Consider the following 143,458-nt stretch of genomic DNA (forward strand, 5'->3'; position numbering starts at 1 on the left):
ACAATGGCAGTTGCTGTGGGTCTCGTCTTTCCTGTTGCTGCGTCGCGGCTGCATGCAAGTGCCGACTGGCCGAGATGAACAATCGGCCGGCTCCTCTCGCCTGTCCTCACGCAACAGGGCAGGTCTCGACACCGGGCAGGCTGACGCCGAGCGAGGGCGAGCCAGGCTGCAGCGCTCGGCCGGACGCGGGAGGCGTCGCGGGAGCCGAAGTCCGGCCTCGCCCGCCTCCGGTGTCCGAGGTCACGCGAGAGGAGCGGGCAGGGCGCTGGGCACCAGGCGCAAGCCCGGCCTCCAGCGCTGGGAACCTCTGTGTGCTCGCTGGTGACACGGGGACAATGACGTCCCCCCCCCGTACGGTTGTCATGGGGGAGAGTGGGCAGCAGCCCCAGAGCACACACTGAAACAAATGTGTCAGACCCAACCTGAGCGGCCCCCTCCTCGGCCTCTTAGGGTCCTGTTGCCTGTGGTCGGTGAGCTTTGCTGACGGGGGAGGGGTGGGGACAGTTAGAGGGGACAGGGCACAGAGACAGAGGACGGGGAGAGGCCAAAGAGAAAAGCAAGAACAGGGGAGGGACTAGAAAACAGAATAAAGCAAAGGCAAGAAGAGGCTTTCTGCGGTCAGACAGGTTCGCAAGCTACGGAGTGAGACCAGGCGAAACCCCCCACCTCACCCTGGTCCCGTTCATGTCCTGCAAACGCCGGCTCGCCTCGCGGACCCCCAGGGGGAGGCGGCATCTGCGTTGCCCATGCTCCCTGGCGGTGAAGGATGTCCCCACGCTCTGTCCTTCGAGGCGCACACTGACAGGCACGGTCACACAGCCCCCGGGGCCCTGACGGAGGCCGGGTGAACACGGGTGTGGAGGGCCCTGGAAAGAGTCTGCACCACCTCGAGCTTTCAGGTCACCGTAAGCGAGATGCCTGACTTCTCTCGGCAACTCAGTTTACTCATCTCGAAAGATGGAATAATAAAACCCAGCCCCTTGGGGTCCCTAAGAGGAGGGAGATGAGCTCATGGAGACAGACGGCTAAGTGTGGAGCCGGCCACCAGGAGAGCGGCTTACACTCATTCTTCCATTCTGGTGGCTGTCCCCATTTGCCCTCGAGGTCAGCGGAAGGGTGCTGGCTGGCGATGAACAGGAGCCAGTTCACCAGGACTATCACCTCATTCTTTCCAGAAAGACCAAGACAGGTCTGGACCAGAGAAACCGAAACCTGGTCCCGCACCTTGGCTTGAAAAGGTCACATCACCGTTTTGAGCCTGCGTTTTCTCATCTGTCAAGCAGGTCTGCTAAGTCCCACCTCCAGGGCTATGAAGACAAAAGGGGACAGGAAATGTTAGTCTCAGAGAACCAAAGTGACCAGGAGGGATGTGGACGTTTTCCGAGGGGCCCCTACGGGGTCCTTTCCAGGCGTTTTACATCCCACACTGAGGCGCCTTTGTTCAGGGTGCCCGTCGACCCTCCCAGGGGTCGTTCTGATGTCAGGCCTGGGACAGAGCTGAAGAACAGAGATAGTCATGTGGAGATAGGAAGATGGTCCCACAGACACGAATGAACGACCCATCGGCCGATCCCGAGACACGGCAGGCATTTATGACAACGCCCCGTCTCCCCACCCAGAAAATCGTCCATGTTTTATAATTTGGCCTGTCCAGGAAACCCTTCAGGTGGGACAGAGCCAGAAGCAGAGTCGGTCCTGAGCAGCACGGGCGTGGCTTCACGAAGAGACACCTAGCCTCGCGAGGTCATTTAGCTCGTGGGACAGCCACGCCACTCCCTGAGCCGACAGCCCCAAAATGCAGCAGGAGAAATAATAACACGTCCGGAGTCAGAAGGTGCTGGGTTCAAATCCGAGCTTCGTGGCCTCTGAGCTAACGCCTCGGTGTGCTGGCCTCTCTGCAGCTTGATCCGAGCTTAGGCGCAGAAGCACCAAGCTTGGGGGCGGCATGGGTCGCTTGCCCCCACCCCCCCCACCCCCGCCCCAGCCTGGAAGCCCAGGGCTCAAATCTGGGTGCCGAGCCTCCCAGGGAAGATGCGTGGGCCCCGTCAAGTGGCTTGACAAACAACCTAGGCGTTTCCAGGGGAAAAAAAAGGGAGCCCAGCTCGAGGCCATGGAAAGCACGGTCCCCGGTGTTGAGTCAGGCTTGAGTCATGGGCTAAAAACACGCTTTTGCCAATTGCAGCTCTCGGCAGCCATAATTAATACAGGGCTGATGAAAACTGTGTTTTTCCCTCAATGGAGGAGAGTATTTCAGGAAATTAGGCACCACCTCGTGTACCGGTTAATTTTCCTTTTCACGTGAGCTCTGCCCCCCACGTCTAAGACCCACCTGCAGAAACATACTTACGCCCAACGTTATCCAACAAGGCATGCGTCTGATTTCAAAGCAAGATCACCCTTCCTCCGTAAGCATGTTGAGTGCAAAATGCTGAACGCGCAAATGAGCTGGTTTGTTCCGCAGACTTGAGCCTCTGAGCTTTACACATGGGCCAGGTGTACCTTGCGCATGGTGATAATTCTGCTCTGAGCAGATTCTAGTGCAAAGCATTCTGTGGGCTGGAAAGAAGTCAGGAAATTGTGTTTAGATCCATCACTCCTTCCTTCATTCATTCATTTATTCATGTCTTCACATGCACTACCGGGAACCCACTATGCACCAGGCTCTGGGCCCAATAAGGAGCTAAGGACCCACCTTAGAGACATTTGAACTTGAGGCGGGTGGTGGAGACCCAGTCTACTCGTTTCCTTTCACGGATAGGAACCCTAAGTCTCGGACACACCCAGCAGGTTGATGGTAGGGCGAGAAAGAGAAGCTGGGTCCATGCCCCCCACTGAACTCGGGGGCCACAGGAGTCCCGGCTGAGCTTCCCACCACTCAGGAGAGGCTAAGGCCGTCCCTCCAGCTTGCCCCAGGCACACGGAGCTCTCCAGGTGTGTCTCAAGGTAGGCCAGGGACGCTCCTGCCAGATGACTGCTTGCAAAACAAGGTCTTTCCCGCCAGGCCCCTGACTAACCACCGATCCCGCCATCTGGGCCCTGCGTTCCCATGACTAAGGCCGTTCTCCCAGGGCAGCTCTGTCCCTCACACGGCGCCGATGTCGCAATGCCCAGCCAGATGAGGCAAGAGGGACGTTCGGCGTCTGCCCAACACTCCCAGAGAAGCCAGGGGAAGCCGCCAAAAGGCGGGATTCCTAGAGGCTGAGTCCTGGCTCCCCCAGGTCCCCGCCCATGTCTCTTCAGCATCGAAGACCCTTCTCTATTCGTTTAACTCTGACAACGTCTGTGGAGAAGTGAAAATAGAAACAGCAGTTTGCACTGGCCGAGCAGGACGCCAGGCCCGCGGCCCCGGCGCCCGGGGGGAGCCAGGAGGAGGGGACGCTGTCCGCGGCAGCTTACGCACAAGGAGACCGAGCATCGGCGACTCTCAGGGGACACCCCGAGGTCACCCGAGGAGCAAGGGCACGTGTGGGGCCGGAAGCACAGGCCTTCCTAGTAACGACGACAGCAGAGCCTGCCAGCCCTGTGCCTTCCTGTGCCGACATGTGCTCAGCCCTTGAGTGTTTGCCTGTTTAATCCTCGCAGGCCACACGGGCGTGAGGAGCAGCATTCAAACCCAGGCTCTGACGTGACGGCGATGCTCCCAACGCCACCGCCCGGGTCAGCCCGGCGCGTGCGTGCGGGCGGGCGGGTCACTGTGCGTCTCTGAGCTCCGGGTCGCCACCGGCCAGGTGGGACCAGGAGGCGACCCCCACAGCAGGCGAGCCGAGAGGACCTGCAGAAGACTCTTCTCGCTCTCTCTCTCTCTCTCCACGGCCCACGCCCGTGCGTCTTGCCCCCGCAGCAGCCGCCGTCAGTCGCACAGACACGGGGACGAGCAGCTGCTCGTGAGAGCGACACACTGTGGCAAGCCCGAGGGCAGACGGGGCGAGTCCAGGCTCTGCGGGGCTGCCGGGTGCCCCCCCACGGGTCCCGCCCCGTCCCCGGGCCCACCGCCCCACTCCCATCTGCAATGCGAGGCCCTCCTGACCCTCCCCGCCTCACCACGTTATGGTTCTTAGATTCAAAAGTTATTTTTGCATTATTTATTTCTCAATTCAATACACCAGAGGTACAAATGTACTCATTTCCCCTCCTCGAAGAAAAGACAGCGGAAGATCTTTCACTGAACACCTGTGCTGTGCCCGTGCATGAGAAACACTCGCTATTTCTCGAGGGAAGAAGTTCGCTCGTTCGTTTCACTGATGTGTGCATTCCCTCGCAGATCGGTGAGTGAGTGAGTGAGTGAGTGAGTGAGTGAATGAATGAATGGACATCCTGTGCCCACAGCTGGGTGCTCTGCCCGCTGCAGACACCGACCAGCCACCTAGACCCTCAGGCGGGATCCTCCCCATCGGGAGGACACCCCTCTGGCTCGCCCCCGCTGGAGCAGATCTGCGGAGGCCCCGGGCCCCTCGTTTTCGTCTTTATAAAGCGGGGCCGTTGGTGCCCCTTCGAACCAGGACGTTGTGCAGATCCAGCGAGGAGCCCGGCCGCACTCCACGCCCAGCCACTACCACCGCCGTGGCTTACGCCACCCTCAAAGTCTGCGGCTTACGGTAGAGTCAGGACCCCCATTCGAGGGGACGAGACGGAGCGAGGTGGCGGTGCAGAGGGGACGCAGCCCCCCCCTTCTTCTCGGGGAGATGGCGCCGTGCCCGGGGGCGGGGGGGACAGGCGGGCGTGGCTCCGGGAGGGGTATTCCAGGCGGGGACCGTGGGGAGGACAGGCGGAGGGAGGAATCTTGGGCCAGCCCGGGACTGGCTGCTCCGCTTACGCATTCCGTGAAGGAGTGCATGGTCGAGGGGGGCACGGACGGCTCGTCGCAGAGAGGAGCAGGGTTGGAGGGGAGCAGGGACCGCCGCTTCCCCAGGGAGCCGGCAGCCCGTTCGTGGAGAGCGGGAAGCCGAGAGAAGCGGCGAGCGTTGTCTCGTTGGCGCAGGGAGCCACGGGGGCTTCTGGCCAGGACCGTGACTGGGAAAAAACGGCTTCGGAAAGATGCGTTTCACACCCGTCGGGGCAAAAGACATAACGCAGGGGCAACCTGGAGGGGAGGGCGGGATTCCGAGCGAGCTGGGATGCGCTCAGACGCCGTGGCCGAGGGGCAGCGGACGGGTGGGGACGTGACCGCGGACGTAAGTCGAACCGCACAGAGTGTGGGCAGCAGGCAGGGGCCCGCGGAGGCCGGGCTCGGGGCCCGGGTGGCCCGGGGACCGGGCTCTCGAGCGCGCGAGGCCTGCCACGGGGTCGCCGGTCGTGGAGGCAGACTCTGAGCTCAGCTTCGCCTTGTGCTCTGAGGAGAGGGTGGGTGGGTCGCATGCGCACCATCGGTGGAGGCGTGGTAGAGTTCAAGGATGGAGGCAGGGGCTGCCACCTCGTGCCCACTGGGGAGTGAGGGGCTGGCCTCACCAGCTCCCCGGGGCAGGGCCAGAACAGGCCACGGGGGGAGGGGGTGGGGAGGGCAGCAATTGGGTCATACTCAACCTGGTTTGGACATGCCCCGACCCTCCCTCCAACCCCCGAAATAAAAATCTCTAACAATAAAAATGGCTTGTGCGTTTGTCTGTTTTTTGCACACTCTGGAGACCGCGCAGCCTGAACTCTTTGCATCAAGATTTCTCAAACTCAGCAATATTGGTGTTTTGAACCCGAGTATTCTGTGTGGTGGGGCTCCCTGTGCCCTGTTCCAGCCTCCCCTCCCCACCAGATGCCTGTAACAGCTCTCGAATTGTGACAACCGAAAGTATCCCCTAGGTGGACTAAATCACCGCTGGCTGAAAAACATTGTCCTAGATGAAAGGACGCTTTCAAATTCAGGCCCCAAGTTCCTCGTCTAACACTCGCAAGATTTTTAAGGAAGGAGAAGAACAGCGACCGTGAGGGCTTTGCCGTCAGACCCCAGGACAAAGCTGCCCGGCCGTGAGGAAAGTGGGGGCACCTCTCCCCCACCTCAGGGTGTTCATCCGTAGAATGGGAAGGGGAGAGAGCCAAACGTTCCAAAAGACGAGGGGCTGCCACCCACACGGCCAGCCCGGACGACTCAGGTCCCGCCCCGGGCGGCTTCGTGGCGCTGAGCTGCTCACCGTTGGTTCCCTGGCCGGCGTCCCAGTGACTCAGCTAGCAGGGGTGCTGCTGCTTTCAGAAGAGGGTGAACCCAGGTGAAGCGAGGCTGGCACCTGAACCGAGGCCCAGAGGTGAGCCGGGCCCCGACTGGCTCTCACTTTCCGGAGACCGGCGCATTCCAAGTGCATCGCACGCGTGAGGCGCGGGGGACTTGGGGCCTCGGCACGACCCGCGTCGGCCGGTCTGGAGGCAGCCGCAGCGAGGGGAAGGGTTAGGGAACCTCCAGGCCAGTCGCCGTGTTCAACTGGCCCCGCGAGGCCTCGGGCTGGTGGCGATTGGGCCATCGCAGCCCTTCTGGGAAATCGCTAAGCGAGGTCCTGGTTGTCCACGAGCAGGAATTTTTCGGGCGCGTGGGAGTGGGTGTTGGCAGGAAGGAACCGTCCGGCAAGACAGTCACAGGTTACAATACTGGGAGGTGCCTGAGAAACCATGCGTTTTGCTAGAGGCAAAGCTCAGGCCAGCGAGGGGCGCAGAGCCTGGAGTCATGGAGCTCGTGACTCACTCGATTCTTCGATGAGGAAAAAAGAGGCAGAGTCAGGGACACAGAGACAGAGTCGGTGGCACTCAGTGTCCCGAGAGCTCAGTCGGTCAGGGGTGCAGTCGAGATCAGCACCCAATTTCTTGACTTCAGAGGGGGCCCGAGACCCTGGCCCATCTTTCTCCTGGCTCCTCGGAGGCGCTCGGGTCCGGCCATCCCCCTGAGCTCACGTCGTCCTGGGCGAAAGCCTCCTGCACGCAGGGTCCATCCTGTGATCCCACCCTGCGTTTAGACCAGCTTCCCGAGGTGGTGTGCACGGGCAAGAGGCCACCGGCTGGTGTGGCCAGCGGGTCCAGCCAAGACCTGAGACACGTCGCAGTCACGAAAGTCATTGGCTGGCCGGACTCTGGGGTCAGACACACAGGTCAGACTCTCGGGGGGCGCGTTCCGCCTCTCCCGGCAGCAGCCGCCACGCGCCCCAGCCCTGCGCCCCGGCCCCCCGGCTCCCCCAGCCCCCTGGCGCCCCGGCCCTGCTGCCGGGCTCTGGGGCAGTGCCTCGCTCCGCCTCGTTTCTGAGGAAGAGCTGGAAAAACACGTCGGGAATTGGGGTCGCTTTCAGTGGCCTTTTACAAAGGGGCGGGATGAAGGGGCCACCCGCAGGGACGCCCCCGGGTCGCCTTCCTTCGAGGGGGCCCCGCGTCCACGTTTCCCATCTGCGTTTGTTACGGACGCAGGAGACGTGCGCTTCTACGTGGGACGGACACACCGACCGGACGGTCCAGTCGCACCTGCGGCCGGCCACCGAGGGGCAGGGACCACGCCCTGGGGGCAGGGGCTGCTCCCCCGCGCCCCGCGCCCCACGCGGACCTCGCGAACCGCCTCGCCAGCGGAGCGTTGTCGCGCAGAATCCCGATTACACAAATGAGACAGCCGGAGGGGCGCGGAGTGGGAACGACTTGCCCGCGGTCAGGGGGGGCAACTTTCGGGGACCCGTGGGACCCAGCCTCCCCGCCGCTCCTCTCGGCACCGCATCGCGGGGCGCGGCACCCGGCCTCACGCTCGGGAGGCGTCGACGACCCCTCTGCAGAACGGGGGAGCGAGTGACTGAACGAGGTCGACGTCTCGCCTCATTTGCCGCGTTGGCGCTGCGGGGCGGGAGAAACCAGGCGATCGATTACATCGTCTCCCGAATTGTTTCACTCAGTGAAAACAATCTCTAAGTCATTCTGTGACTTGGGGCTCATACCTCGCACAACAAAAACACTCCAGTGAACGTTCATCCCGAAACCAACTTTTCTTCCTTAAGAGACGGGGACCTCGTGTCCACTGAGTAGCCGCTGTGCTCCGCGCGCACACGCCGCTCTGCGTGAGCCACCCTCGGCGTTCACGCCGCACTGGGGCGTTGGCACCAGCTTCCAGAGAAGGAGGCTGAGGTTCATGGTGGTTCTGCGACTCGTCTGGGAGCGTAGCTGGCCGAGGCCACGGGGTCAAAGGCCAGGACTACGTACGCCCACATCTGACCCTCAACACCGCCCCCAAACGCAGCCGAGCCCCAACCAAGCTTTCTCTGTCCTCGGCGACGTGCGAGCATGCCTTCTTCCAGAATTACCCCTTGTCCGATGGGCCTTCCAGTGTGCGCTCCTCGGGGAGCACTGAATAAAGAGAAAGAACCCAAAAGTCTAGAAAGAAGATGTTTTGTTTTCAGCATTCATGAACCCTTAGGGTCGTTTAAAAAAAAATGTATTATCTGTCGCAGTTTTAGTATTGGCTGTTGATTGGACGGCAGGTGGAGGGTGGAGAGGAGACCTCAGCCTTTTTCATGACTTGGAGCCGCGACGGCCAGCCTTGTCTCTCCTGATAAATGACCTTCGCCCACGGAAACAGCGGAGAAAGGGCGCCCGCCCGTCAGCCCGCGCACCGTGTGCCTCTCTTAGATCTGTGCGCGGAAGCACAACTGCCCCGCACGCCTTCCGTCCAGGTGATCCCTGCCCCTCCCACACACCCACCCCAGCCCCAGGACCTGCAGAGACAGGCAGAGAAGCCCGGGTGCCCCAGCCCCCGGGGCCGGCCCTGCGGCCCCGCGGGGGAGCCCTTGGCCAGCCGCCCTCCCCATGGCTGCCGCCCGACGTGCAGCTGGAGCTGCCGAGCGAATTCCTCGACCTGGAACGGGGCACAGTCCCCTGGGTCTTGCCGCCTTCGCGCCCTGCCTGCCAGGAGCCAGCCCAGTCTTGGAGATGCTGAGAAGGCCATTCGTTGTGAGATCAAAGGGCCGCCTGCCCCACGGCCTGCAGCAGGCCCGGGCCCCGTCCGTCCCGCCTCGGCGGCCCCTCCCTGCCTGCCGGGCCCCGGGCTTTCCCAAGCAGCCCACCTGCCCACCTTCCCTCCTGACGAGACCTACCCGCCGACCCCCAACGCCCCCGCCTCGCAGGTCCCCACCCTTCCCCGTCTGCTGCTCCCTGCTTGGAACACCCCGCCTTGCTTTCCGCGCGCAGGCAAGGCTCGGGCGTCAGCCCAGGGCGGCTCAGGGCTCCAGACCGCAGAGTGGGTTTCCCACCAGGCCGCGCCGGGCCGCGAGCTCCCCGAGGGCCCGGGCTGAGCCTGGACATGTGTGGAGCCCCAGGGCCCCGGGCACTGCCTTCGTGCGGTTGGCACCCAAAGCTAGTGGACCGAACGGTCATGTTTCAGGAGAGTCAGTGAAAAATGGGTGAACGGGCACTGCTCAGAGACGCGCTGGAAACAGGCTGGGACAGCAGCACGGCTGACCTCCGACCCCGGCCGCCGGACCGCCCCTGCTCCCGGCCCCTCCGGCCAGCCCACGCCGGAGCCACGTCATTTTCCCCAAGTGCCAATCTGATCGTGTCACGGGCCCCGACTGAAAAGAAGCCAGTGTCCCCCTCTGGGGGTACAGACGGCCTCCCCCCCCCCCCACAAGCCACGAATCCAGGACTCCAAATGCCCACCTTTTTGGCATCGAGGCATTTGGCTCCTCCTGCCTCTCTGGCATTCTCCTTCTCCCTTGTCCTGAGTCCACCCACGCCGCTGCTGAGCCTCTGACACAGTCCGGCCCAATCCTTGCATAACAGTCAGACAGCGGGAGGGTGTGGGCAGGTGCCGAGTGCGCCCCGCGGGCCTCCGGGGGCGACGGGCGAGCCGCGTAACTGCGGGCCTGGCCCCCGCGCCCTCTGCAGCGGCCATAGCGGCCCCTGTGCAGCGCCTCCCGCCCCAGGCCCTTCGCGCACGCTGCTCTCCCCTCTCGGGGTGCCGGCACCCAGCTCCGCCTTCTCGCCCTCCAGTTCTGCGCGCGGCCGTCCAGCCCCGACGCGGCCCACGCTGCCGGCATCTGCAGCTCTTCCCGGCGACGCCGTCCCTGGTGCCCGGCCCCTCCCCGGAGTGGGCCGCGTGGAGACGGGCCCCCGCCCCGGCCGAGCCCGGCACACACGCACGCGGCCTGCGTAGCGCACACGCGTGCCGCACGGCCAGCCCGCCGCGCAGGGATCTCCTGGGGGCGGGGAGCACGACCCGTCCCCCGCCCCCAGAGCGGGAAGCTCCACGCCCAGCTGTGTGTTGACAGCCGAAGGAGCAGCGGCGACCGCGCCGAGAAGCCGGCTCACCCCAGTGCCGCCTCGTGCGCACGGTCCGGAGGCCCCGTCGTGGGGGCCGACCCGGCCCTCCCCGCCCGTGTCACTGTCCCTGGGCCCTGCCTGGCTCTTCCCGTCCCGCCTTTTCTGAAAATGAAAGTCCTGACGGAGTTAGAAGTGACTCGTGGCCAGTCGCTGGGCCACAGAGGGCTTCCTCCCCTGGGGCGGGTGCGGCTTAGCCGACCCTGTCCGGCCACTGCCCAGGTCCCAGCCGCCAGATGCCCGCTCTTCCCCGCTCCACCGACACTCTCAAGCCTCCCCCTCCTCCTGGACCTCCGCCTGAAACCTACCCCGCACCAAGGCCATCTCAAAGGCCACGCCCTCTACGGAACGGCCCCTTGGGCACTCTGTGCGCCAGAGCCAAGCCGTCTCTGCTGCCTGCCTCCATTTGTCTGTCCTGACCCTCCCTTGGGTGTCCTCCTCTGGGCCAGGAGGCTGATCCGTAGTGACGAACAGGGCCCCTGGCTCCCAGGCCGCCCCCCCCCCCCCGGGGCTGTCTCCCTCCCCTCCCCACCTCGGGCCCCAGGCTTGGGCACCACACTGTCCCCTAAGAGTTCCCTTCTCCCTGCTCACCCCTCTGCAGATGGCGCACCTGTTAAATTCCCCTCACATGGCCCAGTTTGAAAGCGTCCTTTCCTGCTGGGGCCTGACCGATACACGTCCTGTATCAAGACAGCCACATAACAACGGGCTTGTCAAATGGGTCCCCCAAAGCATCCCTCTCCTTGGCACTGCTGTCTTCCTAGAGCACTAATTCCCAGGACCCCAGGAAGTCCAGTGCGGGCTCAGCCTCTGGGGAGGCGGGAAGCCTCCCTCACCTGGAAGCAGGAAGGCAAGGTCGGCCCTGTGATAATGGGGACATCGGAGCCCATACCCTAGAGAGGACAGGGCCATGTGAGTGTCCCCAACCCGATTAATGCTAACCTCTAGACTAGACACTTCTGTAGACCCTCCAGTGGGAGGGAGAATGGGGGAAGGTGGCGGAGTGGGAGGGAGGAGGTAAAAATGTCCTTGACCCGGACACAGGCCCAGACTCCTGTGGGCAAAGTCGCCCGCCCGTTCAGTATCTCGGGGACAACAGGAAGTGTGACTGTGTCTGAAGGTCGCAGGTGATTCTGAGAATGAGCCAGGCTGGGTGAGCAAACGAGCTGAAACTCCTCCCGACTCAGTGCGTTCGGCTCTCTGACCTCACGTGGTCGGGTTCTTAGTGCATCCCAAGCCCCGACTCCACGCAGGTCCTTGGAACAGCCCGGAAGGAGTTCAGCAGGAGAGCGTCATAAGCACCCCAGGCCTCCTCCTTGGCTCCCCAGACACTTTGCACCCAGAAGCTGCTCACCCCAAACCCAGACTTCGTGAAGATCAAAACCTCCCTGCACACAGGTCCTAAAGGGGCCCAGACCTAAGGGCAACGCCCCCACCCATCTCCGGCAAAAATCCCATTTATTTTCTCTGAGGTGGTAAATCCACGTTTGAATGAATCCCAGTCTTTATTGGGGTTTAACAAGAATCACACCGGTGTGTATCTTTGAGCTTTATCTACATGTCCCTTATAGAGTTATTAAAACACCAAAATATAATTTTAATAATCAGTGGGATTTTAATTAATGCACAATAATGATTCCCATTCGATCAGACTCCCCAGATCCAGAAAGCAATTACTCATCCACGACACTTAATTTGAAGTGTTACCACAGATTCGTATCTCCTGAAGCCACAAGAAGTTAGATCATAATATTTCTTGTTAGAACTTATACAGCAAGCTCCCTTCAGAGAGGGAGCGAAGACCAGGCTCCAAGGGAGGCAGGAAGAAATGGAAAGTCTGGGAACTGACTGGGTGGTCTCAGGAGTGAGAACAGCCCTCCCTACCCCCCCCACCCCCCACCGACTCTCACCTGGAAAGCTCCCTCACACTGTGCCTGGGGGTCCCCAGCATGGTCCGCTTCTGGGCCTGGAGGACTCACGGCCACAGAAAGCAAGGTGCCCCGTGCAACCTTGGGCAGTCTCTTCTGTTCTCTGAACCTCCGTTTTCCCATCTCTCAACTGGGGAGAAGAGTTGGGTCAACCCACCTCCTGGTCACCACACATCCTGGCAAGCAGCTGCTTGGGAGCTTGTCGCCACAGCCAAGGTCTCGGACAGGCAGGTATTGAGGATTCCCCTTGAAAAACGATTCTAGAGGACATTGGCAGAGACCCCAGGGAATGGGGTTGGTAGGAAGAAACAGGGACTCTGGTTTCTGGGGTACCTTCGGAGACCGGGTCCCTTCAGAGTCCCTGGGCTGCCTCCCAATCCCTCCCCACCCCCCGCCACCTGCCACCCAGGCAGCACCTCCCAATGGCTCCGTTCACCCACTCCTCCGCCAACCACAGTTTCCAGAAAGGGCGGAAGCATGGTGGCTCCAGGGGCAGGATCAGCGAGCTGAGCCCGCAGCCGATCCAGGGCGGGGTCACGCAGACATGGAGGAGAAGTGACATGCGGCCCACGGAAACGCGGGTCCGGTGTGCAGAGGGGCCCCGCACGGGGCTGGCTGCCACGGCAGGACCCACGACAGCCGACGCTCAGGTCGACCTCTGCTCCCCGCGCTCGGGGGACGGCGTCCGAATGCGCGCACGCCACCTCCATCGCCAGGCGAATGTCTTAAATGAGGTGATGTCATTCCACCGAGTCTCTTCCACCCGCCCAAAAATTGTCCCTGTGCTGATGGCTTAAGGCCATGATCCAGAAGGCGCCTTACTTGCTTCCCAGCGGAGGGTCTCAGCACAGGATGACTTGCCCCCCCCCCCCAGGGTGTTTACGGTGTTGCTGGTGTAAACAAATCTACCGCACTGCGGGTCACAAAGAAGTACAGCACAGGAGACTCGATGATGATAAGGAGTGACTATGTTACTGGTTTGTGGATTTATTACACTAGACTTTTAATCATTATTTTAGATAAAATAACCACTTTTTTTTTAAATTTGCTGTAAAACAGCAAGTGTGCTCTCTGTCTCTGTGACAATTTTGCACAACAAACTCACCTGTTGACTCATTTCTCAGAATGGATCCCATCATTAAGTGGCACGTGACTATAGCGACCTAAACACAATTAAGAGGCAGAGTTTGTCAACAAAACTAACAAAACAAATCCCAACTCTGCTGCCTACAAGAAACCTACTTAAAACGTGAAGACGCCAATAGGTCAAAAGAGAAATGATTGGGAAAGAAATATACGAAACTAACACTAAACTAAAAAAATAAATAAATAAAGTAGAGGTGGCTATATTAATATCGGAGAAAGTAGATTTCAAAGCAAAGAGTAACAAAGGTCATTACATTATGAAAAGGGGTAATTCACTGAAAGGACATACTAATGCCAAATGTTTATGCCTCTAGTAACGGAACTTCAAACTATATGAAGCAAAACTCTGAGGGTTGCATGGAGGAATAGAGAGATTGCTAATTTTACTTGAAGACTTTCATGTCCCCTTTTCAATAACTGACAGAATAAGTAGAGAGAAAGTCAGTAAGGATACTTGAACACCGTTAGCCAGCGCCCTGACATTTGCAGAGTACTGTCCTCCGGCAGCGGAACGCCCCTTCTTCCCAAGTGCCCGTGAAGCGCTCACCACAGAGGAACACTCTGTGGACCACAAAACAAGTCTCGATGTCCCAAGTCACACAAAGTATGTTCACTGACCACTGCCGAATTCAAGTAAACAGCAAAATCTCCAGGAATGTGGAAACTAAGCAACGCACTTCTAATGACTCATAGGTCAAAGGAGAAATCGAAAGGAAAATTTGGATGTGTTTAGAACTGAATAAAAATAAAAATGACCAAAATTTACAGGATGCGGGGGAAGCAGCGCTTCAAACGCCCTCGTCTGGAAAGAAAAAAAAAAAAAAAGGTCTCAAATCAACGATTTAAACTTCCACCTGGAAATACTCGCTGAAGAAAAACAAATAAATTCAAAATTCAGCAAACAAAAAGAAAGCAAAAAAGATCAGAGGAGAAATCAAAAGAGTCAAAAAAACGATAGCAGTCAATAGAAAAAGGTCAATAAAATCATAAACTGGTTCTTTGACAAGAACAATAAAATTGATGAAACTGTAGCCAGATCGCTTTAGGAAAAAAAGAGAAATAAATTACTAAAATCAAGAACAAAAGAGGTGACATCACTACAAATTCTACAGATATTAAAAGGAAAATCAGAAAATAATATTAAAAATTTTATGTCAACAATTAAACATGATAGTTTAATTTTTTTAATTAATCAATGTAATCAATCATATTAACAGACCAAAAAAGTAAAAAACCGTATAATGATCTTAATAGATATATAAAAGCATTTTGCCAAATCGAGCATCTATTTTTTATTTAAAAAAAAAAAAACCTTAAAAACTAGAAATAAAAGGGTATTTCCTTAGTCTGGTAAAGAGCATCTTCCAAAAATATACGCTAACATCAAATTTAATGGTGAAAGACTGAATTCTTTCATCCTAAGATCAGGATTGTACTGGAAGTTCTAAGTGGTGCAGTAAGGCAAGAAAAAGAAGTAAAAGAAATACAAATGGAAAAAAATGTATAACTGTTTTTATTCACTGACATAGCCTACATAGAATATTCTATGTAATATACAAAAAAAAGTGACTAGAACTAGAACTAATAAGTGAGTACAGCAAGGTTGCTGGATACGAGTGATCAATACAAAAAAAATTTTTGTTATATTTCTATATACTAGCAGCAATGAAATTGAAATAAAAAAATTATTTATGATAACATTAAAAATAGGAAATACTTGAGGATAAATCTAACAAAAGATATACAAAGCCTGGACACAGAGAACTATTAAATATTGTTAAGAAAAATTAAAATATATAAATAAATGGAGACAAACTACTGTTAGGCTATCAGTCCTCCCCAACCTATTTATAGATTCCATGTAATCCCAACCAAAATCCCAGAAAGCTTATTTTTAGACAAAAACAAACTGACTCTAAAATTTTTATAGAAGTGCAAAAAGACCTAGAATGGACAAAATAACTTTTAAAAAAAGAACACAGTTGGCAGACAAACACTATCTGACTTCAAGACTTATGAAGCTACTGTAATCAAGACAATATGGTATTGGTGTCAAAATAGACAAACAGATCAGACTCCAGAAATAAACCCACATGTATATGGTTAAGTGATCTCAACAAAGACGTAAAGGTGATTCAGTGAAGGAAAGACAGTCTTTCCAATGAGTGGTATTAAAATAATTAATAATAACACAGATTCATAAATAACAATTACTCATAATAGTTGCATGCAAAAAAAAAAAAGTTCAATCCATACCTCACACCGTATACAAAAATTAACTCAAAACAAATGTTAAATCAAAATGTAAAACATAAAACTATAAATCTTCTAGAAGAATATAAGAAAATCTTGGTAACCTTGGAATAAGAAAGATTTCTTCGATACTACACGGAAGGCGCAATTCTTAAAGGAAAAAAATTATAACTGATCCCATCAAAATTAAGAAGTTCTGCTCTTTAAAAGACACTTAAGAAACTACAAAGGCCAGCCAGAGAACGAAACATTTGGAGGGGGGTTTGCTATCTGGATCGCGGTGACAGTTTCATGGGTTGTCTGTGTATGTCATAACTTATCAGTTGTACTCTGTAAATCTGCGTGGTTCGTTGCTTGTCAATAATACCTCAGTAAAGATGTCAAAGAACCACGATGTGAAAAAACTTCTGGCCCTGTGGCCCACCCTTTGCCCTGGATCACTTCCTGGTCTCACACCAGTGGGACCTTCTTGCTCTCGGGTTTCTGCCGGTCACTCCGCATCACAGGTAGGAAAGGGACCCTCATCGCAGCCGCGTAGCCTTGCAGCTGGCTCCGGCCTGGGTATGAGTTCCCGCCATCTGCCCGAACAGCCCTGGACTTGCCTGGGAACCCGGGCTCAGGCACAGGTGTAGCTCCAGGCTCAACGCAGCATCTCGCTGCTCTTCTGCCAACGTGCAAAGGGTGGTGCCGTCCCCTGCCCCCACCCCGAGCGCAGACTTCCAGCCCTGTCGACGGGCAGGACAGCAGCGTGCAGAGCCGGCACACGACGTGAACATCCGTGGGTTCGTCCCGGGACAGGCCCTCGAGTTCTCCCCAGTCTTACTTTTGGCTCTCTCTTAATAATCTTATTTGTTTACTTTTTTGTCTGCACATAAGACCTAAGGCAATGTCTTATATATGTTAGGGTTTGTCTGTTTGTTTTGTTTTTTCCCATCATGCAGTTGATTCCAAGATGGGGAAGGGATCCTGAATGAAATGCTGGCCAGCTAGAAGGGCGACAGCATCCCTGAGCTATGAGGAACTTGGTCGTGACGATCTGGGCCACGACACTCATCTTACAGAAGCCAGGGAGGAGACGAGATCTCACTAAGCGTCTGTTAGTGTCCCCAAGGTGGGACTCGAATCCCGTCTTCCAAGCCCCCTAAGAGGCTCTCGCCATCATGTCGCAGTTCAGAAAAGAGGCAGAATAACCTCAAAAAGCAGACAGGAAACCTGGAAAGGGGCGGCATTCCGGGGACATTTGGCGTCAGTGAAAAACAATTGTCCCGTATCGAAGCCACCACAATATTCCAGGTGGCAGTAGCTGATGTTCCCAACCGGAACCTGGAAATCCAGGGACCGTACCTTCTGGCTAAGAGCAAATTACTGACCTCGTATAGTAGTTAAAACAGAGGGTGGCCCGTGCCTGAATCACTGAGCACAACTTCCTGTTTCAAATCAGAAAACGTGGGTTTGAGCATATGCTTCCTATGTCAACGTTTACCTGGAAACTAAGCACAAGTGTTGTTAAACATGCATTGGCACTTACACGGAAATGGATTAAATGTACGTAATAGTCCTAGTATTTTCTCATTGTCCTCAATGACGATGCCCTCCACACACACCTTCCCCTTTGAAATCCACGGACACCAGGCCATTGAGCCCTTGGGAACAGGGCTCCCACCTGGGGCTGGGACATCTGGGTCCTCTCACCACCTTGCGACACCCAGTCTTTTCCATTCTTACCTCCATTGTGCAGCTCAGACACTTGAAAGGCAGAGAGAGGAAGTTGGACTTGCCCAAGGTCATACCGATAATAACTAGCTGGCAAAATGTGGACTTGGACCCGGACCTCACGCCAGAGCCGTGTTTGCGTTGGGGCCGGTACCGGTCCCAGGGGAGGCCCCCAAGGCAGAGTGAGGCAGCGTTCAGGGAGAACAGAAGAAATCCAAGGGGTTCTCAGATAAAGCAACCACCCCCCTCCTAGGGAGTCGCGGCAGATGTCACGCCAGATAAGTGAGCCCCTCAAATGTGCCGTGCGTGCTCTGGAGGGGACGTGTGCGCCACTCAAAAGGCAGAGAGGAGGCACGTTTGAATCGAGAAGCCGGGGAGTTAGAGGCGGCGTCTCAGCCGCCCGTGTGGATTTCACAGGGTGATACCTCAAACCCTGGAGGAGGGGGACCTTAGTGATGTCCGCGCCGCCCCCCCCCATCAGCTTTCTCTAACAGGGTTAAAAATTTCAACTTAGTCCAAACCAACATGCCAGCTTCACTCACTGTGTGTAAAGAGGCTAACGGCCAACTGGTGTCGACGGGAAATCTGCCGTGACCTTTTCCAATTCACTGTCACCGCGAGTGTCCTTCTCGCTTCCTGTTAGGAGCTGTCCCCACCGTGTCACAGTCCTCTGCCCCTCTTCCTAGCAGGAGCGTGGCACTCCCACGACTGCTGACAGTGTCTACCATCGCTCCCAGTCCGTGCGAGTAACCATCCCCTCCTCCGTGGCTTCTCCGTGTCCGGTGTTTCGGCCTGTCTCGGAATGTCCTTTCTAGTGGGGTCTGGGGCCGGGCCTGGGGCCGGGCCTGGAGCCGCTCTTCGTGAGCGACTAAAATCCCTTCTTCTGAGCGTGCCAATCGTGGCTTCTCCCACCAAAACAGAGAGACGGAGACAGAGCGGCAGCGAGACTCGCAGAGAGGAGCTTGTATTGCCTCTTGTATTCGGGACCCTCTGGATAGCAAGGGGGTTTCTGTACGGCACGTGACAAGGACACCAGAGTTCAAGTACAGTGCCCGGCAAGCTTACAGATCACCTGCTAACAGGGACATAAGGATTTATTTGCGAAGTAGCCTCGAAAGGGAGGGACAGAGGGAAGAGAAGGAGGAAGGGGAAGGGGGCATGATAAAAAGCCATCAGCATTTTGACAAGCTGAATGGAAAAAGGGTGACCTTGTACACGTGTCCTACATGGAGGACTAAACGGAAAGGACTCTGGGGACAACAAATAAAACAGGCGTAGGTTCCGAGAGCACGGCGGCCCCCCTGTCCAGGTACAAGACACAGGCCGTCTTCAGAAGGCAGGTCTCAGTCCAGTGACACCCAGCCCTGATGCCTGCTGCGCCCAGACATCCGGGCAGGGCGCCTCTCCTCTCACGCCTTCCGCTGCTCTCCCTAGGCGCTCCCCCCTGTCGGTGGCATATGAGTTCGAATACTCGTTCAACTCCTTTCCAAATCCAGAGGATCCAGGGGGGAAGGTCACGTTATGGCTGTATATCCCCAGAGCCTGGCACATGACATGGAGCTCAAGAAAGATCTGGAAGTGATGTCTCTTGGAGCAAAGCCTGCAATCAGAGCAAAGTAATGGATGATGTCTATGATGATGATAGTGACGGTGATTGACGGTGATGATGGTGATGGTGATGGTGATGGTGATGGTGATGATGATGGTGATGGTGATGATGATGGTGATGGTGATGATGACGATGATGATGATGATGATGATGGTGATGATGATGATGGTGGTGATGATGGTGATGGTGATGGTGATGGTGATGGTGATGGTGATGATGGTGATGGTGATGGTGATGGTGATGGTGATGGTGATGATGGTGATGGTGATGGTGATGGTGATGGTGATGATGGTAAAACCTGTAGCCACCTTTTATTGACCCCCTGTTCTATTCCAATACCTGTGTAGGTGCCTCAGCTTCATCAGTTGCTAATTTCCAGGAGCCGTGCTTTGAGGTGAGGACAGACAATCTCACTTTATAAGAGAGAAAGGAAGCCTAGAGTGGTAGACCGACTTTCCCACGGCCTCAGAGCTAACTAATAACAGAGTCATGGCTGACCTCAGTTCACACCCTGCCCCCTGACTGTCTCGACGGGGCCCTGCACAGACCAGGTGGCTGGAGACGCAGGGAGGGAGGAGGGGGCAAGAAGTGCAGCCTCAGCACTTCGCCGGCCCAGTCAGCAGGTTGTGCAGGGCTGGCCCAGCCCACAGCCACAGATCCGCCCCTACCAGCCAATCGGCCCACGGCAGGAAGCTCCTGCAGCTCCTCTGCCCTTATCTCCTGGCATTGCTGCTTTGCAAGGTCATGATCACAGCACCTTATCGGAACATCTTCACCTCCTGGGGACAGCCCAGCAAGCTCAGAACAGCAATTTCCTTTAGATCTTCCCCCAGAAGCCCCCCTCACAGGCATCACAAATTAACACCAGAAACCCCAAACTAAAACTTGACGGCGGGGTTGGGGGGCGCTTCCACATAGGGCCTGGCCAAGACCAGAGGCCACAAGAAAATATATGTGGCGAAAATCTTTTCCTCCTTCTCTAGCTGGCGAGCTCCTGACTACCCCTTAGAACCTCAGCTCGGACGCCCTTCCCCCCTAGAAGATTGCCAGCGCCTCTCCCACCCCAGTTACAGCGGTCAGCGCTTCAGCCACACCTGTCTGCTGGTCTCGCTGGACTGTAATTATTTGGTTATGTGTCTCTGTCTTCCCCGCCAGACTACAACCTGAAAGGCACAGACTTCCTCCTGGTGCAAATATAGGTTAACCACTTAGAGTGAATATAAGATTTAATCACGGTCGATCAAGCTACCAGCTCTGTGACCTTGAGCGAGATTGCCTTTCTGAACGAGTTCACACACATCTGTACGATGGAGATAAAACAGGCCTCTCGATCACTGTGGGAATTCATCGTTTCAAGTGCTACATATGTAGCAGACGCTTAATAAACACTAGGGTCGCTCCCTCCCCTCTCCCACCCTCCAAAGACGGCACCATACCTAGCACATTGAGTTTCAAACCAATGTTTGTTTAAAAGAATCGCTGAATGGATGGAATCCACTGAAATGCTGAGATTTTACTCAATACACAATCCTTAGAACAAGGAGAGACCTGACTCAAGGACGAGCCCCCAGCCCCCTGCCAAAGAAATGGGTCCATGCAGCCTGATCTTACTACTCCTGTTTCCTCTTCATGAAGTCACAGAAAGACTACATTTCCCAGCATCCCATGCAGTTGTTAGGGCCATGTGACTAGGTTCAGGCCAGTGAAATGTGGGTCAGCATGATGGGCACCTTCTAGCCCAGCTCTAAACTACTCCACACGGTGCTCTATTCTCTCTCTCTCTCTCTCTCTCTCTCTCTCTCTCTCTCTCTCTCTCTCTCTCACTATCCTTATGGCTGCAGCTGCATAACAAAAGGAACCAGTTTCCTGGGCCAACGCTTAGAGGAGAGCCATCAATTCTCAGTGGATGCTAACATGAGTAAAAAATAAACTCGCCACGTTAAGTCACCGAAATGCCAGTTTTCTGTTGGAGCAGCTAGTGTTACTTATCCTAATAGCTGGAAGATAGAAGGGAGATGCAAATTTGTTTTAAATTCTGAAATACAGGGCGTCGGCTTCTCAGTCAAGAGGCGAAGAGTGAAGAAACCGACATCTTCGGACGGACAGAGGGCACCGGGGTTATGTAGGGCAAGCGTTTTCTGAGACTGCTGCCTGCGTCATCTTCAGGGTGGAACTTGTGCTCACTAAACTGGTAGCTCTAGGGAAGAAGTGTAAAAACAACACTGATCCGTACATAGCAGATGCACTTGGATGCATCTGGGAAAACGGATAAAGAAAGAAAGAAGCTCAGGGAAGAATTGACGAGCAGAGGAGAAGGGGACTAGGAAGCCCAGAAAACTGGGGCTTTGCCAGGTCGGAAGCGCCAGCCACTTCTAACCCCAAATAGAAATGGAATTTTAAAACGCTGGAGGAGCAAAGGCCCAGTGAATCCTCTGAACTGGGTAAAGTGACTTAAGCGAAGACCAGATTAAGGGTGTGGCCTTTCTGCTCAAGCCAGGGAGAGTTTTGGGTGTGGTTATTGGCACACAGAATGGGGCAAAGCAAGCCGATCAGAAGAAGCTTACAAAGTTCTTGAGGAAATGCATTGCCAAAGAAACCAAAAGTGAATGTTAAAAGCTTTTCACTGCCGTCTACTTAAAACACATTTTTTTTTTTCTAGAAGAAAACGTAGGTGAACATCTTCGAAAACTTGAGTCAGGTAACAAGAACCGAAAATATAATCTTAGACAAAAACTTCATAAATTAGACTTGACCAAAATTAAAACTTCTGCTCTTCAAAAGGCAGTGTCAATAAACTTAAGGGACAAGCCAAGAACGGGGAGAACGTATCTGCAAATCACACTACCTCATAAAGAACTTGTACTCCTGATATATAAGGAACTCTCCCAACTCAAAGTCAAGCAACAACTTAATAACAGAATGGGAAAAAGATCTGAAGAGACGTATTATTGAAGAAGATGCATGGCTGGCAAGTAAACTCACAAAAAGGTGATTACTATCATTAGTTCTTAAGGAGATGCAAACTTATTAGAATGGCTAACATGAAAAAGACAGAATGCCGACCCTCGAAAAGGAGAGACAGCGACTAGTTCTCCTACTCGCTGTGGCGGTGATGCATGGCTGCTTTGGAAAGCAGTTTGGCGATTTCTCACGAAATAAAACACACATTTGCCGCAGGACCCAGCAATGCCATTCCTAGGTGTTTACCCAAGAGAAAACCCTAGGTGAAAACAAAAATGTGTGTGTGAATGTTCACAGACGCTTTATTCACGGTTCTAGCCCAAAACTGGAACAAAGTAGTTCTTCAGCATGACTTCCATACCAGGGAATACTACTTAGCAATAAAAAAAAAAAAAAAAATTGAACTCTCAATACACACAACAAAGAGCATGTGTCTCACGCTGTGCTAGCAAATGGAGTTCAACTCCAAAGCTACGTGCTGTGTGATTTCAAAGTGGGCCAAGGTCGTCGGGGACTGCGGGGTGGTGAGGGGGGTGGGCGGTGGGAAGGTCGACCACAAAGAAGAATCGAGAAAATTGGGGGGGGGTGATGGAACTCTTCTAAACCTCAACTGCGGTGGTAGCTACGTGACGATATGTGTTTGCCAAAACCCATGCAACAGTTATCCGATCAAAGACGAATTTTATCTCATTTAAATTACACCTCAATTTAAAAAATATTTTTAAAAGAGCTCACGGTACGCGATCGATCATTGCTTAGCATTAAACACGCACGTACACACACGTGTGCGCATTTAAGCCCCCAACCTGTCCTTGAGCAGGAAGTGGGCTTCAAAGCCTGCATAGCCCCCCAAGGAGGGCTCGTTCCCAACAACCACTCTGAGGAAAAAGAACATGGCCAAGGAGAGGAATGGAAAGGGGGCACCCCAAAAGTGTGGAGCCAGAGCTACGGAGAACCCCAGAGCAAGCACTATCCCCTAAAGATCAGGATCCAGACCTGACCGAGGACCCCAAGCACGGAGGCCTTGCACAGCGTCCACCAAGGCCGAGGTTCCAGACCCGCTGCACGTTGGGGGTGCCGCTGTCTCCCGTTTGTCCACGTTCCTAACGGAAGAGGTTCTTGCGACCCTGCAGCCCCTGTCCCACCACTGCGTGTCGGATACACGGGGACAGGTAGCTTGTCTTTGTCGTTCCTGAGCCACCAGGCCATGAAGAGCCACAGCTGAACCAGATGGAGAGGGTTCTGTGTCCTCGGGAAACCTGGGCCGTAAGCCGGTTGTCAGGACTAGACGGTTATTGGGGTTGTTCCCTGCAGGGGGCGTGACTGTCCTCTCCACGTGGAAAGATGAGTCACACAGCTATTTGATGAGGAGAAAGGGAGACTATGGCAGAGCCTGGCCAGAGGCTTGTCAGCCTCACCCCCACCTCCAGGACGCACGGGAAGATTATGGCTCCGAGCCTCACCACAGGCAGCTCTGGGTCGTGTGACTGAGCTCCAGCCAATGAATGTGAGCACAAGTCGTGTGCACCAGTTCTATGCCTGGTCCCTTAAAGGTCCCACCTTGCCTTCCATTGTCTCCTTCTCTTCATTCCAGGTGGCTGGAAGCGTCGGAACCTAACGTAACAGAGCCACGCGGTGGAAGGAACCAGGGTCCCTGAGTCTCGGCCTAGAGAGGGGCTGCCCGGGTCGGGCCCCTGATTCTCATCACGCGACACGTGATGAGAACGAAGCTCCTGAGAGCCGGTCGGGGGGTTGTTGTTGCGCAACCAGCGTTACTTCTGACGTACATGGTCGTCGACGAGAAAGCGTGCGTGAGCCGGGCACGAGCGTGGCCAACGTAAACGCCGGGCAGCATCCTAGGAGCCTGCGTGGCCCCTGCAGGAGCACAGGCGGCGCGGAAACGGACAGGCTCCCACGCGGGCACCGGACCCTGCGGTGAGGAGCGTGGTCACTCAGAACTCCTACAAGCGGAAGTCACTTGGCTCCAGCGATGACCGTTTAAACTGGCCGCTGGTCCTCAGCACAGTCTGTCTCATAAAATACCTGCCCCTCTGCAGAGGCTCAAGGACAGAGGAGACCAGGTGTACAGGAACCAATGGACAACATCGGGGCCATCCGTCATTCACTGACTGATCAGAGTTCCCGGATTCTGGGAGAAAGTCCCACCAGGCGAGGCGGGGGCCAGTCTCGGGGGCCAGGGTGGCCTGGATCACCTGGAAGCGCCTCCTACAGGGACCCCAGTCCACAGACTGTGGACCCAGTTAGGAAACCAGGACCTGGGACAAGGCCAAACCCACGGGCCACACGCTGTCCACAAGGCAGGGCGGGCTAACCCCATGGAGGGGTGGTGCCCAGCTGGGCGTGGAGGGGTCCTTGCTCCAAGCAGTGACCGTCCCAGAGGCCGGCACCGGGCTTAAGCTTGAGGGCGAGGCGCTCCCCAGGAGGAGCGAGAGGAGCTCGGGGGGCGGCAGAGCCAGGTGGGACCTGCTATGCGAGTTGCTCCGTAAGAGCTGCCCGGGTGTCCGCGGGGGTTTCGGAGAGCAAGACGAAAGACTTGCTGGCCGAGACCCGCCTAGATGCAGACTTCTGGAGCTTTCTGGATTTCAAAACTGCAGAACGGTTCACAAGCAACGGCGTCGCGGGCAGGTGAAGGGGCACGGCCACGGTCACGCGGCGGTCCCTGCGGGCCAGTCTCCACACCCCCTCCCTGCCGGCCTCTTCTCTGCCGAGGCCCCGCGCTGACCCCTGCTCCCCTGGAGGCACCCCGCCCCCGCCGACGTCGCGGGCCCTGCTCTCTTTCTATCTGTTTCAGGTTTTCCCACAGTGCGATCAGGCTTCCCACATGATCAACCCACAAAAAGAAAATAAAGTAAGGTTAGACACCCAAGGATTTTGGAACCATCAAGAGAAAAGAGGGAAGAAAAGGGGACGAAGTGGGGAGACCTCCCACAGCCCGAGAATCATCCGGAAGCCCAGCTTCACGGGCTTCCCAGACGGGTGTAGGGGTGCACTCTGACAGGGGAGGTGGGCCCTCCACGGCAGCCCATGCCATAGAACCCCTGTCCCCATGACAAGACCCCATGCTAAAGAACATCTCATCGGGTCAGGTCTGTTTACTCATATTTGTCCCCAAAAATCGAGCTGTGAAAACCATCAACCTCACCCAAGGCTTAGGGACAGGGATTTGTCTTCAGCTCGAGAAGTGTGTCCCTTGCCTTTGCCATGGGGACCAATCAGAGGATGAGATGATCCACGGGGTGCAGGAGTCCATGGTATCCGGCCATCTGGGGGCCCCCGCTTCTCTCGGCCTGCTGTGGAGGCGAGGGAGATTTTTTTCCAGAGCTTGGTGAAGCTCCATATGGTCGAGATCAAAGGTGTTGCTGGGTGCATGGTTCTGCTTTATTTCCAAGCACTGCTGTTAATTAGAAAACAAGATCAGAGGCAGTATTAAAATCCAATTAAATTGATATGAACAGATTGCCAAGTGATGTTCACTAATGTATAATTGAGCACCATGCAAATTTCGGTGGCTGGCTTTTGTTTTTTTCCCCCACACTCCGGAATGAATGATGAGGCTGTGAAGTTTCCCTTCATTGTGAAAAACAAACAAGTTAATGCATTGATCCAGGGGGTATTGCTCTGGTGATCGATGAAAATGAAAGAGGCATGGCAAAGTGTGCCTTTCCGAAGCGAGGGGGCCAAGGAGTCTTTGGTTCCTTCTCTTTTTCCTCTCTCTGGTTCCATATCCATTTATCATGCAGGGTGTCAGGCCTAGCTTGCGGTTGACATTCCATCATTAACGGTCCGGAGAGAGTTCCTGCTCTCTGCGGATTGCAAGGATGGATAGGAAACAAATTTGGGAAGTTTGGAAGTCAAACGCCACAGCCGGGAAAGAAACTACGTACAGGGAGGTTTCGCTTTCCTATCAACTGCTTGCTTGTGCCTTTTGTGTCTGCAGAGAAGGGACTCTGCCCCGATTGGGGATCCCGAGCACGACGCCCAGGATACGGAATCTGGGAGAAGTTAGCAGGAAGGGGAGGAAAAGGCCAGTTTTACCGGGAAAGGCGAGGTGACTGGCTCCGAAAAGAAGCTGTTGTCCCAAGCACGCGCCGAGGGGTCCTTGCTATTGTTGCAGAATCACATTGTTAGCTCACAGTGGCGATGGCAGGTTTGTGAGCATGCTGTCAGCGTTCATGTGGGAAAAAAAAAAAAAAGCACCACCAAGGAATCGAGCAAAGACGACGGCGGATGGCGGTGTCTGCATGTTCATGATGTGCTCCTAGCGTCCGGATGTCTCGTTTTAAATCCCTAGAGAAAAGGGACATCTAATCGGCTCACTCCCAGGATTGCGACTGGTGAGCGAGGCAGTGAGGACGACTCGGAGATAAGCCCAGAGCCTGGCCTTGACCCTCAGGCCCCCGGAAAGGAAGCAGGAGGTGCGAATAGACAAGCCGCCAGGTCACCGGACACAGAGCAGGCGGGGCAGCTTCTCGCATGCCGGCCCTGCTGCCCCGTCTCCATCAGAAGCCCCGTTGGTGCAGGGAGACCACTGGCCGGCCACAGGCTTCAGCGGCTGGTGACCACAGCTCCCAGGGGGCTCCCCGTGGCCTAGGCCGCCCCGTTCCTTGGGCCCGCGAGGGGCTCAGGTATGGACGCGTGGCCCGCGCAGCCAGTCAGAGGCGACACGATGGCCTCGCCCAGGGGCTGCTGGGGAAAGTCTTTCTGACGAGGGACGCGGGAGCCGCTGGCCATCCTGCTGCCAAACCGAGGTGACGCCCGCACGTCCGGCACAACCTGGAGAACCCCGAAGAGGGTGGGACGGAGGGGCGCGTCCGCAGGGAAAGGGCCCTCCGCGGCCCGCCGGCACGGGCGCGGGTCTGGAGCCGCCATTCGCTCCGCAGCGGCCCGAGGGCCGGGCCCGGGTCGTGCGCAGCCTCGGCTCATTTCCACGGAAAGAGAAGGAAAGCGGCCCCGCTCCGTGCTTCCCGCATGATGACTCCTGAGAAGAAAGGGGCGAGGCCCGGCACGGTCTCCTTAGCCCCCCCAGCAAGCCCCGGAGATGGGTTTTCGTCCCCCCCAGGCCCTTCGCTGCCGGTCACGGGGACGCAGACCTCACGCGGGGGCCCCTTCCCGCCGGCGCGGGCCCCGCTCAGTCCCCGGGCCCGGGCCGCCTCCCCGGAGCCCCGCCTCGCCCTCCGCGGACCGCGCAGGATGGCGGGGACGGCCTATCGGTGTCCTCGTGCCCTGGTCCACGGAGAAGGACGGCAAGTCCTGAGGACCGGGCGCCCCGAGCTCTTCCGAAGCGCGAGCCCCACACCTTCCCCCGGGCCGGCCGCGTCTCTCCGTGGAATATCGAGGGAGCAGCACGTGCTCAACACCGGACGAGGCCGCCCCGGAGCCCCGCGCCCCCACGGGCCTGTTCCCCGAGGCCGCGGCGTCTTCCTGCGGTGCTGCTTTCCACTCACGAGAGCACCCGCCACTAACCGCCGCAAAACGCTCAGCCGTGTTCAGGGCCCAGTGGGGTTCTAGAGGGGCGCAGGGGCCCCGGGCCCCCTCCTCAGCCCCACCCGCCCCCGTATCCCGCCCAGCTTGTCTCCCAGGACCCAGCCCCTGGTCCAGACTGGGAGGGACACTTGGGAGGGAGCAGAGGGGAGCGGGGGTGGGGGCGGGGTGGGGGGAGCGGCGTGTGCGCGGGGTGGGGGCAGGGTTGGGGGTGTCATTGGCTGCAGTGCACCTGCCGGAGTTGAGGCCCAAGGGGAAACGTGAACAGAAAAGAGTCACGGGTCAAACCGCCCGCGAATCCCGAATCCCGCGACCGCTTTGTCGTCGGGCCCTCCCTCCCCTCCCCTCCCCTTCCCCCCTCCCTCCCTTCTCCCCTCCCCCCTCCCCCCTCCTCCCTTCCCCCCTCCCCCCTCCCCCCTCCCCCGTCCTGCCCTTTCTTAGCCTGGCGTCCGGCAAGTCGCCGCTGAGCTCGGCTTCCAGAAGCTGCCAGTTTGGTGGCGTTTGGCTCCATCCTCAGCCACGAAGCACTGTTTGATCTTCAGGACTTCTCATCACTGGCTGAAATGAGAGAGGGGGGTGCGGGAGAGGGGGGCCCCCCAGGCAGGGTCGGGAGGGGCGCCGGGCACGGGGCTTCCTGCGTGGAGCACGGGGTCCCTCCCAGGGGTCCCCCCACATCGGATGTGAAACCAACCGGCGTGGCAGGGCTCCAGCCCAAAGGGGGAGGAGCAGGGGAGGCAACTCCCCTGGCCAGGGGGTGAGGGCACCCCACCTCCTGGAGGGGGCCTTTACCCCAGACAGGCAAAGCCGAGGGAGCCCCAGCGTGGCCCAGCGGAAACCATGGCGACGACCGCACAAACCCACCCGCGTCTGCTTCAGAGTCCAGGGTCTGCACCAGGGGCCGAGGCTCCTGCGAGGCCAGCAGGCTGACCCTCCGTGGTCAGTCAGGAGAGGGAAGAGCCGGACCGAGCAAAGCCAAGCGTGTGTCTCTTCTGCGGGACTGCTCAGGGCCTTTACTCCGCGCATCCCCGCCCCGACTCTCCAAGGGCGGAGCGCGGGGAGGGGCTCACTGGTGGACCGGACGTGCTGGCCACCGACTGCTTCTCTCCCGTCCTGGGGCTCTGCTCTGGGCGGCGCCATGGGCGGAGAGAGCGGGCCTGAGCCTCCCCAGCGGGGTGGCAAGGGCGCCTGGGAGCACCGAGCCTCCACCTGAGGAGGACGGCCACCACGCGGGCATGGCCGTGACAGCTGGCCCATGGGGACGCGAGCCCACCTTGGTGGCCGCTGGGAGAAGGAAGGTGCGTGGGCAGAGGCTCTGACGTCCGGCCTCCCATCATCTGAGGGAGACTTCTGAGGCACGTCCACCCGCTTTCTCACGGAGTCCCCTGGGGGATGAGCCCCAGCCCCCCGCAGCGGGGACCGGATCAGCGGTGCCCCTTCGTGGTTCTGTCCCCTCTAGTCCCCACTCGCCAGGCCTCACCGCTTCTGGCTCCCGGGCTCGCCTCCCAGGTGAGCCACCTGCGTCTGGCTCTGTCTTGTCACTGCCCTCAAGAGACTGTGTGTCAGACCTAAAGCTCCCAGAGGGTGGGACCAACTGCCGGGGCACAGCCAGCCTGGGGGGCAGGGGGCCGCAGGTCACCAGAAACCCAGACGAGACACAGATGTGCGTGCCAGCATCCGCCGTCGTCAGCGGGAGCCCAGCCATGGGTCAGGAAGCGGCAGCGAGGGACAGCAACGTGCCTGTCCACACCCGGGCGTCACGGCCATGCCCTCCCCGAGGACCGCGACGTCGCGTTTTCTCTTTCCTGCGCATCCATGGTCGGTGCCCAGGAGCTGCAGCAAGGCCATCAGGACGGGGACTGACCAAGAGGCACAGGACCAAGATAGGGTCCCCATGGACAGACTGGACCTGGAGGTCTGTCCAGGCAGAGTTAGGGCCCAAACGATGGAGCAGGGCAGGGGCGAGGGGGGCAGGTCCTCGAGAAAGCAGAGCCAGCATCGCAGGGCGGGCCGCGGGCAGGACCCCAGCCGGGCCAGGACGGGCGCGTTGACGGTTGGCTGGCAAAGGCCAGCTGTGTGACGGTGTGGCCTGCAGGCCTACAACAACACTGCAGGGCGAGGTCACCTGCGGGAGCCGCTCAGGCAGTGTCTGGGAAAGACAATGGACACGGGACATGGATGAGCAACTCGCAACAAAGGAAAAAATACACGAATTCTGCCATTATAAAACACAAACGCAAAGTGAAACAATGAAGTCCTCTGTTTTCTTACCAATTCAGCAGTTTGTCTGTTTGGTTTTTGTAAAGATTATTTACAGCAATGGCTGGGTAGCAGCAGAATGGGGGTCCCAAAACCTGTTCCTGAAAGCCCAATTTCGGTCCTCTCTGGAGGTCGATTTAGCAATTTAAATAGACAGGTCGAAAAAGATCCACACCCCTCTCCAGAAATGCATCCTGAGGAACTAGCAAGACAGAAAAAGATTTATCCGTAAGAATATTCGCTGTGGTATTATTAATCAAACAAAATGCCGAAATCACCAAAAGTTCAAATCGTGGGAAATCAGATACAAATAATAGGGGTATATCTTTACAAAGGGACATTTTGAAAAAGACGTAGAAGACTCAGGCTTTGGAAATGTGTTTATGACAAGCAGTTCACGGGGGCGGGGGGGGGGGGGGGATAGATAAACCGTTGTTACGTCTGATCTCAAAAAGCAAAAAGCAGAACGATGCAATGTGGGTCGCTTCACTTTTAGGGGGGCGCGTGCGGAAATGTTCCTTTATTGTTCACTTCTCCTCACTCTCCAGCGTTGAAGAGGGTTCGATTCACAAGTCACGTCTAAAATCTGATGTCCTCCCCGATCCTCCGGCATCTCCGGCCCCTGGGATCCTAACGAAATGTTCTTTCCTGCGCCACCGGAACCCCAGCCCCTCCCCCCCCACCCCCACCCCGCCGCGCCCCACCCCGCACCTCGTCTCGCCTGCGCCGTGCCCAGCCCCGCACCACGTTCACCCAGCATGCCACGGTGCCTGGACCCTCCTCGCCCCTCACTGAGGGTGCGGGTCTCCCGCTCAGACTCCCTCCTGCCTGAAGCCTTGCCAAGGGCACGAGCTCAGGGGTGTCCCTGCGAGATCTGAGGGTGACCTTTGGCATTAGCGTCACCCGCCGACCCTGAACGTGCGGTGCTTGGCGTCACTTCCTGCTCACATGCTGGCTCGGTGGTGAGCCTCAGTTTGCTCATCTGCGAAATGGGGACCGCTCCGCCTCCCTGAGGGACACTTCCTGGAAGCTGCGGCAGCACATGGCCCGGGGCCTGGACCGTGGTCATCGGTGAGCGTGTCTTAGTTCCTCACCTCCTGTCCCCCTCTTCATCACGCCTCGAGAGTCGGGAGTTAAACCACACCACCCAGATAGCAAACGCAACGGGCGGAGTGGCTTCCGAGGTGGACGGACGCCCCTGGGGTCCGAAGAAGGTTCCACATCGCAGGAGAGGCTCAAGGACAAGGAGGCACATCCCTAGATCCCCTCAGACCTCAAGACGCCTCGCAGAGGAGACGGGCCACCTCCCCCGGCTGGACGGCCCGCCCTCCGATCACGGCCCCAGCACCACGCACGTGACTTCCCACGCCACGGGGCAGCATCCACGGCCACGAAGTACGGCACCTGGCAGAACTTCCACCTCGAGGGCCCAGGCGAACGATGCCAACGGACACTCAGAATCGCTGCGAGATGCCACTGCCCCCCCCCCCAAAATAGCCCAAACTAGAAAGACCAGCGATGCCAGACGTTGGCAAGGCTGCAAAGCTAACGCAACGTTCGCTCCCATGCTGCTGGTGGAAAATTACCTGCACTTCCTTATGAGGAGAAGCATGTCCTTACAGCCCGGCAATTCCGCCCCTCGATGCCGACCCAAGAGGTTCGCACACACAGTTATACTAGCTGACTATAAGCAATTCAAACATCCGTCAACGCGAGAATGAATAATGAAACGGGGGGATAACTCGGTGAATTAATTCATGTGATGGGATCTTCCTCCACGAGACGAAGGGATGGGCCACAGCGACGGGCGGCGAGGTGGACGAATCCCGCAGGCGTGGGCTCCGCGAAGGGGACCAGAAGCAAAAGAACCCGTACGAGTCCGTCTATTTGAGGTTCTAGAAGGAGAAAACGAATCGTTGGCGAAAGACTCTGGCGTGGCATTTGCTCCTGGCTCGGGGCGGGAGGGGGCGGTGGGTCAGTAAGGGGCCAGAGGGGACTCGATGGGGCGTGGTGAAATGCCCTGCGTCTTACCTCGTGACGGTTGGCAGAAGTGGACACATTTGTCAGAACTCGCACGGGTAAGACTTGGAGGATCTTAAACACACAATCGCACCTCGCCGTGACCACAGCAGCGGCCCCGGCACGCGGCCAGCGCTCCGTAGCGCGAGGACATCGCTGTCCTTGTGACGGCGGCCCTGGCACCGCCGCTCACGGGACGCCGGAGTCGAGGGGCCCTTGGAAATGGCCGGCGCACGTGTCCTTGAGCACGTTCGCGCCCTGGACCCTCTGACACGTGGGTGACACCCAGGGCCTTTCCTCGGGAAGCGGTTTTTTGCCTGCATAAAACAAACCACGGAAGATGACGAAGGGAGCCAATTACTCTGAGCGTTATCAAGTATTAAAAACAGATTTGTGATCCAGAAGCGCGTGTGCCTCTTTATTAACGCATTAAATAACAAGCCCGACCAGAGCGTGTAATCACGACCATCATTTCACAGTAGCGGGAGCGGAAGTGGCTTTGGAAATTTCTGTACCAACTGCAGCGGAAAAATGAAACAAGCGAGGGATCCCGTTGGCCACGAAGTCACGGGCACTGCAGATACAACGCCCAGAGAGCCCCGTCCCCGGCCACGGAGGGCTCCGCCGCCGCTCAGAGAAACCATGGAGCGATGTCACTTTCTCGGCCAGGTTCCCGGACCTGTCCGTAGCCCCGGCCTCCCCCTGAGACCCTGTCCTGGTCCAGCCCCCTCTGTCGGCCAAGGCGAATACGGAGGCAGAGAGGAGAGCTGTTCTTTCGAAGCTGCACCAAGTCCGAGCCCAGAACCACGGGCCCTGCCTCCCAGGCCAGCCCTCCGTCCTTCAGAGATGAACCGTGTAAAGACTTAGCACAGAGCCTGTCACAAGGGGATCTTGTCACCGAAGGCAAGGGTGGCTATGATTTGTTGGCGCTGGGGCAGGCAGAGGCAGGAATGCACATGTGTGCATGCACACACACACACGCGTGCACACTCGTTCACACTCACACACTCCGGCCCTGCCTGATTCAGCAGTGCAGGGCTCAGCTCGGGGGGCTCCCCAGGACCCCGCGGCCCCTGCCAGACCCCGGCCCAGAACGTGGGCACCCCCGCGGCAGCAGCGGTCAGCAGGCCGGGCCGCCCCAGGCCGGCGGGCTGGCAGCCAGCGCGCCCACCGAGCGCGGGGCCTCTGCCCGTATTAACACCCCGCCGAGATAATTCTTCTCCGGGCTTCTTTTTCCGGCCACCAAGTGGGTCTGCCACCACGGCGCTGTTTTTCATCTTGTTAATTGAGTCATTTGTTTCGTTAAAAGGTGAAACTTTATCAGGGTTTATGTGCCAAGCGCGAGAAGGTATATTTAACGATACATCAAATGCCTGCAGCTTCGAGCGCCTCTCTATTTAGAGATGGTGCCGCCAGGGGGGAGGGATGGGGGGGAGGGGGGCAATGCAGAACAAACCTGACCCCGTGCAATTAACTTACGTGGATTTCAAAGCTGCCGCCAGTCAGACCCCAGCCTCGTGGGCCTCAGTGTGCACACAGCAGCCAGAAACGCCCGGGACGGCGGGGGCTTCAGACCCGTCCCCAGGGTGCCCCGGCAGCCCTGTCCCCTGGCTCCGAGAGCTTTGGGGGAGACTGGGCAGCAGGATGGCTGCGGCGTGTCGGGCGTAGACCTGGCCGGAGGCAGCTCCAGCGATGTCCGTGTACCCGGGACCGCAGGCCCAGCTCCTCCTCTCTGTTCCTGAGACGCCCTCGCCGAGCTCAGGGGGGCCTCCCCCGTCGGCTGTGGGCGGGCGAGGATCGCGCCATGGACACCGGCCACTTCTCCCCGCTGTGCGTCCAGACGCGGGGAGCTGGGAGCAGGCCACCTCCCGCCGGCCCCGCCGGCTTTCTCCCAGAAACGCACGGACAGGCAGGGTCATGGGCATTTCTGTCGGTCAGACAGCCAGCCGGCCTCTGCTCAGCAGGCTGCTCCTCGACTCCATTCTGACACATTTATTAGGCCCCGGCCGTGTGCCAGGCCCACGCAGGGGACAAGGAGGCCCCGAGGAGCGTGCGTTTTTCCGTCTCCAGGGCGGGAGCCCAGGCTGGGCCCCTCACTTGCCCACACCTGATGCCCGGGGCCCTACACACACGTCGTGATCGTGCAGTCACCGGGCATGCAACGCCACTGGGGAGCACGTGAGACCAAACACGCCAACTGCATCCTACACGGACAAAGTCCCCCCCCAAGAAAATGGGGGCCAAAGACCCCCCCATTTCAGCACGTGCTCAGGCCGCCCCAACTCCAGCTGTGCGGACGGTTGGGTCTTCCTAGGACTCGTCTGCGCCGTCTCCTGAGTGTCTCGGGGGGTGATTTCTGAAACGTCGTGGGCAGGGTGTGCTTTGCTTTTAAACAGCCCCCAGCAGGGGGTTGCGAGTCGGCCGACACGGGTCACCACAGGTGCACTGGCCGCGTGCTGCGTGAACACTTGCTCGTCTCCCCTCGGCCTGACCCGGAGGGGGCATCTGAGACCCCGTGAAACCCGCACCGCGTAACACGCCGACCCTGGTGCTGCAGGGGACCGTTCACCCTCACTGCCACCCGCCACCCCGCCCCGCGACGACGTGGCCGGGGGGCTGACGGGCGTGGAGCTGTCGACAGGAGCCCTCGGCCTCGGGTCCCCCGCTGGTCCCACCACCAGAGGCGCCTCTGGGACAGACGCAGGCAGCAAATGCACCAGATTGTTCCTCCCTGAAGGATCGGAAGCCTCGAGTTTGGTCTTTTGGTCCATCGAAATATTTTGGTTAAGAGGGGCGCCCCCGACGGCCAGAGCGGGGGTGCACGGCTCAGCACAGCAGCGACCCCCAAACCCACACATCTGCGCTCAGCCCCAGCTCCACTCCCGGCTGCCTGCCGAGCCCATCACGTGCGGGCGGACCTCACCCTCCCGACCCCTCGGCCTGGCGACACCGATCAGCCCCAGTTCACAGAGGAGGAGAGTCAGGCTTCGAAGGGGAATCTGGTGTTTTCCGCTGCCCAGTACCGAGCGCGTCCTGTGTGGCACAGGACCCGTGACCGGACACGCGACACCCTCTCTAACCCTGGCACTAACTCTGCCCGTTCAGGGTGGCGAATCCGTCCCACGGACACGGGCGTCGAGGCTCAGGGCGGTGCGGAACTGCCCCTGTATCGCACGACCGGCGGAAAGTCCACAGCCAGGTTCCCCGAGCTCCCCAGAAGGCCCAGGAGGCAGACGGCCGTCGGGGTCATCGCGAAGTCCCCCGTCCTGGCCCTCCTGCGACCTGCCACTCCATCCGGCTCGCTTGTCCCACCACCGGCCCCAGTCGTGCCGAGTGCACCTGTCCGTGAGGCCGTCCCGCCCGGAACGTCATGGGCTCTTTGTGGCCGCGCCGTGCCGGCAAGCCCGAGCCCGAGCCAGCCCTGCGTCCCCGCAAACCCAGGCAGGACGCCGCGCGGGGCCTCGCAACACGGCGAGGCCACGCCAGCCACCCGGACCCCCGCTCCTTTGCTCAATCTGCGATCCGACGGCGTTTCGCAGCGGATGGCAAAATAAAAGGGGGCGTTTGTGGCGGAATCGCTGGGAACCGCGGCACTAGCGGAAACCCTTCGCTCTCCACGGAAGCAGCCAGAGGCCCGGACGGGAAGCGTCTGGCCCAAGGTCATAAAAAACGGCGGCGACGTAGCAAGAATATGACCCAGAAATGGGATTCACAGCCCCACCCCCCGCCTCGCCTCGTTTTTGATCACGCAGTTGGTGACGTTCGACCATTTATATTTAATGTCATTATTTGCAAGTTAGATTTAAATCTACCATCTTACGATTTTATTTTTCTATTTGTCCAATCTGCTGTTGCTCTTTGTCTTTGACCCTGCCTTATTTTGGACCGATTGAGTATTTTTGCGATAACCTTTTACCTCCTTCGTTGGATTATTAGCCGTAACTCTCTATTTAACACGGTTCTTTTAACTTGTCACAATCTACCTGGAAGCGATACTTCGCTTCTTCAAGCACAGGATGAAAACCTCACGCTAAACTGCGAACAGAGGTAAAGTGAGGAGGCCTCGCCACGCGGTGCTGCGCGGGCCCCCGAGGGTTCTCAGAGGGCTTCCCAAAGGAGTGACCTGCGTGTGGCATTAGACGAGCGCTAAAACCGCCCCCCCCCAAACCCATCTTGATTCTTGCTTTGTATGTGCTAAGCCCTGAAATTTTCCCATGGGTGGCAGGATCAGAAAAGGCGCCTCTGTTCCCTCCTCCCGGCCTGGGAAAACCATGCCGACAAGATCCTTGGGGGCCGTCCTTGCTTTTCACCCCTCGGACCTATCAAGATGCGAACAGGATTCTCTGAAGCGGCCACCTGGTCGACACCCAACAGCGAAGCGGTGAGCATTCTGCAGCGGGCAGAGGACCCTGAGCCAGCCACGCAGGAAAGAGGCAAAACCGCTGGGGTTTGGTGAAACGTCGTCCTGTCAGGCTCAGGGGAGGTGGAAAGTAACTACGAAAGGGACGTCGTAGCTCCCCGACAGCAAGACCAATCCCAAATATAAACCAAAATGACTGCTGTTCGGCGCGAACCGTATTTCTCAGCCACTGTATCAAGGAGCTAGAGACGCTTAAAGTATTTGAATCTGTTCTCTTTCTCCTTGGATACAAGCACTAATCTTTCTTCCTTGCCGTCCTTCTTTTTTTTTTTTTCCTGGGGATGTAACCTACTCACCTGGCACATAAAATACTCATATTATGACACCCAGGCTTTAGAGATTTACATGAGAATCAGCAAACCTTATTTTAGCCCAATATAGAGACTGTGCGAGGCATTGGAGGGAACTCTGGGCTTATTCCCCAGGTAAGTCATTTATTTCTTTTCTCCAAGAAAAATCCAATATCCTGAGATCAGATGCATATTGAAGCTTTGGTAGAAAAGAACCAGACAGGGCTGGATTAACACGTTCAGGAAGCCTCTCCCTGCAGAGCGGTCTGCGAGGATGCAGAGGGCCTCCATGGCCCCGTGGCCCACGCCGGGAGGGGCGGTGCCTCTGACCGGGTCATTGGCCACACCGTCCCGCAACAGGTTAGCATCCCGCCTCCCCTAGGCAGCGCTGGGAGCACGTCCTGCTTTACCAACTCAGGAGAGGCATGTGCATTTTTCTCTCCGTGCTTCAAGGTGCTATTTAAAACCAAGCAAAAGACAACCCTCTGGCCTTCGGGCCGACGGCGGCCCCTTCCTCCTACCTGGGTGGCTGCGGCTGTCCCCCACGCCCAGCCACACCCCCAGGCCCGGCTCTTGCAGGCCTCCTACATGCTGTCCCCTCTGCCTATGACACCGTTCCCTGCATCATCCCTACTTAGAAGCGCCGGCTCGTCTGCATGTCTCTGGGACTCCTCTGTGTCCCCACTGAGCCCTCAGTGACTTGCCTCCCCACACGCCCACCCTACCCTGCCCAGCAGTCCCATAACCGAATTCAATCGCGCACTTGACCTTCGCCTCCCTGACCGGAAGCCCGGGTTCTGAAAGAGAGAGAGACTCATATTTACATTCAGCCGAAGCGCAAAGCTGTGCCCACAGGCCACCTGCCCCAGGACGCTGGTAAGCAGGATCCCGAATGAGCCAGGTGCACAGAAAGGGGTGGGCCAGAGCATGACCAAGCGACCGGGCTCCATGTGGCTCCCCCCAGAGCCCCCTTAAACAAAGGACGTGTGGCCCCAGCCGCAGAGACCAGCCTCGGCCCCCGGAGCACGCCCCTGCCAGCCATCAGCAGAGTCAAGCGTGAGGCCCAGCCACTCCGGGCCAGCGGGGGCCTCATCCGCTGTCGGCGGGGTTGGCTGAGGGGCTGCCAGCCTGAGCCCCCTACCTAGCCCTGCTGCCTCCCCACCCTCCCACGGCTGTTTATCCCTGATGAAGGCCCTGCTCATCAAACTCCGTCTCAGCGTCCGCTTGCTGAAGACTCGCCGGCAGCGGGGAGCGGGGGGGAAGGACCCCACCCGAGCAGCTGCGCTGTGACCAGTTTCGGGTACCAGGAAGCTGTGCCGCCTGCTCGGGCTGCTGGAACAGACACCGTGGAGAGCGAGCTTAATCGCAGGCACCGACTGCTCCCAGTTCCGGGGCCGGAAGTCCAAGTCCGAGGTCGAGGCGCCAGCAGGTTCAGCGTCTGCCGAGGACTCGCCTCCTGGTTTGTAGATGGCCGTTTGGAGAGGACTCGCTGCGTCCTCACACGACGGAAGGGGACAGGGAGCACTCTAGGTCTCTTTCGTAAGGACACCGAGCCCATGCAGCTCCCAAGGCCCCGCCTGCTGATAGGGGACGAGGGCTTCGCCCTGTGGGTTCGGAGGCACACGAGCATCCAGCCCATTGCAGACGAGATGTTCAACGGCATTTTGCAAAGGGACTCGCTGCTGAAAACTAGAAACTGTGGAAGCTATGGGACCGCACAGCGCTTCCTCCTAAATGCAGAGTTCCCAGAGGCAGATGGTAAGGGGCAGGAAGACGACGAAGGACCGGAGAGAAAAGAGGGAATCGAAGGAGGAAGACGTCTGATGCCCTCGCACCGCACGAGGCCCCGCCCCCTCGGCCCCGCCCCCTCCACACCGCACGAGGCCCCGCCCCCTCGGCCCAGCCCCCACGTTCTCACACACGCACACGCTCGTGCACACACAAGCACGTACACACGTAAACACAAGGACGCGCTCACACACACACACAAACAGCACGCGCACACAAACACAGCACGCATACTCACACACAAGCACACACACACAAACACAAGTACTCTCACTCACATACACAAACATAGCATGCACACACAAAAACAGCATGCACACTCACACAAGCACGCACACACAAACACAGCACGCATACTCACACACAAGCGCACACACCCAAACAGCACACACTCACACACACAAGCACACTCACATACACGAGCAGCCACACACAAACACGAACATGCACACTTGCACACACAAACACAAGCACACACTCTCACACACACTTTCTGTGTTCGGCTCGTCTCCCCGCTGGACTGGAGCCCCTGAAGGCTGGTGTGGATCCCTCTCGGTAGTAGATGCCGGTCTCAGGCGGGGCCCCCGGCACCAGCTCAGCAGGCACTTGCCGAGCGATGTGCTTTGCTCGCAGGTGGCGGTGCACAAGCATCCTGTCGCAGGTGGGTCTACTCCAATTACTGCAGTGGCAGAATAAGCCTTAAAATTAGGGGAAATCATTTCTCTTACTTTCTTCTTCTTTTTCAAAATTATGGTAGCTATTCTAGTTCTCTCGCCCTTCCATATAAAAGTCAGAATAATCTCGCCTGTGCCTACAGAAATCTTGCTGGAATTTTGAGAAGCATTGTGTTGGACCTCTTAAACGGTTTGGGGAGGATTTTCATCTACATCACATTGAGTCTCCCAACATGAACACGGCATGGCTCGTCCTTGATTGAAAGCTTCTTTGATTTCTTCCGTCGATATCTTATAATTCTCACCATTCAAGTCTGTGTAAGTTTTACTAGATTTAGACCCAAGTATTTGGGGGAGTGTTTATAAATGTTAGTGTGGTTTTTGTTTTGATCGCCACACGGCCATTGCTAGTACATAGAAACACAATTGATTTTTTACGTTTCTCTTGTATCCTATGACCTCACTACGCTCGCATACTTGTTCTAGGAGTCTGTAGTAGATTCTTTAGGATTGTCCGCGTGAAACCAGCATGTCACCTGCATCTCAACTTATTTTGAGTATTGCCTTCTACTTATAGTATGTGTTCCTAATTTTATTTTTATAACGATAGACTAACGTTTTGATTTTAAACAAATTTGTGTATAAGAAGTGAACAAATTTACATTAAAATATGAAATAAATAGTAGAAAAGGAAGTGCACAGACAGGGCAAAAACTTGTAATCTATGGGGCAGCTTGAGAAAGCCTGCATTATTTCATGTACCGCTCACGCTAACCCCGCCGAGCAGGCAGCCGTGATGAAGCCTCTCATCTAAAATCACACAGGAAATAAGAGTCAGAGCAGAGATGCAAACCCAGGTCCACCTGGCCCCATGGCCCCTCAGCTTCCACTGCACCCCCCACGGCTGTGGAAGGAAGATGAGCATGCACCATGTGACAGTGTAGGGAAGACTAGCTCATTGCTCTTTAAAAACTCAGAAATTGTCCTGTTGGGTCAGCTGCAGGCAAAGACTCTGCAAGAAGCTTTTCCACACGAAGGCACGAAGCCCAGAGGGTCCTCGCAGGTGTGTCTGGCACACCAAAACCCTCCTGACCTTGCTGCAGCTGGCCATCCTCACTAGCTTTGATGCAAACAGCCTCATCCGATCTAATAAAAATCTCTCCCTCCAAACAAGACGTTTCATGACATTGCTCCCCTGCGGGAAGGTGACCTTCCTTTCGGTGAAAGAGGAGCCTTCGTTTGTACGGTCCGCCCCGGCCAGCGTGTGTTTAAATGGGGCAGGACCATCAATACCGAGGAGAGGATGCTGAACTTACTCGCCAGCATCGAGGGGAGGATGACGCCGCCCGGCTGTTTTTATAAATCACGTCAAAGGCCTATCGATCTCTCCGTCTGCACAGGGGGCCCTGACCCCTGAGGCAGCAGCCCGTCAGGCCCCCTGACCCTTTTCGACGTCCCTGATCCAGCAGGGGCCTTCAGCTCCTCTCCCATGCGGGATGGCAGCTCACGGAGACTTGGCTGGTGCCCTTCCAAGGGCCCAGCGCCTGGCCGAACCGGATCACCGTGTGCCGCTTTCAAGGCTTGTGGGAAATGAGGTGTGCTTCCCTTTGACACACGCGTGCACACGTGCACGCTCATTCACGAATGCATACAGATGCGCACACATCGCCTCATGCACACGTGCGGAGATCCATGGAAACCTGGCCCTGAGGTAAAACAGAGCGGAGCCCGCGTACAGGTAGCCGCCTCCGCACAGCGGGGCAGGAGGCCCTGCCTCCCCCACCGAATTCATCCCCATCCGGTCACACCGCGGGGGGAGAGGGCAGAGCGCCGTGTCCTGGAGTTTGCCCTGGGCCACCTCATGTTGCACAGACACCTGCGACCTGGGCTCCTGGCACCCCACCCCACCCCACCCCGCCTGAGACTTCCCCGACACATCCGACAGTTTTCGGCCGAAACGCTACCACGCACAGGCGCACATGGAAGCCGCTCGTGGGACGTCCCAAGCGGCTATTCGAAATAACCATTTAAAAAGGAGGTTTGGATTTTTTAGACCTTGGAGCCGAGGTCGCCCCTGGAGCTGCATCGCTTTCTCGAAGTGGGAATTCCCCGCCCCGCGCCTGACACGTCTCTGTCCCAGCCACCATGCGTGGCTCTTTGTCCCCCGAGAGGAGGGTGGAGGACGGTGTGGCGTCTCGTGGAGGAACGGGGTCCGGCCAGCACCTGGGAGCCCGTGTGGGCTGGGGCGGAGGTGAGCCGTCAGAAGCGTGGGTGCTGGGCGGTTTGTGCCATGGCAGGGGGCCGCTCCATGGCAGGTCTCGGGTGGCCTCTGAGAGGGCATCTGCTGGCCATGCCAGGGTTCAGGGGACACGTCTCGGGCCTCGGGGCCCCGGCCCTCCTGGGCAAGAGGAAGCAGGAGGCAGGTGGCCGGGTGGTGTGGGGCTTCGCTCTGCCCTCATGCTGACCCTGAGGCTGCCTCGTCCTAATCTGTGTCACGACCAGCCCCATCGCCTTATGGAACTAAACAGGGAGGTCTCCGCAGGACACCCCGAGACCATGTCGCCTCCCACTTAAAACCCCCGGTCTCCTGCCCCTGAGAAGACGACCCAGACCTCTTCCCCGGGTTCCAAACCCTTTCACCCTGGCTCTGGGGGCTCCTCCCCAGCAGACACCCGCTCCCACAGCCAGGCACCCCCCTCCGGATGCCGGGTCTCTGGGGGTACCTTGCCTGGTGCCCTCCGTACCTCTCTCTCTCTTATTCGTTCCCATTCCTGCATCACCTTTGCGACTTCAGGTGGAGAAACCGAGGCTAAGGGAGACCGAGTCGCTTGCCCAGGCCACACTCTCATAAAGGACCGAACCCGAGGCGCCATTGCTCCCCACAGGAGAAGGGCCAGAGGGTTACGCCTCGACGCCCTGTCTCCGCCCTGCTGTAGCCGTGCGGGGGCAGGAGCGTCACCCCACGGTTCCAGGCAGCCCGGGTTGAATCCCAGCGACCCCCTCTTCACACTGAGTGACCCTCAGTGGGTCCCCGAACCTCCCTGGGCTCTTACTCTGTACGGTGGAGCTAGAAGCGCAGCCCGGAAGGACCGGACGACTGCGAGCGACCGCGGTCATTCCCGGGCTTTGGTTAACTGCGCCATGAACACCTCAGCGGTATTCCCACGGGCCAGATCCCAGAGCTTGGGACGGTGGGAGGGCGGCGGGGAGGGGCCTTGACCTGAGCCACCCCAAATTTCAGGGATAATGGAGACTTCCTGAACTCTGCCCCCTCCTTCTCCACCCCCAAACCTCCTCCCCCCGCCCCTCCCATAGGATTAGGAAAAGCACGTGACCGCGAGCTGGGAGCCAGGGGCTCTGGGCACGTGCGGGAGAGTTCGGCCTGGGCTGGGGGGACAAGGACGAGGCTGGGACGGAGCTGGAAACCCGTGTCGCAGCCGGGCTGCGGCAGAGCACCGACGTGCCAAACCGTTTTCCCATAGGAGAAGCTTCCTGCCCACGCCTTGCTGTGCGCCTGGGCGAGCTCCTAAACCTCTCCGAACCTCAGCTCCAAACCTGACACGGGGCCAGCCTCCCAGATCTTTCCGAGCGTTAAAAGTCTGTGAGGTGTCACCAACGCTCTCCAACTCTGTGCCCCGAGACACGATCGCCCCCTCCCCCACCCCGGAGGGTGGCATGGCTCACATTTTCAAGGCGAGAAAACTGTAAGTTCCCTGAACCACTTTGTTCCCAAGGTTGCGGAAGGGGGCGGGGGGTGGGGGAAGCAGGATCAGAAGGGGCTCCATCTGCCTCCAGGGTGGGGCCTGCCTTCCTCCCTCCTGCAGGCGCTGGTCCGAACTGGCTGCTGCCCCCCACCCCACCCCCCACCCCCCCACCAGCCTCCCCTGCTGGAGGGAGGGCCGCCAGGCACAGCCCGTGTGTCCTCCATGGCGGCCCTGCCCAGACCGCACGAGGAGCTGGCCGGGCCTGCCAGCCTGTTTCTCATTTAGAGCGAGCCCCGGCTGCAGCCCAGACATTCCAGAGGGGACGTGCAGACGCCAGTCCCGCCCGGGGCCTGGGGAGCGAGCTGCAGGCAGCCCCGTGGCCAGAGAGCGTCATGGCGCTACCTTCCCGTCCACGTCCCGGACATTGCTTCACCCTCGGCGGAGTCCGGTTCACCGGTTTGGGGCCTCGACCCTGACGTTCAAGGCCCCCGGGGCCGGGAATGAACATGAGTCTGGGGAGAGCAGGCCTGACAACTCCAGGCTCCCTCACTCTCATGGGTCAAGACCCTCGGGCCTATGCTCAGGCCGCTCCCCGCCTGGGAGGCGGCCTCCCCTCCCGCAGGGCGTCCGGACCTTCCTGGAAGAGGAGGCGTTGGAATGACCGCTACTCACCTGCCAGCCGCTCGCCACAGTGAGGTCCTCCACCGCCTCCCGGGAAGGTGCAGGTGGAATCGCTCAGCCGTCCCTGGAAGAACCCACCCTTCGCGCCCGCCTGAGTGGGTTAATTACAGATCGCCGCCAATCGCGTAAGCAGCGCTCCTGAATGCCGCCAACGTGACAAGTCACCATCGACATGCGGCGGCCGCGTGGGCCGCCGGCCAGCCAAGCTCCGGGGCGCGGGGCCCCTGTTCGCCGCGGCTACACCCTGCCCAGCACCCGGGCCCGCCAGTCACAGTAAAACCCGCCTGCTGTCAAGGCCACCATGCCAGTCCCCAAAGGTAGGGCTTGGACTTTGTTTCCCTTATCTTTTATGTTTTTTTTTTCCTTCTAATTTATAATAAACCCTTTCTAATGGAACCAGAGCCTTTAAACAATGGTTCCTGCAATACAGTGGTCCCTCAAAAAAAAAAATGTTAATAGAATTTTCCTATGATCCAGCAATTCCACCTTTGGGTCTACACATCATAGACATTGATAGCAAGGACCCAGCTCGGCACCCGCACCCCACGCCCACGGCAGCGCCATCGCCACCGCCAGAGGGTGGAGGCTGCCCCGTGCCCATCGACGGAGGATGGGAGGACCAGACGTGGTCCATCCTCACGCGGAATGCTGTTCAGCCTCAAACAGGAAGCACATCCCGACGCCTGCTCCAACAAGGATGAAGCTTGAGGACACAATTCCAAGTGAAAAAAAAGCCAGTCACAAAACAAATGAAGAGTTCTGGAAGACGAAACAGTTCTGTGGGTGGACGGTGGTGATGGCCTCACAACGCTGTGCATGCGCTTAATGCCGCCGAACGGTGCCCTCGAAAACGGTTAACATGGCAAACTTTGTGCTACATGCATTTTACCACAATAAAAATATATATATATTAAAAAAAAAAAACAGTTGCCCAAGCGCCCTGACTGTCACTTCGGGCCGATAGGACCAAGGTCAGACTGATGCTGAGGACGGCATCTCCACAAGCCTGGGTGTCCGCCTCTGCGGGATCCGGGCCAGGCGGGCCCAGCTCAGAGCTCTTGTGACCCCCACAGAGGCCCGCAGGGATGGCGAGCGAAGTGGCTGGCCCCGGGGCACGTCCCCACCACCTAGAAGCTGAGCAAGACCCAGGACAGGGTCCCGCCCTGACAGCACAAGTGCTCGCTCCGTGGGACAGGAAACACACTCGGGAAGAAGGAACATCGCTGCGCTCCGGGAGACCGAGCCTGGGAGAGACCCGAAGGACTTCCTGTCCTCCCCTCCTCTAAACCACACACGGGCTGGGATGCGGGCACAGGGGCAGGCCGGGTCGGGAGGCCGTGGGCCATGCCCCTCCCAGCCAGGCCTCCTTAGGAAGGGAGGGAGAGAGAGAGGGAGGGAGGGAGGGAGGGAGGAAGGAAGGAAGGAAGGAAGGAAGGAAGGAAGGAAGGAAGGAAGGAAGGAAGGAAGGAAGGAAAATCATGAGAAAGAGAAAGGTGGCAAAAAAGAAGCCATTGGGACAGAGACGCGAGGCCAAAGCCTGCTAACATCACGTTAGAAACCCGTTTCGCTGCAAACTGCAATGCAGCTGCTGAGTGTCCAGCGTGCCGTGTCCACCTCTCCTTGTTCCTCACACACACTGAGCAGCGCCGGGAATCCGAACCCTGCGACAACGCCCTTCCCGAAACACTTGCGACGGAATTTTCGTTTGAAATTCCAGGAGAATCTACTGCAGCTGCGGCGCGTCATGTGAGAGGCCGACGTCAGAAGGACCTCGTTTCCGTGGCCGCCCGAACCCACAGCTGGTGTTCCTGAGCCCGGACGGAATGCGGCCGTGCGTGGTCAAGGGCCGAGGGACCCGCGGCCAGCGTGCGCTGGACGCGAAGACGGTGGCCTTCTGCTCACCCTCGGAGGCCTCGCCTCAGCCTCCCCCGCACTCTGTCCTCTCTGTGGCCTCGCAGGGAGCCCCAGGCTGTGTCTGGGGACCCCACCCCACCCGCAGACGGGCCAGGAACAGGCCAGGTCCTTGCCCCAGCCCCAGACCACCCCTGTGAGAGCAGCAGGGGCCGGTGGTCTGGGAGCATGAAGTGTCAGAAGTGAAGTGTGGTCCTCGTCTAAAACTGGCCTTCTTCCCCCGAGGCTGAGGTGTCTGTCACCCATGGTTTTTTTTCTTATATATTTGCCTCTGAGACTGTGAGGGAAGGTGACCTAATTAAGTCCACTGCACCTCACGTGTTTGTTGAGGCTTCTGCCATTGCTCTGTATGACATCACACTGACCCACACCAGCCTTCCCTCCCACCCAAGTCAGAAGCTTCTACAGCCCAGGTCTGACCATGTGACACCCGACAACAAACACCTCACTCCTCCTCAGCCAAGATCCTTAGCCGAGAACCCAGGACCCTACCAATGTGGGGCCGTCTTCGCCGTCTCTGCCCCCCGCCCCGTCTCCTGCACCCCAACCTCTCCCCTCCGGGCTTCAGCCAGATGGAGTGACTTGTGGTTCTTGCGAAGCATGTGCTTCCTTGGACCTCAGGGACTTTGCACGTGTTATCTCTGAAACAAGCCCTTTTCCTCCTTCTCTGCCTGGCTGACTCCTCCATCCTTCAGAGAGCCCCTCCTCCAGGAAGCCTCTGGTGATTCCCCACCTCTCTCCAAGCTCTGTGCCCCTCTCTGTGGGCCCAGAGTCCCACGTAATCTCTCTGGTGACCTCTGCTTTAGCCTCGTCTGGTTCTGCGCTTTGCAGATCCTTAAGGCAGGAACCAGCTCCAAGTCATCTCTGTATTGCCAGCGCCTGGCACAGGGCCTGGCATGCTGTAGGTGTCCAAGAAAAATTTGTCAAACAAATGAAATGTGGTGAACTAGACAAGAGCCCTCGCTCTGAGCAGCTCGTGGGCTTGGCCGGGCTGGGCCACATGTCCTAGAATTCAGTCCCTGAAGACTGACAGTTAGGAGGGTCACAGAGACCTCTTCACGTGACCCTTGGAGGGCAGAAGTGAAGCAGCAGCTACTCTCCGGTTTTTCTGCCCCGCTGCCTGGGGCAGGTCCCGCTGTCTCTCACCCACGTGGTGTACCTGCGGCTCCCCTCAGCCGGGGGCAGGCGCAGTGGCCAGGCCTGCAGTGGGCTCCTCTCCTGCTCCAACTCCTGGCCCCACGGCTGGTTAGCTTCCTGGTGAAGGGCCCAGCACCTGCGGCAGGGCCCCGGAGAGCGTCATCAGGTGCACGCGGGGAGGACTGAGCAGGTGTCTGATCATCCTCGGGTTCAGCCGCGCACGTGACCTCCCGCTCCCCACGTGCCTTCCCTCTGTCCCCTTCCCGACCACCCGCTGTGCAGGCTGGAGGCCGCACAGGACGTTGGAGGACCACGACCCAGCTCCCAGCGGCACGTGGGGCCGGATCGCAGCTGCGGATGCTTTTCCGCACGCACGCCTCCCCGTGGTCCCCCGCCCGAGCCTCCCCGTGGTCCCGCTGCTCCCCCCGCCCGAGCCTCCCCGTGGTCCCGCTCCCCCCGCCCGAGTCTGGCTGGTGCCAGCGGACGAGCCCCGCCCGCCCCAACGCGGACTCTCTTCGCAGCACGAAGACGAAGTCGGCACGTGGGGCAGGAGCGCGAGGGACGACGGCAGAGAGGGGGGACGTCAGCCCAGCCCTGAAGAGCCAGAGCATCAGAGGGAGGGGGTGGGGCCCCAGGCTGAGGGAGGGGGCCCAGTGAGGTCTAGGGGGGTCGCGTCAGAGCCAGCCCGCAGCCACGTGGGAGGAAGCCCGCCCCAAGGGGCTGGAGGCGTGACCCTTGGGCTGCTTGGCCTCCGCCGTGCCCGAAGTCCCCATCATCGGGGACCGACGGTCCATCACAAGAGAAAATTGTACTGAGCCAAGCAAGTCAGAGGCGCAGGTGCTGGCACTTCAGGCTGAGAGGAGGCCCGAGTCCTGGGTGGTGCGTGCAGCCGAGGGTGGCCCGGCCGGGGCCCTGCCATGCTTTAGAGGTCAGTGAGGGGGGTGGCTGGCGAGCCAGCCGCACCCCCCCGCCCGGCCCGCCGCACACCCCCACCCAGCCCGCCGCACGCCCCCACCCGGCGCACCGCACACCCCCACCCAGTGTACCGCACGCCCCCACCCGGCACACCGCACACCCCCACCCAGTGTACCGCACGCCCCCACCCGGCGCGCGGCACGCCCCCACCCGGCGCACCGCACGCCCCCACCCGGCCCACTGCCCAGGCCCGGGGCCGTGGCCACGGCGGCGTGAGGGCCCGGGCTGCCGCAGACAGCTCTCCGTGGGCCGGGAGGATGCGCCTGGCCTCCCTGCCCGCCTGAACGCACCTGGGAAAGGACCGCCTCGAGAAGGCAAGGCACATGCCAGGGACCACGTAGGAGAAGGAGATCTCAGCAGTGCCAGGGAGGACAGGCGATGGTCACAGGCGGCCACGCGCAGGCCCCTCTCTACACCCCTTCCAGCAGAGGCTCCCCTCCCCGCCCCCCAAGGCAAGGCGTGATGCGAAACTGACTGGCCCCATTTCTGTCATTCGGAGTTAAGTTTGCTCATAAGCCTCAAGAAGGTCCTGGCACACCCCCAGCTAGTGGCCTGAGATCTGCAGAGAGACCCGTCTCCACATTCATATTTCAAAACGACCCCCATGGCATTGGCCAGCGTCAGAAACGCAGCTGCCTCCAGAGGGGCCGGCGGCTGTGGGGGGAAGGGTTTCCAGCAGCAGTGGAAAAAGCCAGGGCGAGATTTAAACCTAACCAGCAAAACCAATTGGAAACAGCAGGGGAATTTGCTGTGAAAGTGGTTTCGAGCGCACCCCCATCCATAATGATTCATTTTGAAAGTGTCACGACTCTCCTGCCAAAACGATGGCTTCCCTTCACTTATTAAACCCCTTTTCACACCACTCCCTCTTCACGGTGCAGAAATGGATTTCACTCAAAATAAGAAATTAGAAAAATAATTGATGTAATAACCATAACCTTGAAAATACTTCTGCCAGAATCTAAGAGCAGAGGAGAAAGGAGGCCCAAAATAAAGGCATCTCCCTGGAAATCAGACGCGGAAATTAGAGCGAAGCGTTGGCAGTGCCCGCTCCTCCGCTGGCTCTCCGAAGGCGAACACGGGCGACCCTGGCTCCTGTCACACGGGGGCCAGCACTGCGCCCTGGTGGAACGCACAGTCCCCAGACCTCAGCGGCCATAGCTGGAGGGAAAGCACCAGCGGCTCCTGCCCGTTGCTTTTGCAGATGGAGAAACCGAGGCTCACAGATACAGCAGGCACATAAGACTGCAGTTTGTCACCTCTTTTAAAGTTAGGGGTGGCTTTATGACTTGCTTTGACCGATGAAGTGTGAATGGCATGTGTCGCTTCTGTGCAGAAGCTGTAAGACTCTTATGAGTCACCATTTTCCCTTTTTTGTGGCCTCAGAGATCACAAGGCCCGAGTTCGTGCGATCCTACGTCAGCCTGTTTCTGAGTGGCTGTGACAAACAGCCTTCCTGCTGACCAGGGTTAGACACGTAGCAAGAGCCGAAATTGAGCTTTCGTTGTGTTTAAGCCACCGTGTGTGAGGGGTTGTTTGTTACCGCAGCGCGCCCTGTCTCGCCCTGACAGATACGCATTTTTCTGGTGGTGGCACCGACTTCTTGTTCTGGTTTTTCTCGATAAAGTCCGTGATGGCAGGATCCATTTTCATCGTGGCCGCTTTCGTAGACGCCCAATGCCTGGCACAAAGCATTGTGTTTGTTGAATGAATGTGTGAAGGCTCAGTGGAGAATGAGTCAGAAAACCAGATGATATAAACTAGCATTCCTGAATGGGGGACACAAATTGTCGTGTGTGCAAATAATGACAGTCCACACCCTAGGGGTGGATGAACATGGCACACACGCTCTAAATTCTAACAAAATTCCCACCCAAGTGAGTATGAACAGTTGCCTCTTAAAGGTGAGGCAGAGGCTCTCAAAGGCGAGGCACAGAGGTCCAGAGTGCTCGGGGGAAGCTTCCGAGGTCACGGCTCGCATTTGGTCCCCCGCCCGAGCGCTCGCCCTCATTCGCCTGACCCTCGCTGTCGAACGTGCACAGGTGAAATGAGCGAACACATGTCAGACGTCCACCCCGCGTCCGCCTTCGGATGCCTTCCTGAGAATGTGGGTCCCGCAGGAGTCACGAAGCCTGCGGAGGCAGACGGCACCCCGAGCTGGGGGTCCCGGCTGTCACGGCCAGCGGCCTCAGCCCCAGCCCGGACCCCAGTTTCTCCTGTCGGTATAGCAGCGAGTCTGGACAGAATCGCCCCTAGCATCCAGGCCAGCTTTAAAGTCCTGTAGTTCCTGTGAACACATCTCTGACTGATGCAGGAAAGAAAGTCAAACCCTTTTAAGAAAATCACTAAAGCCCTAAAATTACGTGGAAGCCTTTGAGATCCCTGAAAGAACGGCATTTGCTAAATCCCCTCTATTATTTCCAAAAGATATTTTCTATTATTATTATTTACCAAAGGAATTTCTGGACAGAGTTTAAGTGCCCCAGAGCCTACAAAATAATCATCTCTTCAAAACATAACAAAAGGATCTGAATAGTCTTGGCTGATGACTTTTTCTTTGAAACATGTTCTCCACTGAACAAAGAATTTCCTTCTTTTTCTAATTTGTCTAAGTTTAAGTGACACACACACACACACACACACACACACACACACACGACCTCATCGTGATTATCAACCTAGAAAACTCAAGTTAGCCGCGTAGCCTAAGAACTCATTTATAGGATCAGCGATTCCCATTTAGGACATGCTCAGTATCACTCACTGTACCGGAGCCTGGTTATTAGGAACGAGACAAAAAAGGTACAAGTTTGTTCAGAATCACAAGCCCGGCTCTCCGCCCATGCCCTCATGTGTGTAGCCCAGTGAGGCACGGAAACCGATACTCAGGCGTTTGGTCTAAGCTGGCCTAGGATCGTGCAGCTGCGAGAAGCCGGAGTGGGGATTCGAACCCAGGCCTCACGGGCCCTCGACGCCACGCTGTTAATCATCACGACACATTCTCCCCACCACGCTGTCTCCTTTCATCCTCACACCTGGCCTCCCAGGTGAGTCGAAGCGTCCCAGCCACCACACAGGGACAGTGAGGATGGGCCAGACCAAGCCGCTGGGCCAAGGCCACGCCGGGTGGCGGTGTCTGTCAGCGAAGCCAGGACTCCGACCCCAGCTCGTCGCACCGGAAGGCCCCTTGCCTGGCTCCGCGCCGTTTCTGGCAACGTCGGTATCCAGACGCACGCTCCTCTCGCTCAGGCCTAACGTGAGGCCCGACGCGTTGCTGGTGCCAAGTCCCAACGCTTCCCAGTCCTAAGTGGATGGAAGAACAAGGGAGCCCTTTGAGACGCCCGTGAGCATGTGTGGCCAGAGGACAGATTAAATCTCCGAGCCGGGGTGGAGCGCTCTGCGTCGGGAGGCCACGGCGGCCACACCCGCTCTGCCCAGGGACCTGGACCCGCCTGTAGCTCCACTGCGGGCAGCTGTTGGCAAAGGTTAATAACTCGGCCCGTAAAAATGCGCGGGGAGCTGCGACTTGGCACCAGCTGCTGGAGCCTGGGAGAGGAGCTAGCATTTGCAAATTATGGTTCAAATCATCCTGTCCCCCCCCCACCCCCACCCCCGTTTTCTTTCTTTAGTTTTAGGAGCGCAAGAAACAGAAGTTTTGTGGTTTCACACTGGTCTTTTTATGGTTCGAAAGACTCCAAAACAGAGTTGATTAAAAAAAAAAAAATGCCCCTGCCTAACGCCAGCCGTTGTGTGTGCACATTCTCCAGGAAGCGTGCCACCCGGCGCTGGGAGCTGGGGGCTTCGGGCGCTCGTCATGGCGTAAAGAAAAGGTTTTGTTCTCAAACAAAAGCGGCATCCTGACTCAACAACTGTATGCGTCTTGACCTCTGTGCCAAAATCCCAAATCTGCTCGCAGAGGCAACTCGATCCGAGGGAGGGAGTGCGGGCCTCCGGCCCAACCGGGGAAACCTGAGACTGGGCTCTGTCCCTTCCGAGTCTGGGGAGCCCTGAAGTCAGGAATCTCCTAGGATCCTGGCGTTCCCCATCTCTGTAAAGGGCACAGAGAGTTCTCCTGGGAGGGTTGTTGAAAGAGATAATATTTATAAAGCATAAGATAAATTCACCCATCCCTATGAGAAATAACTGTTGAGTACCCGGTAAGTGTCAGGCATTATTCTCAATTCTGGAAAATCCACAGTGAGCACGGCAGATTTAGCCCCGGCCCTCAGAGACCCCACGTTCTTCTTGGGGACAGACCACAAACGAGTGCAGACGTGAGTGGGGTCTTATGTGATGACCAGGCTTGGAGAACAAGCAAGGTAATGGAATAGAGCATACCCAGAGGGTGGACGGTAATTCCTTTAGCAAAAGTAATCAGTGAAGCCCTCTTGAGGAGTTGGCAATTGAATTGAGGCTGGATGATAAGAAGGAGGTGGCCGTGGAAACGTGGTAAGGGAAAAAGTGTCCCAGACGGAAGGATCAGCAAGTGCAAAGGCCCTGGGATGGAATGAGAAGGCGTGGCTAGAGCATGTGGGCTAGCAGAGAGCGGGAAAGACAAGGCTTCAGGGAAACCAGGGGCCAGACCAGCGGATGACTCGAAGGTTCTGTCAAGGAGCGTGTGGGGCTTTATTCCAGGCGTAATGGGAAGCCATGGGCGGGTTTTCTTAAGCAGCAGAATCACAGGATTGATTTGCATTCTGACCCTGCTGGATGGAGATGGGATGATGGTAAGATACGTAAGAACACAAGGAGGTCAGTTAAGAGACTTTCTCAGTCTGGTAAAGGAGCGGGTACTGTCATATCAGCAATGGAAATGGAGAGAAGCATCATAATTCCAGGATGTAGCTTAGGGTGGGGCCGCGGACCAGGCGGCACCCAGGGAAGGGAGGAGACCCCCGGACACGTGACCTTTAGAAGCCGGATCAAGGAGGGTGGGAACAGTGGCTGGTGAGCTGGGAAGATGCAGGAGCGTGCAGGATCCTGGATTGCAGAGGAAGAGTTTGGGGAGGAGGGAGTGGCCAGCTGAGCCGAGTGAGTACAAGGAGGACAGAGAACTGCCCAATGGGTTTGGCCAGGTGGAGGTCACAGCAGTGACCTTGGAACAGGCCATTTTTGTGAGGAAGAAAGCAGCAAATGCAGGCAGCCGTCTTAACAAGTTCAAAACATACAAGGCGATTTTAAAGTTCATCCTCTAGGAGTGGAAATCAAGCGCCTCATACCTTCCGTTGGTAGAGAACTGTAAAGTTTATGGAGCAGATTTACATCCATTGCCTTTTTTCTGGTGACTCATGCCGCTCCTTCCATAATAATAAAAATATCCCTGTTAATAACAACTCCTGATCCTCAGATGTCCAGTCAGCAGGGTGGACAGAGCAGACACCAAAAGACAGTCCACACCGCCGCCCTCATTCCAAACAAATAAAAATATTAGCCACGACGTAACAACAAACTATTAAAATACAAAGCCAAGATCAAAAGCAAGGAAAGGAAAAATCTCCAGGAGCTCGAAATGAAGGTAAAACTCAAACCAGAGCAGCTGATAAAAGCTGAAGACAAATAGCTCGCAGGATATCGGGACTGGATTATAGGAGCTGGTGACTACGAGAGGAAATGTGACCTCAGGCTTAGGTGAGGCGGAACATGTGTTCTGAGCCCCTGCATAAAGCCAAGAACCCTAAAGTTCGGCCCACCCATGAAACTCCAAACTAAAATATGGTTATAAAATTGCTCCAGAGCTGATCAAACCCACAGGATCCCAGCGGAGGCAAACGTACAGCTACTCGGAAGGGACGCCTCCCAAACTCGAGAGAACAAGGCTCGGACGGAAGGCTGCCGCACCTGAGCTGCGCTCTCAATAAAAAATTACAAGCTGTGTGAGCGAAACACCACCCTGGGGTCGAGTACAGCCCGAAGACATAGCAAAGGAGAGACATGCACCTTCAGAACGAGGAAGAAAAGAAAATTTGAAAAAAACTTTAAGTGCATTTTAAATCTTCAGAGAGAGAGAAGGAAAAAATCCAAACCAGGAAATAGATACAAGAGCCAGATGTACATAAAACAAAGGCACATCTGAAATGAGCTAAATAGAGCTTCTAAAAATGAAAAATGCAATCATTAAAATAGAGAATTTCAACAGACAGTTGAAACAGGTTATATACATTGAAGCAAAGATACTAAACTCTAAAACGAACTTTTGAAAATCACGCAGAATGAAGAAAGAAGAGATCAATTAAATGAGTAAGAAGAAAGAGGAATTGGAGACATGACAGACAGAAAGAGAAGCTCCAATAAAGTAAGTCGATCTATTTTTATAAGTCAAAAAATGGTTGACATCAACAATTTCATGCAGTTTTACCTACATGTTTAATAGGAGTTGCAGAGAGGAAAACAAGAAAGAACGCGGGAGAATATTTGAAGAGCTGGGAGCTGGCCACTTTCCAGATGAAAAAAACATAAGGCCCCATATTGACTCAGAGCAAGGCAAGTAAAGCGTAGCAAATCTATCCAAGGCAAAGAGAACAGCTTAAAAGTCACTAGAGAGAAAAGACAGAAAGGATCGAGTAATAGCAGACCTCTGTCTCTCGGTCTTTAAGTCCAGATGAGAATGATACAGTTTCGAAGACTTACAGAAGGTGCTAGAACCTCCCTGCTCAAGGGCGAGAACTGTAAAGGACGCTTTCAGACATGCAAATACAAATTATTTGTCACCTAGAGATTCTCACTAAAGAGAAGTATTACAAGAAGAAGGATGTCAGCATCAGAAGAAGGGGGTGTATAAGTTGGCAAATACATTGGAAATCTACGTATTGATTACAAAAAAATTAGGATACCCACAAGCAAGGATTAAAAATACAGTAGAACTAAAATGCCAGAGAACAATAATAATTTTTAAAGAAGTGGAGAATTCAGGACTAAAGGGCTCTGAGGTCACTGAGGAGTTAGGTCAGAGGATAGAATAGCTGTAGATTTTGCTAAATAGTGACCTCAAAATTTTGAGAGCAACTGCCAAAAAGTAAATGTAGAATGTATTACCACTTCAAAACCAGGAGTCACAAAAAGTAAAATCAACCCTATCGATAGGGATAGGCAAACTTTTTCTATAAAGAGCGAGATGATGAATATTTCAGCTTTGGCAGCCAATACAGCCTCTGTCAAAACTGCTCAACTCTTTCATGTAATGCGAAAGCAACCTTAGGCCATGGGTAAATAAATGAGCATGATTACGGCATGTGTCCCTGGAAGGCCCTGCATGCCACGCTATTTGAAAAAGAAAAAGAAAAAGAAAAAAAAACCTTGATTTTCAAAAATAGGTGGCTGGCAAAATTTGACCTACAGGCTATAGTTTGCCACTCCTCTCAATACGAGGCAATGAAAAATAAAATTGTGTAATAAAGAAAATGCACATATTGAAAAACAAATCAAAAAATTAAGTCTACTAGGAATCACAATAAATATAAATGCATTAAATTCTCTATTAGAATATCTATGTTGCACAATGCCGTTGATATACATATTTAAAATGGACAAATAGCACTTATTGTTTGCGGATATGTTCATATGTAGTAAAACTACAGAACAGGAAACACCCCGATTCCGGAGAGTGGGCCACAGGCAGGCAGTGAGGAGAAGAGATTTGGAGAAAGTTACGCATGGGACATCAATAGAATTGTCAAAGCTTTTGTTCCTCAAACGAACAAAAAAGCCAGAGCCAATTTATCAAAACATTAACATTTGCTTGTTCTGGATGGTGAGTACACAGGTATGAGTTACGTTACTCCCCACGTGTTACTTAAGTTTGAAAACATTGGATTTTTTAAGACCTTGCGTCTCGTTTGAACTTTCACAAGCATTACGGGAATCGTATGACAAACTCCGTATTTCCAGATGAGGAACTTGAGGTTCTTGTAGGTCAGAAAACTTAGAAAAATAAACCCATAATCTTACAACTTGGTTAAATATGCCCTGGACACCACATGGCAGTCTGTGGAAACTCGAACCCGTGTGTTTAACAGACACGTCCTCCCTCCGTCCTCCCTGCCTCGACGCCTTGCCGTGCGTCCTCTGCTCTCTAGACATTTACGGTGTGGAAATATAGCTTGAATCACACCGCGCTCCAGCCCGTGGGGGCCAGCGCGGGGCCTGAGGGTACAAAAGCAAAGACATAGCTCTCTCGATGTGGTTTAATTTTCAACTCCAACAACCTCTACCCAGGTGAACATTAATTTCTCTAAGCCTCCATTTCTTCATCTGTAAAATGGGAATCACCATTCCTCCCCTAAACATTTCCTAGGGCTTTTTAAAGCATAAAATGAAATCATCGAGCAGATTTCCCTTTTAATAGAAGAAGTCCAGACCCCTGAGAATGCCATTCAGAGCGGTCCTAAATCTCATCTCGACCTGCCTTTAGCTTTTTCTCCTCTTACGCCTAGACCTTTCTATCTACTCCTAAACCATGCGTTTAGTCGAGCCCTTCAAGGCATCTCCCCGGCGGTTCCCTCTTCCTGCACTGTCTCCAGACCCCAGTTCCCCATCGCGAGTCAAAACTAACTTACCTGAAACAATATGACTTTCAGAATGCTTTCTCCAGTGGGAAGGAGATGGAGTCTTGCTTGCATGTTAGTATCTTCAGCCTTCCTCATCTCCAAACTACTTGTTTTCATGACTAAAGGGTGCATTCCTGCAGGAAACTGCTCTAGGGGTATCTGAACTTGACATTCAGTGAACGCCTCTGTAACTGAACACAGGTAGCCGGGCCCAGTTGGTCTCGGTTAGGCTGAGGGAGTTAAACTGAACTGAACTGAACTGAACTGAACCGATCTGCACTGATTGCGCCCTGGCAAATGAAGGCCTCGCGGCGGCTTGGGCCTCTCACAGTAGGAACGCTCTGCCATCAGTCCCAATGGCACACCAGTTACACATGGGTGGTTTATTCACTGGGAAGATTCTCTTGCTCTTCTTTCCCGGTGGTCCCCAATAATTTGGCCCCAGGGACTGGTGCTCCTATGAGAATCCGATGCCTGATGATCTGAGGCGGAGCTGAGGCGGTGATGCCTGCGCTGGGGAGCGGATACAGATGAAGCTTCGCTCGCTCGCCCGCCACTCACCTCCTGCTCTGCGGCCCAGTTCCTACCAGGCCACGGACCGGTATCGGTCCACTGCCTGGGGGTTGGGGACCCCTGCTATAAACTACGAGGCTGATCCCCACCAGCTGGGGGGCCCAGGCAGGTCATGCCGCTCAGGGACTTGTGCACATTTCCTAGGCTGTAGGTTGCTCGCCTGCCCGCCTCTCACTTCCCGCGGTGCACCCTGCTTCCTAACGGCGGCATTTAACCAAAATTCATCCCCCTCTCTGTGATTTTATCTATCACTGATGTCGGTGTTTCTTTGAAACTGTCAGTCAGGTCCTTGGGGCTGGACGGGCTCGCCCCAATAGTGCAGGAGGCCACGTAGAAGTCGGTGCGTGTGGTTTCACGCACACCTGACTCCTGGCACCGCCGTGGGCTGGCCGCGTTCTCCCAGGCGTGAAGGGCGGGTCAGACCAGACAAACTCTAAGAGCCCTTTCAGCTCCGTCATCCAGACTCACCCGCCCTGCTCCCTGGGGAGCCGTGAACACGCAGCCCCGCAAGGCCAGTCCTAGGCAGACACCAGCCTGGCCACGGTAAAGAGCGTGGCCTAACTCGCCTCGCTCGCGTGGTGGGGTTTCGAGTTCCCTACAAATGAGAAGGCTTTTTATAAAGGTCGGGGGTGGGGGATCCACTTTCCTGCTGCGCCCACCGCCCTGGAGCCTTCGGTTCCGAATGGGCCACGCTCCCCCGAGCGCGGGGCCTTCATGCACACGCGCACCGTCCTCTCCGCGAGGAACGCTCTTCCCCACCCCTGCACCTAGCTGGCGCCTCCTCTGCCCTGCCCCTGGTCTCAGCTCCGTCTCTGTTAACCCGGCAGGCTTCCCAGACTAGTCCAATTCTCTGATTATACATTCCCGTGGATCTCCCTTCCTCAGTCATGCAATGCCATGATAATGCTGTGTAACAACACCACCCGCCGGACTGAACATCTACAAGCCTGCGGGACAAACGGACCGTTCTTCCAGACTGGCCCAGGCTCACCTGATCTCAGGTGGGCTGGCCCCTGAAGCCGTGGTCAGCTGGCAGGCCGGGGTGGAGGCTGGCCCGCCGGCAGGGCTGCGCTGTGCCCCGCGTGCCGTCTCAGCGGCGGCAGGCTCGCCCGGGGACGCTCTCGTGGTGGTGGCGGAAGTCACGAAGCCTCTCGAGGCTGGACCCGGATCTGGCACAGCATTGCTTTCTCTGCACCCCACTGGCCAAAGCAGGTCCCGGGCCATCCCACGGGCAAGGGGTGGAGAGACAGGCCCCACCCCCAAGTGAGAGGGGCCGAAGGTCACGCAGCACAGGGAGGCGCGGAGAACGGGGGCCGTTCTGCACCCAGCGCGCACTCCGTCCCTTAAAATCCACAATGGGGTCGTAAGCTTTCCCTTTTATTGATGTGATTGTTATTATCTTGTCCACTAAACTCTGAGCACCAGGAAAGGTGGAACCGCACCTTGTTTTTTCCCTCCTCGCTCTTCTCCCAGTATTCACTCATTCACTCACTCATCCATTCATTCATTCACTCATCGTTCCTTCATTAGTTCGTTCGTTCGTTCGTTCGTTCGTTCATTCATTCATTTGCAAATCTCCTAAAAGACGAGGAACTTTGTTCAGGATTTTTTTGTATATTGTCTTATTTCATCCTCAAATTAATGTGTTGGATAAACATCATTTTCCTTATTTTACTCACTAGAAAACTAGACTCAGAGGAAGGAAGCGATTCACCCAGAGTAAGTTTCAAAAAGATGGCGTAGTGCCGATTATTACATGGAACAGCCAGGGTCTTACGTTCTTTTCCTTCTGAGAACGTTGTAGGTTGCATTTTCTAGCCCCTTGAAGTTAGATGTGACCATGTGTCTCGATTTGTCCAATGACATGTTCACAGAAGTATTTGTGTCACTTCCAAGTGGAAGCCTTAAGCAATCATTGCTCAACTCACCCTGTTGTGACAATAGGTGACATTCCAGATAGTGGCTGCTCTGACAGTTGCCCTGAGGCCATGAGTGAAGACAAAACAGACCTGAGCCTCCAGCTGATGCTCCTTGGACATGTGGTATGACTAGAAAATAAAACTGTGTTGTATTAAGCCATATTGATATTGGGGCTATTTGTTATGCGGCACAACCTGATCTATCCTGACCGATACAAGTCTACGGCTGTCACCAGACTCCAAACTTCCAGCTCTATTTCTAGCCTGTAAAGTCGAAAAATGTGCGCTTCCCTGTGGTTGTTCGCAGGTTAGCACTCCGACTCTAATTGAGACTCTTCGTATATTAGGCACTTTGATGGGTGCTAAGAGTGAGTATCATTTTATTTCTTGGCGCACGAAGGGTTCTTCAGGAACAGGCACAGAGGATCCTGGGATGGGGATGAAAAGACCCCCGACTTGATGGTTGAAGTTCCACACTAGCTATTTATCTCAACGAACATTAGCAAGCACCTGCTCTTCCAGGCCTTGTGCCCATCCTGGCCACGGAAAAGGGAAGCTCATCCTTCAGTAGAAAATTGGGCCTGGCTTCCTGGTTCAGCAGATGTTGAGAACAAGACCCTGAGCCAGATGCTGGGCGCATCCGTGGGTCAGTAACGGCCCACTAAAATGTGTCTGAGTGAGGGCTAAGTCCACGTGCGTCCGCTGGCCCGCTCGGCCATCCATTCACTCGCCACCCGGGCACCTGCCCTGGGCTGCTCTAGGGCAGCCTGCCCCAGGCACTGAGGGCGTATCGGAGGACAGACAGGCAAGAACTCCACCCTGAGAAGTGTCCATTCTGGCGAGGGGTGGACAGAGGTAGACCAAGCCATCTGACAGCATGTCAGAACCAGTCGAAGTGCTCTGGATCCCTCCTCCCCCTGCCGTATGGGCATCTCTGTCTGCAGAAAGTTCTCCAGGAGATGGTCCCAAAAAGGACGCTGGCCTAGGAGTGAGGAGGAGACGAGTCTCGAAGCCAGAATGGAACGTGGTCAGTCCCACCAGATTCAGAAGGGCTCTGAGGGGTCTGCACAGCCCTGCCAGGGAGAGAGATGCATGCAGAAATCCCCACCGTGACCCCCGCCCCAGCCACGTGGGAAGAAGCAGGCTCCCCGGACCCCACTCCTCTCGGGGGCTCCACCCTGAGCCTTCCACGCGGACCACAGAGAGGAGCTTCTAATTGCAGGTTGTGCACTCAACTAGCCACTCCACTTGGAAAATAAACCCACAGCTTTTGTTGCCAGAAAAGCCACAGCAGCCAAATCCTGTTTGAGGTCTGAAGGCCGTGCATGCTCGAGGCTCCGGTCCCCGGGAGGCAGCGTGCTCACATCTCCAGATGGAGGGCCCTCCAGAAGCGCCAGTGAAAGCTGCCGCCTTGGCCGACAGGAGGCTTCGGAGCACCCAGCTGACCTCCCGGAAATCCGTCTCTCAGGTCATAGGGCCGTCAGCCTCAGACTGGTCCCTGCAGGCCACGAACCCGGGCGCAGGGGGTGGTGGCTGGGAGATCACGCTGGAGGATTCAGCAAAGTCCTGGAGCTTCGCTTGGCTCACCGCCCTCTTCCCGGAGCCCCGAGTTCCTTCTGTACAGAATAGAGATGACAATAACACTCCCTCCCCTCCACCCCCAGAGCAGACGCGCAGGGTGGATGCGGCTTCCTTTGAGTGAGATGCGTGGACACGGCTCCTACCGCGGCGTCAGAACCGAACACGCGTTTGCGGACTCGTGCCATTTACACGTTCGCAGGGCAGCATTCCCGAGTCCTCGCCGTGAGCTGGGCACAGGCGCAGCTGTCTTCACACACCACGTCATTTAATCGTGTCGCCGTACGGGTGGGCATTTTTATTATTCTCATTTCATGAACACTGAGGCTCTGAGAGATTAGCCGTGGGCTAGAAACAGGGCTTAAACCCAAGCACTGTGCGTGTGAGCCTCTCGCTCGCCGAGGGCCTGCGCCGGGCAGACCACGAGGGCTGCTCCTGCCTCCACACTTGCCCTGGGCCTTGCCGTCTCTCTTTCTGTACCAGAGGCAAAGGCCTCTTGCCCGGCCAGTCCCCAAACACCGTCTGTTCCCAAGCACACCAGAAACGTGGGCTCCGGGATGGTGCGACCCCAAATCCAACGCGCCCAGGCCTGTCAAGGAAGAAACATGAAAATGTATTAAGCAGGGTGGGAATGGATTTTTATGATTCCACCAAATGTCTGATACTGGGAACATCGCCCACGACAAGTATGTATCAGCTCCAGAGAGGCAGAGAGCGTTTTAGGACACGGTGTGCTCCTGGCCTGGTGGTGGCAGCTTCGGGCGCGCGTGACAAATGAGCCCAGAGACCTCTATCTCCTCGGAGGCTCGTGCCCGACTCCACAAGGGACTGAGAGGTCCTTGGAAAGCTGCCCGTGGTGCAGTCATGCGCGAAAAGGGTCTCGCGACCAGCCGTCACACGAGCACGGCCTTTGAACGTCCTCTCCCTCCCCTGCACCTGCCCGCTCCTGCTACGCCACCTTGCTTAAATCCCCATCCTACAGAGGAGGAAACTGAGGCCCGGCAAAGCAGTGCAATCTGGGGCACGCAGCTAATGAGCGCTGTAGCCAGGACCTGGCCAAGGGCGCAGGCTCCAGGCTCGCGCCCCGCCCCCTGCACTCCCTGGACAGGCCAGGTGAGCCGAAAGCTGGGATCCCCGCACGCGTAGGTGGAGCAATGGATTGCGGCTGGCGAGGCCAGGATGGGCTTGCTCCGGCTGGGCTCTCTGGAGCTGTGGCCGCTCTGCCCCACGCTTGCTGTGTGACCTTGCGGTGGACACTCACCTCGGCGGTCATCGGTCTGTAAGTGGGCCTTGGGCCCTTGGGAGGGTCGGCGGGGCGGGGCCGTGAAAACGGCCTGCACCCTGCAGGCAGCCGGGACTCCACCTCATGTCTGCAGAGCGCGCACCTGGGCGGGAGCTGCGCTGAGCCCTCCGAGCCCATCAGCTCCTGCTCCCCGCTCCGCGACGGCGGTTCCCTCGCCCGCACCCCGCAAGCCAGCTCCGCACCACCTGAGGAAAGCAGCACTAACCCCCCAGGACAAACCGTTTCCTTGACATGGTGCGGGTTCGCAGTCGCAGAGGCTCGGACTCTGCGTTCCCCTTGTTTGCGAAATTCGCCATGTGCTTACAGCCTCCAAAGACAACTTGAAGCATCTTATGCCCACACGCTCACGCACCAGGATGCCCAGAGAAACAGGAAATGCCGACCAGAATGCAGACTTCTCGGAGGAAAAGATGTCACCCTTCCATCGGCCTCTTTGTCCCCAGGGTTTGAGTAGGCCTGACACGTAGTAGGTGCTCAACAAATGTTTCTCGAATGGAATAATATTAATGAGTATTTGTATAAAACATTATATTTTTATTTTTTATTCCTACTGCAGCTGGTCTCCCATCCAAGTACTAACCAGGCGCGACCCTGCTTAGCTTCCGAGATCAGACAGGTAGCATGGCCGCAGACTTAAATGAAACATTATGGATCATTCCGCGCGGCACGTCTCCAGCCATTGTGCTGTTTGATCTTGATGAGAAGCGGTTGTTATGTCCCCACTTTGCAGATGAAGAGGTGGAGGTTGAGAGAGGAAAGGACAGGAACCTCTTCGCTTTAATGGCAAATCAGACCCTCTTCGCTTATTGGATTCCTTTTCACCCATCGAGGCTCAGATGACATGCCGCCTCCTCCACGAAGCCTTCCAGTCTTCCCCTTCACCAAACCTCTATTATTTTTTTGTCCGCACTCTGGTGATACCAGGATTGGCTATCCTCATGCCCATGTCCTCCTCATGGTCATGTCTTATACTTTTCACATCCCCAGAGCTGACGCAATGCCCAGCACGCAGTAGGTCCCAAACCAGTGAGTACCAACTTAAATACGTCCTCAATAATCTACGGGCGGCTGACATGTCAGAGCTGGAAAAGACCTTAAAGGTCATCTGTTGGCCCCTCATTTAACAGTCATGCCTGCGTTACCGGAGAGTTAGTAGCAAACGTGTCTCTTGACTCATAACTTGGGGCCCTACGCGACCACCGACCCCAGCTGACACCTAGATCTACCCTCCTGTGCCCCCTCCAGTGGGCTGGCAGTGAGTGCCTCTGGCTCGAGTGGAAAAAGTGCCATGGTTGATCAGCCATGTCAGCCACCGATGCAGGATGAGGGCGTGGCGGAGGGCTGTCAGCTGACCCTGGCGTCAGACCCTGCCTTCGCATCCATTAGAATTAGACTGTGATGGAGTCTACAACCAGGATGAAGTTCAAAGGCGACCCATTCTGTTTCCTGTTGTCGAATTTTCCCTACCCAGCCCTTCTCCCCTGCTCTGCCTGTGTTTGGCTCTCTGATCAGCTTTGGGTTTTCTTCAAAGGCAAAAGCACACCTGGTTAATTTCTGCACTCTCCCTGCCCGCACATAACACAAGGTCGTCGGTAACCATGGGGGGGAAATAATTAAATTAAATTTGGTCCGACAGCCACGGGTGCATAAGGCAAGTGGGTGGACATGCAAAGGGACAGTAGAATCACAGAGAGCACCCCCTCTCCCAAAAAATATCCCATCTGCATCAGCCTCACAGAGAAGGGAACAGGAGAAAGCCTGGCTCCCTGGGGCTTCTGGATGTGGGACTCGCTCAGCCACGTTAGGCATGAGCTCACATTTTAGGGGTGTGGAAAACGCACTCCCATCTTTCCAGCTGTGGGTTGGCACATTAGCAAAATATCCACAAAATATAGGTTTGGGGAAATCATCCTATAAAACGGAATGAGCCATTTTCCAAAATAGAAAATTGCCCGATCATTAAAGGTTTTTTTTTTTTTTTTTTTAACCATTCAAATATCCATGGCCTTTATTCCCAACAGCCCTGTCCCCGCTGTGTTATGGAGAGAGGAAAATGTGGCTGTATTTGCATTTTATAATATCCCTATTCTCTGTATGAGGCTCACATGCCAACTGTGTGTGAGGAGATATAAATATTCCAATTCAGTTCTAAAAGGATGCAGATCTGGAATTCTGAACCTCCTGATTTCAATTGTTTACAAATTCTTCTTCCATGCTGCGATTTGTTCAAAGTGTTTGATAAGCAGGCAAGTCCATAAAAAGACAGAAGGCATGTTGTTTTTCATTAAAGACGACCCTATGGTCTCAATAATCCCTTAAAACATACATTCTGCCTTTGACATTCTCGAAAGAATGGAAACCTCTAGATTTTTAGAAGCAAGGAAGGGGGAAATAAAGTGCATAAATTAGAAACAAACGACCCCAAATAGAGTACAGCTCCAGAAGGTACTGGAAGTGCCTTTCGTGGCTCTGTTGGTCCATGTCTCTGAGAACCGCACCGAGGAATGGGTCTCATCCCGGGGTACCGACCTCATACGAGTTGGACGAGTAGCATGTAAGAGTCAGAACTAAATGTCACTGGGATCCCAGCTCTAGACACTGGTTTCAAGTCTTCTTGGGATCAGTCGTATGTCATTGGGGAGATTCACGTTTCTGTGTTCCCTGTGAGTGTCTTCGATCAAGCGTTCATTCCTTATGCCAAATAATATGCCAAGCACCCACTTGGCACTGGGCCGAGCCCTGGGTACCAGAAATGGATGAGGTCACTTCTCGCCCTCCGAACATTGACAGCCAAGAGCAGACACACGCCCCTGAGTGCTATGCGAGGGGCCCAGTTGCGGGCTGGAGTAGCCTCTGAGAGCTTCGCAGGGTGTAGGAGGTATGATATTGTAATTTATAACAAGAAGTGTGTATTTGGTCTTTATCCCATTTCTGGTGCAGAGCTCCTAAAAACCCTGGAATTTCCTAAGTGGTAAGAGTAATAAAGAGGTTCTGATAGTCATACCACACCTGAGCTTGTGTTAATGAGGTGACTTTTGGATGAGGGCTGGTTGCCAGGGGAGCCAACCATGTGATTGGAGGGTTGGAACTTTTGGTCCCATCCCCTGACCTCCCGGGAGGGGAGAGGGCCTGGAGGGTGACTCCATCACCAATGGTCAATGATTCAATCAATCAGCTATGTAACGACGTCTCCATGAAAACCCAAAAAGACGTTGAGAAAGTGCGTGTAGAAAGTTTCCAGGTTGGCGAACACGTGAAGATTCACGGACAGAGATGTGTTCAGAGCACATACCTTGTCCTGTGCCTCTTCCAATCGAGCTGCTCCTGAGTTACACCCTTTTATAATAAACTGATGACCTAGTTCTCTGAGTTCTGTGAGCCACTCTGCCAAATGAATGGAACTCAAGGCAGGAGTCACTGGAATCTCCATATTGTAGCCAGTCAGCGAGTAGCACAGGTGACCACCTGGACTTGTGATCGGCATCATCTCGTGGGCCTGAGCCCTTAACCTACAGGATCTGACCTTCTGTCCAGGTAGACAGTTTCAGCATCGACCTGAATTGTAGGACACCCAGCTGGAATCTGACAATTGCTTGGTGTCGGGGGGAAACCCCACACGTGGTAAATGGCGGGTGAGAATTACAGGGGTTCGGGGTTCTGGGCAGCACTCTCACAAGGAGCGCTCTTCCTTCTCGGAGGACCTCAAGGATTTCTTCGTATACTTGATTGTGAGTTTTTTTAAATTTCACAGATTCTGTGTGCACCGCGTGGCGGGCACTCTACTGGGTGCCGTGCTGGGTGACCCTCGGATGCCAGCTCATGGAATCATTTAAACTCGGAGGACTAAGGCTCAAAGACCTGAGTAAATTTCTCAAGACCTAAAACTGGCGCCTGGCCATCCAGGATCCAGCCCAGCATTTCCCGCTGCAAACCCGGGGACCCCCTCTTCCTTGCACCAGATCCAGCCTTGTCGGTGAATCCTGGGCATCTTCAGATGTCCGCTGACTTCCAGACCTGAGACGAATGTGCACAGCAGAGCGCGTCCTGCAGAGACCGCGGGGACTAGAGGACCGATCGCTTTTTCTTGCAAACACAGAAAAGGGGCGCAGAGCGGGAAATCGACCTTCCCGGAGTCGCACAGCCCTGGGCCGGGCCGAGAACCCCGGTCTTCCGACCCTCAGCGCTCGGGGCTCGGCTCCGCACCACCTGCACCTACCTCCCCGCTGGCCGCCTTCCCCCATCCTCCGGGGACACGTGGATGCCAAGCCGAAACCCACCTCGATGGCGTCGCTGTAAATATTTTCCACTTGGTTTGCAGGTTAGCAAGATTCCTTCTCTGCCTCGCAGTTTTAGACAATTTACGCTTCCATTCTCAAAACAGATTTTTATCCTAATAAAGGCTTTTATTACTATTATCCACCTGTCATTACACAGCATTAGACAATTACAGAGCACAGCCCGGCTCTCCCACCGGGAAACCTGCCCCTCCACCCTCGCGGGGGGGAGGGGCGCGCACAAACAGAACGTTTCATTAAAAAATAGGGACGAATCTTTAATTTTTTTCTTTTTTTTAAGTGCTGCCAAGACTGCTACCTACGCTTTTTAAAACTTTGCTGTGAAAAGTCACTGGCGTGAGCGAGAGGGAGGTAAAGAAGAAGTGTGGGCTAGAAACCATCCTCAGCCCCGTTCTGATTGCCAGACGATTGACAAAATAATTTGTACCCGTCGATGCTCATGAAGGGAATTTTTACAATGGATTTGCCAAGCAGATTTTTAATTTTAATCAGTAATGAAAAAATGACAACGCGGATCACAACAAGACGTCAGCTGCCGAGCGGGCTTTGCAGCCCCTGTCAGGCAGGCTCCGTCAGGACCCCACCTCCGTGAACATCAATCACTGGCTTCAAACTCCTGTACATCTTCGCGATTTAATTAGACATTTTAAGTTCTTTACTCGCAATTTGCAAAACTGTCACTTGCCAAAAGTGCAAGACGCTAAAAATGGCCCGCGTGAGGCCCAGGAGCCTATTTACTTCCCCCCCTGGGGGGGATGGACGTCAGTGTTCGCCCCCACCCCCGACCCCCCACTCCTCACCTGCACTGTCACTGGGCTAAGGCCCCTGACCTATAGCTACAGATATTTTCATAAAGCAAAAAATTAAAGGTCGACAATTGTGTGTGTGTGTGTGAGGGGGGGGGGACAGCCCAAACTCTATCACAGAAGGACAAGGGTGTGACGGAGGCTGGTCCTCTTTGTGTAGACTCATCCTGGGGACCCCCCTTGGCCGTGATGACTGGCCCTGGGAGGGAACATGGGAAGGCTTTAGAAGCAGGTTCACCACCCGGCTCCATCACCCACCAGCCGCCTGACCTTGAGCCAATCGCTTTGCCTCTCTTTGCCTTTGTTTCCTACGAACCTAGAAATAGAGTAGTGAAAAATGACCACTGGTTAATGAATCGCAACATGTTTATAAAGTTCCCGTAGAGGGCTCTAACAGTGGTTAAGCTCACCTTCCTTAAGGGTACGTCCCATCGGCAGGAGCAGAAAGTCAGGAAATGCCCCACCCATCTGAAGAGATGCTTAGAGGGGCAGGTGAGAGGCGCCACGTGGGTCAAGAGCGTGAGAAACATCAGCATCACAACCTGCCCACCAGCCGGAGGGGTGGCACCGTGACCACCTGTCCCGGCATCACAGGCCCACGGCTGTGACCAAAGACACACGGGACACCTGGGACTTTCATCTTTCACCTTCAAAAGCCCCTGAAACTGTGTTCACTTTGAAATCGTTGGGGCTTGGGGTTTTTCGTTCTGTTCGGTTTCCTGGCTTAGATGAAACAGAAGTCGTCTTGGTTTGATTTTTCGCTGGTGGGAGAGTGGGCTGGAGGGTGAGCTTTCCCAGACCCGCCCAGCTTAGCCCAGCCACATGGGTCAGGAAGCAGATGGGAAGTAAACAGAGGCTTCTCCTTTAAGAGAGCCTTGGCTTAGCCAGGCGCGTTATTGAAATGAAAATAAAAGGTGGATTGTGAAAAACCTATTACTCACAGATAAGAAATGCACCCCAGGCGAAGTGAGGAGCAAAAACTTCTTTCCTTGCTGAAGTTTCTTTTGATGATCAAGCCCCGGCCCCCAAAAGTGGTGGGACGGGAGGTGACGGGGCCTCGACGGGGCTCTCTCATCTTGCACTCCAGCCTCTGGTGGGGTGGACAAGTGCCCCAGACGGCGAGTGTTAAACCAGTTAACTCACTAGTCAAAATGTATTTTGCAATTTCTCCCCTACCGAGATTACCTGTCCTCACCTGGGCAAGTCCCCACTGTTTTCCTTACGTTCTTGTCTCCCGGTGACCACGAAGCCCTTCCCCACAAGCACGCGGCCTGTCCCTCCATACTGCGGACTCGCAGACCCCAAACCCCGTCGTGACGCGAGAGTCGGCAGGAACTGAGACTTGGCGAGCCCGGACCGGGGCGCTGAGGCCAGGACAGTCAACTCCACTCAGGTGCCGACCTCTGCTGTGTGACTGTGGCAAACCGAAGCCCACCTCTGGGCCCCCGGCTGTGTCAGCTTCCAGAGATCTGATTCTATGAAGCCATGACCTTGGATGGGAAACTGTCAACCTAGAAAAAATACAAACACTCATTTTAGAAGCAGCTGACCTAGGTTCGAATCCCAACCATGCCAAGAGTTTCCGTGTGTGCGTGTGTGTCTGTGCGTGTGCATCTGTTTGTGTGCGTGCATACATGCATGCGCGCGTGTGTGTGTGTGTGCTGATCCCCCTACATCCATAGGTGTCACCTCTTCTAAGAAGCCCTCCCTGACCTTTCTTCTCTGGGTTCTGGGTCCTGAGAGGAAGTGCCTATCAGAGCTTGGCTCAGGCCCACCTCCACGCACCAGGGCTCTGCCAAGCCCCTTCCTTTGTGTCGCTGGTCGCAGAGCAGGGAGCTTTTCGCTTCTTAGTGTCCTGGTCTGTGGGCTTGTCCACCTCTCAATGGATCGTGGGTCCTTTTGTCTCTTTCACCGTCCCAAGTGCCCAGGACCCTCCTTACACGTCTGTGTGCCCTGCCTGGCTCCCTCACCTTTGCCCCCATCAGCCTGCGCCTGTGACCCCTTTCGAGGACAGGTCTGGGCTACCTGAGCTGCCTGACCTGCATTCAGAGAGTCCAAACGCCAGGAGTTTCCTCCCCTCCATCCCCGGGGTTCGTTAGCCAGGACCTAGCCCAGCCCCCTGGCCTCAGGTCCGGCAGCCTCAGAGGTGCGCGCTGAGCTCCGAAGCTCTCCCGCACTGTCAGGCTGAGACTGAGGGTTTTCCTGGAACCACAGCCTCTCTCTGCTTCTCCCCCGGCCCCCTTCCTCTCCCCTCCACCCGCCTCCCCTTACTGCTTTCTCGTGGGAGTGCTTTCTTAATAAATCACTTAACGCAGGAGTCTTTGCCTCTGGATTTGTTTCTGGGCAACCAAAGCTAAGACGTCCCGATTGTTAATCAAAGGTGTGGCGTGTGGTAGATGCTGTTCGATAAATGTTCGTTGAATGAATGGATGGATGGATGGGTGGATGAATGTATCCATGGGATCCATTCAGTCATGTTGGACGGATACGTGAATCAATTCAGAATTGGAAAGCCAGCCAGGACGGCAGGATGTCTTCCAGGAGCGGTCCACCCCAGAAAGTGAGCTCCATTACAGCGAGGATTTGCCCTGGTCCTTGCGTATCCAGGGACTGGCCCATCGTGCGCTCTCAACAAATATTTATTAATTGAAAGAACAAGTGTGCTCTGCGCCTTTGCTGCCAACCCGGGGACCTGGCTTCCTGGCCCCTGCTACCGAGCAGAGCCGGGGCACCCTTCCCCATGACACCTGCTCTCGCTGGGGCCTGCAGTCTGCCACCAGACCACAGCAGAGACGCATAATGGCTGGTCCCATCTCAGCTAAACATGTTCACAGTCCACACCCACAGAAGGCGCCCCTGGGCAGAGTCACCCCAGTGACCTCCCAGCACTGTGGGAACGGCGGCTGGGCAGAGCGCTGCCCGCCCTCCGTGGGCTGGGGCGGGCGAGGCAGCGGGTTCATACACTGCAGACGTGTGTGTGTGTGTGTGTGTGTGTACGCGCGCCCTTCACAATAGGGCTTTGTCCTGACCCCGGTGAGCCAGCGTCTGCGGAGCCCCAGGAGGGCGAAGGCGGCGTCCTACGGCCCCGAAACACGAGGGCGTCCAGGGAAGAGAGACGCCGGCTCCGGGAGGCCACCTGCTCGCCTCTTCCTGCGGCTAGAGCGGCACCGGGAATTCCACCAGCCGTCCTAGTCCCTGGCCGTTTGCAAGGAGGACCGCGAGGAGGAGGGGGACATCTCTGTCTGACCAGCTCTCACCGTGTACCAGGCCTGCCGCCACACGCCTCATGTCCCCTGCCTCATCCCGCCTCTGCGAGAGGTTCGTTTTCACACCCCTTATACAGATGCGTGAACCGAGGCTCCGAGTGATAAAGTGACTTGTCCACAATCACCAGAACCCCAGATGTCTCTGCCTCCAGGGCCCAGCAGGATGGAACGGCCTTGGACCCCTTGAGCACCCTCCACCCAGTTCCTGGATGCTTCCATTCCCCGCAGCCTCTGGCTCCACCTGGGTCGTTCAGAGCATGAGGAACTGGCTACAAAATCTTTTTGCACTGACCGCCGGCTAGCATTCCTCTAACGCTTTCTCCTCTCCAGGGGTGGGGCGGGAAAGACCGGGGACCTGGCCTCTCTCCGAGGCTCTGTCCCTCCCCCTCCGCCAGCTGGGCAATGGCTCCCAGGGACAGACGCTTGGTGCAACCTCCAGACCAACCAAGGACCAAGGCCGCACTCTCCTCCCCAGGAGAGCCGTGACCCTCGCGCCCCTCCCCTAGGCTAAGCCCCTGTGTCCACAGGTGGGAAGTGGAGGCTGAGAAGACTTGCCCAAGTCCGTCGAGGCTGTAATCAGGCCCGGGAACTTGAACTCCGGAGCACTGGTCCAATATTCAAGTTCAGGCATTTCTCCGTGTCCTCGTGCACTTGGCAGGGCTGGTTGCTACACACTCAGCACACCACTGATCATAGGCCTCGCTTCATTTCCCCTCAAAACAACCTGGAGATACACGTGACAACCAGAACGGCCCAGGCACCACCCAGCCGGGGTGCACGGGAGACGGACAACAACCGGAAGTGCAGCCTCGAGTCCGAGAGCAGTAGATGCAGGACTGGACCCTGCTTCTCGACGCTCCTGCCGGGTGACACCAGGCCATTAGCTACAGAGGCCAGGCGCATGCGCAGAGACCATCACATGAAGCCTCATATTCCTAAAAGGCGGGGAAGAGCCAGTGCCAACCCCCCCGAGGACACTCTGCCTTGGAGTGTGGCCAAAATCCAACCCGTCCAACGGAGTGCGGCCCAGGGGACGGCCCGCCTCCTAGCAACACGGCATCTGCAGGAGCGACCTGCGAGCGCCCACGGGGAAGGCGGCCGCCGAGCCGGGACAGCCCCGCCCTCCGCCGCATGGCCGTCTGCTGGCCACAGCTGGGGAGTGCCCAGCAGGAGAGAGAGAGATGCAGACACTTGGGGTGCCACTCACGCCACCGCAGGACCCCCGGCTCCTCCCGACCCACCTTCCCTCGGCGTGGCAGCCCCCTTTGCCGGGCTCTGTGACTGCCCCTCCAGGCTCGCGCGGAGCAGGGCTGGGCCGTCGCCCCCTGGCGGGGTGCTCTGTGATCCGGGACCCTCTCAGCCTCCCTCGCCACCCTTCCCCCCAGCACGTGGCTCTCGGCCCCCCATCTCACCGGCGTCTCTCCGTCCCCTTCCTCCTCCTCCCCGCCCGCCCCTCCTCCTTCCGTCCCCCCTCGATCACCATCACGGTTGACTATACGCCAGGCCCAAGGCACTATGTCCCTTCTCGCGCCTCGTTCTCCCAGCGCCCCAAGAGGGATGGGGTCCATGACAGAGGGACTCCGGGCCCGAGGAAAGAACCAACCCGCCAATATTTGTCACGTGAGCGGATGATGACTCCAGATGTGAGCGAACTTTCACAGCCCAAGTTCGATCTTGTTCCCGCCGCGCGTAAAACCCTCTCAGCCGCCGGAGTGACCTGGAGTGACCTTCGGGCTCGGACCCAAGCTCCCCGCGGGCACGCGGAACCCCTGGGCCGCGTGTCCGAGCTCGGCCCCTGCTCCGCCCTCCAGGGGCAGCCTCGTGCCGCCTTCCGCGAAGCCTCCCAACGCTCACGGCAGAGCCGGCGACCTTTTCTCTTCTCCCAAGGCCCTTTGGTCCAACCCCTTCGTCGCGGCCCACGGATCCCGCCTTCCCACCGGTTCTCAGGGCCCTAATATCTGGAGATGAGTCATGCCCCCCAAAATTCTCACGTTGGGGTCCTAACCCGTATGGCCTCAGGACGTGATCGTGGCTGGAGATGGGCCTTTACGGAGGTGATCGAGTTAAAACGGGGTCCTTGGGGGCGGGCCCCGACCCAGCGCGGCTGGCGGCCCCGCCTCGCCGCGAGGCCCTCCGCCGCAGCCCTCCGCGTTCCCCAGACGAGGGAGCCCAGGCTGCCATGGTGATGGTCGAAATCACGCGGCCGAGGTTGCGACCATGGATGCTCCGGGATTCGGCCGGGCCGCAGCAGAGCGCCGCCAGCAGGCGCACCCCGGGGCGCCAACGCGCATGCGCCGGGGCTGGCGCCGGGAACCGCCCCGCGCTCTGCCAATCACCGCGCCGAACATATGCGTTCGGGGAACGGAACAGTTGCAGGCTCTTTCTACCCAAACCGGATATTTTGCATGTTCCTCCCTTGAACGCCACATGCTTGCCCGTTGCGTGAGCCCCAGCAATATTTCCTCTCCTGTGTTTCGCCCCACACAGCGGCTGTCTTCTGAAAAAAAAAAAAAAAAAAGAAGAAAAAAGAAAAACAGAAACTGGCCAAGGGACAGAATCTTGTTGACTGTTCCAGCCATTCACTTATCCAGCATAATTACCCCTCAAAGAGCAACGTTTGGGCCTCGGTTCACCAGCGGATAACTGCGCTATGCAATTAGCCGGCACGCGACCAGCAGGGTTTGCATCACGCGTGAGCTCACAGGGGCGCCGTGTGCCCGGAGCCGCCGTGCTCGGGGGCCGACGCAGCTCGGTGACACCCGCGCCAGGCGCTTCGTCAGCCCAGGCAGCTCTAATGAAATACAGACCGGGTGGTCTACCCCGCAGGCCTCTACTTCTCAGTGTGTCAGAAGCTGGGAAGTCCAAGCGCAGGGTGCCCGCCGATTTGTACTGCAGGGGAATCTCTCCCTGCGGAAGGCCACCTTCTCACCGTGTCCTCACGCGGCAGGGGAGAGAAAACTCTGGTGTCGCCTCCTCTTCTTATGACGGCACCAGCCCCACCCTGATGACCTTCCTTACCCTCTGTCAGCCCCTCACAGGCCCCGTCTCCAACACAGTCACGCGGAGGGTCAGGGTTTCGATGTAAGAATTTGGGGTGGGGGTGGGGGATACAAACATTTAGTCTGCAACACCTAGTGTCAGCATCTCTCCCCCAGGCTGTTGCAGCAGCCTCTTCTCTGGCCTCCCTGCCTCTGTCCTCTACCCAGCAGCCAGGGCCATCCCAAAATTCAAATCCGACCATGTGACTTCTGTGATTTTCTGTCACCCCATCACCTCGGGGGATGTTCCCACATGCCACGGATGGTCCTTCATGATCTACAACCCCACATACCACTCTAGCCACTTGTTCTGACATACCCAAGTAGCCACCCACCTACTCTCTCTCTCTCTCTCTCTCTCTCTCTCTCTCTCTCTCTCTCACACACACACACACACACACACACACACACTCGTTATGGTATGTACAAGTGCAGTCTGCTGCTTTTCTCATTAATCTATAGAAGTTCACCACGCAAACCAGGGGCATGACGATATTGGCTTCAGCATTATTTATAATGGCAAAAGAAAAAAGAAAAAAAAAAGATTATCATTGACCGAGGACTTTAAACATTGATAGTGTAATATTTCAATAGAATATTAGGCAGCTGTCAAAAATGAAAACCAAAAAGAAAACCTTTGCACTGTGGGAAAATGCCCTTTGTATGATGAGAGGCCAAAAGGGCAGCATACAAAATTGTTTCAATTTTCGGTTTACAATCGTGCAAAATATATTACACATTGGGTCCTAGGAATGCAAGGATGAGCAAGACGGCCCAGGGAGGGAAGGAAGAAACAGCCTCCTTCAGTGCGCCGTGAGGATGTCTGAGCAGACGGGGAATGCAGCAGGCAGGGGCCGCTCAAAGTCGAGGCATGAGGAAGGACATGCTACCGGAGTTTAATCTGAAGGACCGAAATGTGAGGACCTGCGATGGAGCCAGTGTTTGCCAGACAAGAGCCCAATCATCTGATGTCCAAAGTGTCACTGCTTAGTCCCCCGCCTGGGGCCTGAGTCAACTCCTGGCAACCTATGAACGCAGAGCCGAAGCAGCTTTACAGGCATGATCCCATAAATTCCTCCAACAGCGCTCTAAGGTCGGCATTCTTGTGCTTATTTTACATCGGCCGTGGGGGGGGCGGGGAGCGGGGGGAGAGGGCAGCGTGAAACTCAGAGAGAGGTTAGATCTCTCATGTTGGATCAAGCCAGCTTCAAACCCACAAAGGAACCACTTGGAATAAATGTTGAAAATAAAAATTCCAAGGCCCACCCAGGATGGACGGAATCAGAATCTCTTGGGGGATGCCCAGGGCATCTGGATTTTTCTAAGCACACCTCCCGGATGATTTGCACAGGCACTGAAGTTTGGGAAGCACTGGGCGGCACGCCACTCAGTGAGGTATTCTGGGAAATGTTGGCGCCTGCGTGGTTTCCGCGCTCAGTCCCGGCGGCGGGTCCCTGCACACGTGCAGCCGGCGCTGCTGGCGCCCGGCCTCTGTTCCGGGCGACCGGCATCCAAGGCGCTCAGCGTGACTGAGCTCGTTGCTCTGTTCGGGGCCACACGTCTTCCTGTCTCGCCTTTTTTGGATGCCAGCAGCGACTAGGCACCTTCCCTACCAAATGAGCGATGTTGTCGTCACTAGGAGACATCCACTTGGCCGCAGCGATCCTGGCACGTGGCGGAGCAGCCATCAGCAACGGACACCCAACGCGGGACGTGGCGGGGAACGAGCGGCTGACCGTGATGCCACGGGCTCCTCCCACAGAGAGCCTCCTGCTTTCTCTGGACACGTCGGCCCCACGTGCCGGGAAGCAGGGAAGGGAGAAATATCTGGAGTGGGGGCGGGTCGCCCACTTTCACCTCTGCACCCTCATCAATCAGCCCACGAGTGATGGAACCCCTGGGGTTGGCTTGTCCGTGGCTGGGAAGCGATACAGTCGGAGTCGGAATCAAGGCCCCTGGACTTCAGCAGAGGCGCCCCCTGTGCCTGGCCGCCTGTCGGTGTCTGTCCGTTTCTGCTCACAGCGGCCCACGCGCCGGTTCCCGCCGTGTTTGATCGCAGCGTCGCTCACCTTAGGACTCTGCTGCTGCCCGCCCAGCGCTGCAGCCATGTCTCCTCCTTGCCCTTGGGGACGTTGGTGCGTGTCTGACCGTGAAGGCGGCAGACATGGAGCTGTGTGACTTCTGAGGCAGCTCGCAGGTGGCAGATTGGCTTCCTTATGACTTGCAGGACCCTCAACTCTTGGAGCCCAGCGACCACGCTGTGAGGGAGCCCAGGGCACACGAGGAGGCCACGTGTTGGAGTCCAGGCCAACGGCCAGTGCGCGGTGCCCAACGGCGCCGTCCGATGACCCCCATCCAGCCACCACCTGACTGCAGCCCCCTCAGAGACCCCGGGTGACAGTTGCCCCGTCACCCCCAGAATCAAGGGAAAGAATAATCATAAGTGAGTATTGCCTTAACTCCACCAAGCGTGGCTGTCTGCTGCATGGCAGTCTATAAAACCAGGACGCTCACCTCATAAACGAGTAACGGTCTCAGAGCGTGACGCGGCGTGCCGAGGAGGAGGTCAGGGTCACGCCGCGTGCCTGACCCTCGGCGGTGTCCCGGGAGAGGCAGAGGGAGGCGGAGGCCGTACTTGGCCCTCTTCACCCCCTGCCTGTGTCCCTCAGCTTGCTAAATCACCGGCCTTTCACCGGCCTTTTTCTACCGGGCGAAATAAAGGCCGGGTGTTTGGTGGCTCCTTCTCTGCGTGGTCGTGTGGATGCGTAGAACATGTCCTGTAATGACGACTCAGATGGGAATTATGTAATCTTCACAGAGAAACCCTCTCCCTTCCTTCTCTCTCCCAAATCAGCCTAAACAGCAAGAACTATGCAAAGTACAGACTCCAAGATGTTATTCAATCTGTCCGATGTGCAGTCCTTCGTTATAAGCAGAATGACACTCAGTGAAAGATAAGGCTTCGTGCAGCGAAGGTCATCGTGGGAAGGTACACGCCCACCGGTCCCTCTGCCCTGATAACTGCCGAACCATGTGGGTGAAGTGCAGGGGTGTGGGTGGGGATGGGGGGAAACCTGGAGAGACCGTTAAACATCTCCAAAAGCGAGGGACGCTGGGTGTCGGAGCCCCCCAGGACCCGCGTGGCAGCCCAGGCTGAGGCTGAGTGAATTCCTTCCCACGCACTTCCTGCTTTCTTCTCAAACTTCTCCAAGGCAACAGATTTTCACTCCCTTTTATGATTTCTTCTTGCTCAGAGAAAGAAGTTAGCCTACACTGGATTCGTACACGCCAGACACTGTGCTGGCCACACACACCATGTCCCCAAGCCTCATAACCACCCTGGGAGGTGGGTGTCATTACCAGCGGCGGGAGCCTGGGCTATGGAATTAGACAGAAATGGGTTTGAGATCCTCGTCTGACTCTCGGTAACTATGCGAAATTGATATTCAATAAACGAATGTTTATTGGATGGAAAAATAAAAGAAGGTCTCGCCCTCTTTCTCCCCATTTTATTCTCTCTCATCATAGTGTATCCCTGCGCATATGAAAGGTTTAAGCATCTGAAAGGTTTAATCCTGCTTTGAGGCTGAGCTCACAGTTTCCAAGGGGGACCGAGCAGGTTGTTGCTTCGAAGCCATGAACCCTCACTCCAAATTGCAGGTTCGCCATCACGCACAAGCAGAACTAAACTCAGCCTCACACCTTGTCTTCCCAGGCCTGGGGGAGCTGAAGGAGACGGCTCCATCCCCAGGGCACAGGTCTCACTGACCTGTGGGTGGGGTGGTCTCACAGGAAGTCCCTGGAGGTCCCCTGAAGAGCTGAGTGTGGTGAGAAGGTTCCAGTAGGTCACCAGCAGTAGACCGAATACAGTGCACTTCCTGTTGCCTCAGGCAGCTCTCGGAGAGAACCAGGAGATCCAATGGCCACAGCCCTGCTGTCACTGAGAGCACCCGACATTTATGGGATGAGTTGCCGATGCCCGGGGGCCCATCGTTCCCTTCTAAAGACATTACTAGTTGTAAGTACCAATGACATTTTCCAACTCACACTTGGCATCTGCACCCTAACTCAAACAACTGCCTGAAACAAAGTTGCAATATAGTGCTTAAAACTCAGGTGCCCGAAGTTCCAACTAATTTATAGGAGAATGGTTAATACTAGAGGTCATTCACTTGAAGGGTCCAAGCCCCACCTCAAAGGAGATTTTTATCCAGGACCTCCCAATGCAAACGCCTACCGCCTATTACACTGAGGGCCCAGCACAAAGGCACTTGGTAGATATCTTTTGAAAGATTGAATGAATTAGGCACTATCACATATTTTATGTCATTCAATAAAGGATGCTGCTTATCACACTCTTTAAGCCTTGGTTTGCTTGCCTGTAAAATAAGGATACTATTATCTGCCTAACGTTGCTATAAGATTAAGGGAGGTGATATATGTACGAGATCTATGCATCTACAACAATCAAATTATGTTCAGTTCAGTTCAACAAATATTTAATCACCATCGTCATTGTTATTAGCTATCATTTATTTACCATCTGCTAAGTGCTAGAGGCTTTCTAGGCTCCCTAATCTTCATAACAACCTTTTAAGGTAGATAATGCGAGTGCCTTTATTGTGCAATATTTATGAGAGCTAAAGAAGTAAAAAAGTATGAAGAGAATAGCACAATGGCTTCCACTCCGGGAGTATGGCAGACCAGGTCCCCAAGGCACCCTGCTGTGTCAAAACCAAACTATCCTGAATAACATATACTGTTAACACATTGTGGGGCTTGCGAGGCATGTGGAAGTCTGCAAATGCCTTCTCTATTTCTCCCCAAAATGTGAGCCAGACCCAGAGCTGGGATGAGCCAGCAGCACACGGAAGGCAGGAGTGTGCTTGCCTTGAGGGTGAGCGCTGATAGCATTACTGCAATTAGCATCTGAAGCGATGGCCAGGAGCAAGGCAGAGGGGCTGAGCCCAGCGATCGTGCAGATCCGGGATGCTCAGAGGCAGGAGAGGTGATTCCAGGTCCTTGGTGTCCCTGACTCAGAGCAGAACCAGACAGAAACCTCTGGAGCAAAGCATCCCTAATTTAGAGCCGCGAGCATCCTCAATTTAGGGCCACGAGGGTCCCACAGATGGAAGATAAACAATGACCTCGCACAATGAAAAGTCACTGAGACAGAAGTTGGCAAGTGTCCATAAGTGGCAGTGCCAACAAACAATGGATTTAAACACCCAAAGATTGAAGACAGTGAATAGTCTGATACATAATATATGACATCGATGTATGAAATGTATAAAGAAAGAGAGGCTGGCGTCACAAAGATGAGTGAGCAGCTAAAATTGTGAAGTGTTAAGAATGGCCAAACGGGTTTGAAAAATAACCAAATGGAACTTCTAAAAGTACAAGTTTTCATGATTTTTTTTTAAAACTCAGTGATAGTTGATTACCCACAGCCAAAAAGAAAATTTGTGAACTCAAGAATAAGAATAAATTACCAAAATGCCATCCCAAGAAACAAGGACTTAGCAAATATGAAAGAAAATGGAAGATATATGGGCAATAGAATGAGAAGCTCTAAAATATATCTAATCTGAGTTCCAGAAGAGAACGCAGAGATAATAGAAAAGCAATATTTGAAAAGATAACAGCTAGGAACTTTCTAGAACAGATGGGAGATATAAATCCAAGATTTAGAAATCACAATATATTTCAAGTAAGACTAAATGTTTTAAATTGACTCCAACAGTCTATAGTGAATCTTTAAAACACTAAGGACAAATATTTTAAAGTAGCCAGACAGAAAAACAAGATACGCTCCAAAGGAATAATAAGACTGAAAACAAACTTTTCAGCTCCAACGACGTCAACCACAAGATGTAAGAGTGCCTTCAACGGGTAGAGATACATTTATTGCTAATCCAGAAAAGTGTACTTCACAAAACTGGGTACCCAGCAAGAGCAAAAATGAAATGAAGACAGATTCAGATACATGTGATTGGTGCTAAACCAGCAAATCTTCCTGAGGAAGGAAAGAAAATGATCACAAAAAACGATAATGTGAGATGCAAGAAGGAATGGTGAGCCAAGAAGCTGATAAATGTGTATATAAAACTAACAAAATAATATGTGTATAAAATAATAATAATTTCATTTACAAAGCTACAGAAAATGAAATTAAAATATTAAACAATACAAGTAAGTCGAAAAGGTGGTGATTTGATTTTGGATATTCTATGGTTCTTTTATTACTCAAATGGAGCTAAGATATTGTTTAATTTAGTATGTTACTAAGTGAAATATGCATGGTAAAGTGTCCAGGACAATCGGAAAAATAATTTTAAAAAGAATACATTTCTCAGCAATACAGGGAGAGTTAAAATAGAATGAGGGGAGAAACGTAAATGAATAACTTTTGAAAACTTCAAAAAGCAAGAAAGAGGAAAAGAGAATGGTAGAAAAAAGTGGAAAACAAGATATCATAAACTGAGATAATAAAAAAAAATCAATAATCTAAATAAACATAAATGGACTAAACCAAGCAATTCAAGACAAGATTTCCAAAAGATTTTTTTTAAATGCAAGAAACACGCAGGTATGCCCACCAACTAATTTAAGAAGCAAAAGATTATGAGCAAAATATACCCTCCCTGGCTATAAGCCCATCCTCACCACCAGAAAAGAAAGATGACTATTCAATGTACTGTTTACTGTAACCATCCGTTCCAACATATTTTATTATAAGTGTAAGTATCACTATACACACATACACACACATTTTACCTCCATTATTGTGTTCATGAGGTTTGTCCATTTTGGTACATGTAACTTTAGTTCACTAATTTTCACTGCTGTATTTTTTTTTTCGTAAGACCATGCCACAATTGATGTATGCATTCTCCTATGAGTTGTCATTGCTATTATAAAAAGTGTTTACATTTGTAAACATTTCTTTCTACGGTAAATATATTGAATTTCTGGCTCATGGAATGCAGATATCTCCAAATTTCCTAGATATTGACTAATTGAAAGTAGTTGTACCAGATTGTCACATTTCTGGCAATGGCAGCCTAGGTAATTAAGACTAACTGCCCCACTGTGAAACCTCAGAAATCTAAACGAACTTTTAAATAAAAAATTAAATGCCTGAAGGCATTAAGAAGGACGGTGAAGAAGGGCAGGAGAAGAAGGAACTCAATGACAAAGCTCAGCATTTAGATGGCTTTCAACCGAAGGTGCCACTGAATCTGGAAGAGAAGGCTGAGGGGCTAACACTGTGACAAATTCATAGAACTAGCAGACCAAAAATGGAAGGGCAGTTTGGTAAACTACCGACATGAAAAGTGGTACTCATTTCTTCTACAATTCTCTTTTCTTCTTTTCTCCTACCTTGCCTTATGTCGAGTAAATAATCGGGCTTTGTTTTTTTAACTGATGTTAAAAGATGCACCACAGGAGTAAGGGCAAACCAGGATACACTGTCCGTCAAAGCGATGGAAGCCCAGTTTTAAACTTTTTCATCCCCCATTGGATTAAGGAGATCTGGCATTGCTGGTAACTTGTTCCAGAATCGAACATTAAACCTAGTCCCCAATTTATCTCTACAGTGTTTCCAGTAGTCAATTATGAAACTAGGCATACAATAAAACAAAATAATACGGCTGAAAATAAAGAGACACTGCCCATAGGACCTCCAGATGATGGAGGTATCAGACCCAGATTTAAAAAATAAATAACTTATTGTGTTCAAGGAAATAAAAGATGGAGAATTGGCACAAGAGAACCAGAAACTATAAAGAGGAATCAAATATAAATTCTAGACTGAAAAACAGAAAAACTAAAAAGATGTTTAAATTCAATGGACAGGATCGATAACAAATGAGATACAGCTGAAGAAATCATCAGTAAACTGAAAGATTTGCCACAAGGACATATCTAGAAAGACGTATGAAGAGACAAGGATAAGAAGAAAGTGCAAGACACACGTGAGATATTGCAAGGGAGTCTAACATATGTCAAATTGAAGTCTCAGAAGAACAGGAGAAAGCACAAGGCAGAGCAGTATCTAAAGAGATAATGGCTGAGAATTCTCAAAAGGAGATCAATTATATTTAGAAAGATTTGAGAAGCACTATGAACTTCCAAGCAAAATAAATACAAAGGAAACCGCATCTAGGCACATTATACTAAAGCTATTGAAAACCAAAGACAAAGATAAAATCTTAAAATCAGAGAGAAGGAAATAAAAGAAAGTATTACCTTCAAAGGGGCAGTAATACTGACATCTGACTTCTCAACAAAAACAACAAAACCAGAAGACAATAGAATGCTATCTACAAAGAACTGGAAACAAAATCTGCCCACCTAGAATTCCCTAGCAAAAATATCCTTCGACAGTAAGGAAAAAATAAAGACATTTTCGAATTGGCAGAAATATATTTTCCGGCTGAGAAAATTCACAAGAACAGACCCACGGAAAGGAAATACTGAAAGGTATTCTTCAGGGAAAAGCTTGGAAATGTAGGAAGAAAAAAAAATGACAGAAAGGTGAATGTGCTGATAAATGGAAATGAAAACCAACTGCAGAAAAAATACTAATAACTTGCGGGGTATGAAGTACAGAAATAAAGCGCATGAAAACTATAATTTATAAGGAGGAATAAATGAAGTTAAACTCAAAGGCCCCTGTTACCCAAGAAGTAGGGAAAGCATGGTTTTATATTAGACGGTAAAAGCAAAACAGATGTTTTTGGTAATCTCTGGGGCAGCACTTCTCAAAATGTAGTTCGTAGACCCATACAAGTCCCGGAGGGGTCTGAAGGTCAAAACAATTTTCGTAACCATCCTAAGGCGTCATGTACCTCTTTTTCTTCCGTTGACATCTGCATCGATGGTGTGAAAGCTGCCGTGTGTGTGGCTGCCGGGGCCTTGGGGACAGTGGCAAGCAGCCTGGCCACTCATCACTGCAGCTTCCACCGCCACGAGCTCGCAGGGGGGAGAAAGAACGCCGACTGTCCCCGATGCAACAGTAAAAAAAATCAGCACTGGTCTTTATCAAATTGTAACCCTTGACTATACATTTTTAATGTTCCATGTGATGAAATGGAATATAGGCATAATACGCAGCTGCTGCTTCCTGAAAGAAAACGGGCGTCCCCAGGAAAAGCACTTTCATGATTGAGTCGCAAGGCAAACTAGCCACTTTTAATCCACCACCGTTCTTACTAGAAAACAAACAAACAAACAAACAAACAAACAAAAAACAGACAAACTATGGTTATTACAACTTGGGTATTTGACAGACATCCTTTCAAAAATCAATGAGGTGAACATGTCACTGTAAGGAAAATAATTTACAGTATACCCTACCAATCATATAATTTCAGCTTTCAAATAAAAATTAGAATTTTGGAAAACCTGTATTGGTTACTACGAGCTTAATGGACCCCCGAAAGTTACAGACTTTTCTGATAAGATCGATGCTGATACAAACCAATGCAAGTTTTTGCTAATAATCAAATGTGTCAACATCTGAAAGACCTGCATAACGCAGTGAAGGGACGTATTCCAAACGACCACTGCATCGTGTCGTGAAATTACGCGCAAGTGAAAAGAGCCATTCAAACTGCCAGGGAGATCCGCGGATTTTAATGAAGCAGAGTATGAAAAGCTCATCGACATAGTTCCAGATTCCAAACTGTAACTAACGTTTAAGAAACCGCCATTTGTTTAGTTTGGGCGCAGGATCGAACAATATCCACGATACTCGGAAGAGATTATGAAAATACCCCTCCTTTTTCCAACCACGTATCTGAGCAGGCCAGATTTTCTTCGCGTATTTTACCTACAGCAACGCATCACAACAAACCGAATGCAGAAGCAGATGTGAGGGTGTAGCTGTTTTCTGTTCAGCTACACGTCTAAAAAAATGCCGAAATAGAAAACAATGCCATTTTCGCAACTGTTTTTTGTTTTAGAAAAGATGGTTATTTTTCACAAAACTAAGTTCTTTCTACCAATTAGTATTTGTTATTGTTACTTTTAAATGAATTAATACGTATTTTAACTTTTTATAGTTTGAAATTTTAACATGATCAAATATTGATAGATGGAACCCAGATGAATAAAGTCATTTTGGTGTTCCCAACAATATTTAAGAGTGCAAAGGAGTCCTGACGTCGAATAGTTTAAAGAGAATCAATTCCGGAACAACTATCAAAACATTAGCAAATATATATATAAACACTGTTAAGAGACGGGAGGGGGGGGAAGAATAATAAAAAAAGACTCAATGAATCCAAAAGAAGACAAGAAAGGAGAAAAAATAACAGATTAGACAGAATAAATAGACCGTATTAGTCACTACATGGACAAAGAGTGTTGGACAGGATTTAAGAAAAACATGCGATCCAATCATAGGCTGCTCATGAGGTACACACTTAAAATATAAAGACAGAAAGGTTAGAAGTAAAAGGATAAGATATCTCAATGCAAATAGTAACCAAGAGGAAGCTGGCAAATGTCAGACACTGGAAAATCCAAGAAAACAGGACTCGACATAAAGGGGGCATTTTCTAAAATAGGCAGCCCAATTTGCCAGGAAGATATAATAACTTTAAATGTGCAGGCCCCTAATAACACAGCTTCAAAATACATAAAGCAAAAACTGACAGAACTGAAAGGAGAATTAGACAACGCCGTGATCACAGTGAAAGATGCTGACACATTTTTCAGTAACTGATAAAAACAAGGGGACCAAAAACATTAGCGAAGATATAGAACTTTTGAATAACAGAATAAACCAATTTGACTTAATTGACATTTGTAGAACATTTCACCCAACAACCTCCAAGTATGCCTTTTAAACATTTACCAAAATTGACCACATGCTGAGCCACAAAGCACATCTCGATGCGTTTGAAAGGATTAAAATCCCACACAGTGTATTCTGTGGAATTCAGCAAAGCATCAACAGCAAAATAAGTCGAATATTTTTGGAACCTAAGAATTTGGGGGAATTAAGAAATACACTTCCAGGAAATACACAAACAAAAGGTCACAATGGAAATTAGAATATATTTTAACTAAATGATAATGAAACCGCGTTATGTGATAACTTGCAGATCGCAAAACACCATGGTTAGAGAGAGATTGCGATAGCCTTAAACGTACGTATGAGAGAAAAGTAAAGGCAGAAAGACAAAGATCCAAACTTCCACCTCAGTAATTAGGAGAGGAAAATAGCTATTTAAACCCAAAAAAAGTGACAGGAAGAGTGGCTTCTGAAGGATCTGGAGCCTGCCCTCTCCCGGAGTATGCGGAGGGGCATTGCTCTGGGGAGGCTACGGTCAGCCGTGAGGGGCCAGTGGTCAGCCCCGGAGCCCGGCGCCCCCGGATGTCGGCTCCACCCAGTTTCCATCTTCCGCCTGTCACCTTTCTCTGCCAGATGGTTTTGCCAATCTAGTAATAGGATTTTAATTCGCATTTCCACCATTACCAAGAAGGCTCGGCCTCATATGTTTGGGCCTCACGTGGTTTCTCTTCTGTGAATCGTCGGTTCAGATATTTTCCCATGTTTTCTATTCTTTTTCTTTTCTTATTTTTATTTGTAGAAGTTCTTCCTATATTTGGATACAGATCCTTTGTCGGTTATACGTTTTCCAAATATCTTCTACCAGTTTGTAGCCTTTCTTCTCGCTTCTTTTAGGGTACCTTTCATTGAGCAGAAGATTTTAATTTTAAGTTAGTCAAGTGTACTAATGTTTTCTTGCCGTTTTTCTTCTGGGTTTGTTTCAAAAGTTCTTCTGTACCCACAAAGTCATGAAGATATTATATTCTATCTTCTTCTAAATGTGTTAAAATTTCTGTTTCCCCATGCAGGTGATAATCCACCTACCACTTATCTGGGGCTTGTGTGAGGTTGATGCAGTAGATGAAATTAAGTCAAATAGCAGCAGACTGTAACCGGCAGAGCCTGTAGTTGAACCCACGTCTGCCTGGCCAAACCACGTGGTCCTTCTCCTACACCCACTGCACCCTTCCAGAAGTCCCCAGTCAGAGCCGTGCTCAGCTCCACGCCCTGCGGCAAGTAGTGGGGACACAGGCATCCTTTGGACCAGGCCCGGCATGAGGAGTCGGTCTAATGGGACCAGAATTGGAGGGCGAGGACCGTGGAACCACACGCAGGGCCAGCCCCAGGCCCAGGGCGAGGCAGAACCCCTGTCGCAAGAGCCCGGCCAGCACTGCTTCCCAGTTCCAAGGAGCAAAACAAGACTCGGAAAGCCAGAGGAGCTGGCCCGAAGCTCCGCACGGAGGAACCCAGCAGCGGAGCTGGAAGCCAAGGCGGGCCTTACGCGCCGTCTCTCTCGCTCTCTCGGCACTGCCGTGAGGAGGCAACCGAGGTGGCAGGGCCGGCCGGCCGCAGCCGTGGGGCGCCCGTCCCCCGCCCGGGGCCTCGGCACCGGCACTTCCAGGTGCCGCGGTGCCACGGAGGGGTTCTCGTGTTTCCCAGCCACGCCCGGCCTCGCCGGCTGCAGCCAGGTGTTCCCAGCTCTCCACCCCCAGCACACACACGCACGCACACGCACGCACACGCGCACACGCCCTGCCCCGACAGCAGGGCCTCACCGCCGGAGCCCTGCACTCCGAGCTCGGCCATCGGCCCGCCCTCCTGTCCGACTGCCCCAGCGGCTCTGCGGCCAGGGCTGGGTGACCCCAGGGGCAGACCGGGCCTGTGCCCCGGGTTCTGAGGACACACACAAAGTTCAGCTTCAGACGGCCCAAACAGAATTCCGTAATCGGAATACCTAACAAGAAGGTATTTAAAATCTCACCATACGCATAAGGTCTGTGTTGATGCGGGTTAAAAAAAAAAAAAAAAAAAGTGTGTTTGAACCGCGCGGGGCTAGGGGCTCGTTCTCTCGTTCTCGTCTCCGCTTAGGTCTCCCCGAGGGCTGGATCGTGTCCCAACAGCGGCTGAGCCCACGAGAACGTTTTTCCAACTTGTTTCAGAGATGTTCTCTTTTTCTCTGGCCCTTTCTGTATCTTCCCTCCTCTCTTCTCCTTTCCCTCTCTCCCCTCCCTCCCCCTCCCTCCCTCCCTCCCTCTCTCTGTATCCCTTCCACTCTGAACTACAAATCATCATTTCCAACCCTAAAACACTTCACATTTGGTGAAAAGCACTTCAGTTTCAAAGTGATTAGTGGTTGCAGATCCGTCGTTTAAAATTTAAATTAAACCGATTAAAATTACAGGAGCACTTCACATCTTTTAGGCAAATAATTATTTTTTTACAAACAGGTCCAAGAGGTTGGGCCAAGCCAGGTAAGACGGAGGAGGGACACAGTGGCGGGGCCTGACCTCGGGGAGCCAGCCACCGAGGCTGAACACTCCGGGCCCCGCTCAGGTGGCTCCCGGAAGCCTCCCCAAATTCTGGGGGAGGACAAGCCCCACGGAAGCCCATCAGCACCCTGGGCCTTCCCTCCAACGTCCCCCAAAGAGTGAGAGTCCGAGTGTGTCCTCGGGGCGTCCAGCACATGTGGAGGTGGGCCTGACTCTCGGGGGAGGGTGGCTTCTCTCTCGGCTCCATGGCCTTGACCGGTATCACGCACTGCATCTCCATGCTCTTCTCGTGTGCCCCAGAACAGGGGATGTAGACTCTGGGGTCACTAGATGGCCACGAGGACCTCACGCTTATCAGGCGCATTTCGTGTCGGTCAGCCCCTCCCTTGTGGGGCTCACCTAGCAGACGAGTAAAAACATAACCCGCAAAAGAGAGTTGTAATTCAGAAAACTGTGCGAGGGACCGAAACAGAACGAAGACAGGAGTGGGGTGCTTCCGGTAGTCTCGGGGGGCCGGGGGATGCGAGCCGGGGTTCGCAGGATCGATAGGAGTTCTCAGGAGAGCAAGGGCTCAAAGACGGTCAAAGGACCACGACGTCGTGTTCCTGCCACAGAGCTAAGTGGTGGAAGACATGATACGCGAGTTTTCCTCTCATGCCGAGTTGGAACCCGAGCCTCAAAGGTGTGACGCTCCCGTCTGGGGGGACTCCAACGCCCCCAGAACTTTTCGTTGCCTCTTCGCTGGAATCCGAGGCCAGAGATCGGTGTTTGCCCTATTTTTTCTCTTCTTCTTCTTTATTTTCATCTAAACTGCAGCCTCAGATCAAAGCCAGCGCACCCGCCGGGCCTGCAGCGCTGCCTCCCACCTGCCCGCACCCGCGCCCGCGCCCACGCCCAGCTCGCGGCAGGCGGGGCCGGCGCTGGACCCAACAGGCATCTGGAACCAGGAGCAAAAGAAAATAGCTCGCGGTCTGCGCGGCCAAGGGAGACAGGCGGCCCCGGCAGCGTCCGGGAGCCGGCAGGCCGGGCCCAGCCCAGACAGTTCAAAAACAAACCTCAGTCCAGGTTTCCATCACCTGGGGCAGGCCCCGCCCCCGGGGGAAGGTGACTGCGAGCAGCAGGCCGGGTTCCTTAGGTAGTTTTCCCTTTTCCCTAATTAGGTTCCAGAGACCAGAAAAGTCCAGGCAGCTTCCTGTGCTCAGTCTGGATGGGTCCTGTGCTCATCTGAAAACACTCCGAAGGAGGGAGGGAGCCGTTGTCTGCGCCGGCATTAGACCTGGGGCTGCGGGGAGGGTGGGGAGCTGCGCTCCGGGGGGCTGGGCTCCTCTTGGGGGTGGTGAGGTTTGGGGCATAGACGATGGTGACAGTCATGCAACCTTGTGACTGTGCTAAAGTGACTGAACCGTATTCCTCGGAATGGCTCGTGTGGTAGATATCACGTTATGGATGTTTTACCGTGATAATGCGACGTCTTGAGAACAGGCGAGCAGCAGGGAAGTCTTCAGGGATAATCATCTCACCAGTGGCGAGACCACTGCTAGGCTTTGGCGGTTCTTGATTTATTGGCCCGCTGGGGAACGGACGCGGCCAGCCGTTGGGACAGCCTGGGCATGGCTGCGAGGTTCACACCACTGTGGGACGCCTTCCTGCCCTGGGGACAGGCATCGAACTTTAAGGGGTCAGCGGAGCTGTTTCTTTCCTTCCAAGGAACAAGCTGGCACCTGTGTGCCCTGGAGGGACCCCAGTCCCCTCCCTCAGAGCCGCAGGAGGGGGCCGGGGGCAGCCGCGCTCCAGCAGGACGGGTCAGCGTGGTGGACGGCATGTGGTGGACAGAGCGTGGGCCTGGCAGACAGGAGGCCTTTATTCCAACTCCGAAACCAGCGTGGGGGACAGGCGGACAGGTCCGCCAGCAGGCTGCCTGGCTCCCCTCCCGCTGCCCCTTCTCCCCTGTGGGCAGGAGCCGCGGGTCCAGGAGGGGACCCGTCTGTCCTGCCCAGTTCAGAGTGTACTGGGGGGCTCACATTGTCAGAAAGACCCCCCCTCCTACTCCCACCCCAAAACAAGGATCTCCTTCTCAGCCAAGATCATTTTCCGTGCTTAAAGGACAGAGGACGGGGATGATGTGGAGGGTCCAGCCAGGAGCCTCCTCGGACGCGTCACCCGCTGGCCCTCGGCACAGAGTGCCCACGGGGAGCCTCCGAGCGCGTCTCAGAGACGCTGCCCCTGCGAAGGGCTTCTCAGTCTCTTTTGGCTCAGGGGTCTTGTACCCATGGTGCCTTCCGGGCCTCAAGCTCTAGAAGCATGTCTTGGGATATGCAGCCTTCCTGTTTCTCAACCCGGGCTGCATCTGGCGTGACTCCTTCTCCATTCTTCCTGTAGATGTCAGCAGCTCTGGCGACTGAAGTTCTGGGAGCCTCAGTGTTACCGCCTGGACAGCGGGCAGCGAGCCGTCCGGCCACGCAGCCGGCTCCGCGGACACAGGGGGCCGCCGCGTGGGGCGCGCAGGACCCTGGGGAAGGGATGGCGCCTCCTTTTGTCACCCGCTGCAGACCGCTCTGACCGCCTCGCTCCCACGTTTGCAAACAAGAGGCCCACGAGAAGGATGTGGGCACCCCCTTTTTGTCGCCGCTCTTCGGTTTGGGGCGCAGACGCCGAGGTGGGGGCGGGAGCCGAGCTTGCGGGGTGCCCAGCGCTCTGAATCCCAGGCCCGGCGCGGGCGTCCTACTCCACATGGCCGGCGCCGGCTGCTGCAGCCGGCCACGCAGGGGCCGGGAGGCACTCGGCAAGGGGGACGACACGGGTCCTTCCCCCCGGGCGGTCACGGCTCCACGGAGACGCCCCGGAGCCCGGCGACACCTTCCACGCGAGCCGCGTTGAACCGACTGGCACATCCAAGGCTTCTGTCGTTTCCGCTTTTACAGATGTGGAAAAAGACCTTTCGGGGAGGCGAAGCGACTTGTTCAAGGCCAGAGCCAGTGAACGTGAACTCCAGGAGTCCTGCCCGCCCCCAGGGGAGCCATTCCCATCCGGGAGGGGGGCCGCGTTAGATCAGCCTGTCTCCCCATTCGCTGGAGGCCGAAGTTGGCAGGGCCTCCCCACGTCCCCCCCAGAGCCACCCGGCACCCCCGCCCCCTCCAGCCCCGTCACCAGCGACTCGGCCAAGGCAGGCTCTGCTTCTGGTCCAGCTCTTTATCTTCGAAGGCGACTTCCGCTCCCAATATTTACGGCAAAACACAGAGAACACCTCCTTTCACCGGGGCCTCCGTTTGCGGTGTGTTCCCAGCGTGCGAGTATTTGATAGTCGAATCTCTCTGAGGCACATTAAGGTCTCCCGCCTGCTGGCGCTCAGCGCCGGCACCCCCCCCCATCCCCCCACACAAGTCGTTAAGTCCCCCAGCGGCTTCCAAGTGGTGGCACTTCCGTGAGCTTCTAAAATGCCACATCCAGCGCATCCCGTCTCTGACGCCATCCACTGGGTCCAGTGGCCCCCAGGGACAGTCCTAGGCCAGGGATCCTTTCTGTGGTGGACACTCGGCACCCCGTGAGACACGGGCCGAGGGGAGCCTTTCGAAATCCAGCACCATCCTTTATCAGCCCCGTGACCCCGAGCAAACCGCCTCACCTCGCTAAGCCCGCTCACTCCTTTAACTAGAACGTGAGGACAACAGGGTGACCTCAGGAGCGTGCGCCAAAGGTTTTCAAGGGCTCAGAGCTTAGTCTAGCGCATGGTAAGAACCCGGGAAACGTTAACTTTTTAGTTTTCCTCTCTCCCTCCTCCCTCTCATGCTCCCCCCTCCTCCTCTTTCTTCTTTTTCGTTATTAAACGCAGAATTCTGCCATTAATAAGAGCCACACGCGTCGTCCCTACACGCTCAGCCATTCACACGGGACCTCCGCCCCTCAGAGGACCCTGCGGCGTGGGACCCCTGGGAGCCCTCACGAGAGAGGAGACACCAAGCTCAGAGAGGAGCCGTCCACTGCCCACGCTCACACAGCTCAGCACGGGCGGGCTGAGTCAGGAGCCCGAGCGTCCCCAAAGGCAGCCAGAGGACGTCGACTTAGGGGCAGTTGGGTGCACAGAGGTCGCTCCTCTCTCTGACTCTGGAACAGGTGTGAGTCGCGAATCGCCGACGAGGGTTTGGGGGACACGAACATCAGAGCCGTCAGCACATTCCTGCAGTGGGAGAAGTCAGCCCCCGCCATGACACAGGCATGGCCCCGCCCTGTACCCGGCCCGCCCCGCCTCACCGAGGTGGCCAGGGCAGGTCGGGCGAAGCCAGTGTCTCAGAGGTCCCCGTGGGAGCACCCAAACCTAAAAGAGCCCTCGGGCGAGGTGGCCCCGGCCCAAGCTGTTGACCAGGTGCCCCTCCCCGGCCCCGGCACGTCCGGGATTGCGTTTCCAAGGACTGGTCAGGACAAGGTTGAGGGCACAGTGCCAGCTCCCCTTGGGCTTTCCACACGTCATGGAAAGAAAGCGCTCAGGCCCTGGAGGGCAGGGGTGGGACCTCTCGTTTATCTAGAAGATTCCCAGCACCGAGCCGGGTGGTGAGCTCTCCAGGTGTGCTGTTGGGGCAGGGAGCCAACCCGTCCTGCCACCAGGGCCAAGCCCTGAGGACAGGGGCTCCGAAGGGGACAGCAGAACGTCTCAGGATGCAGGAGTCAGAAAGGCTTTGCTTTGGGCTTGCTTCCACCATGCGGCAGCTCCGCAGAGACTGGACCTCTGAGACTCTGTCCTCTGCCCAGTGGGAACGGGGTCAATGGCACTAAACTCCCCCGACGCCCCCACCCCTGGGCTCGTTCTGGGGAAAGGAGAACGTCTGCCCACTCGCGCTCCGTCCCGAGGCCTCACCGCGGCCCAGAGACGCCCGTCTGCTCTGCTCGGCTTACTTCCCTGCCGTCCAAAATTCACTGGTTCACCGTTCACTCATTCAGAAAGTTACCCAAGCTTCCATTTTCAACATTTATTTATTGGTCCACACCCAGTACGACCGACTCCTGGTAGACCCCATTCGGTTATTCGCTCACTCATTCATTCATCCTTTCCTTCAACAGACACGTCGATTACCCGAAGGTTTTGATCAAAAGTATCTCTTTGCCTGGACTTCCCTTACGAGTGAGTAAAGTCTGAGCTAAGGGAGAATTAGAACCATAGATGTTCCTACATATTTCTCAGCTAATGGTGCTCCAGGACGGGTGGATTGCGAACTCATAAATTCTGGCTTTACGGGGTCTCGTTGTTCTCCGCCTTCTGCCACGATGATGCCCCCGGCCCGGGGGGCACCGGTCGGCTGCCTTCTCTTCCCAAACAGGGATCTACCTAAGAAGTTCCGCTGGAACCAGAAACCGACTTCAAAATTTCCCCTTTTCAGGTATGAGCTTTATGAAGACACAGAAAGGCCCGTTGCTCTCGAAAAGAACCTTTCCCTTAAAGCAGCTTAACATTTGCATGAGTGGGAGCGAACAGGATCCTCACGCGTTAAAAGAAAATTTTTTAAATGATAATAATAACCCCATTCACCACCTGTATCTGAGTCAACATGCCCGATTTTAAAGTCAGAATGCTGTGGCCTGAAGGCCCAAGCGTCCGATGCTATAAATACAGACAGAAGCTGCAAAGTCGAGAGGCCAGACCTTCCCAATCTGTCACCCTCTCCGCGTTGATAAATTATGTACACCCCTTCGCTGGATATGCCGGAGGCCGAGGTCCTGTCTGGGAGTCGGCCGGGGCCCACTCCCTGCCCTCCGCTCCCCCTCGCTGGCCCGCCCCGCCCCTCCCTACCTGCTGTCTCCTTTGGGCAGACCAGGTGTGCTCCATGATGGATTGCCCGCCGGGCCCCTGCATCCCGCAGGCAGCAAGCCCGGGTGGCGGGAAGCACCAGCCCGGCCTTTGACAGACGGCAGGCACGTCAGAACTGGAGACGAGCCTGTCTCGGGGGGACATGCGTTTTATTTGAGTTGCAGGGACTTCTTCCCCATCGCGCCCTGCACCCTGCACCCCGCCCCCCGCTGTTTCTCCTTGCCCCTCTTTGTATCTTCTCGGGGCCCTGAGCACACGGGGTGCGTGTGTGAGAACCACATCTTAGCAGAAGAGCAACGGAAAGGAACCAGCGTCCTCCGTTTTAGAAGACTTTCTCTGTGATCTTAGGAGGAAATCAGATGATGCTATGTCTCCAACAGGCTCCTTATAATTCAGAAAGACAGTTGCAAGTCATTGAAAAGGAGACACAGCATCTTAATAAATTTAATCCACATCTGATTACAGAGGAAGAAAGCCCATTCTCTCTCTCTCTCTCTCTCTCTCCTTACGGGGCCGAATATTGCAATAACTGTTCCATCCGATTTTTAAAAAAATAAAACTTGCTAAAGGTCAGTGTATCTCCTGACCACACATGCAGCAACATTCAAATTTCCCTGGTCCGAGAATAAAAAGATTCCTATCATTAAAAATAAAAGCATCAGGACATCTCTGGAGCGCACGGGGGATTTAGAAAGCGGAGACATTTCGTTATCAACGGCAATCACAAGATTTTTAAGCAGTATCTCTAATCTGCTCTCCCCCTCCCCGCCCCCCACAACCCATCCACCCCCCACTCCCCTCGCCACCCCCCCCCTTTTCACATCAAGGTCTTTTTATCTTCCAATTTTGCATCTAAAGATGAGGTGAATACCATTAGCTCAATTCAACCTCAAGTGTAGTCAGATGGGCCTGTGATTTCTGAAAAGCGCTCGCTAAGGTCACATTAAAATGTATAAGAGCTTTTCGATTCCCGAGAAGGGGGCTTATTATCCACCCGTGGAGTAAAGGAGGGGTGTCAGTGGCCACAGGCTTGGGTGGAAACAAAGGAGATAGCAGGGCTCCGGGCTTTTGTCAGCAAGCCTCCGGGTTCTTTTCACAGCTCTGCAGAGACTGCAAACTTGGGCCTCCTGCAAAAAAAAAAAAAAAAAAAAAGAAAGAAAGAAAGAAAAAAAAGAAAAACAAGTTCGACTGGCTTCCCCTGCCAGTTCTCCTCTAACCCTTTCGGCTAGGCTAGCGTGAGCCATGTCCCTCCCTTTCAGATCACGAATGCGTGTTTCCTTGAGAGAGAGCGAAAGCCTTTGGTCGGCCGTGTTCTGGCAGCTTTTTTCTCCTTTGTCCTCCCTGCAGACAGAAGTCGGCATGCAGTTAGGAAGACGTGGACGTAGCAGGAGTCCGTGGATGTGCCCTGGGCACCCGCTCGTTCACGCAGCCGACAGACGTCCTTTGAGCATCGCGTAGACGCGGCCGCCGTGGTCCTGGGTTTGGGGGATACGGAGGCGAACCAGGCGGATGTCCTTGGTGAGAGGGTTCGCGTTCTCACAGGGGCGGGGCTGCCAAGGGAGCAGCAGAGCCACAGGCAGGTGGAGAGGATCGGATCGTTATTTCTGAGGAAATAAACAGATCACTGTCAAAGAAGGGACTTGAAGAGGGGGGGGGATTGAGGGAGGACCTTCTGAGGAAATGACAGGTGAGATAAAACCTTAAGTCGAAACTGAGCCCGCACATCAAAGGGCGTCTCGGGCGCCAGGGTCAGGAAACGAAAGGCTTCGCATCGTGCGAATCTGTCATTTTGCCCACCGAGCACCCTCCCTTCCTGTCTGCCTTCTCAGCCATGCCTCCCTCCCGTGCCATAGCCTCGGGGGAGTCAGTCAGGGTGCCCTGACCTCCGCTAGCAAAGATACGGGTACGTGACCCAAGACAGGCGGTCGGCCCCTCACCTGGGCACACGACGGAGCACGGTGGCCAATGGTTCCGGTTCATCCCATGGCCGGTGCTCCGATGATGCCCAGAATGTCTCCAGTTCCTCGTTGTTCTCCATTTAGATTCCGTGAACCACTCCAGCTCCCGGTCAATGCCTTTTTCGCTCAAGCTAGTCAGAATTTGAAATGTGACTTGAAAACAAAGAGCCATCGCCAACATAGAAATCCGCGGCAAAGAGTGGATCTTCAGGTAAAAGAACCTCAAGAAAAAGGAGGACACATTGAGGTGGCTTTCTGGCCAAGAGGATGCTGACGTCTATTCAGAGTGGGAACCTCACAGCCAATGACACGCAGAGGTGAAACAGCCGATTACGTTATCAGATTCAGGATTCTCAAGGGGAAGACGCCAGGGCGAAGGCCTGCCGTGAAACGGGCTCGATTAGGGTTGGAGGTGTTGGTTTGGCCTCACGGTTTCCAACATGTAGAACAGACGCGAATGTGTGTTTGTAGGTGTCCACCAAGAGACACCCGGAGCAGTGACACCCAGGAGCCATGACCACACGTAGGGCCCAGATCTTGGTTTCTAAGTATCATTCTTCATTCAAAAGAACTAGGACTCCTTAGAGAATTGTATGATTCCAGGGCTGGGACATGGGAACGTCTGAGAACAGAGACCAACTTTTATAGAGGCACTCATCAACCAACAGAAAAATTAATCGACTTTATTCTGATATCATTTATATACAGTAAAATGCTCCTTTTATAATTACAGTTCAATGAGTTTTGATAAATAGTTAAATATATACGACCACATGGCCACTGTTTTCATCGCCCCCAAAATTCTCTTGGGTCCTTTCTTAATTATTCCTTCCCACCGATCTTATTTGTGTCACTGTAGATTAATTTTGTCTTTTCTAGAGCTTCATATAAATGAAATCATACGGTCTGTATTTCTGGTGTCTTCCTTCCTTGGCTGGTACAAAGCGTTTGAGATACATCCGTATGACTGTGCGTATCAGGAATTTGTTCATTTTTACTGCTGGCATTTTTCTAATTTTGAAGAGTACAATTGGTTCATCTGCCCACTCTTTGATAGATAAGTTATCTTTAGTTTCTGCATATTATGAATAATGTTTATTTGAATATTCATATATGCATCTTTGTGCAAACATACGATGTATTCATTTCTCTAAAGTCATACCTAGGAGTGGAATTTCTGAGTTACATAATAAGATTATATTTTAACTTTCCAATAAATGTTTGCAGTTCTCCAAAATGATTATACCATTTCACACTCCCTATCTTCCCCAATACCTACCTACATTTAGCCTTTTTCATTTTAGCCCCTCTAGGAGGTATACAGTGGCATCTTACTATGGTTTTAATTTGAATTTCCTGATGGCTAAGGGTGTTGAGCATCGTTTCATGGCCTTGTTGGCCATTCATATAGCTTTTTTGCATAGATCCCACTCAAATTTTTGCACCTATTTATTGGTATTTGTCTTAATATTAAGTTGTAAGAATCTTTCTGGATACGAATTCTTTGCCAAATATATGGATTGCAAATACGTTCTGTCGGTTGAAACGTGATTCCGATTTTCTTAATGGTGTCTTTTTAAGAGCAGTTTTTGATGTCGTCGCAGTTGATTTCATCAACTTTTATTTGATGGTTTGCGCAATCTGTGTCTTCAGCACCCATCACCTACCCCGAGGTCGAAAATACATCGTCCCGTGTTTTCTTCGGAAGATGTATCATTTAGGGCTTTGGGCTAAAGCACACGATCTCGTTGAAAAGCACTAATGTGAGTGCTGCGAGATGGAGTCAAACCTCATTTTTTTCCACGTGGATATTCCGTTGTTCCAGAATCCTCTGCTGAAAAGATTATCCTGTTCCCATGAAATTACCTTTGCCCTTTGGTTAAAAATCAATCCATCACGGGCGTGTGGTCGTGCTCTGTTAATCTATACGTCTGCTCTCGCGCCGACTTGAATAGTGTGGCTTTGTATTACAAACTTGGAAATTAGGTAGGACAGGTCCTCTGGATCTGCTCTACTTTTTAAACATCATTTTGGCTCCACTAAGTCTTTTGTGCTTCCGCATAAATTCTATAATCAGTTTGCCAATTTCTCCCAGAAACCGGCTGATATATTGAGCAGAAGAATTACACTCAATCTATAAATCCATTTGGGTAGCAATGACGTTGCAGAATAATAGAGAACATATTTGTTTTGGTGCCTGGTTCCTGTCACAGACCTCTTAAAACCGGAGGAATTTTCTGAGTGATTAGAGTGTCTTTTGGTATTCAGGACAAGCCCCTTTTGATCACACCTGAGTTTATGCTCCCGGTGAACTTTGGGTGGGACTCTAGAGAGCCTGGGGTGGGACTGGTCACTGGAAAGGCCAAGTGATTAGAGGGTTAGGTGTTCTGCCCCACCCCCGCCCACTGACCTCCGGGGAAGAGGAAGGGAGGCTGGAGATTGAGGTGCAGAGAAACTCTTGGGCAAGGAGTCCTGGAGAGCTTCCAGGCCGGTGAGAACATCGGCGTGCTGGGAGGGTAGACAGGGCCAGGGCAGAGCGGCTCTGCATCCTGCCCTACGCCTTGCCCTGGGCTGCGCTTCCATTTAACTGTTCTTGAGTTGTATCCTTTACAATAAACCAGTAAATGTAAGTAAAGTCTTGTCCTGAGTTCTGCAAGTCATTCTAGCTAATTGCCAAACCTGAGAAAAGATGGCATAAACCCCTGAATCTGAAGTTGGCTGGGCGGAATGTGAGTCGCCTGGACATCCCATTTGCAGCTGGCATCTGAAGCGCGGACAGTCTTGTGGCACTGAGCCCTTAGCCTGGGGGGGGGTCTGCACTAACGCCAGGAATCAGTGTCAGAATCGAATAGAATTGTTTGATGCCCAGTCGATATTGGAGAGTTGGAAAATTGCTATTGAAAACCCATAACACATTTGGTGTTGGAAGCATTGTCAGGGGAGGAAATAGCCTTTCGGGTATCTTAACAACGTTGACTCTTGCAGTGTATCCCTCTCTACTTAGCATTTCTCTCCATATAGTTAGGCCTTCTTTACTTCAAAAGTGTTCTATAGTTGTCAGTATTACTTTTGTTAAATTTATAGCTATTTTATAGTTCCAATTATTCCTGCTAGTATTAGAAATACAGCAGACTTTTGCATGTTGACCCAGCATGAAGCACGCTTGCAAAATCTTCACCTTGCATCATTTATGCAGATTCATTATGGTTTTCTGTGCACACAATTATGTCATCTGTAAATAAAGGTAATTTTATTTTTTGTTTTCAATGTTTATGCCTCTTATTTCTTTTCGTTGCACTGGGAAGACACTTCAGCCAGTGAAAAGAAGTGGTAAGAAGGGTCGTTCTTGCCTTTTCCAGATCTTAGAGAAAAAGCACTTAGTCCTTTACTACACAGTATGGTGTTTGCTGTATGTTTTGATAGATGCCTTTTAGCACGTTAAGATAGCTTCTTTTTTTTCTTAGTTTTGTGATAGTTTTGATAATCTCTGCATGTCAAATATTGTCGAATGATTTTTATGCATCTGTGAAATAATAATATGATTCTCCTACTATGTTTTTGAATGTCAAACCAAACTTCCATATTAATATCCAGTTAATAGTTTTGGATTTTATTTGATAATATGTTGTTGAGGATTTCCCCTAAATATTCATGAGGTAAATTAGCCTGTACTATTTTTTTACATTGTCTTCGTATCATGGCATCACACCATCAGTCAAGAGATGTTACATTTTCTTCCATTTTCTGAACAATTCACATAATATTGCTATCATTGTTTTTTCATTAGATGTTTGATAGAATTCGCCAGTTAAACTTACTGGGCATGAGGTTTCACTGTGGGAAGGTCTTTAACTATTAATTTAATTTTAATAGATAGAGGATTATTGATATTCTCTGTTTTGTTCTTGTGTCTATTTTGATAAATGGTGTCTTTCGAGGAACTTGTCCATTCTAAGTTGTTGAAATTAGTGACGGAGATTTTCATGATGGTTTCTTAGTGTTCTTTTAATGTTTGCATAACCTGTAGTGACGTCCTCTATTTTATTGCTGATATTGGTACACATTCAGAGGTGCCCTTTTCCAATGTCATTCCAGAGACTTATCAAACCAAAAAACTTTCGAAAGAATAAACTTTGGGTTTCATCAATTTCTCCATTGTTTTTCTATTTGCAATTTCAGTAATTGCTGCTCTTATCTTTTTTATTTCCCCATTTCTAATCGCTTGGGTTTTTAATTGCTCTTCTTTTCCTAATTTCTTAACATGGAATCTTAGGTCATTTATTTTAAACATTTCCTCTTTTCTACTATAAGCATTTAAAGATAAACGTTTTCCTCTAAAATAAATGAACATCACAAATTTTGATGTGTTTGTTTTTATTTTATTTCCATGCAAAATGTTGTTTAACTTCCCTTATTATTCTTCTTTGACCTATGAATTATTTTAAAGTGTCCCATTTAACTTCTAAATATTTGGAGATTTTCCAGATTTATTTTTATAATTTTATTCTCATTTAGTTTCCTTGTGGTCAAAGCATATACTCTGTGGATTGTAATTTTTTTCTACTTACTGAGATGTATTTTGTGGCCCAGTATATGGGCTATCATAATGAATGATCCACATAAAATGATGTATTTTTTTCTCTCCAGTTGTGTGGAGTAGTCTATAAATGTCAATTAAGTCAAGTAGGTTGATGGTGTTGTTCAAGTCTTTTCTTGCTTACTAATTTATTTTCTGTTCTACTAATTAATGAGAAAAGAGTGTTGAAAATCTTCAACTAACGTTATAGATTTGTCAATTTCTCATTTCAATTCAGTCCGTTTTCTTCTTCGCGTACTCGAAAGTTCTGTTTTTAGGTTCTTACACATTTAGAACTGCTATGCCCTTTTGGTGAATTGGCCATTTATAATTTGCAAATGTCACTCCTTATTTTTGGTAATATCCTTTTGTTTGACGTCCGTTTTCTCTGATATCAATACACCCCTCCAGCTTTCTTGGCATTAGGCTTTTATTGTAACACCTTTTACACCCTTTGACTTTTGTCTATATATTTCTTTATGTTTAAAGTACACTTCTTATAAACAGCATATATTGGATGCCGTTTTTTTAATCCACTGTAAAAGATCTGCCTTTTAATTAGAATATTTAATCCATTTATAATTAACATAATGATGTGGTTAGATTTTAATCCACTATATCGCTGGTTCTTTCATATTTGTCCTATCTGTTCTCTGTTCTTTTACCTCTGTTTTCGTGCTTTTGGGTTAATCGAGTGTGTTTAGCATTCAATTTTATCAATTCGATAAGCTTATTTTCTATACCACTTCGATTTTTTTTATTAGCTTTTCTGGAGCTTACAACGTGCATGTTTACCCTATGGCCGCCTCCCCTCAGGTAGTCTCACACGCTTTTAAACGTAACGCGAGAACGTTCTAACAGTTTGCTTCCCTTCTCCTCCCCACAGCCTTTGTACAATTGTTGCCATACATTTCACGTTTGTCTATAAGTCCCACAGTATATTGTTGTTGTTTTTATTTAAACAGTCACTTATCTTTTCTTAAAAATGTAAGCAAGAACAAGTACCTTTCTATATATTATATTTCACGTTTCTGACACTTCATTCTTTTCTGTAAATTCGAGTTTTGACATGGAATCATTTTCTTTCGGTATGAAAAACTTGGTTTAACATTTATTACAGTAAGTACAGATCTGCTGGTGACAAATTTTCTCAGCTTTTGTCAGTCCGAAATGTTTTTATTTCACCTTCACTTTGGAAGGATATTTGCTGGATATAAAATTCTAGGTGGCCGGTGGCTGGAGCATTGTGAGTTTTTTCTCTTTTAACACTTGAAAGATTTCACTATAGTATCTCCTGGCTTGTATCATTTCTGAAAGAAGGCAGAGCCATTTTTTTAAAATCTCTGTTGTCCTATATATAATATGTTTTTTCCTCTGAAGGCTTTTAGGATTTTCTTCTTTGTCATTGGTTTTGAGAAATTTAATTATGAAGTGCCTAGAAACCATTTTTTATTTATCTTGTTTGGGGGTCATTGAGATTTAGGGATATATGTTTTCATATTTTTCACAGCATTGGGGAAACTTCGACTATTATTTTATACATAAATCGGACATCATGCCGTTGTACATAAGTCACTAAAACTTTATTTTTCCCACATTTACTTTCTGTTCTTCACTTTGGATAGTTTTTACGACTATGTCTTCAACCTGCAGTTTCTAGCATGCTTTACGGCTGATCTAATGATTTTTTTAAATTCATAGACTCAACTTTTCAGTCTAGAGATCCATTTGCTTCTTTTTTATAGTTTCTATTTCCCTCCTCGTTAAATTCATGTTTCCTTTAAATTCTTGAACATATTTATAGAGCTTTTATGTACTTCTTGCCTGGTAATTTCATTATCTTTGCCATTTGAGTGTCTATTGATTTTGTTCTCCAAGTGATGGGCCACGTTTTTCCTGCCTTATCATATGTCTAGTAATTTTTTTACTGGATCCTGGACATTGTAGCTAGCGTGGCTGGATTTTGTTTTCTTTCATCAGAGAGTGTTGAGTCTTGTTCTGGCAGGCTGTTCATTTACCTGCGAATCAGCATTAACTCTTTGAAGCTTGTTAGGAAGGCTTGTCGAGATAAGTCTATAGTGGATGTCATACTCTGGTTTGTTTAGCCCTCTTCTTACAGCACACTGTTTCTGGGATCTAGGCTGAATTCCCCAGTATTAAACAAGATCCTTCCACTCTGGTTAGTTAGAACTTGAATAATTCGCAATTCTGTGTGAGTTCCGGTAATTTTTTAGCTTACCCCTCTAGAGTAATGTTTTTTTCTGCCATGATTTTCTTCACCCGACCTCGTGGAGTCTCACCCTATGCGTTTATAGATCAGCATTAAATCCAAGACTCATGAGAGTCCTGAAAACTTCTGGACATCGTTCACACAGCTACCTTTTCTCTGGTGCCCAACTCCATGATTTCTAACCGTCTCGTTTTTCACTCTTACCTCACCCATTCTACTGCACGCTGCTTGAGTTCCCTTTTCTTGCAACAGAGTTCTAAAATTCCTCCAGGGAGAAAGTTGGAGTAACCGTAGGGCTCGTGTTGTTTGTTTTACTCTGTCCAATGATCACAGTTCTACTCTGCCTGTTGTCAAATGCCTGAAAATGTTGTTTTACATTCTTCGTCTAGAGTTCTAGTTGTTTATGTTGGAGGGGCTAGTCTAGTATCAATTATTCCTTCGCAGAAAGACCAAATAAGGGCCCATTTGAGAACGAATACAAATAATAATACTAACAGATCACATCCATTGAATAAAATAGAATCCTTATGTCTACTCTCCTATGAATAAAAAATAAATAGATGGGGAGAAAGGAATGCTTTTTCCTTAAAGTAGCATGCCAACTAATAAATATACAAGGAAGGATAGAATTAGAAAATCATCATTTGGCAGCCATCATAGTAATAATTGATTCAGCCAAGAAACATCGGTAGATGATAAAACCCATAATAAATATTTGATGAGTGGAATATTTTACATAGGTTCCATGTACTTCCCCCCCAAAAATACTTATTAATTACAAAAAGAGAAAAAAGAACTTTACAGCAGAGAAGCTTGATGGATACCACCAGTGATAAAAGTTTATAAAGCCAGTCTACAGCCATGCTACCCTAAACAAGCCCAATCCTGTCTGATCTCAGAAGCTAAGCAGGGTCAGGCCTGGTTAGTACTTGGATGGGAGACCACCTAGGAAGACCAGGTGCTGTAGGCATAAAAAAAAAAAATAACAAATAAGGGATTGTAAGATGACAAGGTCTTTGCAATCTGTGAGGTCAACCAAGGGTTGCTTCGTCTTAAAAGTAAGTAAATAAATAAATAAATAAATAAATAAATAAATATTTACAAAGCAAGTAATGGGACGGAAAATTATATACCACTTGATAGTTATGAACTGCTGGATGAAAGATGAAGGCAAGAAAGCTAGGGGAAAAAGCCATTACACTGGGTTAGGGGAGATATGTTGAAGTTGGATGTTATGGATAGAATGTTCGTGTCCCCAAAAAATCTATACGTTGAAGCCCTAACCCCTGTATTTGGAGATAAGGCTTATAGGGAAGTGATAAAAATTAAATGAGCGTAAGGCCTTAATTTGATAGGGCTGGTGTCTCTATAAGAAACACCAGAGCTCTCTCTCTCCACGTAGTGAGGGTACAGCGAGGGAGCAGCCAGCTTGTAAGCCAAGGAACCGAACTGGCCAGAACTTTGATCGTAGACTTCCAGACTTCGGGACTGTAAGAAATAAATGTCTTCTGTTTAAGCCACCCAGTCTATGGCATTTTGTTATGGCAGCCCAAATAGATTAATGCAGTATGAAAACAGATGAACAGAACATCGCCTCTGTGACACTCCTGACTAAGATGAATGAATACCCTGAAACCAATCGGACAGATCCATAATTGAAGACGTTATACAAAATAACAGGTCTATAATCCTCTGAAATGTGCAGGTCATGGAAGTCAAGGAAGTGCTGAGAAACTGGCCCAGTCTTAAGGAAATTAAAGAGCTATGACCATCAAATATAACAAATGATCATGGATCCTTTTGCTAATATAGGACATTATTAGGACAATTGGCAAAATTGAATGAAGTCTATGGGTGGATGGCAGTAATGTATCAAAAATGGATTTCTGATTCTGATAGTTGTATTTTAGTTATGTGCAAGGATATCCTTTTTCTTTTAGGAAATACTAAAATCTTCAACAGGGAGGGGACAGAATATTGGCAACCTAGTTTCAAATGGTTTAGGGGGTAGTTCTTTGTACTGTCTTGCAATTCTTCTGTAAGTTTGAAGTTATGTCAAAATAAAAACACCATATCCCTGGGAGAATTGCAATCATCAAATATTTGATAGATATACAGGTGATAATCCTAATTATACCCATATTCAATTCTACGGTTTCAATCAATGCAAAATTCTGATGAATTTAGAGGGCACAGTGGATTTAGATAAACCTAATCAGATGATGAATCCAACTTCACTCACTATTTCTACATCTGATCTCCTCACAGGAGACTGTTTGGGGGCAGGGGAGCTATTCTTTCTGTAACTTCTTAAATTTTACATGTAACTCATTTATTTTCAGACTCTATTATTTCCTAATAAATGCACATGAGACTATTAATTTTCCTCTAAGTACAAATTGATCCGCATCTCTCAAGCTATTATATATGATTTCATTATAATTCAGTTCTATATATTTTATCATTTTCCTTATGATCTTCTCTTTAACTCATGGATTATTTAGAAGTTATATCTTATATTTAATATTTTCAAGTGCATGGGAAATAATTCTCTTTTTATTTTTGATATTTTATCTTACTTCATTTTGGTCAGAAGATGTGGTTTGTATAATGGCTATTATTTGAAACCTGTTATGACTTCCTTAATGGTTTAATACATTATCATTTTTTGATAAATATTCAATTGTTCTTGAAAATAATGTATGTCCTCTGAAGAGCAAAGTTCTATATATTTTCTGGGAGGCCAAGTTTGTTTTTCTCTATATTTATTGTTCTTTATTTGCCTGATGAATTCTTTTCTGGGAAATGCGTACTAAACCTTCTATTATCGTCACAAACCTTAGCAATTACTCCTTGTTTTTTCCATTTGTTGCTTTTTTTTTTTGATGCTATATAAGTGAGGTACATTCAAATTAATTATTGTTCTGTCATATTGGTGGATTATTCTTTTTATAAATATGAAATAGCCCTCTTTAATTAAATATTAATTGCAATGCTATTTAGATTAGATTCTATTTGGTTAGGAAATACCTAGCATGTCTTCTCTATATACCTTAATTTTCAAACATCCTCTGAATTTTTTGAAATATGTCTATTACGATCATCATATATTTGTATATGTTTAATCTAATCTGGACTCTCTGTCTTCGAATTGTGAGTTTAACCCATTTACATTTATTGCGATTAGTAATACATCTGAACTTCTCTCTACCTTCTTGCTCTCTTTCTGCCTCTTTTTCTTTTATTCTTTCATTTCTTTTGTTGGACCGATCAAGCTTTTTATGTTTCTTCTCTTTTCTACTGCTGGTTCAGAAATTATGCATTCTATCACTTTAGTGTTTATCCTTAAATTTTAATATTGTTTCTTCTGCATCCCTCTCCTTCCTTCTAGAATGCTTTTCTCTTTTATACAACATTTAATAATTATGTTAGGGAGCATCGGCATGTGGCTTCTATTCTGTTTTCTGGTTTACCTAAAAATATCTTCATAATCCTCACCCTTAGATTATAGTCTGGTTGAATAGAGAATTATAGGTTCGCAATTATTTTCTCTCAACTTCAAAGATATCACTCTATTTCTTTTTGGTATATGTTGTTGTTCGTGAGAGTTTGGCTAATAATCTGATTGGCATTCTATTAAAAGTAATCTATGTTTTATTCTCTGGTGACCTTTAGGATTTTTCTCTCTTGTTGATATTTCGCTGTTTCACTATAAAGTCTCTAAGTGTGAAGCTTAATGGGGCTTCCTGCACTTTGGAAATTTTTTCAGCTATTATTGTTTTAAATGTCACCTTGCTATCTCTGACCCCAGTCTCTCTATCATATGTCGATAGAGATTCATTTTCTCTCTTCTAGGACTTTTAAGTTCTCTTTCATAGTTTCTATGTTAATAATTTGCACACTATTAGATTTCTGTTGAAGCTTCTCATTCTATATTCCATGTTTCTTTATTTCCCTCATAATTGCTATTTCTTTCATACTTGCTGTCTTTTCTATATTTTCCATTCTATTAGTCATGTGCTGAAATGCTTTCTTCTACCTTCGAATTTTCTTAAGCTCTCTTTTATATTTTCCATGCTCGTGATGGTTTTTATTGCTACTTCTGTGGGCTAGATCTAGAAGACTTCATCAGTTTAGTCTTCCAATTCATTTGTTCTTTTCTCGGATGCGTCTGGTTGATCACTTATTCGCCTACCGAGAGGTTTTATTTTTAATTTTAATAACTATTTTTAATTAATTTTCTACCTCAGATACAGGAAGATATGTCAACGAAAAGCCTCATTTAAAAGCAAGTTGATCTCATGTGTTCATACAAGGTTCTTATTTTATTTTATTTTGTTTTGGTTTGGTTTTTTATTTTATTTTTTTCTGTTCATTCTTGTTCTCAACTACCAGCATTTTCACACTCATTGACAATCATTCTTCAATATACAATATACAATACATAGCATATAATTTGGGGTGGCTTATGATTATAGGCAAATAGGCTGTAGCTGAGATACAGATGCTCATTAATCTCATTTTTTGCAACCTGAGTACTTCATTTTTCAGCCTCTTTTGCAGTTAAGTTGGGTTTTATGACAACTTCTGGTCAATGAAATTCGGGCGGAATTGGTGCGAGATAAAACCATACATACGGAGGAAAGATTGGGCTGACAAGATGTGGAATGTCATGAACATCTATTCCTTTTGACTCCTGTCTGGCATTCACGTCCCCCTTCTTATGACAGCATCCTCCCAAAATGTTTTAGGAATTTACCTAATCACCACCGTATGCAATCTTGTTAGGACTGTCAATCAAAGCATCTTGCATTCTCCTGGTCAAAGTGGGACTGGCTACGTAATCTGTGAGGTATCTTGTTAAAAATTATCCAGAATGTCAACGTGGCAACAGCAGAGTTAAAACCACCCAAAGGCTCTTCTAAGGGCGGAGCTGCATGAGGGGGCCCCGACCACACACTCAGGAAAGTCGCCCAATCCAAACCAATCAGACTGTCCCTCCCAAGAATGTAAATCTTGACCACAGTGACACAGATTTCGGAAAAACCTGGAAGCAATTTTCCCTAGAGGTTTCTGCTACTTGCATCCCCAGAGAATTCCTGATTCCTGTCTTGTCCAAGTCAGATTCGTTTCCCTCCCTTCAATTCTATCAGTCCCTACTCCATCCATCCCCTTCCTTCTGGGTTGAGTTATCCCTGATCAGTTTCTGATGGTTACATCCAAGAACCCGCAATGAAACAATGAGTGATTCCACTCGAGTCCTCTGAGCCTCAGCTTTCCATCTGCAAAGTGGGAGTAACAGTTATAACTCCAGTTATAATTTGAAAAAAATAAGTAAATGTGAAGTGTGCGTACAATCCCTTGCATAAACTAGGAGTTTATTAAATACGAGTTTTCTTTTTCTTTTTCTTTTTTTTTTTTTTTTACCTCCAATCCCTACCAGAAGTAACTACGTACCAGCCAGCCGGTCTCTCTGTCCTTCGGACAGAAGCATGGTCCATCCCAGGCCTATGGGATGGACTGTGGAATCTCTTGGGGGGACCAGTAGGAGGCCTGGCAAGGGCCCCTGCCAAAGGGCGGAAAGAGCCAAGGGTGAGTACGGTGGGCTTCACTGCAGCTGCAGCAGCTGAAGAGAGGTGACGGTGGCCTCTTAGCCACGCTACCTTTGTAGTAAGACCGTTTCTGTTCCTGCTTCTTCTTCTTCATCTCCCTGAGTTCTCCTGGTTTCTACCCTTTCCCAGTCTGGTTATAAGGCTTCCCATCCATTTCAGAAGTTCCTCCACCCCCAGCACACAAACACCCCCTGGTTTTCTCCCACCAAAGCTCCATTGGCTTAGGTTAGCCAAGTGGGTTTTTATTTCTTGCAAGCAAGACCCCAAATTACTACAGGGAGTGAAACTCTATGCCCCCCAGAAGAGCTGGTCTCGAGAGCCAAGATCGGCTAAAGACTCCGAAAGGATAAAGGCCAGGAAGGGGGTCCGGGGCCCAGAGTCGGCTCAGATCCCAAGTAGAAGGGAGCCGTAGCTTCAACCAGGCACTTTGTGGTGATGAGCTCCCTGCTTCCCACTGGAGTAAATATTAGGATTCTCACTTTTCAGAAAAACGAACTAGACCTCATCGAGTTTCGTGGTAAGCAACAGGTAAGAAAGCCGGGACTTGGACGGAAGACCCTGTAAGATGTTCTTATGCCCATTTTTACAGCCGAAGGGCCCATATTTCCAGATGAGGGTAACTCCAACTGACCGAGCAACGGCCAAGCGCCAGGTGCTGCATCATTTAATTCCAATAACTCGAGCTCCCTGCCTGTCTTTCCAATCACTGTGATGTTATCGTTATATTCCAAACATAGCGTTTAAGTACAGGAATAAATAGTGCCATGGGGTGCCCTGTGTAAACGCAAGCGGTTCCACGCCGTTCGGGACTCACTCTCCCGACGGATGCACGTGGTTGTGTCCACACATCACATGTTAGCGGCCAACAGTGCGACGTCCACACAGAACACACTAGAGATCGAAACGTAAGTAATAAAAACACGTGAACTTGACGCTGAAGGAGATATTTAGACCCACCGTTGAATGCATCAATTGTTTAAAAACACAGACCAACAAAGAATGGTTTCGGGGAGGAGGATTCCAGCACCGACAGTGCAGAGCGATAATACGAAGACAACTCGTTTTTGAGTTTGAGTCGGTTTGGGGCTTGTTTAAACGCCCCGCAGATGATGCGTCCCCCTTCTCGCCTGCTCCCAGACACCCTGCTTTCCGCGCATTATTTCCATTTTGCAGATAGAGAAAGTGAGTGGGCTTTGGCGAGGCCCAGCGCTGTGAAGTCACAGAATGAAGGCGAGCGTCAAAGTCAAGGGTGTAGAGATGCCGGGCTGCCCACGGGACTGAAGGGACAAAGGCAGAGACTTCTCTTCCTCTGGGTGGGAGACCGGCACCCCTGCCTCTCCCCGCACCCTCCCTTTGCTGCCTTTGAAGGAGGTGCTCGGCGCACCCCGGGGAGGATGCGCACGTGTCATGGAAGGGAGAGGAGCTTCCAGAACAGAGCCCCGGGAGAGCTGGGTTCCAGGCTCAGCCCCACTGCGTCCTGCCTGCACCCCCACCTTCCAGGTTGTGCCGCGAGGCCACGGGCGGGCGAGCACGCTGGAAGCGGCGGCCGCTCGCGCGTCCGCGGGACCCCGTCTCTCCAGCCTGAGCGCCAGCATCCACACCCCGCGTCTTGGAGGAGCCCGATGCCTGCCATCTGGAGGGAGGAAGCCGGACCCGGGGCGCCAGGCCAAGAAAAGCGTGTTGCGGGCGCCTCCCGGGAGCCGGCGGCACCATGTGTCTGAGCATCACCATTTACACTGAGGAACCGGGTATTTAGAAAGCAGGGCCGGTACCCAGCGCACCATCTGTGGGCGCGCTCCCGGCCGCCGCACCATATTGCGGAAGGCGCCGGCGGAAGGAAACAGCGTCCGCGTCGCGCCGTGTTTGTTTGCTTTGGGGGCTTTTGTTGTTTTTTGTTTTGGGGTGTTTTTTTTTTTCTTTTTTTCTTTTTTTCTTTTTTTTTTTTTTTTTAACAAATTCAAATGTGGCTTCTTTGCTTCGTGTAGCAGGCTGAATGGGCCCGAGTCACAGACGCTGGAAGGAGAAGGGTGACCCAGCCCCGGGTTTATGCACTGGCTCCAGGTAGAAATGACCTCAGCCTCCCGCGCGGGGGGCTCGCGGGGTGTGCGCTGTGTGTGTGTGTGTGTGTGTGTGTGTGATGCGTTTTGTGTGCAGACATAATTTCTTCAATCTGCACAGCAGTCTTGAGTGCTGGATACTATTACTACTCCATTAGGTAGACATGGGAAAGGGAGCCCAGAGAGGGTGAGGAACTTGCCTGTGGCCACACAGCTAGCAGAAGGTGGAGCCCCAGGAGGGAGGCAGGTCCAGTCCACAGCCCACGCTGGGGGGACTTTCTACCCCTCGAAAACACAAAGCGAATCCCCAAGCCTCTCCGGCAGCCTCCTCACCTCACGGGGTCACCCTCTCTCACACGGCCTTGCCGTCTCTATCTCTGCGCACTGATCAAATCAGAAATCGTCTTCCTTATGACTTGTACATTGCCCCTCTTCCCCTCCCCAGACCATCGGTCCCTTGCAGGCCGGGCTGTACTCCCAGCGATGGGGGTTCAGGAATAGGACACCCCCACCGCTCCGGTATCGGCCCTTTTACTATAAACTGTAGTGCAATGCCCACTTCCCCACCGGGCTCTCTCGTATGTAAAATGGCGCTCGAATACCTGCCTTCTGGGCCGTGCGAGGGCTCAGGGTCCAGGGGGAGCAGTGCCAGGGTGGGGTCCTGCCTTCGAGCTCCCATGACACCCGCATGTCCACTCTCCTAGCGCTCGTCACCCTGTATTCAAGTGTTCTATGTACCTGGCTGGTCCTCGCCCCAGGATTAGGACAAAGCCATGTCTACCTTCTCCAGTACCCGGCACATAACCGATGCTCAAGAAACTATCAGTGAATAACAAATAAAGAGCCCTCACTCCCTCCTCTCTCAGACTCAGTTTCCCCATCTGCGACACGGCCCACTCTGGGCTCTCAAATCCTGTCCGGCCAGCTCTGACACCCTTTCTTCCAAGTCCTCCAGCCCTGCGAGAGTCCTGAGCCAGCCTTGGAGCCCGCCCGAGGCACAGGGGACCAGAAAGCATGTTGCGCTGTTAAATGGCGCGGCCCCCGAGGTGCGGCCCCCGACCCCCCAGCAAGTCCGGGCCTCCACGGCAGGCGGCCACACTCAGCCCATTGAGACGCGATTATCTCGCCACCGTCAAGTGGCTGCAGGAGGACCTGGGTTTGGAGAGTGGCAAGCAAGCCCTGCTTCTGAAGCACATGGTAGAATCTGGTGCAGTTAGCAGCGAGGGGACGCGTATCGCTACTGTTATTATGTTCCCTGGGCACCCCGGCCCTGCTGCGGGCTGCCTTCTTTCTTTAATTTATTTTTTTTTTTAAGAAGGGGAAAAAAAAATGCTCTTTGGGAACTGAAGCAAAATAAAAATGCCAAGAATTAAAAATGCAAATTCATCCAAGATGTTTTCTGCCCAAGACGGCAATGGCCACATGGCTCGATAACATTTTAAATGTTAAAAAATGGGTAATTTTCAGTAAAAATCAGATTTGCTAGAGCCGGAGTTTGAACGAAGCTTGTATAGCGTTCGGGCTCCTGGCCAATATTCATGAACAGCAAGTCCCTTCAGGAGGTTGTGTACCATTAAAACGAGGAGAAAACACAAACTTCGCGCATGCATCGCTGGTCCTCGGGAGGCGGGGGACGCGGCCGGCCGTGTGGGGACCCCCTCGGCCTTTGCCTCCCTGCACGTGGCGGCCGTAAATGAAATCCACCTCTGGGCTTCGCCCAGCGGCCACCATGTTATAAAACCCCAATAAATGGTTCTTTATGGAGGCTGGACGAACAGCTTTGCCCGTCGATAAGCAGCAGTGTTTAAGGACAGGGACGAAGTCAGAGCTGCTCACGCCACCCCCGCCCCTGTCGCCCTCGGTGCCCAGCAAAGGGACCGGCTCCTACCGCATGCTCGGGAAGTCCTCTGGCCATAACCGACCCCAAGAGAGCTGGGCGCCCACCCGTGCTCAGCGCCCAGCCCTGCGCCCCCAAGGTGAAGGGAGCCCCCACCTACCCAGCCGGGTCACATGCCTCCCCTTCTGCATTCCCATCACTGGCTTTGCTCCACTGGGAGGGGAGGGGCTTGGGAGCAAGGTGTTACCACCAGCCGCACCTGGGCTCAAAGCCTTCTCTGACTCTTATTGGTTATTGGACCTCGGGAAAGGCATTAAAAAAAAAAAAAAGCGTGCCTCAGTTTCCCCAACTGATAAAGGGCGATAACCACAGAACTCACCTGCCAGTGCTGTTGTGAGGATGCGTCCTATGCAGCTTTTAACACCTGCCTGGCCCAGGTAAGCGCTCAAGGGACAGAGCCCGTTGCTGTCTTGTATTAACATCCTCCCCAGAGTAGCCACTGCCCCGGTGTTCCTCGGTCTAAAATGAATCTGGCGTCTGCGTGGGGGGCCGCTCCGTCACACTGCCAGGGAGGGACACGTGCCCGGGGGTCAGTCCCCGTGTGCTCCATCCTGGTCAGGACCCCGTGGGACACAAGGCCGGTGCCTTCCCACTCAGCTCGATTATTCTCACCCCCAGGCCAGACGCACACACTCCTCTGCCTAGAACCCACCGTGCATCACGTCGACTTATCCAAAACCAAAACCGGCCCCGACCTTGGCCACCCTCCCCGCCCCTTGACCTCCTGACCTCATCTCCCACCACCCCCGCCACCAGCCACCCCCCTCCCACCTCCAGGCCTGGCCTCACTGCCTTTGCTGGGACCCTTTCCCTGGGGTATTTGCAGAGTTCGTCTCTCCGTGGCCTCCAGCTCCACCTGCTCACCGGCACGTGTCAGGTTGACCTGCTATCGAATGACACTTGTTTGTGTCCAGTTCCTCTCCCCTCATTGCCGTGTGAGCTCCGTGGAGACGGGGTCTTGGAGGCCTGAGCTTCTTCCAGGACCAAGGTCTTAGAAGGCGAGAAAGATGCCCCCGTTGGCGCCAACACCTGCACCAAGGTGGTGCACAGGAAACCTCCGGACGAGGGGCGGGGCCTTATCTCACAGGTGGGGGCATGCAGACTCAGCAGGAAAGGGACCAGTTCAAGGCCACATGGAGAGCCAGCGGCTGAGTCTGCCCCTTGTCCTCGGTTCATTTCTAAGCTGATGTATCCAGCAAGCAGGATTCGTGAGGTATGATCACGAGGCAACTTCGTTTTGCCTCCTACCGTCCCTTCAAAATTTACTCAATGAGAAAGCTCTTCCCCTGCCCCTAGATGATCCCCAGAAGGCCTGGTCACTTCGCAGGTCACACAGGCAATAAAAACGCCATCTCCCTTGACGTCACCAACACGCTGCGTGGCTTTAGCAATTAGAAGCGTCGCGTGCCTTGTCGTAATCAAAACTCCAGAGAAGACTTCAAGTTCAATCCTGTCTCCTCCCCCGTCACCTCCCCAGGGCCCACGCCCCTGGCCAAGGACGAAGGACAGCTCCTCCCTTCCCCTCTCACCAGCTCCCCAGGCGCAGGTGAGAGGGCCTTCTCCGCCAGCGTCCCCAAGATCTGGGGCTGCGGTCCAGAGCGGGTCGCCGCCCCATGGCCTGCCACTCCGCGCTGTACCTGTGCTTGTTTCACTATAAAAAACAACCCATTTCCCATTGAGGAAAAAGAGTGCGGCTCGCCGCCAGCGTTAACTTCATTGACATAAACGCGCTCTTTGAGGCTGAAGCAAATCCGACTGGTTTTATTGATGTGACGATAAAATACAAAAACTGTTCTCGGAGTTATTTCTAAACGGAACTCGCCTCTAATCCTGATACAACAGAAACGGATCCATAAAGAGGATTCAGCAAATGAATCTCCGGCTAACGACCGTTCGAGAACAACGTTAACGTCACGTGTAGGAACGCTACGTTTTCTAGGATTTGACATTTTCAGCTTCGAGAAATACTATATTTTGTAAGTGGAAACGCCGCTACTGAAATCAGGATGCTATAAATGGAACGATGTCATCCGTTTCCAAAGGCTGTCGCTGTACGAGAGCGATGCCAAAACAGTAACAAACACGAGGTATTTCGCGGCAAACTTTGGGGGCGAGGTAGGGGCTGTGATCCGGGAGTTATCTCGGGGTGAACGCTGCAGCTCAAGCACCACCCGCGAGTGTTCGTGGGGCGAACGGGAAATGGGTTACATGCCCTGGGTGTCGGGGTCCACCGGGCGCGGGCAGGGTCTGCTCCCCTGGGCCGAGAACACAGGAGCAGACAGTGGGGGGGCTGTAAGCAGAAGAACAACATGGTCACATCTGTCCTTCAGGAAAACAGACAGTCTGGCCACAGCGAGTCCGGGGAGAGACTGACACAGAGACAAGAAAAGCGATGAGGAGGCCGTCGCCGGGAAACGGGGGTGGGGGGGGGAGCCAGAGCCTCGGGGGTGGCCAGGAGGCGCGAGGACAGGGGGCCCCCAGCTGAGACGCCCTGGGAACCCCCTGACGCCAGCACTCACTCCTGCTCCTCCACCAAATTCCGCCTCAGGCTTCACTCTGAAGGAGCCTGCACAGCCTTCTGGCCAGGTCAGGGACCCCTGGGGCAGGCTGTCATGGTGACAGTCCTCTGCATCCCGGCCCTTAGCAGAAGGGTGTGTCACACGCCCTTACGGGACTTCTCAGTGACAGTCTCTCCCCAGCAAGATGCTGGCCTCCACGGCTGCCTGCTTGGCTAGGTGACGGGTTGGTCTGTTGGTTGGTCATGAGGTTGGTAAATTAGTTGATGAGTTGGTTGGTGTGTTGGGTAGTTGGCTGGTTTTTATTTTTATTTTTTTTGAATCGCCATCATTCAGCACAGTGCCTACAATAAATATTTGTTGATCTCATTTGATTCTTACAATATCTCAGTGCTCTAGGCAGGGCAGGAAACGATAAATTCCGAGTTACGATGTGCAGTCTGTAAAGTCAGCCAGATCAGCCTGGGTTCAAAACCAGCCAGTCGGAGGCCGGGCTGGGCCGGGCCCCGCAGAGGTCACACTGTCACAGAGCTCTCACGTCTGATGAATGGGAGGAAACCCTTCATGGCAACGACAAGGAAAAAAAACAGAGAAAATAGCATGTTTGTTTCTTATTACTAATCGTGCGGCCTTTGGGTTTTCTCAGTCTGTATTTTTGGTCCGCTGGTTTTACAGGAGAACATTGCTTGCCCCGCCCCCCCCCTCCATCGCGACGCTCCAATGAGAGTGAATCTACCTACTCGCTGATTACCTCCTGCCACAAGAAGCTCCCTGCCCCCACGGCCAGGTGGAGGAGTGAGTGCCTCTCGGCGCCCGCCTTCCGTTCACGTGAGCCGGCCTCACGGCCCACTGGCCCCTGGCCTGCAGCGCGAGGGGGGTGGGTGGTCCCCGCGGAGACCCTGCAGGAACGGGCAACCGCCTGCATCGCCCTTCGCATCATCTACCGCGAGTCCTTGCAGCCTTCTCGTGGGACTGGCTCCAATGCCATCATCCCTGCCTTTCAGATGAGGAAGCCGACACGAAGCCGATTGCCACAGATTTCGCAGCTGGGGAGCGAAGGATCAGGCTCCCGGCCGCTGGGCTGCACACCCAGGAGAGGGAGACCCTGTGCGCGGCCACTGCCATCACTACTAAGAAGTCGGGTGCCTGGCATGGTAGCTGTCCGTCACGTTGGATGGCCCCGGTCCGACCGTGAGGATGGCGTTCAGGCTCCCTCCTGGAGCAGACGAGAAAGCCTCTGGCACGCTGCCTTGGAAGCACAATCGGCAAGTGAAAGGAAGAGAAACCTGAGCTTCCAAAACCGACCTTCCGAACACTGTTTTCCACAGTGGAAACCATCAACAAAGACCTCCAGAGATGCGCGGCTCGCGCCGCTGGTCCCTGCCAAGCCCCGCCACCCAGCTCGCGGGACGCACACACACACGCGCTGGCTGTTAGGACTTGCCCTCCCTCCAGCCCCCTCCCTCCGCCCCCGTCGCAGGACAGGAAACAGCTCCTCCCCCCTTCCTTGCCAGCAGCAGGGCCAGGAAAGACCCGGCTGCTCCAGGAGGGGAGAATCCCCAAGTCCAGAGGTTCCAAGAAAAACAGAGAAGTCCCGCCCGCGGGTCTCCTGCCGCCTGGGAAAACCAGACACGCTCGCTCTTTCTCATCGTGTGTGTGTGTGTGTGTGTGTGTGTGTGCGCGTGCGCACGCACGTGTGCGAGGGTCCCGTACTGTGCATGTGTGGGCCGGGCTAGTGTACACGCGAAAGCGGGGGAACTGTGTGTGTCATGCCAGGAGCCGCTGCCCGGAACGTCATCGCTGAGAGTCGGGAGGTCTGACCCTGGAGAAACGCTTCTCCGAGGGACTCCCCAGGGAATTCCCTCTCTTCCTCTCACTATATCCAGCACCCTTGGGTTGGAAAACCCTGAGCCCCTCCCAGCCATTTTGTGCTAAGGGTGGGGATTTTGACAGGCAGAGAGATACAGGGCGGTTCCCTGCATGAAGGCACAGACAGGGCCCCAGACCTGCCGGCCGAACTGGGCCAGCAAACCCTTTGGGGCCGATCGGCTCACTCTGCATCAGAGCTGGAAGTTGCTGAAGAGCCCAGGAAGTCAGGCCAACCCATTGTACAGACGAGGACCCTGAGGGGAACAGGGGAAGGAACACCCGGCCCAGGCTGGGATCTACGGCCTGCCGAGCAGCTTGGCGCCCGCTGTCTTCCTGAGTCCTGGGACAGACAGTCCTATAGGACAGGCGTCCGCTGTGCGGATGACGGGACCTGGACTCCGGAAGTGAAGCCGCGTGGCTAGTCAGGTCGCAGATGGAGCCGAGAGGCGGCAGAAACCAGGCCAGGTCCCTCTGTCCACCACACCAGGCCTGTCTGTCCGCCACACCTCGTGGCACAGGCCCGCTGACTCCCGGTCCAGTGCTCTTCTAACTCATCTTCTAGAGCTCAAGACCCGGCCCCCTTCCATTCATGGTTCAGTAGGGTGTTCTGGTTTGTAGCTGGGTTAGGGGAATGGGGTGTTTGGTTTGGTGGCTTTTACTGTTAATTGGCTTTTGGGATCCGACGCGGGCACTGAAGCCTGCTTGGAAAGTGTATTTATTGTCCTGTGTCCTTCCGAATGGCCCTTTGGCTGAATCTCCCAGTCAGTGCGAGCCGAGTGGCCTCAGCACCCAGACCATGTAGCCTGTGTGGGCAGAGAGGCCCCTGCGTGAGGCCCTGGGCCTGGCTTCCTGGGACTCCAAGCTCCCCACCCCAATCCCTCCCAGGTGAAATTCTCCCCAGGAGGCCGCTGCACACAGAGCTCAGGGCCCTTCCTATGAGAAGACAAGGGACCGCCAGAGAGGCACGGACCCGGGCTGAAGGAGAAGCTCGGAGCCTTCGCCCGGATGGTCCCTGATCTGCGCCCGCCTTTTCCCAGGCCCGCCCTGGCCTGGCCTCCCCTCCGCTCTCCCTGCTCGCTCTCCTTCCCTATCCCTCCTCCCTCCATCTTCCTCCCCGTGGCTCATCCTCTCTCTCTAAGAGGGCCTCCGTTCTTCTTGCTCCGTCTTCCCTCTCTCTTCCCTTTGGGTTTCTCCCTGGCTCGATCTCCGTTTGACCCTTCCTTTATCCCTCAAGCCCTCTCTTCCTGGGAATGGTCTCTCCTTTGCTCCGTTTCCGGTCTCTACCACATGGGACTTCGGCGTCTGACAGGCTCCAGGTCACGTCCAGGCTCCACCCCTTTCTAGCCGATTGACTGAAGGTGAATCAGGGCCTCAGTGTCCTCATCTGTAAGTGGAGGTAGTAACATCGATCTCACAAGAGGGTTCGTGAGGTGACAGAAGTAAAATTCCACAGAAGCAGGATGCGATTACTGGGCGAGGCGAGGCGGGGCGAGGCGGGCAGCGGACAGCTGCCCACCCGGCGGGGTGATGTGAGAAAGGCCCGCCTGTCCCCGCCTCCTTCGCCTCCTTCGGCTGGGCCTCTGCTCCCCTCTTCCTTCCTCTCCCCGGCTGTCTCCTCATCACAGCAGGGACTCAGCTTGCGTCCCCTTCGCTCAGTTGTCCTTCCCCCCAAAACACAGGCATGGAGCTACGCCAATAGAGACTTCTAGAATAACTCCTCTGCCACACGGGAGGAAATGCTCCTCCTGCCTCAAGAGTTGGCAAAACTAAAGACATGGCGGGACCCGGCCCGGGGAGGGGAGCAGGGCGGCATGTGGGGGCCCGTGTCACTGGGGGACGAAGGAGCCGGTCCCCCCTGCGGCCTAGTGCCGGCGCGTGTTCACGAGCAAACGGGACAATGACAACAAATGAATATGACGACGGCACTTTAAAAAGCGATATCACGATAAGATTTTTTCTAGTGTTATTAAAATGAACATTATGAAAATATTTTTCCATGTGTTATTTGAAGGAAAATCTTACATTATACTGCCTGTGGCCTAAGCACAGGAAGCTTAAGTAATTTCCCGGAGACACACAGCTAGCGAGGAGCAGAGCTGTGTTCAGCACATAGAATTATAAAAGTATGTATGAATTATATAAAGAATATATCTAAATATTAATATGTCGTATATTATAGAACATGGGTAAGAACATGTGTAGCACATACATAACATATAATATCTAATTGGTATTTTATATATGATTTACATATAATTTATATATAATATACATTTATTCGTGAGCATAGACAATTTTATACATAATTTATAAATATTTATATGTACAATATTTAAAGGATATACAAATTTGCAAACGAGACTATTATAACAACATAAACCGGCTGGAATGTCACGGACGGCTTTGGATCTCAGTGAGCTGGCCATCATGGGACATGTGCGGGCAGAGGACTGTGCGTCAGTGACCCCCGATTCTCAGCCTCTGGGGCCGTCCGGCCGGAGGGCGGGGCCTCGGGGAGGGAGCCCCGCCTGGGTGAGACTGAGCCCAGGGCGACTGAGGAGGAGCCCGAGATGGTCAGCTTTGCTGCCGCGGCCCCGTCCCCTGCAAGGAGGTAACAGCCGACAGTGACTCGGGATAGGAGCCCTCTCCCTCACCTTCGCCGGCACCCCCACACCAAACTCCCTGCTCCCCCGCCAGCAGCAGGGGGTGAGCGCATCCCCACGGGAAGGCAGAACGTCGAAGGGAAGGCAGCTACAGAAACGAAACTGGCACCAGAGCACGGCAGGCTCTGCTCGGTGCCAGGCCCGTGAGAAGAGACGCTGGGGACGGGACTTAATCCCGTCTGACGCCCAGGGAGTCAGGGTCAGAAAGACCTGCTTCTGAATCCCGACCTCGCGCTTACTGCTCTGAGTAAGTCGCTCACTTCCTCTGAGCCTTAACTTTTCTCCTCTGTAAAATGGGGGAATACTACCTGCCTGCCAGGGCTGTTGAGCACGTTCAGTGAAATGCCCGGCTCCGAGCCCTACACGCTGCCTGTGCGAAATGCGGAACTATGTCGACTCTGAAAACGGACTGGCATCAGGAGATGTTAGATGCTCTAACCGCGTCCTGCCTCCGTCTGCTTCACAGAGCCTCTTCCATCGAGTCCCTTCGCCTCCTCGGAAATGGAGCCCTTAGACCTCGGAGCTTTCCGCAGACCACCGACCGAATGGGTCTTTGATGACAGAAGAGTCTCTGGCCTTTGGGATCAACGGCTTAACAAGCGGCCCGGGCGATCTGACTGCCCTCGGCATCTGAGAGCCGCTACGCAGGTGATGCCGCGCTGTTATCTCTTTTCCCTTTTATCCTGGTAGCGATGCTGAGCATTGGGCTCATTCCCATTAAAGATGGGGAAGCAGAGGCCTGGGGACCGGGGGGGGGGGGGGACATCACCGCAGGTGGTAGGGAACCGCCTTCTCTTGCCTCCCAGCTCAGTGCGTTCCCCACCCCCCCTTCTTCTTTTCCCCCAGAAAGATAAAATAAAACCACAATAATAAGGCCTTGACTCAGACGCCGTGCTCATCCCCAGCCGGCGGGCAGGGTCCGGGCACCGCTCACATCCCTCTGCCCCGTGACCCGCTCACAGTGGTCTCGTCGCAGTTCTCACTCCACTGCGGGCGCTTCTGAGAGTGACAGAGGAAGACGGGGCTCCTCCAGCACCCGAGTCCTCCCTCCCCTGCCCACAGTCAGAAATAAAAGTCCTTACTCATTTTTGTAAGACGGAGCCAAGGCAGGGAGCCACAGTGGGTGGGAGGCGCGGAGCGGCACGCTGTCTCAGTGGGAGGGAGGGGGCCGCGGAGACGTGGGCCCCGCGCGACCACACTCCGCATCCCGCTTGCTCCCTCCGTCTCCTCCCAAAGCAGTTCCTTATTTGGGGAAAATTGGACTATGATCGCGCCTCCATTTGCATGAGGAGTTCTCAGGAGGGAAAAAGAACTTGTCACATTTCTCCCACAAGAGTGTGTTCACACCAAGAACAAGGGAGATGTCAACAGTGGCCTTTGCCGTCACCAGAAGTGGCAGCTGAGTTGAAGAATTTCTTCCTCTAGGCACATTTTCTCTTGTCTCCCTATGAACCGACTTCTCTCCAGGGAGAGTGGATCTCGCTGTCACCAGCGCAGCTGCCCAGCCCACCCTCGGCATGCCAGTGAAAATCATGTCCTGTCTCTGCTGCAGGTTTAGGAGGCCCTGTCTCAAGGATGGCAGGCTCCTCTCCTCTCGGGGTGAGAACAGGAGAGCCGGGGCCAATTCTTACAAAACAGGCTTCTTGGCCAGAAGCCGGCCGGGCTGGGGAGGGAGACCCACAGTCAAACTGGGACAGCGTTTCCCAAGAGGAGCTCGGCAAGACTCCACATGCTCTCAATCAGCGAAGGACACCCGGCTGTGGGCCACCCCACCTCCCGGCCAGAGCCAGACGCATGCAGGTGTCTGCGCCACATCCTGTCTCCCCCAGGTGTCCTGCCTCTTCCCACGCTGGCCTTTCCTGGTCCCTGCGGGGCGCACCTGAAACACGCTCCAGCCCTCCCGGCTTTCCAGGCCCAGCCATAATTGCTCAGACCGCTCACACATGGGTGTCGTTTACAGAGCGTTTTACAGCTCTCAGGGTGTTAGACATGAAGTGATGAAACGGCGCAGGCCCTGAGCTGCTGGGCAGCTGCTCCTGGGGGGACGGTTCAGGGCGTTACACAGGAAGTGGCATGGAGGCCCCGACTGTACTCGGTGGGGGATACGTTTCCAGACGGAACTTCCGGCAGGAAATGAAATAAATGCCTCTTCTGGGCAAGGGCAGGGTTTAGGTGCCACCAGCACCACGGAATAAAGCGTCCAGGGCTGGCACCCTCAGGCCCGGGAGGCGGGGACCGCAGCAGCGCTCGGCCCCTGCAGCCTCGGTGCTGCTACACCGCTGCGAGCCCGGGGGCCTGGGGATGGAAAGCTGAGTTCCGAGGGCAGACCCAGGCCATCGGCTCAAGGCCAAAGCCAGAGCGCTCGTCTGCATGGACACAGAGCCCTCAGGGAAGCAGACCTCGCAGGCTCCTCCACGAGGACGGACGCCAGCCCGTGGCCAGGGCCCCTCCACCCGCCGCAGAGCCCGTCAGCACTGCGGGGCGTTCCCGTCCTAGAGTGTGGGTTTCATCACGTTCCGCCCGCCCGTGGGCCGTTCCCGCTGAACCCCCAGGTTGAGAGTTCACCCAGCATCGTCCACATGCAGCTGGACCCCGTGGGCTCCTGCCTGACGAAGCACGTGTCGCACCCACGGGGCAAAGCCAGACGGGCAGGCCCCTCAGAATCCCAGCCGAACGCCCTCCCTGGTGCCCCGTGGCGTTCACCATCCCTCAAACACTGCTGGTCGCAGCAGGGCCTGCCGCTGGAGAGGAGCTGGCGCCATGTCCTTTCTCAGCCTCTCTATCTGGTTGGCAGGTCCCATCACGTCTGTGGACCACACTGGTCGTGCCTGGTCCAGAGCAGCTTGGCCAGATGATGATGCCCGGGGCTCCTCTTTGCTGCAAAAACTCTGACACTTTGACCTCTGAATCCAGCTCCTGGAAGGGAACAGTTTTAAAACTCAGGCTCGGAGTAAAGCCCAGGGATAAGGCAAGTTCAGAGCAACACAGACTCAGCCCTTTATGTCCAAGCAGAGGCACAGCCCAAACCCCCTCGAAGCCTCTGTCATCCTCCCCCTCCAGCCTTGCACACCGGAAGAAGCCTCCGTTCGGCGTTTCCTCTGATCTTCCATCCGCATCGGCTCCTCGCTCGGCCGGCCGTGCCTCTGTTACCAGTCATCTGCAGGCCCCAGCGATGCTCCCTTCCACTCCGAAATGGGCTGGGTCTCAAAGGTCAAGGAGGATGTCAGGAGGGGGCCAAGCGGAGCCTGGAGCCTTTAGAGCCCAGCCCTTGGCCTGGGGTCTGTGGACGGCTTCAGAAGGGACAAGAGTCCCTGTGTGTGATTGTGCCCACATGCACAATCTCAAAGTGTTCTGTGGCGCAGATGAGGCTCGGAACCAAAGCAGGAAGGAGGAGGAGAAAGTCGGGAGAGTTTGTTCATCCATTACTCAGCTGATCATTCAGTACTGCCTGTGGGGGGCCCACCGTGTGCCTGGCCCCGAGCCGGACACTGGGCACACGGTGGTGACTGAAAACTGTCCTTGAGGTGCTTACAGTCTCTGGCCAGGACAAGTATTAACCAAAAGCATATAAATAACTGTAAAATGGCGACTCTGCCAAGAAGAGGTCCACGTTTGGGTCCAGGAAGTAGCCAGCAGCCTACTGCGACGGAGACAGAGGTTCAGGGGCCTTGGAGAGAGAAATGACAGGCTGCCGCCAAATGTGGACGAGCCTGGAGTGGCCCTGGAGAGCCTGGCCCTCAGGGGCCTTGGCACAAGGAGAGAGCGAGCCGAGAGCCAGCCGGGGGCCGTGGCAAGTAACCGTGTGCGGGCAGGGATGCGTGGCCCCATTTGACGGATGAGAACCCTGAGGCATGGCAGCTGGAGAAAGTGATATGGGGTCCTGATGCCACCTCGAAGGGGCCTCCGCCTCCCAGGCACTCTACAGCAGGGGGCCCGTGGGAACCCGAGGCCCCAAAACAGGCAACTCATCACCCGGCCTCGAAAACTGCTTCTCCCGTCAAATGTTGAGTTCGCGAGCTCCAGCAGAGCTTCAGGCATGATACTCGGTAGAGCTGGCTGGGTGGAGAGACCCATCCTTGGTGGGGGCGGGGAAGGTGGCTGAGGGCCCATCAGTGACACCGCTGGCCCCCTCCTCACCTGAGAGCTGGAGGGCGACAGAGGAGAGGAAGCAGCAGGTTCTCAAACCAAACCCAGCCCCCGAACCACAGCACAGAAAATCAGTATGGAGCCAGACTAGTTACTAGTCAGGAGGCGGAGAGTGGAAACCCATAGCCGGTGGGTTTCCCGTGAACGGAGGCTGGAAGCTCTGCTCTTTCATTCAGAAGACATGGCCCCATCCGTTGCTGGGGAATAATTCCCCACTGAGCCGCACGACGCTGGTGCGCTGCTCTCCCCGCGTGAAGCGAGCAACTTTCGCGATTCGGAGGGAGGACAGATTGCTCTAAGCGTGACGTGGACAAATGACTTCCCGAATGCCCTAGAGAACGTGTTGACTAAACACACCTGTGTGGCATTAGAGTGCACTCCGAGGGGTTAAGACCTAGCAGCCCGTGCCCAGGAACGCGTCCTTGGCCTCCAACCCCTCCCTCGCCCTGACCACCCCCGCCCCGGCCAGCAAAGCCAGGCATTCAGAGGGGACCCCCCGCCTTCACCTCCAGCTCCCCCGGATTGCTGCAGCAGGGTCCTCACCCCACCTGCTTCCAGGGCTCCCCGTCCACTCCAGCCTCCTCGCTACCGCAATGGACTTGGCGACGCGGACATCGCTCAGCACTCCCAGCCCGAAACCCAGCGACGCCTCCGTAAGGCCCACAAGACCAGGTCTGCGGCATCTCGCCCTCCGCTGACTCATTTAGGCAACTTCCCAGCCCAGGCTGCAGCCCAGGCTCCCCCGCCTCTCCACAAGCTTAAAGTACTTTACTGCTTCTTGGGCATCTCCACTATCTGGTCCACAGGTGCCTCAAACTCTGTATGGCGGAGACCAAACTTGTCACCTCGGCCCCCCTCCCCCAGAGCGCCCCCTTCTCGCTCAGTAAGCAGTCCGACATTCCAGCCAGCCGAGTCCACACCCAGGCGGGCCCCCCAGCACCTGCTGGTCTCACCCCCTGAACTTCTCCCGCACAGCACGCCCTGCCTCTCTCCGTCAGTCTGCAGCCGGCTGTAGCTCGCTTTGCCCACCCCCACGACCTCTGCCATGACCTTCCCGTCCCTAATGGACCGGCCTCTCCCCTTAGCAAGGCCCGCTGCTGGTAAAAATAAAAACCACAGTTTCGGAGGTGCAATGGAATAGAGCTTTATTTCTCACTTATGTGGGGCCCAATGAAGGGGTCCTGGTTGCAGCAGGCGGGGTTCAGAGACCCCCTTCTTTCCTTTCGGTGCCTCCATCAGCCCCGGGGGCATCTGCATGCAGACGCAGAAGGAGCTCTCTGGGGAAGAGTAATGACGCTCCCAGCTTTATCTCCAGCATCCCATTGATCAGTCACCTGGCTCTACCTGAAGCAGGGGAGTCTGGGAAATGTCGTTCCTTTATAAACCTCACTGGAGCCATAACAGCACACAGTGGGAGAGGGAGCGTGACTTTCTCGGTGGACTTTGGCCGTCTTGCCACGCCATCCCCCCCGCAGAGTGAGGCCAGTTCGGTGACCTTGGAGCGTGTCCAGGCGTCCCCTGGACAGGTGTGGCTCGCGCCCCAGCCTCAGCGCTGCCCACAGTTTGCCTGCCCTGCGCTCCCAGCAGGAAGGCCTGGAAGGTCTCCGAACCTGCTGGCCCTTCTCCGCGCTGCTCCTCTGCCCCTGCCCTGCCTCTGCGGGCGCCGGGACAGAAACACTGACCGTGGGCAGTGAGATGACCGGCAGACGTGGCCCCTCGGAGCAGACCTCAGCCCGGAGGGAGCCGCACTCCGGAGGGCAGCCCGCCGTGCCCCGTCATGCTCCGGCATGGCCGGGCTGTGGGCTGGACACTTGCGCCCCCGGCTTCGTGGGAACCTCCCAGTGGGCCGGAAGCGGGGAACGGCCGCTGCTTCCCCTTTGCAGACGAGAAGCCGGAAGCGCGCGGGCAGGAGGGTTCAGGTCAGTGCCGCGAACACTGGCCGCCTGGCCGCGACGTGCCCGGCAGTGGGGACACGAGGCCCAGCTACATGCGCCCTGCGCCTCCAGCGCAGGGCCCAGCACCGAGCCCGGCCCCAGGCCCCCTCGTCCCCCCGCAGCCCTCCCAGCCCCGGCCACGGAGCCTCCGGGCTGGCGAACGTCCGTCCTCCGCGACCGACCGCCACCGACTCCAGAAGGGAGGGCCGAGGCCGCGCCCCCTCCTCCTCCCTGAAACGCCACAACCCGGGCCTGCATCCTGGCGCCGCGGGGAGGAGCGTACACACACAGGCGGCCTGGGGCAATCGGGGCCTCGAGGAAGAGCAGGGGTTGGACTTCACCTGACAGCTCAAGGGATAAGCAGGAGAGACAGGGAAGGAGCTGGAGGTGCCAGGATCGGAACGAAGGACGCACGGGAAGGGCAGGGTACAGGATGGTGGGGTGGGCGAGCGGGGAAGCGCTGGGCCCCGGGGAGGCTGGACAGGGCAGGAGGCTGGGCCTGGGGCGGCAGCCCGGGACCGGAAGGGCGTCCAGCGGGGCTGGCCAGCGCCGCCCTTCCCAGGCGAGAGACGGGGCTGTGGCCAGAGCAGCGGCCGGGTCACAGCCGACTTTGTGGACGAGAATGGGCAGGGGTACAGCTGCCCCCAGAGCACCCAGCCCCACTGGCGCCAGCCAGCCCCCGAGCCGCCCCCTCAGGACGCCAGCTTGGAACAACCCCAAATCAATAATAGATCTTAATCGAATAGTAGCAAATCTTTCATTGAAACCAATCATGGAATTGCATTCTTCTCCCTTCCAAAGATCTGCAGACAGAACGTGGCATCGTTTCCCACCCAGAGACTCGGGGTGCTGCCAGGCCCCCCTTCTCTGTTCCATGGCTGAGGAAGATGAGCCCAGTGAGGAGGACTGTGGGCTCCCAGATAGGCTCGGGGTCCAGGGCTGGCTGTGGCAGGTGCCCCTGTGTGGTCCCAGAGAGCAGAATGTTCTTGGGGGCGCTCCTGAGACGGGAGAGGCTTGCTGGTGGGGCCTGACGGGGGGCCACCAGGACGTGGGAGCTGTCCCCCCCTGGGCTCCATAAGGGCCTGGGCTGGGTGTTACTGTCTCCGCAGCCCCGGTCTGAAGGATGGATGAGTAGATATCGCAGGGCCTGAAGGTGCTGGGAGGGCCACCCTGCGGGATCCCGCGAGTGACCAGCAACCCTGGCCTCTGGACCTCAGGGCCACTGCCCAGCTGTGGTCCTGCTGTCCCTCCTTCCCACCCCAGCCTGAGTGTCCCCACGCCCCGGGGCACAGCTCCGCAGCCCTCCTCCCACGAGAGGTGAGTGGCTCAGGCTTCAGGCATCTACTCTGTTGCCAGGGACCTTTGTGACCAAGCAGGCCTTCGTCTCTACCTCAGGCGAGGCGACCCCTCCTCAGGAGATCTGAGCCCCGGCCCCGCCCGGCCTCCGTCCTGGGCGCTCACCGTCCCCACCACCACGGACAGTCTCCTGCTGTGCGTGTGACCACGTCCTGCCGCATCGTGGATACCGGCCTCCCCGAGCCAGGATTCTGCTTGGCGTCCTGCTCGCCTAGGGCCCCCTCGGGACCTCTGAATCTTGCCTCTGACAGTTAGGGGGCCTGCCCGAACCCACGCAGGAAACCGTTAGCAAACACCATGTCTACGTAGCCTCTCCCCCAGGATTGCTAATCTCGGGGGGTGTAGCCGAAGGAGGCCGGAGCCATCTTACCTGCCGGACGAAGTCGGCAAGCGGCCAGGAGACCCGTGAGAGGTGTGACAGGGCGAAGACGCTCGCCAGCCACTGCTCGAGGCCCTGGACCCGCTGCACCCGAAGGTGCAGATGGACATCTCAGTGACCTGGCAGGACGCACGTTCCCTCTTTGTTCAAACCTGTCACTGAAGGACTTCTACCTAACGGAGAGGCTCTTAGTCTGATCTTGATTAAAAAAAAAAAAATGTCACAAAGATCCGCGAGCATCAGAGCCTAACTACCGGACTAGGAAGGGCCCGACAACGCCGCACCGAGGACTCCGCGGTCACCGGTCCCTAACCCTGCCGGCGCCCCACGAAATAACGCCTGCACCTTTACTATGCCTGGTGTGACCCAAAAAAACACACCAAAATTCAGAAAACTCTTCACACGAATTCGTACTTTTCTCTATCAGCGGTATCTGTGCACGTGAGAGAAAGGTGAGCCTACTACACGCACAGGTGAGAAGTTAATCGTCAGTCCTGAGAAACGCTTGGGGGCGTGCGGATCTGGGAGGAAAGTCTCAGCAGCTCCCTGCCTGCCCGTCTCCCCGTCAGCCAGACCCCGGGTTCCCCAAGTCCTCGGTGAAAAGGCTGCCGGTCTCCAGCTGCAGATCCCCGCATAGGGACTACAGAATCACCCCACTCTTCTGCCTCTCCCAAGAGGTCCATGCTGCCCTGGGGCCTTGGGTCTGTCACCCCCCCCCCTCAACCCACCCCCGCCCTCAAAAAAAAAAAATTCTACACCAGGGCTTCTCAATTTAGCAAGCATCAGGCTACCGGGGAGATCACAGAATACAGATTCCTGGGCTTCCTCCCAGACTCGGATTCTGCAGGTCGGGGTGAAGCCCGAGAATTTGCATTCCTAACAAGCTCTGGCTGTGTTCTTGGCCTCATGACCTTGCAATTCAGTCTCACTCACCTGAATGGTCCCAACATCCCATGTTCTGGCTTCACCTGTGCCCTCGGTGCCCCGCCTACCGGAGTAATAGGAGGGACCTATTCAGACACTTGAGGTAGAAAAAATCACTTCCTGGCTGGAGTCCGAACAGGACATCGGCCCTCCGCCGCTCAACAGCTTCCTGTGACACTTCCTGTGTAACATCACTGACCCTCCCTGGGAAACAGCTTGACCACGTGCCACCCAGGACGATGAGTGAGGACTGCCAGGCCCTCCGGGTCTCGCCTACCTACACTCAGGCCCCGTCGCTACACCTTTGCTCCTGCCAACTTACTGAGCCAGGACAAAACACATTCACTTCCTCTACAGTGGAGGCTACCAATTTCTCCTCACCTTCTTCCTTTTACCATCAGATTTCACCTCCTCGGAGAAGCTTCTTGCCCCTGCACCATAATTAACCATTCTGCCCCCCATGCTCCCTGGCCCTCGTGCTACTGGGAACTCGCACCAAAGCACGAGGCCCCGGAAGGCTCCTGTCTCCCTCCACTGCCTAATGCAGAGCGTGATGTGTGGCAGGGGTTCCGTGTCTGTGGATTTGGAGGGAATGCAGCGTGCACTGTTGTAAGACATTGAGTTGTGACTTTTTCCGCAAGAAAAGCAGGATCTACTAACTTCGTCATAGAAATGAGGGCACAGAGGCTCAGACAAGGGAGGGGGCCTGCCTTAGGCCACCCAGCGAGAAAGTGTCAGGGATTCAAACTCAGGTCCGCGTCCAGAGAGCGCAGGCCTTTCTGGGTGCCCGGGTCCGTCCCCAGGGCGTGGTGTCAGCTGACATGGCATTTTAGCATGGGGCCTCAGAGCAACACGTCTGAATTCTGATTTTTATCTTGACGCTGTATGTTTCCCTCTGCTTTGGCAGCCACGACTCAGGGCCAAATTTCTACAAGCATAAAGGGCACGTGTCGGCACCTCGCGGAACGCCCTCCCCCTCCTTTTATTTTCTTTCTTTCTTCTTATCTTTCCATCCCAGCCTCCCCCATTCCTAATTTATTTTTCTTCCACTACTTATTGCATCCCCCTCAGTACAAGATATGCGTTATAGCAAATACGGCAGGGCCGGGATCAGAGCCACCCCGCCTGACCCCGACTCCAGCGCTCCCTCAGCATCTAGGACATTCCTTGCCCTCAAGGAGCTCGTGATCATGAGGGTCATCTGGACCGAACCCCGGAGATATCTCTAAGCTTGTCTCACCATCTTCATTTTACTTCTTTTCTCCAACTCTGGCAATTTCTCTGAGAAGCTGATTAAACATTTTCCCAGCACACAGCATGCGAAAGTCACAGCGTTCCCCCGCCCCGTCCATTTGCCAGTTACTATTCTAGGCGAACAGGGCAAGTTCAACGGGAAGAACGAAGTGCACGTCATTGCCATAAGAAGACACCGAGACCGGAGTACGATCCAAGAGGTTACTGAGTTCTGACAGGCTAAACAATCACCTGTTTTGTGCATGGCCGTAAACCACGGCATCTCCCATAAAACGTCCAAATGTTGCCGAGGCTGGAATTGGACCTCGGGGCCCCATTTCCTGCCATGTTACAAAGCGGTGATTAACTCAGCGCAGGCAGGGGTCCCGTTCTTCCCTTGGCACCTCCAAGTCTTGTCGTTTCCTGTGCCCCTTCGAGAACAGCTCCGTAGGTTACAGACCCGGAGCCTCGAGACCTTGTCCCAAAACCGCTGGCCGCCTCCCCAAACATCTCACCAGGCCGAAACGCCTCGATCAGCCTCCGCCCAGCGGCCAGCGCGGGCCGAAGGCGGCCTCAGGGCGCCAGCAGAGGAACACGCCTGTGATTCCCAGCTCGATCCTGTTCTCACCGCAAGGCTGGGGCTCCGGGCCCCAGTTCCATTCGCCCCCGAGAGCCAGTCCACGGCTCCCTGAGCGAAGCAGGAACCCCATCTCCTAGGGGAAGTGCTCAGTGTCCCCCACGCACCCCACATTCCAGCCTCACACTAGCACGAGGCAGCTCCCCGAAGGCGCCAAGTCCTGGAGGGCTCTATGTCTTTACCCCCCCCATCTTCTCTTGACAAACGGCCACTCATCCTTCCAGAATGTGCTCCGTCGTTAACTCCTCCAGCAGCCTCACTCCAGCGCCCTCAGTAAAATCGAGCCAGGACCGGCTCCTGGGCCCCCCCGCTCCCTGGAGCAGCTGCAGCAAGCCCAGGCGCGGCCGAAGGCCGGCAAGGTCAGGTCCGACCCCGGGCTCTTGGAAGGAGGCAGCCGGGCGTGGGCGCAGGAGCCCTGCCATTCCCGGTCCCACTGCAGCGTCATGCCCAGTAAACGCCACGATGCAGATGTTCACGTCAGCAAATCGATCACAACCTTATCTACTTTAGGGTCCGTGTCAGATTTTACTTTTAAAAAGATAATAAAGTTGTTTTGTGCTTTGAAAAAAAAATTATGCTCTGAATTTGCCGCTGGCTCCCAGGGGCGATGGGGTGGAGGCGTGAATCTTGCCGCTGGCCGGGCTCTGTGACCCCTGGGGGCTCTGTCACCTCCAGGCCAGGCCGCGTTGGCCTGGGGAAATGCAAAGGGCATTCGGGGTCAGGGGCCAGCACGTGCCAAGGCCTCACTTCCGCACCTCGGCTTCTCTGCCGAGGCCACAGCTCTGGTCAGGGCGACCCTATCCATCTGGGCCTCTCTCCAGGTCCCAGAAGCCACCGCCACCCGCTTGCCTTGACCGTCCTGAGGCCACAGCTACCCCGGCGCCCTCTTAGCCCTGCCTCGTTGGTTTCGTTCAGCTCCACCCCCCACTTTGTAAACATTCTCGATGTAAACTCTCTCCGGTCGCCCCTTCTGAGCCTGTCCCCAGCAGGACCCAGACCGACATGAGTCAGTAGCTCGATGCATCCGCTCGGCCACACCCGCTGGTGCGGCACCCGCGTCGGGCAGGTCGTCTGCCGAGGTCGTCGCAGTCGATCCTCCACACGGGCCTTTTTCCGAGAGGAGGAGACCAAGGCGTGGACAGGCCCCACCGCCCTTCCCCCTTCCGTCTGATTCACGAGAAAGAGATTCCTGAGCATCGGTAACTCGGTGATGTTTGTTTGGGGGTGAGAGGCGACTGAATGCGTGGTGCTTGAGACTTTTTATCTTTGTGTTTTTGTACGTTGTTTACATTTTTAAAATAACATTCATCATTTATGAAAGCAATAATTTTTCCAAGAAGTTTTGAAAGGACAGGGTTGTTTTTTTTTCAGTATATAAGAAATAGTAAGTCGGTGAGGAGAATATTGCGCATTTCTTTGTCACGACCGCAGGGCTGGAAAGGGGGGTGCAGGGTCCAGCTTCACCTTGGCACCAGACACCGGCTGGGGGGCCCACAGGGCCCACCCCTCACGTCCAGAAGGGTAAGTGGGCCGCCGGTGTTTATCTTCATTGTACTCAAATGCGACTCCATGAAAGATTTACAAATGAATAATTTCGTGATCTAGAAATTTGCTTCTGTCACGCACCAGAGTCATACGTCTTACTGGTAGAGTGTCATGACTGCGGGGCTAGAATTTTTCTTTTCCATATTTCAGGAATTAAGAGAAGCTGTTTTTCCTCGTGAGCCACGAAGAGCCTGGGGACTTCCAGATGGGAGTCGCACTCCACAGCGGGAGGTGATGTCCAAGCCCCATGAGCCCGGAAGTGTCAGGATTCTGAGCATAAGCCAATGAAAAGAGCACGGAGATTGGATCTCATCTCCCAGGCTATGTCCGGCGAAAGGACCGTGGCCGCCGGACGGGCAGACACTGGGAAGGGTCTGAGCTCCTGGGGAGAGCCACGATCGATTAGTCGGGCCCGCCATGGCTGTGAGACGCGGTGGGGCCCTAAGAATCTCTCATCCGGCCCGAGTCCTCAGATTCAAGCACCTTAATCAAAACCTTTGTCACAGGAATTCCTCGAAGTAATTAAAATCGCTCGGAAGATGGCAGAGTGGCGCACTCCTCCCCGATTCTGCACCTCCCCTGGGAACAGCCGGAATCAGGTCAGGCGTCCTTTTCTGAAATCAGCTCTAGTGAAGTATCGTTCACATACAATAAAACTCACCAACTTTAAGGGTGCCGTTTGTCAAGTTTTGACAAGGGTACACAGTCTCGTAGCCACCACACTTCCATCACCCCGAAACCTTCCCCCGAGCCCTTTTAGAGTCAGTCCCTCCCTCCCTCCCACTGGCCCCTGCTGCTGGGGCGTCCGCTCTCTATCGCGGCCGCCTCTAGAGTTTGACAGAAATGAAAATAATGCCTAGGGCATCTTGAGTTCTTTCATTTGGTCCTTCTCGGTTAACAATTCGTTTGTGATCTAGCCACGTCTTGCATGCATCAGCAGGTCCCTGCTTTGCCATTGCTTGTCCATTCATCCACTGGTGGACGTTAGACTTGTTTCCGGGATCTGGGGACGATCTTCGTATGGGCTCGTGTTTATATTTCTTTTAGATAAGTCTCAAGGAACCCAATTTGGGGGTCATACGGTAAGGGTGGGTGTGTTTCACTTTACAAGAAACTGCCACACTCTTTTCCAAAGCTAGGTCTTATTTCGCACTCCCGCCTGCAATGCATGAAAGCTCCGATTGCTTTTCATGCTTGTTAGCACTTGTTATTGTCTTTTTTAACTTTAGCAATTAGTCAGCATGTAGTAGTGTCTCGTTCTGTTTTTAATTTGCATTTCCCAAACGACCGAGAACACTGAACGTCTTTTCGTGTGCTTGTTTGTCAGTCACAGATCTTCTCTGGCGTAGTGTTCGTTCAAATCTTTCGCCTATTTTTTACCGCGTCGTGTGCCTTTTTATTATCGAGCTGTAAATATTCTCTTTTTTATATTTTATATGTACTCAGACACCAGTTCTCTATTAGATATGTATTTCACAAACATTATCACCCACTCTGTGGCTTGCCTTTTCATTCCCTTAATGGAATTCTTTGAAGAGCGAATGTTTTCCATTTGAAGTCCACTGTTCTGTTTGTCCTTTCTTCTTTTTTTGTTCGTGTATGTTGTTTTGTTTTCAAAACCTTTGCCTAATTAATACAAGGTCATAAAGATTTTCTCCTATGTTTTCTTCAGACGTTTTATAATTTCAGCTTTTACATTTAAGCCTGTGATCCATTTTCAGTTAAGGGTAAGGGTTGAGGTTCATTTTGTTTGCATTTGAATGTCCAATTGTTCATTGAATTGCATTGGGACCATAGTCGAAAATCAAATGAACATGTGCGTATAGTTCTGCTTCTGGACTCTGTAATTCCATTCCATTGAGCTATAAATCTACCTTTATGCCAATGCCAACAGTCTTGATTATTATAACTTTACAGTGAGCCTTGAAATCAGGTCATCTGAATGCTCTCAATTTACAAAAATTATGTAAGCTATTCTAGGTCCGTAGCATTTCTACACAACTTTTAGAATCTGCTTGTCGATTTCTATTTTTAGAAATCCTACTGGGATCTCAATTAAGATTTCTTCAAACGTATAGATAAATTTAGGGAGACTTCATACTGAGCCTCACGATCTACAAACACAGAATGAAGTGTGTCTCCTCATTTATTTAATTCTACTTTAACTTCTCTCAGAAATGTTTTGCAGTGTCTGGTATGACATGCACATATTTTTTTCTTCAATTGGCCCCTTAAAATTTCTTTTTTAAATATGATCTTAAAGAATATCACTTGGTAAATTTAAAAGAGTCATTCATTGATATTGTGTAAAAAGTCGACTCGACTTTTATGTGTTGACTTTGCATCCTGCGACCTTTCGAGACTCACTTATCAGTCCTAGTAACTCTTTTGTCAACTCTTTGGAATTTTCTAGGCAGAAGATATTGTCATCTGGAAAGACAGCTTTACTTCTTCCTTTTCAATGTGTAGGCCCCTTATTTCTTTCTCATACCTTATGGCATCATCTAGGACCTCACATATAATAATGGATAGGCACGATAAACGCAAATATCATTGCCTTGTTCCTGATCCCAGAGGAAAATCTTCAGTTTCTCATCATTAAGCATGATGTTAACCGTAAGCTTGCATCCATTTAGGAAGTTTCTTTCTATGACTAGTTTGCTGAGAGTTTTAAGCATTAATAGGTGTTGAATTTTGCCGAATCCATTTTCTGCATCTATTGAGATGATCATATGATTTTTCTTTTTAGTCTGCTAGCATTGTGAATCACATTAATTGATTCTTTTAATTTCTGGAATAAACTCAGTTAGTTATGATGTATTATCCTTTTACATATTATTGGATTAATTGGCTTAAATTTTGTTAAGATTTATGTCCAAGAGGGATATTAATCTGTAGTCTTCTTTTCTTGTAATAATGATTGGACATACAAATGCAAAAAAAACCAAAAAACAAAAAAAACCTCAACCTTTTCCTACCACACACACACAAAAAGACTATATTTGGTAAATCTCGTATGGTTCAGATATCAGGGTCATGCTAGCCTCATATGATAAGTTGGATATCCCTTCCTCTTCTATCTGCAGGAAAACTTGGTGTACAAATAATATATTTCTGTCTTATAAATAGTTGATAGAAATCACCAGTGAAGCAAGTTGGGCCTGGAGAGTTTTTCATTTATTTGATTTTTGTGGGGAAGTTTTTAACGACAAAATGTAATAGATATAGAGCTATTCGGGTTGTCTATTTTTCCCTCGGGTGAGCTTTGGTAGTTTATGTATTTCAAGGAATTTGTCCATTTTATGTAAGTTGTAGAATTGATTGGCACAAAGATGTCAGTAGTATTTTCTTATTATTATTTTAGTATCAGCCCACCACGTAGAGATATCTTCTCTTTCATTCTTGGTATCAGTAATTCTTTTTCTTTTTCTTTCTTTCTTTTTTTTTTTTTTTTTTGATCAGTCCAGCTAGAGACATACCAATTTTAGCGATTTTCAAAATACTAGATTTTGATTTTATTAATTTTTTCTGTTGTTTTTCTGTTTTTTATTTCGATGCTTTCTGCTCTTTATTATTCTTATTATTATTTTGGGTTTACTTTGCTCTTTTTTTTCTAGTTTCTTAAAGTAGAAGATTACACATCACTGATTTGAGTCCTTCTTTTCTAACGTAAGCATTCAATGCTATCAATTTGTCTTTAAGCACCGCTTTAGTTATAAAAAAACATAACATTTTTGTTATGTTTTATTTACATTTTCATTCAGTTCAAGATTTTTTAAATTTTTCCTCGTGATTTCTTTTTTGACGCATGAATCATTAAAAAGTATGATATTTACTTTCCAAATATTTTGAGGATTTTTCAGATATCTTTTTGTTATTGACCTCTTGCTTAATTCTACTGTGGTCAGAGAACATATTTCTATGATTTCTAATCACTTAACTTAATTAGGACTTGCTTTTATAGCCCAGAATAAGGTTTTTCTTGGTGAATGTTTCTTATCCTCTTAAAAAGAATATGTATTTTGCTTCTGTTGTTCAAGTGTTAAGTAAACGTCTATTAGATCATGTGAGTTGATATTATTGATAGATAGCGATGTCTTCTACATTCTTTTTCATTTTCTGTCTATTTGTTCCATCGAGCATCGAGAGAGGAGTATTCAAATCTTGAACTATAATTGTGGGTTTCTCTTTTGTTTTTTTCAGTTTTATCAGTTTTTGCTGCACATAGTTTAAAGTTCTGTTATTAGGGATTTAGGATTATTAGATCTGTTTTGTCAATTGCATCGCTGCGGGCATGCGGTCGAGGCTTATCACGGTCCCTTTTATAAGTGATTCTCGACTCTTTTGTCCGAGGCCCACTTAGGTGGAACAAATGATTTCACAGTTCATTGTCTTCCTTACCCATTCCCATTTTCCAAAGCAATTACAAGAAAAAAAAATTAACAAAATTAAAACCTAAAAGCTATTCCACCAATACATTTACCTATACAAGAATAGAAACGATTGAAAAGCACATAAATTCAAGACCACATTGATACCTCGCTAATAACAAAGAGTCCTTCCCCAGAATTAAGGAAATTTCAACTCTTTGCCTACACATTTGCTCTACAGGAATTTTGCAGTATTGTCCTAATATTTGTCTTTCTAATACTCCATTAGGAAGACAAACTTCCTAATGGAATGCAAAGATAAAGTCCTTAATAAACCCCAGCAATGTACTAAATTTAATCGATGAGAACTATATTTGATAACTTTGAATAACTCAATGGGTAGTTAGTACTAAGTAGACATCAGTCTTACGTAACGACAAAAATAAATAGGATTATGTATATCATTCATTACTGAGAACTGGATTCGGAAAGCGCGTTTCTAATCAGTTTGTGACAGTCCAGGAGTCCCTTATGTCCTGCCAGGTGGGCACCGGACTACATACCCACGGACAAACACGGCTGCATGCGAGGAGGATCCATTCGAGCCACCGCTTTCAGATTAAAGCGCCAGGAAACGTGCCACTTCCCGTGACGCGGGGCTGTGGTTCTTCCACGCTGATGATGATACTCATTGTAGCCCTTTTCTCTTTGACAGCCAGGAAGCTCAGAGGCGAACTTGCAAATCAAGCGTTAGAACCTTGGGCCCCGAGAGTTTTGACGGTTACCTCTTCTAGTTAAAACGGTATTTGTCTTAATCTGATTTTTTAAACACATTTCTTATCAGCCATCTCTTTTTGTTTTTCTTACTTGTGTGAGTGGAACCCAGCACTGGCATGAATAAATAGCTAAATAAATAAACGCGTGACTGTCTGAGGCTCCCTTCAGATATTCCCACAAGCCACCGATGATGTCTTCCGTAGTCCACTCCAGGCCCTTATGAGCAGCTAAACATACCATTGTGTATTTAGAAGCCTAAGTCGTCTAAGTTAGAGGAGAAACAAAGTCAGCTTCCTGCCGGCCTTCCCAGCCTAAGAACCTTGGAGTGAGGGGGGTGGGGGTGGGCGTCAGGTGACTGAGAATGAGAGGCATCCCGCCTGCCCTGCGGTTTTGTGCATTGTCCCGGAGCCCGGGAAACGTGACATTGTAATCTCAGTTCTGTCTTACTTATGGGGAGCGGTGGCACAGTTAGGGTGAGTTAACACGCGAGATGATTGCTTCTGAGCCCCGCCCCCAGCCAGAGGTAATTAACACCAGTAATGCGCAGCCATCGCGGTCGCCGGTCGGGGGATTCAGATTTGAACAACTCTTTGCATGGAAAACTGATGGGCCACGCGCAGGCGGAAGGCAAGGCCGCGGCCGGAGCAGCAGGGACGTGCGTTATCGTTGCTTAAAGGCGCATCCTTAAGAAGCACTGGAGAACGTTGTTCTTCCGTCTTTAAAAAAGCCATCTAACATCAAGAAAACTAAGGAGTCTGAAATGCCGGGGGCAGAGAGATGTGTGGATTTGCAGCCGTTGGCAAAGTGGGCCGGGGGCTCCCCGTGTGTCTCAAATGGCATAAATTAAAAATATTGACTGCAAGCAAAATCGCATTTGCGATCAGCTCGATGTTGCAATGTGTTCTACAGACCATTTGCTTTTTAAAAAAAAAAAAATTAAAATATGAATCAAACTTGGATGACAAAGAAGTTCAGCTTCTGGGGGAACATCAAATACATCACGGAAAGGTCACAATTCGAAGACAAATTGCTGTTAAAATTTATTGCTTGTTTGCAAAATGTACTGTGGATCATTGGTAACTGCTAAATGCTCGGGCGCCTCTGACAAAGTAAATAAATAAAAAAGTAAAATACTCTGCATTCATAAGGGGGGCGAAATACGAAAAAGCACCTGGAATGCTAAAACCTCGCTGAGAAAGGAGGATGGGACTACTCGGCAGGGCCCAGCAGCAGCTCAGAATCAAAAAAGAGAGAGGAAGCAGCATTGGCAAGGCCGACCCATTACCTGAGATGACCAGACATCTAAAAATCAGAGCATCTCAACATGAACCAGCAAGGTTCCGGAGGCCACTGGGAGACATGCTTGGGAATCCTGTGTGATTCAGCTGCCCGTCCGGAGGGCCCCACCTCTGACCCTCTCTGTGCCAGGGTCTGGGACCTACCTGCTCGTTTGCAGACAGCAAACCCACACAGCTCGGGACTCCGTGGTGGCAGAGACCACGCCCAGATCGGGTCCGCACCTCCAGTGGTCCATTCCAGGCTGATGGCAGGTGAGGGGAAAGTGTCTAGGGAATTCTAGGAAAGGCAGATTCTCCCTCTCCCAGGAGAGCTCCCAGAAACCAGAGCCGTCTCTCATTTGAAACCAGGCGTAAGGGGTGAGGTCATAATCTGGGGTGCAGATGAGAAATGGCATGCAAGGAGGTTAGACTAGACAGACGACTGGAACCCAGTTGTGAAGGATTTCAACGGTCTGCCGAAGCCCCTGGAGCTCGGTTGGTGTCCGGTCATCGCCTTCAGGCCAGGGGCGTGGAGGCAGAAGGGTGAGAACGACTGCACAATTACGTTTTAGGTTCCAGGTCTTCGGGGAGCCTGCGGGCCTTGCTCTAAGAGGCAGCAGGCCTCTGGACAGGATCACCATTCCCTGGAGCCCTCAGAGTGACCCAGGGCAGGTGCTGGGCAGGGAGAAGCAGTGTCTTTGCCCAGAGAGGCGTCAGCTCAGGGGAGCGACAGAGGCAGGAAAGGAGCAGACAAGGGGCTGGAACGTGAGGAGAGACTGAGAAAGTGACCAGGGAGAGCGAGCTGGACAGAGGCCAGGGAGGCCCTCAGAGACAGACGGACAGGCAGAGAAAGCAGAGGTGGGGGGAGAGGGGAGGGAGCAGGAGAAGGAGGGTAGAAAACGACAGGAGTGCTCCCATCTGCCAGCCCCCCAACCCCGCCCCCGAGTGAGGGGCAGACCAGGCGGGATCGCACCCCGCCTCTGGAGCTGGCCCTCCCCACATGCCGGCCACCCCCTGCCCAGCTGCCAGGCGCTCAGGGCTGTGCCAAGTGGGTGTCTCCGCGACTGTGCCAGGCGAGGCTCCCCCAAGGCGCACACATGGTGGGGGGCGGGATCCAGTGAGCCTTCCTCTGAGTCCAACCCCAACATTGCGGGAAGCAAGTGAGAGGCTCCTGGACGTCTGCAGAGTGTGGGGGCAAGGGTGGTGGGGGGGGGGGACAGGGAGCCAGGGGGCTGGGCGGGGTGGGGGCGGGGGACTCGCTGGAGACGTCAGACCAGTCAGACCACAAGCGGAAAAGGGGAGGAAAAGCAAGCGGAGTTTCACTGGGCATCTGCACATCTCCCAGGGGCCAGGGGTCTCGCCTGCCATCTTCCTGCCCGAGCCTCGAAACGGCTCTGCGGCGTCGCGATCTCGGCCCCAGACCACAAATAAGGGAACTGAGGCAGAGAAATCACTGACCCCAGGCATTTCGCTGGTGAGAGGAAGAACCGAGACTCCTACTCAGCCTCAAGTGCGATCGATTCTAAACTCCATATCCTCGTCCCTGCCCTGAGGTTTCCAAGTTCGTCAGAGAACAGACAACACACAAGCTCTTTAAAACAGTGCCGCGTGGCAGCAGCAGCGCCTCACGAGGCGATCGTGGCCACAGACAGGGAGGCGCAGACGCAGCCGAGTTGGGGGAGAGCAGAGGGGTGGGACGGCTTCGTGGGGCGGAGGGAGGTAGCGCTTACTTAATTCTCTAGGGCGCCATCTTCCAAAAAGTATTGGGAAGGTTCCAATAAGGTCACATATGCAATACAGCTGTCAAAACAGAAAATGAAAAACGGTAGAGAAGGAGAAATGTTTTTTTTAAATCTTAAACTAATAGGGATGCTGTGATTGAATGTTACATTTAACACTGAGCTTCCTGGCAGTCATGATGAAAAGGGAAATGCAACATTTTACACGATTGCATAATTTAAATACAAGAAGAAACATACTGACTTATCAAGACAGGCATTTATTTCCCAATGCTAAGTCCTAGAAATCATGGATAAGGCTTCCAGATGAATAAAATGTGAAATACTTGTTATCCTGTTATATCGTTATACATACACACACATATAACTATATATACAAAGCATAAGTGTGTCTATAACAATATAGTTGCATATATATGTATATGCCTATATAACTATACAACTATAGTCGCATATATATAATTAGTTATATATACACATATAACTACATTATTATACAACTATAGTTGTATAGTTATGTAGTATATAGCTATACAGTATATAGTTGTACATACTGTGTGTGTGTCTAAACTCAAAAGAAAGAGAATCCCTGAAAGCAAGAGAAACAGAAGCCAGAGTCGTGAGAGCTGACTCCACAGCTTATGGGTTTCAGATCTCAAAAAGGAACATGAATCTAGGAACCAGAGTCCATGCGAAGCCTGGCAACGGGAATGGGCCTCCTTGCATAAAGCCTGGTTTCTGAAGAGCTGATAACATTAGCAAAAAGCAAAGCCAGGACGAGAAATTCTATACCCCCCGGGAAGCAGTGAGGAAGCGCATCGCCTGCTGAGTCTTGGGTGCGAGAAGCTCTGGGCCAAGCATGTGCAGGGTTCATATGACGGCGTCCTTGCAGACCGAAGACCCTGGGCCTCCGTGAAGCCGCCTTGAAAGTGCTCTGAAGGGCGTTTTCATAACCAGAACCCACCAGACTCACCCAGAAGGGAAACCCACGAAAATGAGCTCGCAACCGGAAATCACAAACTACCCAGGAATCGGATTCACGCGAATCCTTAAAACCACAAGAGAACTTGGAAAAATGGAATGAGCTGAGCATGACTATAAAACCGCTGGGCTCACAGGACGCAAATGACACAATGTGTGTCCGTCTGGCAACGCAATGGGCAGAGTCCTCGACAGCTTTTCTGTTTGCTTTCACTGGCCGTGGGCGAGGAAAAGGCTAGGTGACAAGGATTCTCTTTGGAGCCAGCCCTAGAAGCGACCGCTGATGTCGGATGATAACATAATGTTACGATGAACCTCGTTCGAAGTGTTGACATGAGTAGACAAAGCCAATGTGCTTCTCAAGTGCAGGCTTGTGATGCCCCACCTGGACATAAGCATAGAACTCGACACTGAAGGAGAACTGGGTGACCCCGTGGGCCATCGTTACTGATGGACACGGTCAAACTCTGGTGACGACGTGAGCATTGGTCCCCGTTAAGAGAGGGCACAGGCTTTAAGCCCAGTTAGAGCCGCTCGGAGTATTCCGGGAGGCTGGTTCGCAGGACGTGGAGACGCACTTACAAATAGTCGTTCAGGGAGTCTTCATTGCACAGCTGCCATCACAAAATGCTGGACACTGGGGGCGGAGGGGCTTAACCGACAGAACTTTGTTTTATCCCTGTCCTGGAGGCTGAGGTCTTAGGTCAAGGCCCTGGCGAGGGAGGTTGTATTCCGAGGTCTCTCCACCTGGCCCGCAGGCTGCCAGCACCTCGCCGTGTGTTCACGTGGCCTTGTCTTCGTGTATACGGGGAAGAGGGAGAGAGCGAGCTCTCTGGTGCCTCTTCGTACAAGGACACTAATTCCATCAAGGAGGCCTCACCATCATGAGCTCAGGTGACCCCAATCACCTCCCGAAGGCCTCGGCTCCAAACGCCATCACACTAGGGGTTCGGGTTTCAACATATGAATCTGGGGGGACAAATATCCATTCCACGGCATATAGGCGCTATTATTATCTCCATTTTTACAGCTGAGGAGGAGACTGAGGCACGACCAGGTTAAGTGACTGGATTGAGCTCCCACAGCCCGTAGGTGGCGGAGCTAAGCTCTATACTCGGGCGGGCTACGCCCTGAGTGCAGGCTGCTGTCGGCGACGGCCCCGTGCTGTGCTCTGCAAATGGTTATTCCCACATTCTCTGAGCAACCCGGCGGGATAGCTGTTATCGGCATTAAACTAGTAGGCATCTCCAGCGTCCCATGCCAGAGAGAACCCCAACCCCGTTCCCACCTGCTCACCACCCTCGTTCATCTCCAGTCTTCCCCTAGGCCAGTAAATGTCCATTCACGCTAGTTCTCAGGTTAAAAAACAAAACAAACAAAACAAAAACAACTCACCATCCTCGATGCCCCTCTTGCCTCCATATCCGGTCCATCAGTAAGTCCTGTTGGCTCCTCTCCATTTACAAAAGGGATCCTGAATTTCGTCTCCGCTCACCACCTCGCCTCTTTCCATCTGAGTCCAAACCACCGCCTTCTCTCCTTCTCCAACCCCTGCCTCGCGTCTGCCCATGACAGTCCACCCTCCACGGGCAGCCGGCAGGGTCCTGCTTAAATGCAATCCAGAATCAGTCACCTGTCTCCCAGCCCCGCGCATTTTCTTCCAACACTTGTTCTCATTCGCAGTACGTAATCGAGTACGTAACAGACCCTAAAACGTGCTTGTTTTAAAACCTAACATTCCGTCGTGAGCATCTCTCCAATGCCATTCGAAGTGCTCCGGTGGCATTAATTTTGATACCTGCGTAATATTCCATTGTGGATGTCCTGTCACTTACGGAGCTAAACCCGTGTTACTGAGCATTTTCTTCATTTTCAGCTTCTGCTGCTGTAAACACAGCTGCGACGAACATCTTCATGGCGAAATCTGTGTCCGCATTACAGCTTCCTTAGGATGCTTTTCTAGACGACACATTCTTTCAGGGTTTAAGCAAAAAAACGACAAGTGCGCTTCTGTCGTAATTAGTGCGAGGCTATGGATTGTGCGGGCATTTCCCCACTGTCCGGTGGCGATTCTGGACGGAGCCTTCGTGCGTCTCGGAACGTCATTGCTACGGCACATGGCTCCAAGACACAGCAAATGCGGACGAGACATTTCCGAGAGCTGAACACACGTGATCTGCTTGGACACCTTCAGTTGCGAAGGCAATGGGACCAGCTTCCTGGTACTTTGGAATGAGTAGGGTGAGGCTTTCCCTCAAACGTCCATATCTAACATGCATCCGCATCCACACACGCATCCGGCTCGATAATTGGGGACCGTAGCCTACGAACGGTTTCTGTTCTTTCAAAAGTTAACACGATCTCATGTACCATTTTCCCACTGTGACCCAAGTCTTCAACGCCTTCGTTGTATACAGAGGCAAACAGACCGTAACGAACAGGCCTCCTTTCATTCCCTCGCTCCCTTACTGTCAACACAGAGGCCGCGTCCGAGGTTCGCTGTCACGGGTTTCACTCGCCGGTAGGTTTTTCTCCTCGTGAATAATAACCAATGTGCCTAGGTTTCTGTTGTCCCCAGGATGTAAGTGCAGCAGTGTGTAGCCTGCTTCTCTAGCCTATATTTTACGTCAGTGTATACATCTTACTCTGTCTTTCCTTCTCTCTAGTCCGACGTTGTTCTGATTATTTGTATTTCATTATGTTTCCCGTTGGCCTCCACGGAGCATTATGCGATGAAGAAGAATGCAGGTTATTCATAAAGAATGTAATGAGGTGTCGAAGTGACCACCTCTAGGCATGTAGCTCTTCCTCCCTCTAGGAATCCCTAAATAGTCTATTCACTACAGTTTCTGAGAATGACACGACCAGGTCAAGTCATCAGAATATCATTAGGCCCTTGATACACACTACCCCAGAGCTCTCGAAAGGAAATGGGGGGTGCGGTTGAAACAGGAGATAAGTCCCTGAACGCTCAATTATCCCTCCATACACCGGCGAAAGGGCTGGGTCATTAGGGGTTTGGGGGTGTCACCTGCGGTTTACCCTTTGCCTTCTTTCTCTCACCAGCCCCTTGGTTCTGTGCCAGGGCTTCTACACTGTACCACGGACATGGAGTAGGTGCTCAGTACCATCTTGTCCATGGAGCAGGGACGAAGAGCTGGGAAGAAAGAAGGGGTACGAGGCACCATCCGAGCCTCAGTGGCTACTTGGTTTGCTGCGAGACCAGCCCGCCCTTTGGAAACTTCAGCCCACAGTGCATTTTGGGCCAAAAAAGTTTCATATGGCTTGTCCCATGAGTGGCGTGCCAACATCATTATCATATCTTGGAATTGGGACAGGGAGAGTGACCACTTCCTTCCTCTAGCCAGGACCCCTGAGCTCACATTCTGAGATGTATTGCAAATTGGACAATTTTTAGTTTTACATTTTTTCATTATAAAAGGTCCCAGAAGCACAAGTATCTTTCATGACGGCCTATGAGAAATAAACTGTGGTTCAGGGAGACGGTTTGGACTGTGGCAGGACACGACGGGGCGAGAACGGGGTTTCCTAACCTGTAATGAAGGGCATGAGTGGGTCCTCCTGACTCCTGCCAGGCCTCGTTCTCCCTTCCAAAGACAGAACCCTATTGTCTGTCCACTCACCGATTCCCCAGCTAACGGGGAAGCATTCCCTGCCAGGTACTGCATTCCCAGGGCCTAGAGTGTGGGGCACTCATTAGAAACCTCAGGAGAGTTCAGGGAATAAATAACTGAACAGATGGATGAATGTCCTATGCTGCCCATTAAAAGATAAACCACGGGAAGGCAGGGATGTGTCTTACTGATCTGCAACTTTCTAGCAGTGTCTAGGACCCAGCATAGGCCTTTGATAAGTGTTTATTAAATGAACAATTTGTGGGTGGGCGGATGGATGGGTGGATGCACGCATGAGGGATGGATGGATAGATGGATGGATGGGTGATGGACGGATGGATGGATGCATGCCTGCGTGCGTGCGTGCGTGCGTGCGTGTGTGCGTGCGTGTGCTATGCGTTAGGGTTTGGCAGAGGATTCCTACGTCAGGTGGGGCTGTACACCAGATGACCTTTAAGGGTCCCAGCCAACTTATTTCTGCTCCCCATGGGCTTCGGTGCACTTTTCGAACATCAATGTGTTTTCTCATGTCATGCTGTTTCTCCCTCACCTGTCCTCATCTTCCTCGTGAGCCTTCACTCATCTCTCAAGGAGCCACAGGCTTTCCCTAGTCGTCCCTCTCTCCGGCTGATTGGCTGCTCCCACTTCCAGGCCCCTCACCGCCCACGTTGCCCTGTCCTGCAGTCTCTTTTTCATGATGAACCAGGAGCTCCTTGAGAGCAAGAACCAGGCCCAGGGCGTCCCTGTGTGTCCAGGCCTGACACCCAGCTCAGCCTTCACTTTGGGAATTAAATAGATTTCTGAGCTTAACCTGTTTGGACATCTTTAGAGCATCCAAGATGGTCTGTAACCAAAATCCTATAAAATCATTTTGATGACACAGTGCAGGCAATTAGTGACCAAGACTTCACCTATATGCGAGAAAGTCAGAATTTTCATCCTCCCTGGTTTGAAAGTTACATGAGATTTCATTACACGTTTCATCGCACTAACAATTTTTTAAAAGTGCTACTCATCTCCTTTTATCTCTAAAGCACAAGCTTTAATTGCTGAACTTACAGCTCAGGAGTGAGAGATTCAGCAGCCTGATTGGGGCCCCTCGGGCAGCATGGAGACCCTGTGACTTGCAAGGTGGCTGCCCGGAGACTCCAAGTTACAATCAGCAGAAGTTTTCTGTTTGAGAACCCATGCCCACCCAGCTTTCGTGATCCAAATAGGGAGCATTTCTAACATTAACGTTACTCTGTGTGCACGCCGCCCTCCCGCCAGGAAGACTGAGCCCTCCCAGATCACCCCGTCTGTTATACAGATGGGGAAACTGAGGGTCTGAAGAGGGAAAAGACTTACGCGAAGTCACAGAGCTACCGACGTGACCCCGGTGAGAACGGAGCCAAGCCGCTGTTTTCCCAGCTCGTAATCCTCACACGTGGCCTTCTTAGAAGGGCCGAAGGAAGGGATAGGCCGTAAGTG

At 53.2% G+C, this 143,458-nt stretch overlaps 1 pseudogene; it reads left to right on the forward strand.

The window, feature by feature from the left end:
* Positions 1–101,292: 101,292 nt before the first annotated feature.
* LOC118601258 lies at positions 101,293–101,411 on the forward strand (annotated as a pseudogene).
* The last annotated feature ends 42,047 nt before the right edge of the window (positions 101,412–143,458 follow it).

This window comes from Rousettus aegyptiacus, unplaced genomic scaffold (assembly GCF_014176215.1).
Source record: "Rousettus aegyptiacus isolate mRouAeg1 unplaced genomic scaffold, mRouAeg1.p scaffold_m13_p_3, whole genome shotgun sequence".
NCBI lineage: Eukaryota > Metazoa > Chordata > Mammalia > Chiroptera > Pteropodidae > Rousettus > Rousettus aegyptiacus.